General features: G+C 43.0%; 3 protein-coding genes across 3 annotated transcripts; 1 reads left to right on the plus strand and 2 right to left on the minus strand.

Annotated features, from left to right (window-relative positions):
* Positions 1-12,917: 12,917 nt before the first annotated feature.
* On the minus strand, positions 12,918-19,205 carry LOC121579317 (vacuolar protein sorting-associated protein 26B-like). The gene is made up of 6 exons (XM_041893809.1): positions 18,780-19,205; positions 17,840-17,996; positions 17,147-17,311; positions 15,062-15,237; positions 14,647-14,789; positions 12,918-14,172 (listed from the first exon to the last, which is right to left on the minus strand). Exons 1-6 carry the CDS (start codon positions 19,000-19,002, stop codon positions 14,026-14,028), a joined length of 1,011 nt encoding a protein of 336 aa, XP_041749743.1. The 5' UTR covers positions 19,003-19,205; the 3' UTR covers positions 12,918-14,025.
* A 2,228-nt stretch (positions 19,206-21,433) lies between these two features.
* On the plus strand, positions 21,434-64,399 carry ncapd3 (non-SMC condensin II complex, subunit D3). The gene is made up of 35 exons (XM_041893810.2): positions 21,434-21,509; positions 23,441-23,607; positions 24,000-24,162; positions 24,317-24,489; positions 24,679-24,849; positions 24,961-25,022; positions 25,144-25,231; positions 25,385-25,518; positions 30,167-30,239; positions 30,378-30,503; positions 30,598-30,850; positions 30,974-31,012; positions 31,122-31,214; positions 31,327-31,400; positions 32,321-32,455; positions 32,816-33,036; positions 33,227-33,418; positions 33,713-33,810; positions 39,818-39,927; positions 40,061-40,168; positions 40,324-40,438; positions 40,649-40,744; positions 41,060-41,298; positions 41,605-41,684; positions 41,812-41,949; positions 42,368-42,501; positions 42,642-42,847; positions 43,177-43,287; positions 45,497-45,664; positions 46,097-46,212; positions 60,334-60,422; positions 60,552-60,599; positions 62,891-62,953; positions 63,042-63,096; positions 63,185-64,399. Exons 1-35 carry the CDS (start codon positions 21,458-21,460, stop codon positions 63,255-63,257), a joined length of 4,263 nt encoding a protein of 1,420 aa, XP_041749744.2. The 5' UTR covers positions 21,434-21,457; the 3' UTR covers positions 63,258-64,399.
* A 6,289-nt stretch (positions 64,400-70,688) lies between these two features.
* Positions 70,689-114,365, minus strand: jam3b (junctional adhesion molecule 3b). Its single transcript, XM_041893811.2, has 9 exons — positions 114,231-114,365; positions 75,216-75,284; positions 74,956-75,069; positions 74,590-74,742; positions 73,601-73,803; positions 72,792-72,891; positions 72,106-72,235; positions 71,836-71,890; positions 70,689-71,738 (listed from the first exon to the last, which is right to left on the minus strand). The coding sequence occupies exons 1-9, from the start codon at positions 114,313-114,315 to the stop codon at positions 71,703-71,705; spliced, it is 945 nt and encodes a 314-aa protein (XP_041749745.1). The 5' UTR covers positions 114,316-114,365; the 3' UTR covers positions 70,689-71,702.
* Between the last annotated feature and the right edge of the window lie 29,814 nt (positions 114,366-144,179).

Consider the following 144,179-nt stretch of genomic DNA (forward strand, 5'->3'; position numbering starts at 1 on the left):
TTGTATGAATCAATAGGGTCCTGCACACTGTAGGGCGGCCGGGTGCCTATATTAGGCTTATGGCTCTAATCATTTTTTTTCTGTCAAATTATGTCTCAACAACACGTTGATCAATATTTTGGCTACAGATGTAGGATCTTCATTTTATCATTATTTTGTTGCTGAGAATTTTTCTGCACGGCAGGAAATGCAAACTTGTAGTGTAATGGAGTTTTTAAAAAGGCTTCTAAAGTTTGACATTTCCACTTTTAATTTCAGACTTGATTTGCCCTAACGAAAAAATTTATCAACCCCTACAAAAAATGACCATTCATTATAATCCACATAATTCACATTTCTTGTTGCTGCAGGATTCTTTTCCTGCTGTAGCAAACTGGCTCAAATTAAGATCCTACATATGTATGCTGGCCTATTGTAAATGATCAAATAAATGTCTGATCAGTATATACAGTGCATTCGGAAAGTATTCAGACCCCTTGACTTTTTCCACATTTTGTTACGTTACAGTCTTATTCTAAAATGGATTAAATTGTTTTTTCCCTCATCAACATGCACACAATACCCCATAATGACAAAGCAAAAACAGGTTTTTTACATTTTTGTAAATGTATCACAAATAAAAAATGGGAATATCACATTTACATAAGTATTCAGACCCTTTACTCAGTACTTTGTTGAAGCACCTTTGGCAGCGATTACAGCCTCGGGTCTTCTTGGGTATGACGCTACAAGCTTGGCACACCTGTATTTGGGGAGTTTCTCCCATTCTTCTCTGAAGATCCTCTCAAGCTCTGTCAGGTTGGATAGGGAGCGTTGCTGCACAGCTATTTTCAGGTCTCTCTAGAGATGTTAGACCGGGTACAAGTCCGGTCTCTGGCTGGGCCACTCAAGGATATTCAGAGACTTGTCCCGAAGCCAGTCCTGCGTTGTCTTGGCTGTGTGCTTAGGGTCATTGTCCTGTTGGAAGGTGAACCTTAGCCACAGTCGGAGGTCCTGAGCGCTCTGGAGCAGGTTTTCATCAAGGATCTCTCTGTACTTGGCTCCGTTCATCATTCCCTCGATCCTGATTAGTTTCCCAGTCCCTGCTGCTGAAAAACTTCCCCACAGCATGATGCTGCCACCACCATCCTTCACCGTAGGGATGGTGCCAGGTTTCCTCCAGACGTGACGCTTGGCATTCAGGCCAAAGAGTTCAATCTTGGTTTCATCAGACCAGAGAGTCTTGTTTCTCATGGTCTGGGAGTCCTTTCGGTGCCTTTTCGCAAACTCCAACCGGGCTGTCATGTGCCTTTTACTGAGGAGTGGCTTCCGTTTGGCCACTCTACCATAAAGTCCTGATTGGTGGAGTGCTGCAGAGATGGTTGTCCTTCTGGAAGGTTTTCCTATCTCCACAGAGGAACTCTGTAGCTATGTCAGAGTGCCATCGGGTTCTTGGTCACCTCCCTCACCAATGCCCTTCTCTCCCGATTGCTCAGTTTAGCCGGGCGGCCAGCTCTAGGAAGAGTCTAGGTGGTTCCAGACTTCATCCATTTAAGAATGATGGAGGCCACTGTGTTCTTGAGGACCTTCAATGCTGCAGAAATGTTTTGGTACCCTTTCCCAGATCTGTGCCTCGACACAATCCTGTCTCTGAGCTCTACGGACAATTTCTTCGACCTCATGTCTTGGTTTTTGCTCTGACATGCACTGTCAACTGTGGGATCTTATATAGACAGGTGTGTGCCTTTCCAAACCATTTCCAATCAATTGAATTTACCACAGGTGTTGTAGAAACATAAAGTTGTAGAAACATCTCAAGGATGATCAATGGAAATAGGATGCACCCGAGCTCAATTTAGAGTCTCGTAGCAAAGGGTCTGATGCTCATGTAAATAAGGTATTTCTGTTTTTTATTTTCAATAAATTTGCTAAAAACTATAAACAACCTGTTTTCGCTTTGTCATTATGAGGCAATACGCTTGACCTCATCTTTACTAGATGCTGTTCTTCTACTAATCTCACTGCAACTCCCCTCCAAGTCTCCGACCACTACTTTGTATCCTTTTCTCTCTCGCTCTCCTCCAACACTACTCACTCTGCCCCTACTCAGATGGTAATGTGCCATCGCAACCTTCGCTCTCTCTCTCCCGCTACTCTCTCCTCTTCCATCCTATCATCTCTTCCCTCTGCTAAATCCTTCTCCCTCCGATCTCCTGATTCTGCCTCCTCAATCCTCCTCTCCTCCCTTTCTGCATCTTTTGACTCTCTATGTCCCCTATCCTCCCGGCCGGCTCGGTCCTCCCCTCCTACTCCGTGGCTTGACGACTCATTGCGAGCTCACAGAACAGGGCTCCGGGCAGCCGAGCGGAAATGAAGGAAAACTAGACTCCCTGCGGACCTGTCATCTTTTCACTCCCTCCTCTCTACATTTTCTTCCTCCGTTTCTGCTGCTAAAGCCACTTTCTACCACTCTAAATTTCAAACCTCTGCCTCTAACCCTAGGAAGCTCTTTGCCACCTCCTCCTCCCTGCTGAATCCTCCTCCCCCTTCCTCCTCCCTCTCTGTGGATGACTTCGTCAACCATTTTGAAAAGAAGGTTGACGACATCCTATCCTCATTTATTAAGTCAAATGACACCGCTGGACCTGCTCACATTGCCCTACCCTATGCTTTGACTTCTTTCTCCCCTCTCTCTCCAGATGAAATCTTGCAACTTGTGACGGCCGGCCGCCCAACAACCTACCCGCTTAACCCTATCACCTCCTCTCTTCTCCAGACCATTTCCGGAGACCTTCTCCCTTACCTCACCTCGCTCATCAACTCATCCTTGACCGCTGGCTGTGTCCCTTCCGTCTTCAAGAGAGCAAGAGTTGCACCCCTCCTCAAAAAACCTACACTCGATCCCTCCGATGTCAACAACTACAGACCAGTATCCCTTCTTTCTTTTCTCTCCAAAACTCTTGAACTTTAAGAAAGTTATAAAAAAACCTGCAAATAACATATAATTTCCGTTCTCAGAACAATAATAAAACCTCCCAGTAAAACTTTCAGGGAACAATAGTAAAAGTTCTCAGAACCTCCCTGCAGCCTAAAAAATGTAAGTTCCCAGAACAGACATTTTCACTTCCATTCTCAGAATGTTTAAAAAACGTATGGCTTCGTTCCCAGAACCAATGGGAAAACAAACATGTATGTTCCCACAACTTCCAAGGAACCAAATGTGCTAGCTGGGTTGCACTAGAGGTGGTTATAATTGTGAGAGGACCCACAGTGGTGACCCGTCATTCAGGGCAGGTTTTGAGCCCCACCTGTTTTGCATGTTCTTTTGGCATTAATACGTGTCAAATATCAGTTTGCAAACAATGTAAAAAATAATAATCATTGAGTTAAAAAAGCTGCATACAAACATGGTCTCTTTTTGCTTTCTTGAGTAAGGCAGCTTTCTGTGGTGGTTGGGCAGCCAGCGGAAAATACAGAGCGTAGGGGTTGGTAATGTTCTCTAGTTGCGCCGTGATTGGCTCAGTGTTCTGTCACTCATGGTGACACTACGTCACCGCAAAGTCTATGGGGAGAGCTCGAAAATTCAAGCCCCTTGGGTGCTGCCATATATTTACATTAGAAGTGCCCCACAGATAAAATAACGTCAAATCACGTTATATCTACCATAGCTTAGATTGTCAACATCATACTTTCAAAATCTTAGCTAGCAAGCTAGACAAGCAGTCATCATCATGAAATCACGTCGACAATCTATTGGCAAATCCTTTTCAATCCTTCTCATATGAAGAGAAATTATAGATAAAACTTATCGGTGCACATAAACATTACACAACAAGTTGGAAATCGCAAATTCATCAATGAGTGGTTTGGAAGGAATCAGTGGCTAACTGCAAGTGTTGCAAAGAAATCACTAGCCTGCTATTCCGTGGAGAGTGTGTGTGGTCCAAGTCTGGGTTTAAGGGTCTCTTTTCCAAGCTTAAAAGGAAAGGTTGAATACATTGGCCATGCTGTCAATCCAGCATGACTTCTGCCACATTCAAAGCAACTGGAAACTCGAAACTGGGAAATCTCGACTTCAGCGAGTTCAAGACAACTGGGAACTCTAAAAAAAAGAGCTTCAACTGGGAAAATACGTTTTGAACGGTCATCCAACTCGGAATTCCAAGTCGGGAACTCTGGCCTCATTCTAGAGCTCCGACCTGAAGATCACTGACGTCATGATTCAACCTTGTTTTTTCCAAGTTGTGTTGAAAGCAAATTTTGTTTGATGACAAAATTTGCCCACAAGAAGGACCGCCGCGCCACCTTCCTGTTCAAGTGAGCACAGCACAACAATGTGAGTCAAAATATTTATTGTATGCTGTTGCATAAATGATGTAATATGCCAGGGAGATATGTATACTGTAGCTAAGAAAGTAATACTAAGTGTACAGTTGAAGTCGGAAGTTTACATACACCTTAGCCAAATACATTTAAACTTAGTTTTTCACAATTCCTGACATTTAATCCTAGTAAAAATTACCTGTCTTAGGTCAGTTAGGATCAACACTTTATTTTAAGAATGTGAAATGTCAGAATAATAGTAGAGAATTATTTATTTCAGCTTTTATTTATTTCATCACATTCCCAGTGGGTCAGAAGTTTACATACACTCAATTAGTATTTGGTAGCATTGCCTTTAAATTGTTTAACTTGGGTCAAACGTTTCGGGTAGCCTTCCACAAGCTTCCCACAATAAGTTGGGTGACTTTTGGCCCATTCCTCCTGACATAGCTGGTGTAACCTAGTCAGGTTTGTAAGTTTTTTCAGTTCTATAGGATTGAGGTCAAGGCTTTGTGATGGCCACTCCAATACCTTGACTTTGTTGTCCTTAAGCCATTTTGCCACAACTTTGGAAGTATGCTTGGGGTCATTGTCCATTTGGAAGACCAAGCTTTAACTCCCTGACTGATGTCTTGAGATGTTGCTTCAATATATCCACATAATTTTCCTTCCTCAAGATGCCATCTATTTTGTGAAGTGCACCAGTCCCTCCTGCAGCAAAGCACCCCCACAGCATGGTGCTGCCACCCCCGTGCTTCACGGTTGGGATGGTGTTCTACGGCTTGCAAGCCAACACCTTTCTCCCCCAAACATAACGATGGTCATTATGGCCAAACAGTTCTATTTTTGTTTCATCAGACCAGAGGACATTTCTCCAAAAGGTACGATCTTTGTCACCATGTGCAGTTGCAAACTGTAGTCTGGCTTTTTTATGGCGGTTTTGGAGCAGTGGCTTTTTCCTTGCTGAGCGACCTTTCAGGTTATGTCGATATAGGACTTGATTTACTGTGGATATAGATACTTTTGAACCTGTTTCCTCCAGTATCTTCACAAGGTCCTTTGCTGTTGTTCTGGGATTGATTTGCACTTTTCGCACCAAAGTACATTCATCTCTAGGAGACAGAACGCATCTCCTTCCTGAGCGGTATGACGACTGCATGGTCCCATGGTGCTTATACTTGCGTACTGTTGTTTGTATAGATGAACGTGGTACCTTCAGGCGTTTGGACATTGCTCCCAAGGATGAACCAGACTTGTGGAGGTCTACAATTTCTTTACTGAGGTCTTGGCTGATTTCCTTTTATTTTCCAATGATGTCAAGCAAAGAGGCACTGAGTTTGAAGGTAGGCCTTGAAATACATCCACAGGTACACCTCCAATTGACTCAAATTATGTCAATTAGCCTATTAGAAGCTTCTAAAGCCATGACATCATTTTCTGGAATTTTCCAAGCTGTTTAAAGGCACAGTCAACTTAGTGTATGTAAACCTCTGACCCACTGGAATTGTGATACAGTGAATTATAAGTGAAATAATCTGTCTGTAAACAATTATTGGAAAAATTACTTGTGTCATGCACAAAGTAGATGTCCTAACCGATTTTCCAAAACTATAGTTTGTTAACAAGAAATTTGTGGAGTGGTTGAAAAACGAGTTTTAATGACTCCAACCTAAGTGTATGTAAACTTCCGACTTCAACTGTATGTAAGAGCTTTCATTGTCTGCTTATATGCCCCCTTTATTTATCCTACAGTTATGACTTGGTGTACAGGGAGAAAGAATACTGTAAGAACAGCCCATGTTCTGAATTCTGTCGCTCACATTTCAAAAGCGCTGAACAAATAGTTATATTGACTACGTCCGTCTTAGCTCGCTCATTAATGTTTAAGCAAGTAAGCCATATCAGCTATGTTTTTTAAAATGAGGCTGAATGAACTGTTTCGCTGCCAGACAAGGCTCCACTGATAGCCAGGTGTAGCGGTGGTAAGGATTCACTCCATGGAGCTGAAAAGAAAGCTCTGTTGTTGGGACATCTTTATGTAGGCCCTAACAGTTTGTGGGCACCGTTTGTCACCATTATAGTGCAGTTAATGTATTGTTTAGTGTTGTGTAGTGGCTTTTGTTTGCCCCACCAAGACTATACATGCTAAAATCGCCACTGCAGCTGCATAACGTAAAATCAAACAAACCATAAAACACAAGGATACATTACTCTTAATGTGACCACAATAGGTGATGCAAGGTCACATACGTAAAGGAAATCATGTTTAAACAAATAGCAATAGCTTTGGGCCTTTAAACGGTTCTCTTTTCTAGTAGAGCAAATTCATTTTCTACATTACCAGCAACACCTGGATACCCGTTTTGATTGAATAGGGAGAACCCTAACGTGCAATCGGATCCGGGGAAGACCATACACCTCCACTGTTGGTTTTCAAGGTTAAGAATTTGTTAATATGGCTGCAGTTCATGTTCCTGGGCTGGAGACTAATAGTGTGTGAAATGGCTTTAGCTCAACAGCCCCAGTGGATAAGTGGACTTCGCCTGAAAATAATCAACACTGAAGAACACAGCACACTTTTTCACGATTCCTCAGCTGATCAAAATACATCGGTCAGCAGCATCTAATCAATCAATACAAATAACCTTAGCATGGATGAGTTACTGTATAAGGCTGCCACTGACTGACTGCTCTTCCATCAGCAACCTTTTAGAATGCATCTACTAAACTGTCCATCTCATCTAGCAGCCAGCCTCTGCCAGGACTAAAGACGCTCACTTACAGTACAATGTGCATGCACTTTAGGGTGCATCTTAATAGTCTACAGTGGCTTCCTTCCCTTGTCTCCTTTTCTTACTTTACACTCCTATGGAGTCACAGGATAGGTGGGAATATTGTCGATGCCTATCAGGGATTTCCTTTCACCTGAATTTCCTTTCACCATCTTTCACCATTACAGGTTAAGGAAATGAAAGGGAGCTACTTAGACTACTTGCACCCTCAGTGTTTGAATGGGTGGAAAGATATTATCCCGGACCCTCACAAAGAGATGGGAATAAGGTATTCAAAGACATTGAAGGTCTAACCCAGGGGTGTCAAACGTACGGCTCGCGGGCCGGATCAGGCCCGCAAACGGGTTTAATCCGGCCCGCGAGATGATTTCGAAAAAAGTATAAAAATGCGCTGCAATTTTTATAGAAAATAAACTGCTGTTCCAATTGCGTCCACTGGATTGCGCAATAGCAATTGTGTTAAGCAAGCAAACTGTTTATACCGGGGCAGAGCAAGTAGGTCAAGCACGTGCAGCCAATGAGCTACTTTGTTTTGCCCGCGATATTTATTACGGCTTCTACTTTTAACATTATGTGCTTTGGCACCCTCATTGCCCCAATATGTCTCTGTCAAAAAAGAGAAAAGTGGACGCAGAGTGCAGAGTGTTCCAAGAAAAATGGTCATCCTATTTAATCACGGAATTGAATGGGAAAGATGTATGTTTGGTGTGTTCAGAGCATGTTGCAGTGCTGAAAGAATATAACCTTCGGTCGCCACTATGTGAGTCTTCATGCCGACAAATATGACAACTTTCAAGGACAGCGGAGATGAGAGAAGGTGAATGAACTGTTGGCGGGTCTGAAGAAACAGCAGTCTGTGTTTACTCACAGCCGAGACATCAGTGACGCTGCAGTGAAAGCTAGCTACCTCATTGCTAATGAAATCGCAGTGGCTTCAAAACCATTTAGTGAGGGTGAATTTGTAAAAACATGCATGATGAAGGCAGCGGAGATTGTGTGCCCTGAAAAGCGGCAGGCTTTTTGCAAATATCAGCCTGACAAGAAACACAGTTGCAGACAGGATTTCCGATCTTTCAGTGGATTTGGACAGCCAGTTGAAGCAAAAAGTAAAGTCATTTATTGCGTTTTCGGTTGCAATTGATGAAAGCACGGACATTACAGATGTTGCACAACTGGCCATTTTTTCATCCGCGGAGTTGATGACACATTGACCGTCACCGAGGAGTTCGTGGAGTTGGTGCTGATGACAGATACAACGACAGCAGCTGATATTTTTACCGCACTTGTCGGCGCGCTGGACAGGGTCGGAGTGGACTGGTCCCGCGCTGTCAGCCTGGCTACAGATGGTGCGCCCTCAATGATCGGGAAAAAAGCAGGCGTTGTGACAAAGTTCAGAGAGAAAGTGCAATCTGCAAATGGAGGACGTGATTTTTTGACTTTTCACTGTATTTTGCACCAGGAGGCTTTGTGTTGCAAGTCATTAAAGATGGATAACGTCATGAAGGTGGTCATCCAAACTGTTAATTTCATCCGATCCAGAAGCCTGAATCACCGTCAGTTTGACAGCCTTCTCAGAGAGAAAGACCACATCTATGGCCTGCCATACCACACTGAGGTAAGATGGTTAAGCCGAGGTGCTGTGCTGAGGCGTTTCTTTGATTTACGAGAAGAAATTGAACAGTTCATGGAAGAAAAGGGCAAACCAGTGTTAGAATTTCATTCCGCAGAATGGATGCCGGACCTTGCATTTATGGTGGATGTTACAGAGCACCTGAATAACTTGAACAAACAGCTGCAAGGGCGCAACAAAGTTGTCACGCAGTATTATGACAGCATACGTTCTTTCAAGTTGAAGCTGTCATTGTGGGAGACGCAACTTGCCGGTGGTGATGCAGCTCACTTCCCTGTCTGAAAAATGTGTGCTCGACCCAACATGTGGCAGACATGAAGCGGTTCAAAGATAAAATAACTGGACTGTTACGGGAGTTTGAGCAACGCTTTCAGATTTATGTTTATATGTTTTTATGTTGATGTGCTATTGTTTTTAATTGATTTTATTTTATTTGTATATTTAACCTATTCTTGACTCTGTGGTTCTTGCACTTGTTTGGGGAACAGGATTTCATTATTTTTATCTACATTTCTGCCTGAGAAATGACACCCTGATATAGTTCTGTGATCTGTGAAACAGTTCTGTTAATCACTGAGGCATTGTGTGTTTGTTCGTTCTTTTTCTTTAGAATTTTCAAATAAACTTGACGTGTTTTATGATTAATAGTGATGTTGTGCTTGTACTATTTTGGACACACTGTCCTCAGGCTCCAGCTTTATGTTGTATGTTGATCGTATTAAAACAAAGAAAACAATCTGAAGTTGTTGTTTTTAAGTTATATATACCATGATTTTTCCGGTTCGGCCCACTTGGGAATAGATTTTCCTCCATGTGGCCCCTGAGCTAAAATGAGTTTGACACCCCTGGTCTAACCTAACCAGGAGTATGTGCAAGCCTGCCCCCTAGTGATCATGTTTGTGCTTCACATCATGAGAGCTGCAAGCCAGGCATTGAATAAGAACATATCATTTTAGGCTCTCTTTTAATCAGAGAAATAGGATTAAAAAACATTTTCAAAAACAGAAACACAAAATACAACTATTAAAGGTAAAAGATAACAGTGTGTACTTGTATCCTGTATGAGCATTTATCCTACAGCTTAATCTGTATACTAACATTCCATTTCACAAATGGGGTAGTACCTTATAGCTTGCTATGAAATTACATTTATTTTAGGTCAAAATATTTTGGGACATGCATTTTCTTCTTATAAATGAATAATATATAGTCATACATTTTCGGAGAATACAAATGAGCTTGTTTTACTCAATTGATTGTAAACAATGCCATTATAAACAAACAATGTATAGCTTCAACACTGTCAGTCTTTGCATCTGGAGCGCTGTCTATGCATTCGAGTGGGGTTATATTTTCCCATCCCTCAGCTGATAAAATTGATTAAAATAAGTGGCAGAATGGACTTTTTTCTTCTTTTTTTTTTACTTGCGGACTGTAGTCTTAAAGGTTGGTATGATGACTTATGTTGATACAGTGGGGAGAACAAGTATTTGATACACTGCCGATTTTGCAGGTTTTCCTACTTACAAAGCATGTAGAGGTCTGTAATTTTTATCATAGGTACACTTCAACTGTGAGAGACGGAATATAAAACAAAAATCATAGAAAATCACATTGTATGATTTTTAAGTAATTAATTTGCATTTTATTGCATGACATAAGTATTTGATCACCTACCAACCAGTAAGAATTCCGGCTCTCACAGACCTGTTAGTTTTTCTTTAAGAAGCCCTCCACTCATTACCTGTATTAACTGCACCTGTTTGAACTTGTTACCTGTATAAAAGACACCTGTCCACACACTCAATTAAACAGACTCCAACCTCTCCACAATGGCCAAGACCAGAGAGCTGTGTAAGGACATCAGGGATAAAATTGTAGACCTGCACAAGGCTGGGATGGGCTACAGGACAATAGGCAAGCAGCTTGGTGAGAAGGCAACAACTGTTGCCGCAATTATTAGAAAATGGAAGAAGTTCAAGATGACAGTCAATCACCCTCGGTCTGGGGCTCCATGCAAGATCTCACCTCGTGGGGCATCAATGATCATGAGGAAGGTGAGGGATCAGCCCAGAACTACACGGCAGGACCTGGTCAATGACCTGAAGAGAGCTGGGACCACAGTCTCAAAGAAAACCATTAGTAACACACTACGCCGTCATGGATTAAAATCCTGCAGCGCACGCAAGGTCCCCCTGCTCAAGCCAGCGCATGTCCAGGCCCGTCTGAAATTTGCCAATGACCATCTGGATGATCCAGAGGAGGAATGGGAGAAGGTCATGTGGTCTGATGAGACAAAAATAGAGCTTTTTGGTCTAAACTCCACTCGCCGTGTTTGGAGGAAGAAGAAGGATGAGTACAACCCCAAGAACACCATCCCAACCGTGAAGCATGGAGGTGGAAACATCATTCTTTGGGGATGCTTTTCTGCAAAGGGGACAGGACGACTGCACCGTATTGAGGGGAGGATGGATGGGGCCATGTATTGTCGAGATCTTGGCCAACAACCTCCTTCCCTCATTAAGAGCATTGAAGATGGGTCGTGGCTGGGTCTTCCAGCATGACAACAACCCGAAACACACAGCCAGGGCAACTAAGGAGTGGCTCCGTAAGAAGCATCTCAAGGTCCTGGAGTGGCCTAGCCAGTCTCCAGACCTGAACCCAATAGAAAATCTTTGGAGGGAGCTGAAAGTCCGTATTGCCCAGCGACAGCCCCGAAACCTGAAGGATCTGGAGAAGGTCTGTATGGAGGAGTGGGCCAAAATCCCTGCTGCAGTGTGTGCAAACCTGGTCAAGACCTACAGGAAACGTATGATCTCTGTAATTGCAAACAAAGGTTTCTGTACCAAATATTAAGTTCTGCTTTTCTGATGTATCAAATACTTATGTCATGCAATAAAATGCAAATTAATTACTTAAAAATCATACAATGTGATTTTCTGGATTTTTGTTTTTCCGTCTCTCACAGTTGAAGTGTACCTATGATAAAAATTACAGACCTCTACATGCTTTGTAAGTAGGAAAACCTGCAAAATCGGCTAGTGTATCAAATACTTGTTCTCCCCACTGTATATTTATGTTTGATTAATGTACCTTTCTTTTGAGTCATTTTGAATTAAATCCATCATTCTCTAATACGTTTAAGAACCTTTGTTTAGCATTGATAAAGCATAACATGGCTGCATGGGATTTATACTAATGCGACTCTGTGCAGCCAATGACAATTTCCGCGACAGGTATAATGCCAGGAGCCGCTTGTGTATTTGACAGCTCTAACCCAGTTCCACCTCCGACACGTCAAAACAACAGCTATGTGGAAGTCGGCTAGTGCGATCTGATTGAATCTAGCCCAAAGTCTAGTTAAAGAGCATAATACAGTGCATTTGGAAAGTATTCAGACCCCTTCACTTTCTCCACATTATGTTACATTACAGCCTTATTCTAAAATTGATTAAATTTGTTTTATCCTCATCAATCTACACAATACCCTATAATGACAAAGCAAAAACAGTTTTTTTTTTAATGTTTTCTAATTTATTTGCTCTGACACAAATGTATTTACTCTTACTCTGACACATTATTTGTTTCTTCATATTATTTCCAATCAAAATTACACTGAGCCCCTACAGTGAAGGCACAAGTTATTCACACCGGAAGTCATCTACCTGGTGTAAAATCGTTGGATGACAGGAAAGACAAGCTGTGATTTTGTTTCTAGAATTGAACTAGAGCCATTTGGCAATTAACCCTTAGGCACAAAGTCATCCAATGCTGGCAATGTCTTCTATGTACTTTTCAAACCAATTACTAACAGAAAACAGACTGATTTCGCATAATTTGGATCTAGTGCAAATAAATAATTATGGTATTAAATTGATCTTATATCCAGTTCATAGGTTGGAAAGGTTACACCAAAATCTGCCTCACTTGTATTAGCAGCAGTGGCAGTGGGTAAGTTAGATTTGAGTGGGTGGAGATTTCACTAGGACCAATGGAATGGTCTAAAATGAGAAAACCCTGCCTACCCAGGGAACCGGCATGGTATACTGATGATTTCTCGGAACTGATGGCTTCTACGGTAAGATGGAGTACATTTTAGCTAAGCCTAACCCTTTTCCTAACCTTAACCTAATTCTCCTAACCTGCTACATTAATTATTATTACCTGCCATGTTAATTCTCCTAACCTGCTACGTTAATTATCCTAACCTGCTACGTTAATTCTCCATCTAGCCACAACCGTGGAAGCCATTAGTTCCAAGAAACTATCAGTGTCACCACACTGGGCCATGCAAAACAAACTTGGCCTATGTTAATGGACATAAGCCACCTGGCTTACATTTCTAACAGATAGATGAACCCAGAACATGTATAATGTTGGTAAAAGATCAAATACATAAAAAATATCCTGTTAAAAAATAAAACATTTATGTTTACATCTACCGATAATGACACAAAGCTTGGAATGGAATGTTATTTTTGATGATGGAATGGAATGCAATGTTGATAGTTGACAATTCAAACGTAATTTTCCCTAAGCAGTTGTGCATTTACATTTGCATGACATTTTGCTTGATAAAAAAACATTTAGCATTTTATCTGATTCTAAAGCCACCTTTATACCTTGCGCTAACATGCATCCAGTGTCTACATACAGTGGACGGATAAGAGACACATTTTTGTGTCGACGGAACAGACCTTGATCAGATAGTGATTTGATCATCTTGATCGGATGATGACCACATGTTAATGCAAGGTGTAACCAGGACTTAAGAGGTCTTGCATGTCCATTGAGTCCAACCGCCAAAGACAAATATTAATTAAGAGATGCCTAAAGGAAGCTATCTCAACAGCAGCTGTTTTCACCATTGCTTCGAGTTAAGAAATCAATATCAGTACAGCAGAAAAACCTGGCTAAAAGTTAATAAAATATACCACGAGAATGCCTTATTTCTTCAAACATTGAATTATGAAGTGAAATTTGTCATCCCTTTTCAGTTGCAGTTGTTGGAGAAAGTGCCATCATCTGTGTTTGTGGTGAGATGGTGACATTGAAAGGGGCGAGGGTAGAAATATATGCCTAAGATGGCTGATGTTCACATATTGAACATCAACACACACATGCTCACATTCATAGATGCTCTGACAAACACACAGACATTCATAGATGCAGTGAAAAAACACATGCATTCTTTCTCACATTCATAGATTCACAGACATGTACACTACATCGCACACTCACACACATACTGTACACACACACACCTGTACAAAGCGATGGAGTGTAGGCTATTCTGGAGTTTTACTGTTCCTCTTCCTGTTCCTTAGCCTGGGCCTGAGCAAGGGCTTTCTCTGCACTGGACGAGCCCTCGAAGCGCTGCGAGGCGATGGCCGCTTGGTGGGACATGCTCTTCCTCACTATGTCCCCCTTCCTCCACAGAGTGATCTCCTAGAACAAGGCAATAAAACAGAGCAGTGTTAATTAGGCACCAAACGGACAAAAACAGAATGAAACAGGGAGAGACTACCTGGACTTGTCCAATAAGAATGTTCATTGTTATTTTCCGTTGCGCTAATGAACACATCCCAGTTTAACTACTGCACTCACTAACACACAACCTACTTGTAGTGGTGTACACCTCATGTTAAAATTCAGTATGGTGTGATACAGGTATGATAGGACCTCTATTTGGTGTCCTTTCTTTACATCCACAATACAAATCAATGTATTGTTACAGCCCTACTGTTACACAGCACTCATACACAGAGTTGAAATGAACAATGTGCTGACCTTGACCATTGATATGAACCAGAAATTAGTCACCAATTAGATCAAATAGAACAACAGCACCTACATACCTGCCATTCTATCTCTACCATGTGTTTACTGTTTTTACTGTCTCTACTGTGTGTCTGCATGTACCTGCTGTTTGAAGTAACGCCTCTCCTCCTCGTCTATGAGCACCAGGTTGAGGTAGTACCGCACAGAGTACTTCTTGTTGATGTCCCTCATTGTAGGAGTCATCTCATAGCCAGCCAGGAATAGTCGGATAGGGATGGACTCCCCTGAAAGACAAAAGCCATACTATTAAAGTGATAGTTCATTGTAAAATATATGTTTTTGTCAGACGTTTTCAGTCCACGTCCCATGCCCATCGTTTGTGTAAATACAGTGTGGAGGCTAGTAAAAAGAGAAACCACAGGATGGGCTCATTGTAATGGCTGGAATAAAGTGAATGGAAAACTATCAAACATATAGTTCCATTCCAACCATTAGAATGAGCCCTTCCTCTGATTTCTCCTTCCACCAGCCTCCACTGGTTGTCGATGCCACTTACCTCTCACTGGTGCTCCGTCCATAATCTCGTACTTGGCTATGGTGTCGTTCTCATGGTACACATTTGGGCCTGTGCCAGTCGTTTCTCGCTTGATGATGTCAATCTCCATGTGTCTGATCTTGATCCGTACCAACAGGAAGTAAATCTTCCCCACGATTACATCTTTTAGGTGGTATCTGCATTAAAGGGACAGTTAACAGTTAAATGGACTGTTTAGATTACATATTTAGGTATTGGTTTCCTTACCTTGAAAGCAGTCTATGGACAAGGAGAGACCGAAATCCACATTTTGGTTTTGATTAACTAGCCACTTTCATCAAATGCTAATAAACAGTAATGACAGAAGTTGTCATAACAAGTACTTTGACAATGTTTCACTCAAACTGGTCACTGTTTAATTTGTGACATAAGCTACTTCAAATGTCCTATTACATTCAGATGGTTTTTCCTCACAAATCATATGATACAGCACTACAGCACTATCAACAAGGCAGGTCCTACAGGCCCTAGTTTTGTCGCACCTGGACTACTGTTCAGTCGTGTGGTCAGGTGCCACAAAAAGGGACTTAGGAATTGGCTTAGAACAGGGCAGCACGGCTGGCCCTTGGATATACACAGAGAGCTAACATCAATAATATGCATGTCAATCTCTCCTGCTCAAAGTGGAGGAGAGATTGACTTTATCTCTACTTGTATTTATGAGAGGTATTGACATGTTGAATGCACCGAGCTGTCTGTTTGAACTACTGGCGCACAGCTCGGACACCCATGCATACCACACAAGACATGCCACAAGAGGTCTCTTCACAGTCCCCAAGTCCAGAACAGACTATGGGAGGCGCACAGTACTACAGTGAGGGAAAAAAAGTATTTGATCCCCTGCTGATTTTGTACGTTTGCCCACTGACAATGACATGATCAATCTATAATTTTAATGGTAGGTTTATTTGAACAGTGAGAGACAGAATAACAACAACAAAATCCAGAAAAACGCATGTCAAAAATGTTATAAATGTATTTGCATTTTAATGAGGGAAATAAGTATTTGACCCCTCTGCAAAACATGACTTAGTACTTGGTGGCAAAACCCTTGTTGGCAATCACAAAGGTCAGACTTTCTTGTAGTTGGCCACCAGGTTTGCACACATCTCAGGAGGGATTTTGTCCCACTCCTCTTTGCAGATCTTGTCCAAGTCATTAAGGTTTCGAGGCTGACGTTTGGCAACTCGAACCTTCAGCTCCCTCCACAGATTTTCTATGGGATTAAGGTCTGGAGAGTGTGCTCCTAATCTCAGCTTGTTACCTGTATAAAAGACACCTGGGAGCCAGACATCTTTCTGATTGAGAGGGGGTCAAATACTTATTTCCCTCATTAAAATGCAAATAAATGTATAACATTTTTGACATGCGTTTTTCTGAATTTTGTTGTTGTTATTCTGTCTCTCACTGTTCAAATAAACCTACCATTAAAATTATAGACTGATCATGTCTTTGTCAGTGGGCAAACGTACAAAATCAGCAGGGGATCAAATACTTTTTTCCCTCACTGTACATAGAGCCATGACTGCATGGAACTCTATTCCACATCAAATAACTGATGCAAGCAGTACAATTAGATTTAAAAAACAGATAAAAATACACCTTATGGAACAGCGGGACCGTGAAGCAACACAAACATAGGCACAAACACATGCATACACACACACGATAACATACACACTATTCACACACGTACACATGGATTTTGTACTGTAGATATGTGGTGGTGGTGGAATAGGGGCCTGAGAGCACACAGTGTGTTGTGAAATCTGTGAATGTATTGTAATGTTTTTAAAATTGTATAACTGCCTTAATTTTGCTGGACCCCAGGAAGAGTAGCTGCTGCCTTGGCAGCAGCTAATGGGGATCCATAATAAATACAAAATATAAACACGCTATTAGCATAGGGGTTTAGGGAAGTTGAACCAGGGAGACTTAAGTTTGACATCACTAAAGCTCTGCTATCTCACCATTCAAAAACAGGAATATCGCAAGCCTTCCAATCAATTTTTTCAAATATGATAAACCATGGTAACAGAGTCATACTTGGACTTGTTGTACTCAAACTCAATGTGTAGACAGTCTTCGATTCCCACTTCCATCTTGATCGACGAGTTGAGTTCTGGGTATGTGCTGAGCGTGTGCACGACAATGTCCATCTCTTTACTGATGTCGTTCAGTCTCCGGCTTATCGTTGCCCTCAGAAAGTAGCTGAAATATGAAAGAGAAGAGCCAGAAAATCAACTCATCTACTTATTGGGTATCAATGTATGATGCACAAAGAACAATTCAGAAAGTCTCCAATAACGCTGATAGGAGTCAAATTCTACCCATAAAGACCACAAATAGCTGGTGAGACATAGTAGAAATCACGTGAAGTCTGTGCTTTGATATAACTGTATTTGCACTTCACTCTAAAGACAAATTATACTCTCAAGTTAACATATTTGACATATGTACAGAAGTTAAGCTACTGTAGATATACACTCTACTGGAGACATCAGAAATGGCAATTCTCTAGACTGGGCTCCAATCTATCTCTATTTTCAGATTCTATTATTTCTGTTTCTATTTCCTTATAGATAACAACTATAATGCATTTATTACTAGGCGATAGAAATACCAGTGAAATCGCATTTAGTGATGGAACTCAAATTGTGTGTGAGGGTAATTGATTTTGACCTATAATGTTGTGCACCAAATGGTTCATGCATGGTTTGTTGCCAGCTACTTGCTTACCGTAATTTGACATTCTGGCCTGTGTAGGACTCATATGGTTTCTCCACGTGTGTGAACTCAAAGTCGAAGGTCTGGGACTGCGTTAGCTCTCCCGGTCTGGCCAAGTCTTTAACCAGAGACACAAACTCATGGTGGTTTCCCCTGTCGTAGTACAGCTCTGACAAGAGAGAAATGGTTGTTAGTGTCACCAGTTTTCAATGGTGAAAGAGAATCTAGAACAGTTTACAGATGACTTTCTATCCCTTTAAAAGGCATTACATATAGTGTAAATAGATTCAAGGTAATGCTACAAATGACTACTGGTTACTGCATCTTACAAGTGTGTAATAACGTTTATTACAATGTAACTATAAAGGACCTATGATATAGGCCTACAATTAAGTTCAAGTGTAACTGACAGGTGAAGTTAGTATCATGATTCTCACACATCTCTGAACTTCTGACCAGGCAGATAACTAATCTACTGTAGGAGAGTTTCTGTGGCACAATAGTGCTTCTGTTGATCACTTATATCACAGCCAACCACAGGTCACTACGTTTTAACCCGTGCCCAAGCAGCGTGCAGTGAATAGCCAAATGAGCATGGCATGGCTTAATGCTTCACTCATCGACTAAAACGTTTTATATCAATTGTAACATCCTCAAAGCAAGCCAAAGGCCAGCTGGTGATAACATCCATTTATCTCTCAACGGGCGTCACCCGCGGCACATAAATGTCAGACGATTTGGGTCTGGGTCGAGCTACAGTTGCAACATTGATCAATCAATCGACACAGATAGTTAATTTAATCAGCTTGACAATTCATTAGGATGACAACATCATGAATAGAGACTTCTTAATCGAAGTAAATTCATTTTTGCGCCATGGATAATTCTGTAGCTTATTTAGTTATTTTGGTAGTGACAACCCAAAGACAGGCCTGCTGTGTCACACACTTACCAATCTGCCCAATAAACTCGATTTTGATGCCTTGGTGCTCGAGTCTTTTCCCTGGATTCTTAAGTGTTACGTTGACTTTTCCAGATACTGTCTCGCCATCAAATAACAGAAAATATTTGTCCTTTTTCCCATCCTCGGTCTTATGCTCAGCTTTTTTTCTTGTCTCGGCGTCATTCAAAACTATATCGATTTCTGCACTTTGGCCAAAACTAAAGAAACTCATCACTGGACCTTGTTTCAGAGCCTATACCTTTTTCAACAAGCCTTTGTAGATTCTACATGTACAACAAAACTCTTACGTTACTGTATTCCAAATGCTTCCTACGAGTGATTTCCCCCGGAATTTAGATTGTGCTGTCCTATGATGCGAAACTAAATGGGGCGATAGTTGAATGTTTCTAATTACAGCAGTATAGCAATGCCCACTGTAGCGCTTCCTCGTTAAATGCGCATGCGTGTAAATGCAGGCTCAGGATCAGTGCAGTGTGCATTGAAATTCCGATTTTCTACAGATAGAAATGTCCAAATCATTTTGGATAGCTATAGCCAACTTCACACTGATACCATATCAGATCATAGAGAAATATTGACATTTTCAAATGTGTTAATTTTGGTTCATTGAAATTCTTGTGTTTTTCCTGACCCCCTTGCTCAATTAATGTATTTATTATCCATTATAGCTTGAAGAAAGGAACCACCTATGTCAAGAAAAATTATTATATTCTATATGTGGCTAAATGAAACAATGCAAATAGTCTGGGTTGCCATTTGATTAGCTGTTCAGGAGTCTTACGGCTTGGGGGTAGAAGCTGTTATGAAGCCTTTTGGACCTAGACTTGGCGCTCCGGTACCACTTGCCGTGTGGTAGAAGAGAGAACAGTCTATGGCTAGGGTGGCTGGAGTCTAACCATTTTTAGGGCCTTCCTCTGACACCGCCTGGTATAGAGGTCCTGGATGGCAGGAAGCTTTGCCCCAGTGTTGTACGGGGCCATACGCACTACCCTCTGTAGTGCGTTGCGGTCGGAGGCCGAGCAGTTGCCATACCAGGCATTGATGCAACCAATCAGGATGCTCTCGATGGTGCAGCTGTATAACTTTTTGAGGATCTGAGAACCCATGCCAAATCTTTTCAGTCTCCTGAGGGGGAATAGGCTTTGTCGTGCCCTCTTCACGACTGTCTTGGTGTGTTTGGACCATGACAGTTTGTTGGTGATGTGGACACCAAGAAACTTGAAGCTCTCAACCTGCTCTACTACAGCCCCGTTGATGAGAATGGGGGCGTGTTCGGTCCTCCTTTTCCTGTAGTCCACAATCATTTCCTTTGTCTTGATCACGTTGAGGGAGAGGTTGTTATCCTGGCACCACATGGCCAGGTCTCTGACCTCCTTCCTATAGGGTGTCTCATCGTTGTCGGTGATCAGGCCTACCACTGTTGTGTTGTCGGTAAACTTAATGATGGTGTTGGAGTCGTGCCTGGCCATGCAGTCATGGGTGAACAGGGAGTACAGCAGAGGACTGAGCACGCACCCCTGAGGGGTCCCTGTGTTGAGGATCAGCGTGGCAGATGTGTTGTTACCTACCCTTACCACCTGGGGGCGGCCCGTCAGGAAGTCCAGGATCCAGTTGCAGAGGGAGGGTCCTTAGCTTTGTGATGAGCTTTGAGGGCACTTTGGTGTTGAACGCTGAGCTGTAGTCAATGAATAGCATTCTCACGTAGGAGTTCCTTTTGTCCAGGTGGGAAAGGCAGTGTGGAGTGCAATAGAGATTGCATCATCTGTGGATCTGTTGGGGCGGTATGCAAATTGCAGTGGGTCTAGGGTTTCTGGGATAATGGTGGGATAAAGCGTCAATACAGGACTAAGATTGAATTGTACTACACCGGCTCCGATGCTCGTCGAATGTGGCAGGGCTTGCAAACTAATACAGACTACAAAGGGAAGCACAGCCTCGAGCTGCCCACTGACATGAGCCTACCAGATGAGCTAAATTACTTATATGCTCGCTTCGAGGCAAGCAACACTGAAGCATGCATGAGAGCATCAGCTGTTCCGGACGACTGTGTGATCATGCTCTCCGTAGCCGATGTGAGTAAGACCTTTAAACAGGTCAACATTCACAAGGCCGCAGGGCCAGATGGATTACCAGGAGGTGTAATCCGAGCATGCCCTGACTAATTTGCAAGTGTCTTCACTGACATTTTCAACCTGTCCCTGACTGAGTCTGTAATACCAACATGTTTCAAGCAGACCACCATAGTCCCTGTGCCCAAGAACACTAAGGTAACCTGCCTTAATGACTACAGACCCGTAGCACTCACGTCTGTAGCCATGAAGTGCTTTGAAAGGCTGGTCATGGCTCACATCAATACCATTACCACAAAAACCAGAGGTGCCTTATTGCTATTATGAACTGGTTACCAACGTAATTAGAGCAGTAAAAATACATGTTTTGTCATACCCGGGGTATACGGTCTGATGTACCACGGCTGTCAGCCTATCAGCATTCAGGTCTCAAACCACCCAGTTTATAAAAATAGATATGTCAGCCAGAGCTGTCAGCGTCAGATTCTGCGCAATTTCGACGCAAAATGTCTGTCGGAAATACAACCGAAGACTATGTAAATCAAGCGCGCGCAGCGGCGCGCTTGCAGAGGAGTTGGCGGGTTTATTCAAAGAAAGATGGAGTTAATACAGGCACTAGATTTTCTGAAATTGAGTGAAGTCTCCGGAGGTAAGTCCTCGTTTCAATGAATAGGTTTATAGAATTAGTACGGAAAATAACAATTGGCTTGCTTATATTATTGATATTTTAACGAATTAGCTGTGCTAAATTGCAAGAAAACCGATGCTAGTTAGCTACCGCTAGCGTGAACGCCTGACGTGACGTGTGTTGTTATGCCTGTTTTGATTTGCTAGCTAGCTTGTTTTGCTAACCAGCTAGCTACTGTTAGCTCCTAATATGTTAAATCTCACCAACTTCAATGATGTGAACTTATATAACACTTCACCAAGACTATTCTGGCAGATTTGATCTACTTAGCTAGTTACATTTTATTGTTATAATAACACTGTGACCGTGCAGTTCCATTTGTTACTTGCCAAGTTCACTTGAACATTTCAGAATTTAAAAATAAATGTCAAACTCTGGCATTTTATTTTGAGGAACATAACAAATAAAAAATAGTTAGAGGGTTTACCTAATATAATTATCTCACAACATTCACATAATATAATTATCTCACATTTACCTACAACACTGATGACTTGACAAAGTATCATCATGATGTAACGTTAGGCCTAAGAATAAGCGGTGTTTTAAATACAGTAACGTTAGGCCTACTCATGATCTAACGCTAACATTTTTCTGATTTCTCATCTAAATCGATGTTTTATAGGTAACGTTACTGATGTTTGTGACTTCTGAATGTAATGCAAATTGTTAGATGATTGCAAGTGCCTATGTCACTTAGTAATAGTATAGGGCGATTCCATGCCAGCGGGGTAACTTTATCTCAGATTCTTGTTCTGGCAATTCTCACATAGAAACTTCATTTACATTTACGTAATTTAGCAAAACTTCATTGAAGGAAGCATATTTGAAATGATTTTTGCGTTTGTATCACAAACCATTTTTGAGAAAATCATGAATGACCATTTTAGGCCCTTTTTAGACATATAGTACATGCCTCCTGTAAGACCCTATGATCTGTAAGCCGTACATGATACAGACAACATATTTGTGTCATCGTTATACTCCGTATAGTGTGCACTGTGCTCTAACATATGGATTATGTCTAGATTCTGAAATACACATTTTCACATTAATTTCTTCAACATTCAAACTATTCATATGACTATCTCAACTACCCTTTTTGATTTAGCTTGTTTTTAGACATATTGTTTGAAACAATATACTCTTCAAACGCATACAATTTCTAGAGTGGGCTCTCTGGTACTTATAATGGTATGACCCATTTTATACATAGAAATTGACATTATAGGTCATCATCCAATCACAGCCCTCCTTTAGAATTGCACATTCAGCAAATCACCAGCAGGGGGAGTTCCCTTAGAATCCATTTACCATTCACTGTGTTGGTGGTGCTCATAAAATTGATCAGAACTTTAGATTTAGCAGAGAGCGTATATATTGTTCAAAACAATACGTCTTAAAATAAACAAAATCAAAAAGGGTAGTTTGAGATATTCATACGACTTTTTTAAATGTTGAATAAATTAATGTGACTGTGTATTTCAGAATCTAGAGTAGACATACTCCATATGTTAGAGTACACTATAAGGAGTATGATGACCAAGATGTTGTCTGCATCATGTACTGTTCACGGATCATAAGGACTTACAGGAGGCATGCATAAGTCAAAAAATTGCCAAAAATTGCCACTTTATTCATGATTTTATGAAGTGGTTTGTAATACACATTTTAAAAGCATGTCAAACGTCCTGTCTCCCATTTGAAGTTCCTATGTGAGCATTGCCAGAACAATCTGAGATGCCAAAAACATTTTACGCTCCAGCTGCCGTGGAATCGCCCCATGATAGCTAGCTGATTATTATCATGTCAAGTCAGTCTTGCATTCATTGTTCAGAGTTTGGGGTCAAGTAAAGAGTTGAAACTAATATTCATTGGTCTTTTTTGTGCAGGTTGGGTTGATGCTGTGTGGGATTTTGAATTCACTGAAACTGAACCACTGGATGCTGCCATTGTCATAAAAAATGGATCCAAGGATTTCAAAATGTTGTACAGGCACCTGCTACCCTATATGATGGACACTGAGGTGTCCACTGTAGGAACTGATGGCACATCACAAGTAAGAACTGTTTTAGTAAAAGAGTTTAGCTTGCAAATTGCATTGTCTTTTCTGTTTAGCTGTCCCTAACGTCAAGTACTTGTAGCATACTCCTTTAAAGCTGTAATTGTAATGTTGAAACTGCCAGGTCCATTTGGGATATTACAACAACAAAGAAGTTACTGCAAACAGTGGGGTGTACATCTACATTATAATAAAAAATGGTGCAGTGGAGGCCACGATTTAGCAGCGCGGTGCGCCACTGCTAAATGCGTATAGGGGAAACACTGAATGATTATGATAATTTACAGATGGGTTTGAATTGAAAGTTGGGAACTTTTCGGTTACAGAGAAGCAATCCATAGAATGTACTCTGATTCATCATCCCCCTGATTCCGTGATTGTATTTTTAGAGTGTCTGGACAGTGTTCGGTGACAATGGGGTCTCTGTCAAGTCACTTGTGGCGGTGCTGTCGTACTTTGTCCTGGGAGGGAAGTCCAAAACAGCCAGCGTTGAGCAAAGGATAAGCGCTCTTCAGGCATCCTCCCTCTACGTACTGCTACTGGGAATCCCAGGTATGTTCTGTACTAAGTAAAATTCAGAACCATGTTTGATTAGGACCTAATGTGGACAGGTGAAAATAATTTCCTGTGTGCTGAAGGTTACTCTGTGAATGTGTGTTTACTCCGGTCTGTCTATTGGTCTTGCCTTTCTGTTTGTCTTCCACAGGTAGTGTGGTCAACAAAGTGTTCCACCAAATCCTCTTCGACACTTGCTTGAACACCGTGAGCAACTGTTGGCCCCAGAGCTTGGTCAAGAAGCGCAAGAAAGACTCCCTGAAGAGTTCTCAGGCTGACGGGAAACGGTCCAAACCTCACAGGAAAGACAAGGACAATGACGAGGTTTGTCACAGATACACTGGAAATACTCCATTGCCTTTATGTCCAGGCATTTCTCTGTTTTCATACTTGGGGCTGTCTTATCTTACACAATCTTGTATAATGACACTGATCAAATCTCAAAGATCTTTCAATTTTGCCAAGGTTACTCATCTTGTTAATTCTAAAGTGTCTTTGTCTCTCACTCAACAGATGGAAGTAGATGAGGTGGAGGATGAGGAACAGGAGGAGGAGGTCCATTTGTCTCCCCAGGACCTCCTGAAGATCAGAGAGGGAGTCGTCCTCCTGGTGAAAAGCCTCCTCCGGCTCCTCCTAAAATTTCCCTTGAAGGACGAGCCACAGAGTGCAGACAACTGTGTACAGGTACTGCTGGATAGTGCTGGTATCTATAGGCTAGGTGGTTTTGACCTCGCTGTCTATTGAAATGTTGAGCAGTGACACCATTCAAAACTGAATCTTCTTTGTCAACTTTAGATGTTCGCCAAGCTGACTAACTTTGAGCCTGTTATTGGAGAATTGACCTTTGGTGCTGGACAGTAAGTACACAGACATACACACAATCTATTATTCTTTGTGAACTTGAATATTTTCAACATGATTTTTCATTTATTTATTTACTCTGTTTATTTGTAAAAAACGTTATTGATCTGTGTCCAGGGATATCGATGACATGAGGACAATGCCTGAGTTGGCCTATTACGGATTGTGGTTACTCTGCTCCTCCAATCATGGGGATGAGAAAGTGGTATTGAGGAAAATACATCTACAACACAACTTTCTTGGTCAAAACATTGCTATCTGTCTGCTATCTGCATTGGTACAGACTTACTACCGTAATGAGTTTAAGCTCTGGTTCTTTGTTGTTGAATAGTAAAGTTGAATTGACTTGTCTCCCCAGTCTCTGCGCCGGGTGTTCCACAGAGTCCTCTATGTGATCCTCATGATGAGCAAAGGGGAAAGTGGCAAGCCCTCCCTCATGATGCCCACCCAAGCTGTCCTCGCTGCCCGGGTCCAGGCCATCGGCTTTGTCAGGTAAGGAATGGCAGTTTACGACATGAATCAATAAACACAGGTGGTATTCATTTGGTCCTGGTGGGTGAGGGCTGTGTGGTATGTGAATTGGAGTGGGTCCAGGGTGTCTGGGATGATGGTGTTGATTTGACCTATGACCTGCCTTTCAAAGCATTTCATGGCTTTAGATTTGAGCGCTACCGGGCGATAGTCATTTTCCTTGGTGTTCTTGGGCACGGGGACTATGGTGGTCTGCTTGAAACAAGTTGGTATTACAGACCGGGTCAGGGATAATGTCATTGAAGACACTTGCCAGCTGGTCAGTGCATGCTCTGAGTACTCATCCTGAATTCCATCTGGCCCGCAGCCTTGCGAATGTTAACCTGTTTAAAGGTCTTATTCACATCGGTTAATAAGGCTGATGGAACAGATCTCACAGTTTTCCGGAACAGCTGGTGCTATCATTCATGGTTCAGTGTTACTTGCCTTGACGCGAGCATAGAAGGAATTTAGCTCGTCTGGTAGGCTCGCGTTGCTGGCAGCTCACGGCTGGGTGGCTCGCGGCTGGGTTTCCCTTTGTAATCATTGATAGTTTGCATGCCCTGCCACATTCGTCAAGCGTCAGCCGGCGTAGTATGATTTGATGTTAGTCCTGTATTGATGCTTTGCCTGTTTGAAGGCTTGTCGTAGGTCTTAGCAGGATTTCTTAGAAGCGTCCGGATTAGTGTCCTTGAAAGCGTCAGCTAGCTTTTGGCTCAGTGCGGATATTGCCTGTAATCCATGGCTTTTGATTGCGGTATATACATACGTACTTACGGTCACTGTGGGGATGACATCGTCAATGCACATATTAATGAAGCCGGTGACTGATGTGGTAAACTCCTCAATGTTATTGGATGAATCCCGAAACATATTCCAGTCTTTGCTAGCGGAACAGTCCTGTAGCTTAGCACCGCTTCATCGGACCATTTCCGTATTGAACGTGTCACTGGTACATCCTATTTGACTTTTTGCTTGTAAGTTTGAAGTAGGAGGATAGAGTTATGGTCTGATTTGCCAAAGGAATGGCGGGGGAGGGCCTTGTATGCATTTCTTTGTGTGGAGTGAAAGTGATCTAGAGGTTTGTCACCTCTAGTTGCACATATGACATGCTGGTAACAAGGTAAAACGGATGTCAGTTTCCCTGCATTAAAATCCCTGGCCACGAGAAACGCTGCCTCTGAATGTGCATTTTTCTTGTTTGCTTATGGTGAAGGCAATATGGTGGTCGGATGTAACTCACTGGTGGTCGGATATCACCTGGGAGTATTTGGTTGTACCTGTTCCGTTCTTCACATCAGTACAGACAAAGAATTATGTGGATCGGAAGCTACTTTCATTTGGGATGCACCGATAATGTTTAAAACATAAACATGCACTCCTGAGCTCTGTTGGAGCGTAGGGGTTGATGCGGTAGGGCAGGGGTTCCTAAACCTTTTCACTCAGGCCCCCCTTCCAGCAATGGAACATTCCGCTCCGCCTCCGTGCATGCGCCCAATGTCTATTTCTATCGGCACAAGCACTGTTCACACCCCTTGCACATTTTGCAGGTTTAAAGCCCATTTCCTGTAATTCTATACATGTCTAATGTGTATTCATGTGATATTTGAGTGACTCAAACATTGCAACAAAATCTATGGGCTAACCAACCTAGCTAAAAAACTTCAGCTGACATGGGCTAGTTGATCTAGACCAGGGGTGTCAAACGTACGGCCCGCGGGCCGGATCAGGCCCGCAAACGGGTTTAATCCGGCCCGCGAGATGATTAAAAATAAATAAATAAATAAAAAGTAAAAAAAATTTAAGTATAAAAATGCGCTGCAATTTTTCTATAAAATAAACCGCTGTTCCAAATGCGTCCACTGGATGGCGCAATAGCAATTGTGTTAAGCAAGCAAACTGTTTATACTGGGGCAGAGCAAGTAGGTCAAGCACGTGCAGCCAATGAGCTACTTTGTTTTGCCCGCGATATTTATTACGACTTTTAACATTATGTGCTTTGGCACCCTCATTGCCCCAATATGTCTCTGTCAAAAAAGAGAAAAGTGGACGCAGAGTGTTCCAAGAAAAATGGTCATCCTATTTAATCACGGAATTGAATGGGAAAGCTGTATGTTTGGTGTGTTCAGAGCATGTTGCAGTGCTGAAAGAATATAACCTTCGTCGCCACTGTGAGTCTTCATGCCGACAAATATGACAACTTTCAAGGACAGCGGAGATGAGAGAAGGTGAATGAACTGTTGGCGGGTCTGAAGAAACAGCAGTCTGTGTTTACTCACAGCCGAGACATCAGTGACGCTGCAGTGAAAGCTAGCTACCTCATTGCTAATGAAATCGCAGTGGCTTCAAAACCATTTAGTGAGGGTGAATTTGTAAAAACATGCATGATGAAGGCAGCGGAGATTGTGTGCCCTGAAAAGCGGCAGGCTTTTGCAAATATCAGCCTGACAAGAAACACAGTTGCAGACAGGATTTCCGATCTTTCAGTGGATTTGGACAGCCAGTTGAAGCAAAAAGTAAAGTCATTTATTGCGTTTTCGGTTGCAATTGATGAAAGCACGGACATTACAGATGTTGCACAACTGGCCATTTTTTCATCCGCGGAGTTGATGACACATTGACCGTCACCGAGGAGTTGGTGCTGATGACAGATACAACGACAGCAGCTGATATTTTTACCGCACTTGTCGGCGCGCTGGACAGGGTCGGAGTGGACTGGTCCTGCGCTGTCAGCCTGGCTACAGATGGTGCGCCCTCAATGATCGGGAAAAAAGCAGGCGTTGTGACAAAGTTCAGAGAGAAAGTGCAATCTGCAAATGGAGGACGTGATTTTTTGACTTTTCACTGTATTTTGCACCAGGAGGCTTTGTGTTGCAAGTCATTAAAGATGGATAACGTCATGAAGGTGGTCATCCAAACTGTTAATTTCATCCGATCCAGAAGCCTGAATCACCGTCAGTTTGACAGCCTTCTCAGAGAGAAAGACCACATCTATGGCCTGCCATACCACACTGAGGTAAGATGGTTAAGCCGAGGTGCTGTGCTGAGGCGTTTCTTTGATTTACGAGAAGAAATTGAACAGTTCATGGAAGAAAAGGGCAAACCAGTGTTAGAATTTCATTCCGCAGAATGGATGCCGGACCTTGCATTTATGGTGGATGTTACAGAGCACCTGAATAACTTGAACAAACAGCTGCAAGGGCGCAACAAAGTTGTCACGCAGTATTATGACAGCATACGTTCTTTCAAGTTGAAGCTGTCATTGTGGGAGACGCAACTTGCCGGTGGTGATGCAGCTCACTTCCCCTGTCTGAAAAATGTGTGCGCGACCCAACATGTGGCAGACATGAAGCGGTTCAAAGATAAAATAACTGGACTGTTACGGGAGTTTGAGCAACGCTTTCAGATTTATGTTTTTATGTTGATGTGCTATTGTTTTTAATAGATTTTATTTTATTTGTATATTTAACCTATTCTTGACTCTGTGGTTCTTGCACTTGTTTGGGGAACAGGATTTCATTATTTTTATCTACATTTCTGCCTGAGAAATGACACCCTGATATAGTTCTGTGATCTGTGATATACTTCTGTGAATCACTGAGGCATTGTGTGTTTGTGTGTTCTTTGTCCTCAGAACTTTCAAATAACTTGAGGTGTTTTATGATTAATAGTGATGTTGTGCTTTTGGACACTGTCCTCAGGCTCCAGCTTTATGTTTATATGTTTTTATGTTGATGTGCTATTGTTTTTAATTTATTTTATTTTATTTGTATATTTAACCTATTCTTGACTCTGTGGTTCTTGCACTTGTTTGGGGAACAGGATTTCATTATTTTTATCTACATTTCTGCCTGAGAAATGACACCCTGATATAGTTCTGTGATCTGTGAAACAGTTCTGTTAATCACTGAGGCATTGTGTGTTTGTGTGTTCTTTTTCTTTAGAATTTTCAAATAAACTTGACGTGTTTTATGATTAATAGTGATGTTGTGCTTGTACTATTTTGGACACACTGTCCTCAGGCTCCAGCTTTATGTTGTATGTTGATCGTATTAAAACAAAGAAAACAATCTGAAGTTGTTGTTTTTAAGTTATATATACCATGATTTTTCCGGTCCGGCCCACTTGGGAATAGATTTTCCTCCATGTGGCCCCTGAGCTAAAATGAGTTTGACACCCCTGATCTAGACATTTATGACAAGTTATAAATGGCTCTCTAAGGTATGCAATGACTGACATGACGAGGAAAACTTATGATGCACTACCTAATTTTGAAATTGCGACTTGTACTTTCTACTATTACAACTTTCAAGAATAAGTTGAAAGCCGGACTGAGTTCCTTCACATTTTTTTTTCTCCAAATGTATTAAATTGTTTTTTGGGGGGGATCCTCGTGCCCTGCCTGGCGCGCCCCACAGTTTTGGAACGACTGCGATAGGGGATCAGTTTGTTTTCCCCTCTACCTGTATGTATGTAGAATCTTTAACCCCCCCCCCCCAAAAAAAACATAATAAAATAATAACATGCACTCCTGTATGGACTTATAGAACCCTTGAAGTTTTTTGTTTGCAGTTTGAAATGCATATCGCTAGGTGCTGTAACGGATCTCACCCTATGTGTCTCATCATAGTCACGTTGTTGATGAACTGAAAGAGCCAGCACTGCCATTCCTACGGATCCTCCTGCAGCACATATGCTTCCGGGTAAAACTACATTAACTTGAAAATGAAATCCATACAATTGAGTCAATTCAGAACTAATCCAAGCTCTCAAAGAGAATTTACTCATAAAGACATTGGATCACATTAGATAATAGCTTTGTCCTGGCATGGATTTTCCAGATGGTGGACAAGACAGACTACCGTACGCATGGGGCCCAGGCCGTGGCCAAGCTGCTGACCAAAATGCCCTGTGCAGACTACATGTCATTTATCAAGTGGTTGTTTGATTACTCCAGACAATCAAAGGTAAGCTCTGTCACGTATGACTTAGTTGGGCTTTGAGCTGTTGGCTTTGAACTGCACCTGAACTTGGTCTAATCTTTCTGCTGTCTTCCCCCAGGTGGCGTACCGGATGTTTGCTCTGGACGTGGCCATGGCTCTGCTGGAACAGCCAGAGAGGGAAGCAAATGAAAATGTGGACCCAGAACTAGTCTCCTTCCTGCCCCACAGGTTCCTGGTCCACAACATGGTGTTTGGCCGTCGCTCAGACGCTTCGCCCACAGTCCGAGGCCACGCCCTCACCTGCCTGTCCCAGTGCCTGGAGCTGCCCTCCATGAACGCCACACGCAGCGTCAAAGAGCTCTTCTCCACCAGTGAGAGTCACACACACATTCACTCTCACACAAACAAACACGTATGCATGTATGTGCACATGCACAAATCACCGAATACTAGTTGCATACTAAACTGTAGTTTGTCATTTCTATCAATTTTAGCATCTGCGCAGACTGTCTTGGAGGTTGACGGATCTGATGGTAATCTCTACAACAGCTTTAAATCCAGTAATACAGTTGGATATTTTTGTTGATGTATTCTTTCTTTCATTGTACAAACTCAATGTGCCCTGCTCCTTTCCTTTTTTAGGCACTTTAAATTCACAGACCACCCAAAAAACTTTCAAGACTTTACCTTTCAAGACTATTGAGATCACAAACAATGACAATGCAAGTTTTGAGTGTAAGTCTATCTTTTTATTTTTTTAAGGCTTTTTAGTTATTTAGTCAAACCATTGTTAGGTAGGACATGATTTCAGTATTTGATGGTAATGTGATGCTTGTGTTTTCTTTAGCAAAGGACACAATGGCTTTACTGAAGCGCCGTGTGAGTGACCCAAAGACCAATGTGAGGAAGTGTGCACTGCAGGTACGTACTTCAATGTCTTTGTTTAATGTGTGTACTGTACAGTGTGTCAATAGTTGACTTGACATGGCTTAAAAAAAGTTGTAGGCTCCTCTTGCGTGCTTGTATGCCATTAACCATCTTGAGTCAATTTCTGCGGCCCTGGGAAGTGGAATTAGCATAATAAAAAAATCCCCATTTAAGAAATCTCTGTTAGCAATATCTGGCTTTTTGCATGGGCTGCGTCTCAATTCACTGCATCCGCCGAAATCAGTGAAAGGTGGCAGAGCTACAGTGGTGTTTCAGACCATGAGACGTCCCAAAAATCGGTCTTCTCAAGAAAACATCTGTAGCGTCCGAAGGGTTTGGCCTATACACTTTTATGACCCCTTTATGGAAAGGTGAGACTCTTGAACACGTGCTCTAGGACGCTCACAAGACTCGCCTGAAGGTAGCCTGGTACCAGTTTTAAAACATGAATGAAAGTATATATGGAAGTAGTTTAGTGCCTACAAAAATGGGGTTAAATATGTCTGTCTATGTTTCCTGATCTTTCTTTTCTCAGATATAGGACAGACACTTCAAAACAAACTTCCCCTAAGATTTCTTTGGGGACAGTTTTTCCATGTATGACTCTGTTATTCATTGCATTTATATGGGCTAATAGCAGTAAGGCCAAATTCAATGTTTAATCAAATAATAATAAAAAATACCTGAAGGGGTCCTAGCATTCAAAATCAAATATCTAAATGATTCTTGGTATGACCATAATACAATTCAAAATGTTAGCTTAGTAGAACCACCTCCCCCAAAGGGTTAAAACACAGATTGTGGAACGCACATTTCTTGCTTGTTACTCTTTGCACCTGCTGGGGCAATAGAAGGTGTGCAAATACGACCAACCCCCTCTTTTAAAAAATCTCACCAACCCTCACTGTGTCCAGGCGATGATGGGCCTGCTGAAGCACAACGTGATCATGCTCAGTGAGGAGAACCTGGCTGTGCTGTCGGAGCGCACCCGTGACCCCGCCCTGTCTGTCAAGAAGAAGGCCCTGCAGTGCCTCATGGACCTCCTCGCTGTGAGTAGCTAGCTCTGTCTGTCTGTCTGGGTGGCACTGCTCACTGCCTGGCCTTCCACTACCCTCTAGTCCATGGTACTGTTGGGGGTACTTGAGGACTGGAGTTGGGAAACACTGCCCTAGTCTAGTTGAGCTTCTGCCATATTGTTAATGAGCAGATCAACGCTTCCATCCTATTCATCTATGGCGCTTCCATGGTCCAGGAAACCGGCTCATAAGGTCTAGGAGCCTTGTAGATCCCTCTCTATCTCTGGCCAGTATAGCCAACTTCAGTCATTCACAATCACTCTCCTCTGTTCTTTTTTCTTTCCTCCATATTTTTCTCATGTCACCCGTGTCTGTGCCTACCCCTCCACTCAGGTCCACCCAGAGAACAGCCTGGTACAGAAGGCGTGGCTGCGGGGCGTGGTGCCGGCCGTGGTGGACGTAGAGAGCTCGGTCCAGGAGAAGGCCCTGGAGTGCCTAGAGCAGACCATCCTCAGCCAGGTGAAGAGCCACGGCTCCTACAGCTACAAGGACGCCCAGCAGACACTGACCTGGGACCTGCTGGGCCTGCTGTGTGACCTCTGCCAGGACCTCGGGTAGGTGCACTTTCATGCTGCTTTCGGGGACTTCATGTTAATTAAAGTGCACCTCCCCACAGCCAATATTATATTAAATATGTATTAATCATACATCTAACATTCAAACAAAAATTTGACCTGAACAATTAACTTCCATAGTGTATCTAAGTTTATTTTATTAAACCTTTGCATTCCTCATCCTCTACAGCCGGTACTTCAGCAGGGCCTTCACAGTGTGGTCCAAGCAGAACAAGTTCACCGCAGCCTTCATCAACGACCTCATCTCTCACACGGAGGCGGAGCACGCGGCCGGGGCGTGGCTACTGCTCTCTAAAGTTGCCAGCTCTTGCCCCCGACTCGACTACGGAAAGATCTTGGACGCCTGGGACGACCTGGTCAGGTCAGTGTGGATCAGGCTATTGAGAAATATATCTTACAGTATTTATGATCTTTTTGTAAATAAATGTATCCGACCCTCTCTCTGGCCATGTCTTAATACTAAGACAATGCATCCTTTCTTCCTCCCTTCCTTGAAGTATTTCCTGACCTTAGACAACGTGATGGGTGAAAAGAGGTTTCACAACATGGCTTTCACCAATCCAGTCACTATACAGACTGTTCATTATGTCAAGAAAGGGAGGCTGTGTATTTTCAAACAGCCCCTCTCCTGTGTTTGTCATGTTTTATTTTCTAGGTCAAAGAATGTCACAGTGACAACATCCTGCCACATCCTGTGCGTGATCGGGGACATCGGCGAGCATCTGAACGAAGACACCAAGAGCAGGATTGTCGGTGGGTGTCTAAGTTGCTTTGAATGGGATGACACAGGAGGAGCTGTCAAGATGGCTCCTTCCAGGACATAAAATGAACACCTGCCAAATGCGGCTAGATTTAGCTATTGGCGGGTAAGAATGTGTATTTCACCAGCCACATTGGCGGATGGTCAATTTGCAGGGCTCTACAGTGCGAGCATTACATTCGCGAATAAAAAATATTAAAAAGTAAAGTATGAGCACATGTGAGTTGCAGTTTTTCTGCCATTTTGTTTCATATCTGCTAATCGTACAAATAAATATGCATCCTATATCCTACCTCATGCAGCAATACTGCCTGGCAGAGGAGCTGTGCGTACTGAGTGAAGTGCTGATATATTTAGTTTTGGAGGTGCTGCGCACAAGCATAAAAGTTGGTCTAATTTACTCAAGTTTACAAATTGAGACTTTTTCCAAGTGTCTCTTGGCTATTTAAATTGTTTTGTTCACAAGCTCGGTTGTTTTTCAATGTTATTTTGAGTCTGCTGCTTCAGCTGATAGCGAAGAGACGCCCTAGTCAGATCTCAAATCTAACACATGACAACTGGAGTGGCCAAGTTACCATGGTAACATCCTGCCCTTAAAGGGGCAGCTGAATATTTTGTCTCATCTGATATTTTTGTTAAAAGACTCGGGTCACAAAAAAATAATATAAAATTGCATTATACCACATTAATTCTTACTAATACAATTCTTGTTTTAGAAACATTACAAAGTATGGTTGTCTGTTTTTTGATGTAATTATGTCAAAAATATTTTAGCTGGTAAAGAAATCTGAGTGGCTGGTGTCTGTGTGTGTGTGTATATATATATATATATATATATATATATATACACACACACACACACAGTGGGGGAAAAAAGTATTTAGTCAGCCACCAATTGTGAAAGTTCTCCCACTTAAAAAGATGAGAGGCCTGTAATTTTCATCATAGGTACACGTCAACTATGACAGACAAATTGAGGGGGAAAAAATCCAGAAAATCACATTGTAGGATTTTTTATGATTTTATTTGCAAATTATGGTGGAAAATAAGTATTTGGTCACCTACAAACAAGCAAGATTTCTGGCTCTCACAGACCTGTAACTTCTTCTTTGAGGCTCCTCTGTCCTCCACTCGTTACCTGTATTAATGGCACCTGTTTGAACTTGTTATCAGTATAAAAGACACCTGTCCACAACCTCAGAGTCACACTCCAAACTCCACTATGGCCAAGACCAAAGAGCTGTCAAAGGACACCAGAAACAAAATTGTAGACCTGCACCAGGCTGGGAAGACTGAATCTGCAATAGGTAAGCAGCTTGGTTTGAAGAAATCAACTGTGGGAGCAATTATTAGGAAATGGAAGACATACAAGACCACTGATAATCTCCCTCGATCTGGGGCTCCACGCAAGATCTCACCCGTGGGGTCAAAATGATGACAAGAACGGTGAGCAAAACTCCCAGAACTACACGGGGGGACCTAGTGAATGACCTGCAGAGAGCTGGGACCAAAGTAACAAAGCCTAACATCAGGAACACACTACGCCGCCAGGGACTCAAATCCTGCAGTGCCAGACGTGTCCCCCTGCTTAAGCCAGTACATGTCCAGGCCCGTCTGAAGTTTGCTAGAGTGCATTTGGATGATCCAGAAGAGGATTGGGAGAATGTCATATGGTCAGATGAAACCAAAATAGAACTTTTTGGTAAAAACTCAACTCGTCGTGTTTGGAGGACAAAGAATGCTGAGTTGCATCCAAAGAACACCATACCTACTGTGAAGCATGGGGGTGGAAACATCATGCTTTGGGGCTGTTTTTCTGCAAAGGGACCAGGACGACTGATCCGTGTAAAGGAAAGAATGAATGGGGCCATGTATCGTGAGATTTTGAGTGAAAACCTCCTTCCATCAGCAAGGGCATTGAAGATGAAACGTGGCTGGGTCTTTCAGCATGACAATGATCCCAAACACACCGCCCGGGCAACGAAGGAGTGGCTTCGTAAGAAGCATTTCAAGGTCCTGGAGTGGCCTAGCCAGTCTCCAGATCTCAACCCCATAGAAAATCTTTGGAGGGAGTTGAAAGTCCGTGTTGCCCAGCGACAGCCCCAAAACATCACTGCTCTAGAGGAGATCTGCATGGAGGAATGGGCCAAAATACCAGCAACAGTGTGTGAAAACCTTGTGAAGACTTACAGTAAACGTTTGACCTGTGTCATTGCCAACAAAGGGTATATAACAAAGTATTGAGAAACTTTTGTTATTGACCAAATACTTATTTTCCACCATAATTTGCAAATAAATTCATAAAAAATCCTACAATGTGATTTTCTGGATTTTTTTCTCTCCATTTTGTCTGTCATAGTTGACGTGTACCTATGATGAAAATTACAGGCATCTCTCATCTTTTTAAGTGGGAGAACTTGCACAATTGGTGGCTGACTAAATACTTTTTTTCCCCACTGTATGTGTATATGTGTGTGTGTGTGTGTATATATACAGTTGAAGTCGGAAGTTTGCATACACTTAGGTTGGAGTCATTAAAACTAGTTTTTCAACGACTCCACTAATTTCTTGTTAACAAACTATCGTTTGGCAAGTCAGTTAGGCCATCTACTGTGTGCATGACACAAGTCATTTTCCCAACAATTGTTTACAGACAGATTATTTCACTTATAATTCACTGTATCACAATTCCAGTGTGTCAGAAGTTTACATACACTAAGTTGACTGTGCCTTTAAACAGCTTGGAAAATTCCAGAAAATGATTTCATGGCTTTCGTAGCTTAGGATAGGCTAATTGACATCATTTGAGTCAATTGGAGGTGTGCCTGTTGATGTATTTCAAGGCCTACCTTCAAACTCCGTGCCTCTTGGCTTGACATCATGGGAAAAGCAAAATAAATCAGCCAAGACCTCAGAAATAGAATTGTAGACCTCCACAATTCTGGTTCATCCTTGGGATCAATTTCCAAACGCCTGAAGGTACCACGTTCATCTGTAAGTATAAACACCATGGGACCACGCAGCCGTTATACCGCTCAGGAAGGAGACGGGTTCTGTCTCCTAGAGATGAACGTACTTTGGTTTGAAAAGTGCAAATCAATCCCAGAACAACAGCAAAGGACCTTGTGAAGATGCTGGAGGAAACCAGTACAAAAGTATCTATATCCACAGTAAAACGAGTCCTATATCGACATAACCTGAAAGGCTGCTCAGCAAGGAAGAAGCCACTGCTCCAAAACCGCCATAAAAAAGCCAGACTACAGTTTGCAACTGCACATGGGGACAAAGATCGTACTTTTTGGAGAAATGTCCTCTGGTCTGATGAAACAAAATAGAACTGTTTAGCCATAATGACCATCGTTATGTTTGGAGGAAAAGGGGGGGGCTTGCAAGCAGAAGAACACCATCCCAACTGTGAAGCACGGGGGTGGCAGCATCATGCTGTGGGGGTGCTTTGCTGCAGGGGGGACTGGTGCACTTCACAAAATAGATGGCATCATGTGGAAGGAAAATTATGTGGATATATTGAAGCAACATCTCAAGACATCAGTCAGGAATTTAAAGCTTGGTCGCAAATGGGTCTTCCAAATGGACAATGACCCCAAGCATACTTCCAAAGTTATGGCAAAATGGCTTAAGGACAACAAAGTCAAGGTATTGGAGTGGCCATCACAAACCCCTGACCTCAATCCGATAGAACATTTGTGGGCAGAACTGAAAAAGTGTGTGCGAGCAAGGAGGCCTACAAACCTGACTCCGTTACACCAGCTCTGTCAGGAGGAATGGGCCAAAATTCATCAAACATATGACCCAAGTTAAACAATTTAAAGGCAATGCTACCAAATACTAATTGAGTGTATGTAAACTTCTGACCCACTGGGAATGTGATGAAAGAAATAAAAGCTGAAATAAATCATTCTCTCTACAATTATTCTGACATTTCACATTCTTAAAATAAAGTGGTGATCCTAACTGACCTAAGACAAGGAATTTTTACTAGGATGAAATGTCATTAATTGTGAAAAACTGAGTTTAAATGTATTTGGCTAAGGTGTATGTAAACTTCCGACATAAACTGTATACAGTGCTGTGAAAAAGTATTTGCCCCCTTTCAAATTTTCTCTACTTTTGCATATTTGTGATACTGAATGTTATCAGATCTTCAACCAAAACCTAATATTAGATAAAAGGGAACATAAGTGAACAAATAACACAACAATTACATATGTATTTTATTTATTTCATAAAGTTATGCAACACCCAATTCCCCTGTGTGAAAAAGTAATTGCCCCCTTACACTCAATAACTGGTTGTGCCACCTTTAGCTACAATGACTCCAACCAAATGCTTCCTGTAGTTGTTGATCAGTCTCTCACGTCGCTGTGGAGGAATTTTGGCCCAGTCTTCCATGCAGAACTGCTTTAACTCAGTGACGTGTGGGTTTTCAAGCATGAACTGCTCGTTTCAAGTCCTGCCTCAACATCTCAATTGGGATTAGGTCTGGACTTTGACTAGGCCATTCCAAAACATCAAATGTGTTGCTTTTTAGCAATTTTCATGTAGACTTGATTTGTGTGTTTTGGATCATTGTCTTGCTGCATGACCCAGCTGCGCTTCAGCTTCAGCTCACAGACGGATGGTCTGACATTCTCCTGTAGAATTCTCTGATACAGAGCAAAATTCATGGTTCCTTCTATTAAGGCAAGTCGTCCAGGTCCTGAGGCAGCAAAGCATCCCCAAACCATCACACCACCACCACGCTTGACCTTTGGTATGATGTTCTTACTGTGGAATGCAGAGTTTGGTTTTCGCCAGACATTACTGGAACCATGTCGTCCAAAAAGTTATACTTTTGAATCATCTGTCCATAGAACGTTCTTCCAAGAGTCTTGATGATCATCCAGGTGCTTTTTGGCAAACTTGAGTCAACTTTTTGGATGAGATGGGTCCCATTTATGTCTGGCGAAAACCAAACTCTGCATTCCACAGTAAGAACATCATACGAAAGGTCAAGCATGGTGATGGTGGTGTGATGGTTTGGGGATGCTTTGCTGCCTCAGGACCTGGACGACTTGCCTTAATAGAAGGAACCATGAATTTTGCTCTGTATCAGAGAATTCTACAGGAGAATGTCAGACCATCCGTCTGTGAGCTGAAACTGAAGCGCAGCTGGGTCATGCAGCAAGACAATGATCCAAAACACACAATCAAGTCTACATGAAAATTGCTAAAAAGCAACAAATTCGAGGTTTTGGCATGGCCTAGTCAACGTCCAGACCTAATCCCAATTGAGATGTTGTGGCAGGACTTGAAACAAGCAGTTCATGCTTGAAAACTCACACGTCACTGAGTTAAAGCAGTTCTGCATGGAAGAGTGGGCCAAAATTCCTCCACAGCGACGTGAGAGACTGATCAACAACTACAGGAAGCATTTGGTTGGAGTCATTGCAGCTAAAGGTGGCACAACCAGTTATTGAGTGTAAGGGGGCAATTACTTTTTCACACAGGGGAATTGGGTGTTGCATAACTTTATGAAATAAATCAAATAAATATGTAATTGTTGTTATTTGTTCACTTATGTTCCCTTTATCTAATATTAGGTTTTGGTTGAAGATCTGAACATTCAGTATCACAAATATGCAAAAGTAGAGAAAATTTGAAAGGGGGCAAATACTTTTTCACAGCACTGTGTATGTATGTATGTATGTATGTATGTATGTATGTATGTATGTATGTATGTATGTATATCTATCTATCTCGCTCTGGATAAGAGCGTCTTCTAAATGAGTTAAATGTATATGTGTATTTATAGATAGATATATGGATATGTGTATGTATGTGTATATATAGATAGATAGATAGATAGATATAGATGTGTGTGTGTGTGTGTGTATATTTGTGTGTGTGTATCTACCTCACGTGGTCTGGAAATAGCCCTGGCCCTGACCCTAGCTATCCTTAGTCTGTGGATCTAACTTATTTTATCTTTTGTAATGGCAGAGGACATTATTACCTGGCTGAAGAGCTTTGACATGCCTCTGGAGGTGATCAGCGCCAGTGTGGAGACTCTGTGTCGACTGGGCAAGGCGGAGGCAGTCAGTGACACACAGGTAGTTTTTGTGTGTGCGAGTCTGAGAAAATGTTGAGGCCTAGGCCCAGATATTTGAATAAATCCCAAGAACTCAATTCCAATATTTAATTTGGAGTGTATTAGCTAACCAGAAGTTGAATTATGCTTTGCAGACATTCCTTAACCAACACTGTGGAGAACTAGTCTCGGTCTGCGAGGCGTATCTTTCCGGCGTCATCCTGAATGAAAAAGGAGCACAGAACTTCAATGAGGATTTGGTGGTGAGAGGAATTAACGTCTAAACAGAATCACTCATTGACAGGTCCTTTGAATACTATTGCAAAGCAAATGTAAACCGGATCTTTTGCATATTAACTGGGCTTCATTGGGGTCATCTTGCCCATCTATCTACCAATTCAATTTTTTCCCCTGTCAGGTAAAGCACCTGTACACACTAGGCGTGGCGTCGCTGCATTGTCCCTCCAAAGTGGGCAAGCGCATCGTGCTCCTGGTCCAGTCTGTCCTCACCTCCAGCGTGGAACAACAGTCAGGTATTTGAATACATTATTCAGAGAATATTAGAATGTTACGGAGCCCTTAAGTGGCAGCAGGGGGGAAAACCTTGGTAAAATCATCTGTTGCACAGTATCTTTGGTCACATTGAATTTATCAGTCTTAAGCATTGTTCTTCTGGTCCATTCACAACTATGTCGAATGTTTCTTTCTACTGTACATGTTTTGTGTGCTTCGTGTTCTAACAGAGGGGTCAGAGGAGCTGGCCGGCTCCCAGCCTCTGTCTCAGTTTAAGGCCTCCTCCATGCCCAGCAGCGTCCGGGCTCATGCTGTCATCACTCTAGGTATGATCTCACCTCAGACCACCTCCCTGGAAATGAATGTATTTTTAGCTGAGACACTGTCCAGAAAAAAAACTTTGCCCCTACACCATTGTGTAATAGATATATGGTAGTAGAGTATGGGCCTGAGGGCACACACTGAATGTGTTGTAATGTTTTTAAAATTGTATAACTGCCTTAATTTTGCTGGACCCCAGGAAGAGTAACTGATGCCTTGGCAGCAACAAATGGGGATCCATAATAAATACAAATACCATAAGCACTCAGCTCCAAAAATAACTGGATAGCTAACTCTCCACCCCTCCCATCTCCCTCCAGGTAAGCTGTGCCTGCAGCACGAGGAGCTGACCCGCAAGTACCTGCCGGCGTTCGCCCGCGAACTGGAGCTGTGCAGCGAGCTGGCGGTGCGCAGTAACGTGGTGGTGGTCATGTGTGACCTGTGCGTGCGCTACACCAACATGGTGGACCGCTACGTTCCTAACGTGTCGGCCTGTCTCCGCGATAAGGAGCCGCTCATCCGCAAGCAGACCCTCACCATGCTCACTAACCTGCTGCAGGTAGGACTCAGACACGCTACAGACAGCGCCCTCTGCTGTACCGGTTGTGGCCGGAGGACAATAAACTGACTGAAAATGAAGTGCTACTATGGCTTGATTGTGATGATTTAAAATGTATCAATCTTCTTGAAAATGACTATTCCCTCCTAAATGTTGTTCTCAGTCGCTGTAACCCTGGAAATATATATACTTGGAATTCCTAAATTCAGGTTGCCAAAGCCACAATGTAAAAGTTTTTCCTCAATAAACCCGTCACTGTCAGGAAGCGGGTAAAGAATGATGAATAGTTTCTGTTGCTGTTTGTAGGAGGAGTTTGTCAAATGGAAGGGCTCGCTGTTCTTCCGTTTCATTGCAGTGCTGGTGGATTCTGATCCTACCATTGCTAGGTAAGTGGTGATCATTCATATGTATGCTGTCACCAGTTCCAATGCACTCATTACAAAAAGCAACAAATGAACATAAAGCTGAGGGAACTGGTAAATGAATCCCATCGCATATTTATTTCCATTCCAGTCTGTGTGAGTACTGCCTGGTTCACCTCTTGCTCAAGAAGAACCCAGTGATGTTCTCGCAGCACTTAATCGAGTGCATCTTCCACTTCAACTCCTATGAGAAACACAAGACCTACAACAAATTCCCTCAAACGGCCAGGTACAATTATGCTCCTATTTTGGGCTAAAAGTAGTTTTATATTGGCTACCAATTACTTTCTACGAGGAAGGTGATGAGGACTATTCTAAATCAGTGATTCTGAACTTGCACTTTTTGGGATATTGCTGATCAGCCCCTCAGATGGTAAGATGGTCACAACGAGACATTTGCACAGTAAAAATGCTTTATTTTCAGTGTATGAGTAGTATTGGACTTGTTCTTTACTGTTGTAGTGTGATTGTGAACTAGCTAGACTATTGAACTGGCAATTCTATTCGAGCAATTGTGTGAAATGGAAATGTGTGCCATGTGTTACAATGGACTTAAGGGTGTCATTTTCGATAGCAATTATGAAGTTTGCCAGTCCCTAGTCCATTACAGGTTGGGAAACACTAGTAAATGTCTGTTTGTTTCCTAGTGAGAAGGCTAAGTTCTCCTTGAAAGGAGCCCAGAACAAAGAGAGGAGGTTCAGGATCTATAGGTTCCTGCTGGAGCACTTCACAGACGCCCAGCGCTTTAACATCACCATCAAGATCAGCCAGAACATCCTTGGTAAGAGCTCCAAGAAAACTGTTCTACATTGAAATTACATTTACTCTTCAAATGTATGCACCTCTGTCTCTCTTGCTCATATGCTCTCTTTGCCTCTCCCTCTCTTTCGCTGTGTCTCTGCCTCCACCCATCCCCCTCAGCGTGCTTCGTGGATGGGGAGCTGCCTCTGGACGGTGACGGGGCGGCAGTGCTGGCTGAGACATTTGGGATCCTCAGCCTCAAGGAGATCAAGCTGTCAGCGCTGAGCGGGGCGGCGGGGGCTGGTGGCGACGAGCCGCAGGAGGACGAGCAGATGGCCATGGCGAAGGCCGTCATGCAGGTGGCCCAGAAGAAAGTGGTCTCACAGGTATGTTGAGCTTTGAATAATGGTATTAGTAAAAATAAATGATGAAAAGGGGGGCCGGGACTCATTGGATTTGGTTGCAATTGAAGCTTTGTTTAATTCTTTACTTTTACAAGCAACACATCTTAATAGGACACACAATGTTGTATTATAAAACAATTGTAGTAGTACTGATAATATTGATGATGTCACTATTTAGCAGTCATTTATATCCGAAGTGACTTGGAATAAACATGTATTTGTCCCACACTACTTAAACCTACAAATGTTGTGTTCCAAGCCACTAGAGGGTGCCAACGGCTAACGAACAAACCTCATCCATCCACCCACAGGTCCAGAAGAAAGTGTTCATTGAGAGCATGATTCCCATCATCATTAATCTGAAGAGCATGCTGGAACAGAAGCGCTCGCCAGTCCTGAAGGACCTCATGGGCTACCTCCAGGTAAGGCAGAGAGGGAAGACAGCCATCATCATGACATCACGTCCGGAGTTTCCCAGTCAAAACTGTTCGCTGCTCTGGCACCCCAATGGTGGAACAAGCTCCCTCACGACGCCAGGACAGCGGAGTCACTCACCACCTTCCGGAGACATTTGAAACCCCACCTCTTTAAGGAATACCTGGGATAGGATAAAGTAATCCTTCTACCCCCACAAAAAAAAAAAAAAAATTTTTTATTGTAAAGTGGTTAACCCACTGGCTATAGGGTGAATGCACCAATTTGTAAGTCGCTCTGGATAAGAGCGTCTGCTAAATGACTTAAATGTAAATGTAATTGTCAAGTATAATGTATGATAGCGTCCTTAGAAATTTAGAAATGTAAAATAAATTAAAACAACATAGACATTTTGAAAATATATTTAATAACTTAGGACTGAGCACAGTTTGCCATTCAAGATGTATCCCATAACAATGTTTGTAGCCACCAGGATAGTGAATACTGTGGAGGAGGGCTCTTCTGATTCCAACGCTACATTGGAGTCATTCAATGTCCCTTTTGATTAGCTGAGGTGATTTGGTCAAGTGTGAAACGCTCTTATCTAGAAACATTTGATATTTGATTGCGAAACAGTTTTGGTAACCTTGAACACTTAACTTAATATAATAATGATCCAAAAATAACTTTACAAATACTAAAGATACACTTACTGTTAGCTGTTTTACCACAGATTTCCAGTTTTTTTTGTCAAACACCACTTTGAGCCAACGTTTTTGTGTTCTCTCCGGAGTTTCCGTTAGCTCAGGAAGTGTCATAGTTCAGGTAAATGTGCAACTAGGGATGTTAACCGTTAAGCGGTAAGCTACTAAAAATACATTTGACTGGTCATACTTAAGTCTGTAGGTTAATTAGCATAATTTAGTGGAATTAAATTAGCACGTGTATTTTCTGTCCCGAGAGCAGCTCCTCAAAAAGCTGGTACTGGAGTGAAACATACTTTTATACGCACAGTCATTACGCAACAAATAACAATTCTAAATGCAATCACGTGTTAACTGTTTTGATGGCCACGATTTAAAGAGCTCCTTTTTTTTTCTCAATTTATAATTAAAGAGCGCCTCCCATTCGAGTGCGTAGGCTACAGTCAACGGTAGGCAGGCTATCAGCGCATCACCCACCACTTTGCAATGTGAGCTTGAGGCAGTATCATTGTTTGAAACCTGAACGTTTAACTTTACTTCAAACAAGCAGTATTGGAAAAACATGCCCAAACACTATTGCCTCTGAATGCAACGCTTACCCCAAAAGTTTGCAGAAAACATTGAAAGGAGCTGACACAAAGGAGTCTGTGCCTGTGCTAGCAGTTAGCAAGCATGCACAAACATGCAAACACAGGCCACCAAGGAGAGTACCATCTGTAGCTCTTCAACTTCAGAGATGGACTCTGGTGCAGAACCTAACAATTTGCTCCCGCCTACCATAAAGCCAGTGGTGAAGCAGAGGCCGGTCAGAGGGCTGTTGTAAACTAGAGAAGACAGACATTGGTTTTCATATCAAGTTTATTTTGTTGTCCAGAAGCCAAAGGCACAATCCTAGTCATATTAGAAACCAATCCTAGTTGTTTCTAACAGAGATTTTCATCTCTGTCACATATGGAGCCGCTCGCATTAAGTACGCTGTTTTGCATTTTTGCAAATGTTTTATTAGTTGCTTAATTACAGGAGTTGCGTGTTCAATAATAGCTTTTTGACTGTAAGACGATAGGCTTTCTATTGTTGCATCTTGATGAAAAATGTCCCATGCATGCATGCATAGTATTTTATGTTGGTCATGGCATTTTACTGTTTGGAACCAATTTTGTTGACCGGTTAATGAGGGTCTGTTAGTCGGCAGCCAAATTTACTAAAATGTGCATCTATGTGCAACACAAAACACCTTGTGGAAATCTGTGTTAAAGTGGCACACAGTAAGTGGATCTTCTGTATTTGTGAAATTATTTTGGGTTGATATGAAGTTTCGGAGGTTTCCAAAACCATATTGCACGGAATGATTATTAACGGTTAGACAGGGTGTCGGGACTATTGTTCACATTGGCTGCGCTGTAGTCAATGGTTCGAATGAATACCCAATGGCTGTATGACCCCTTGGGTTCTCAAGCTAGTCTTATCCTAGATCTGTTCTTAAGGGGATACAACACTTCTCCCTGCTGTCTAGCTGACCATGCAGGACTACCGCAGTGAGGTGAAGGAGTTCTTTGCGGCGGACGAGCAGCTTGCGGTAGAGCTGGAGTACAACCTGAAGATGTATGAGGAGAAGGAGAAGGAGCAGGAGATGAAGGCCCACTGTTCCCTGGGAGAGGATGCTGCCTCTGGGGGCACGCCGGTGAGCACTAGGCCTAGTAATGGAGGGAGGGCTTTGAAGATAGGAGTACTTTATTACAGCCCTTACTCTTTGCTGCTAACAGCCTGAATAGCAATCCATCAGGAGCCCTGCTGCTAATGAAGGCATCAAGGGACGATTCCTAACTTCCACTTAAGTCAAAATCTCACTTGCATTGATGTCAATAGGTGAAGATTCTATTTAAGTGGAAGTTAGGATTCTTTCCCAAGATGGCAGCAACAATAACTCATAAACATACATATTTTGGGTCAAATACGGAAGTATCTGTTCCTGTTATTACAAAATAATTTAGATGGATACTGTATCTGGCTGTAAAAAATAGAATATGTCTGACTCAATGTCAGTTGGCTACATATCCCATACATACTCTCATAATTGACTCCTCCACCATACCTCCCCCTCCCTGTCTCTCAGATCCTGGGCTCACCTGCCGCTGCCCACAGGTTCCTCCAGACGGGCTTTGCCACGCCCCAGCCCGTCGTCCCCAGCCACCGAGTCCTGCTCACCCCAAGACTTGCCCAGTCAGACAGGTACAGCTCCTAGCTGCATACATGCACAATGCTTTCATACCTATCTACCAGGGTTTCTGTTATGAAAATTTGGCTCATGACAAGATTTTTATTTATCGGACATATGAGAAATGTACCTGTCATCCATATGTATTAGGGCGTCCACCCACGCATCCAGCACCATCAATAAACAAGGGATATTGGCCATATTTACATGAGCCACATTTACGTGTCCTTAAAAATGGCCTATGACAAATACACTATTCCTTGTGTTTCGATGTGTCGCATATGCAAAACTTTATAGCCTATTGTTTTATTGGTTTTTACTTTCCTAAAACAGTAATTGTCCACATCACAGTTCAGCTGTCTGAGATTTGAGCACTAAATGCATCAGGGCATTGCATGCATAGGTTTAGGTGTCCACTGTATATTATTAAAAAAATAAATTTAAAGGAAGAGAAGCTTAGGCCTAGCCCCAGAGAGGGACAGATGGAGATTTGCCGGCGGCTTGCTACAACACCGACATGCATATATCTATACAGATATAGGTGTACAGAAGGAAGCTAATTCGTGAATTTATCTGAATATTTGTTTTAAAGATAAGCATTATGTTAGATTATAAGAGTGACACTGGTAGTCCTTAAACATTCTTCCTCACCTCAAGTTCAACTGGTGGAGTCCGTTGGAGCGCTGGTGTGCACTGCCTTCATATCATAGGCCTGCAGTATAATAGGCTAATAGCCACTCCAAACCTTCACAAAAGTTTCTAAACTTTATTAGGGTAATATCAAAAGTATCTCAAGCCGGGCCGGTCCTTGCCGTTCTGCCACCATAGGCAAAACACAAAAATGCTGCCCCCGCAAAACTAGATTAGTCCCAGTAAGCAAAATGACATTGAAAAGATGTCTAAAATGTATTTTCCAGATGTTGAAATCAGGCTCATTTTTGGTTCTGAATGAAAGTTGAAAATAAGTAATTTATAGACGTCTATGTTTGGGCCAAATCAAAGCTGGTCCAAACTGGACCAAATCTGAACCAAACAGAGACGTCTATGATTGGTTCAGATTTGGTCCGGACCGGACCAAAAACCAATGTCCATGGATGTGGAAATCAAGGCCGGTCCGGAACTGCACCATAAAAAGACGTCTAGTCGGCGTCGGTCCGTGCTCACTGGTGTAGCCTACAGTGTTGTCTGGAATTGCATTTTTCTACCGTTTGGAAAACACCAAAAAAAACGATGTCCGGACAGAACCAAAAAAATACGTCCAAAAAAGTCTGCTTGTGCTTACTGGGGTATAGCTTACCATGTCCGCCTGCAATGGAATTTTATGAATGCTCATCCATGTGCTAGGCCCACCATTTGTAAAACAGGCCATTGCGTTGGCTTTATTTGTCCTGATTCCTGTGACTAATCAATTTGGCTATTTATGGTATGGTTTGAATATAAGCTACCCAACTTTATCAGGAGTTAGGCCAGACAAAATTGATTCACTGTTTACGTAAAAATATTAAGTGGATAAGGAATAACAGTACTTTACCACATTGTCCTAGACACTTGTGCAGGCTCTAGGCCTAATGTGAGCTTCAAGAGTTATATTGTTCCATGCAAAAACCTACACTATTTTTCTTTAAAATAATGCAGATGTTACAATGTTTTTATAACCATGTGAAATGAAACACAATGGGAAGTATAAATTGTGACCGTTGCTTTATTCCTGGAAAAAAAAAAAGAATCGGATAAAAATCAAGAACAGACACCTTAACTAAAGTTGGCCGTGTGCAGTAGATCACCTACTGGGTGTCAACAAACAATGGCGATTCAACATGTAGAATCGTCTGGAAATGAAAATGACGGCCAATGTTCTGTGGTCAGAGGCAATAGCACAATCGCCTGCTGCTTTTTACTGTTCAACAGCACGGTCTGTTTTGTCCTTTCTTTGTTGTTTATTCTGGTCTCTAGGGTGTTCATTTCTGTTTAAATCAAATCAAATCAAATTTTATTGGTCACATGCGCCGAATACAACAGGTGCAGACATTGCAGTGAAATGCTTACTTACAGCCCTTAACCAACAGTGCATTTATTTTAAACAAAAAAAGTAAGAATAAAACAACAACAACAAAAAAGTGTTGAGAAAAAAAGAGCAGAAGTAAAATAAAGTGACAGTAGGGAGGCTATATATACAGTAAAATAAAGTGACAGTAGGGAGGCTATATATACAGGGGGGTACCGTTGCAGAGTCAATGTGCGGGGGCACCGGCTAGTTGAGGTAGTTGAGGTAATATGTACATGTGGGTAGAGTTAAAGTGACTATGCATAAATACTTAACAGAGTAGCAGCAGCGTAAAAAGGATGGGGTGGGGGGCAGTGCAAATAGTCCGGGTAGCCATGATTAGCTGTTCAGGAGTCTTATGGCTTGGGGGTAGAAGCTGTTGAGAAGTCTTTTGGACCTAGACTTGGCACTCCGGTACCGCTTGCCGTGCGGTAGCAGAGAGAACAGTCTATGACTAGGGTGGCTGGAGTCTTTGACAATTTTGAGGGCCTTCCTCTGACACCGCCTGGTATAGAGGTCCTGGATGGCAGGGAGCTTTGCCCCAGTGATGTACTGGGCCGTACGCACTACCCTCTGTAGTGCCTTGCGGTCAGAGGCCAAGCAGTTGCCATACCAGGCAGTGATGCAACCAGTCAGGATGCTCTCGATGGTGCAGCTGTATAATTTTTTGAGGATCTGAGGACCCATGCCAAATCTTTTTAGTCTCCTGAGGGGGAATAGGCTTTGTCGTGCCCTCTTCACAACTGTCTTGGTGTGTTTGGACCATGATAGTTCGTTGGTGATGTGGACACCAAGGAACTTGAAGCTCTCAACCTGTTCCACTACAGCCCCGTCGATGAGAATGGGGGCGTGCTCAGTCCTCTTTTTTTTCCTGTAGTCCACAATCATCTCCTTTGTCTTGGTCACGTTGAGGGAGAGGTTGTTGTCCTGGCACCACACGGCCAGATCTCTGACCTCCTCCCTATAGGCTGTCTCATCGTTGTCGGTGATCAGGCCTACCACTGTTGTGTCGTCGGCAAACTTAATGATGGTGTTGGAGTCGTGCTTGGCCACGCAATCGTGGGTGAACAGGGAGTACAGGAGGGGACTAAGCACGCACCCCTGAGGAGCCCCCGTGTTGAGGATCAGTGTGGCAGATGTGTTGTTGCCTACCCTTACCACCTGGGGGCGGCCCGTCAGGAAGTCCAGGATCCAGTTGCAGAGGGAGGTGTTTAGTCCCAGGATCCTTAGCTTAGTGATGAGCTTAGAGGGCACTATGGTGTTGAATGCTGAGCTGTAGTCAATGAATAGCATTCTCACGTAGGTGTTCCTCTTGTCCAGGTGGGAAAGGGCAGTGTGGAGTGCGATAGAGATTGCATCATCTGTGGATCTGTTGGGGCGGTATGCAAATTGGAGTGGGTCTAGGGTTTCTGGGATTATGCTGTTGATGTGAGCCATGACCAGTCTTTCAAAGCACTTCATGGCTACAGACGTCAGTGCTACGGGTCGGTAGTCATTTAGGCAGGTTATCTTAGAGTTCTTGGGCACGGGGACTATGGTGGTCTGCTTGAAACATGTTGGTATTACAGACTCAGTCAGGGACATGTTGAAAATGTCAGTGAAGACACTTGCCAGTTGGTCAGCACATGCTCGGAGTACACGTCCTGGTAATCCGTCTGGCCCTGCGGCCTTGTGAATGTTGACCTGCTTAAAAGTCTTACTCACATCGGCTACGGAGAGCGTGATCACATAGTCGTCCGGAACAGCTGGTGCTCTCATGCATGCTTCAGTGTTGCTTGCCTCGAAGCGAGCATAGAAGTGGTTTAGCTCGTCTGGTAGGCTTGTGTCACTGGGCAGCTCGCGGCTGTGCTTCCCTTTGTAGTCTGTAATAGTTTTCAAGCCCTGCCACATCCGACGAGCGTCAGAGCCAGTGTAGTATGATTCAATCTTAGACCTGTATTGACTCTTTGCCTGTTTGATGGTTCGTCGGAGGTCATAGCGGGATTTCTTATAAGCGTCCGGGTTAGAGTCCCGTTCCTTGAAAGCGGCAGCTCTACCCTTTAGCTCAGTGCGGATGTTTCCTGTAATCCATGGCTTCTGGTTGGGGTATGTACGTACGGTCACTGTGGGGACGACATCATCGATGCACTTATTGATGAAGCCAGTGACTGATGTGGTGTACTCCTCAATGCTGTCTGAAGAATCCCGGAACATGTTCCAGTCTGTGCTAGCAAAACAGTCCTGTAGCTTAGCATCTGCGTCGTCTGACCACTTTTTTATTAACCGAATCACTGGTGCTTCCTGCTTCAGTTTTTGCTTATAAGCAGGAATCAGGTTTATTGGAGCTCTCGTAATGAACTGCTTTCCTTCTTGCTTACACACTGGGCACATTGGCCTGACATGTTGGAATTGTTGTTTGAGCTTCACCACCTCTTCCCCCTCAAGAACATCTGGACATCCACAATGGACACACACATCTGGGAATGACACTGATTGCTGAGTAATACTGCGTCTCCACTTGCATTCCACTGGTTAGCCCCTTGAAAGCAACTACCTGCTCATGATATGGATTGTCTTCTTGGAAAAGCTCTGAACCACATGCAAAAGTGTTCTCATCCCGAATGCATTGGACTGCTTTCTGTTCTTTAGACAGCTTGCTTTTGGCATACAAGCACCTTGGTTTCTCACATTCAACACAGTTGATTGTCGCTCTCACCTTTGCACTGACCATGTCAGCACTCCTCTTTACATTTTCTATATTTGGTGTCAGAGAAGGCCTATCCTTGTCAGTGGTGTCCAAGCTGTACAGATCATCAAATTTCTGGTACTCACGTCTGTCTGCTGTCAATGTTGCGATCAGGCACAAACCTTCATTTCTTAAATTGTTCTTCTGGCTAGCGTGGAGGACCCAGCATGGATCTTCTCCCTTGCATTTCTTCTTATTATTATTCTTATTCTTCTTATTATTATTCTTAATACACAAATTAACATTAATGAACATTATTCACATAGGATGTATAATATAAGGCAATATTCTATCATATTCAAAAATTATTGGGGAAAAAAGTAATGCAGGAATGTATTCAGTTCATTCAGCTACTTAATGGTATAGCTTAACAAGGCTTTAACAAATTAAGACCATACAAATATAAAGGCCTATCATAGACTACCCTTTCTAGGAGAAATATGCTATTGTTAATGAAGGGCAATCCTTCGAATTAGGTCAAATGAATGTAACACTGGAAAAAGTGCAATCCAATCTCGTAATTTAATGTGATTTATAGGGTAATAGAGTAGACTATAAAAAAATATATCTACATCTAATTCAAGAATAACTGACAATAAATAATTGTAATAAAATTCAAAAGATCTGAGCGTGTGATCTGACGCTGTTTGGTCTCTTGCACATCAACTTGGGAAAGCCTCAAGGAAGAGCGGACAGTGCATTATAAACAAAGTGCTGCATTTATTGCCCAAAAAAATAACATCTGTTTTGTTTATTTTTTGGGGAAAAGTAATGCAGGGCTTCCGTTAAACAGTAATTCATCTTTGTCCGGCCTTATCGTGAGCCTATTTGCAATGTGTTTACACAGCGGGAAATGCAGAAGTATTCTCTTTTTCGCAATGATCAGCTTGTCAAAAATGAATGGATACAAACTTGAAGCCACTGGTCAACCCTCCCCTAACCCGGACGACGCTGGGCCAATTGTGCGCCACCATATGGGACTCCCGGTCATGGCCGGTTGTGACAGCCTGGAATCGAACCCCAGGCTGTAGTGACGCCACAACACTGCGATGCAGTTCCTTAGACCGCTGCACCACTCGGGAGGCCGTTAGATATTTTCTTTTAACGGAACGTTGGAGTGCTTCAGAGATGCATCTCTCCAACAGCACCCTGGAGAGGCGCACTGGGAATGGACAAGCAAAATATTTTGCGCCTTTGACAAAGTGGCACTGCTTATCAAAGGGCGGCATCAGCGCTCACCTAAAAAGCTCATATGCCAATTGTCATTGTTTTTGGGCAGAATTATGTGAGGTTGTATGTGTTGTTGGAGGTGTGTCTTGGCAAGTTTAGCTCAGAAAATGCCGCCCTCGTCAATCTGCCGCCATAGGCGGACGCCTAATCCTGCCTAATGAGCGTGCCGGCCGTCAAGTCCTTCTTTATAGGGGAAATACAAGCAGGATATTATATTGCGGCAGTTGGAACTTAAAATGGCTCAACAATATGAAACAAAACACTTGTGAAATGGTTTAAACCTTCACAAAAGTTTTAAATAGGCTATATTGCAGCAATTACCAGGAAGTGCCTAACGTTACCGTACCCAACAAATGACAACAATAGGCTGATGATATTTCATAAATAGGCCTACAATAATGATATACTACAATAATTATAAAACAAATGATTATAAATACAAAAAAAGTATCTACCTGAATAGTGAGTTGCACAGTAGCCTGCCTTTGGCCACACCAATGTTCTTCTCATCTTTGTCCACTACAATATTAAAGTGCCATATGGAGGACATCCCCCTTGTAGGCTTTTTACTATAGGCATATTCCAGGGTTTCCATTAGGAAAATGTGGCGCCGGACATTTTGACCAACATTTTAAATTACCGGACATTTGATAAATGTACCTGATCCATATGCATTGGGTGCGTAACCTGATTAGGGTGTCTACACACGGTGCGCAGAATGACCGAGATCACATTTAGAATATGGTAATTCATATTACCAGAACATGCAAGTTGAGGATGCAACGATGTGCAGTCCTTACCGAATTCTGATGTACGCTTTGAACATGTTATTGAATGGAATTTAATGGAATTTATTTAGGTAAACAGACATGTACAACAAAATGTACAATGTGGACCCAGAGGATATCACTTGAAAGTATTCATTAAAACGTTTGTTTCCAAAGTGGTCCTCGGTGGTAAAAACAATAACACATATAATGATTAAAAGGCAAGACAAAATTACAAACAACCATAAATACATATATTTAAATTGCACTTTTCCCTAACCTTAAAAATCATCCATATTAATTTCACATTATAAAATCTATTCATTGCACAGCATACCTAACATTCAAATAAATACACCTGACCAGCAGTAGGGGGCACAAGGGGCAGTGGAGTGGTTTCTCTTACTTAGACAAACTGAAAAACCTTTGCCTGCTTTTTAAAGCTATTTCTACTTTTTCTTTGCTTGATCTCCAAGGGGAGGCTTGGAGAGACTCTTGTCTAGACAAATGCCTGTATAGAAAAACGTGCTCCTCGCAATACTGTTTACTCTTGGGATTTTACAAGACATAACACTAGCTCTGGTATTGTAACATTTTAGTCATTTAGCAGACGCTCTTATCCAGAGCGACTAACAGTTAGTGAGTGCATTCATTATTTTTTATATATTTTTTTTTCATACTGTCCCCCCGTGGGAATCGAACCCACAACCCTGGCGTTGCAAACGCCATGCTCTACCAACTGAGCTACATCCCTGCCGGCCATTCCCTCCCCTGCCCTGGACGACGCTGGGCCAATTGTGCGCCGTCGCAGGGATGTAGATCAGTTGGTAGAGCATGGCGTTTGCAACGCCAGGGTTGTGGGTTCGATTCCCACGGGGGTATGAAAAAAATAAATGTAAGTCACTCTGGATAAGAGCGTCTGCTAAATGACGTAAATGTAAATGTAATAACATTATTTTGCATGACCTGCATTCTCTTTTTCAATTTTTTTGATAGCCCACTACACCAAGCAGAGCAGGCATAATCAAAATGACACTGAATCAAGGTTGAGACAAGCAGTTTCTTAACTTTGATGTTAAAATATCTAGTGTTACGATATAACAATTTCAATTTGTTTGCCATTTTAGAAATAATTTTCAAAGCATTCAGGTCTCCAGAAAGGGATTGATCTAGGGACACACCAATATTTACATTTTAGTCATTTAGCAGACGCTCTTATCCAGAGCGACATACAGTTAGTGTGTGCATACATTTTCATACTTACACTTGTTTTAGATTCAATCTCCTTGCCTGCACAGTTAACCTTTATCTTGTCAGCCCTAAGCAATCTATGTTTTGTTCCAAACAAAATCGATTCAGTTTTTCCCAAATGTAGCGACAATTTGTTGTCAGTCAACCAATGTCCAACAAAATGCAATTCCTTACTCAGGGTCTCCTCTATGTAAACTGTATCCTTCCCTGATACCAGTATGGCTGAGTCATCAGCATAAAGCAGGAGTTTGCACTTTACTGTATCTGGCATATCATTTAACGTATATAAGAAATAAGAGGCCCTAAAATTGATCCCTGCGGTACTCCACAGGATATTTCTTTGGCCTCTGACAGAACATCACCAACGTTACATACTTGTGTTCTGTTGGTCAGATAAGACCTAAACCAATTCTGTGTTGCATCATTTAGACCCATGCATTTCAGTTTCATCAGGAGAATATCATGGTCCACAGTGTCAAACTTTCTGCAAGTCTAACATGACCATACCTGTATTGTTCCTCTTCTCACTTTCCCGCTTGATATGCTCAAAAAGGTGGATAAGGCAAGTATCAGTGGAATGAGCTGTTTGTGCTCGAAGGTATCCCTCAAGTTGATTAAAAACGAATCTCTCAACAACTTTGGATAAGGTGCTGAGGATCAACACAGGCCTGTAGTTTCCTACATTTTTTTTTTTTTACTACTCTTCTTGTGGAGCGGAACCACCTGGGCTGTTTTGAAATCATTTGGAAATGTACCACTACTAATAGAAAGGTTTACAATATGCGTTATCATTTTAGCAGTGACACAAGCACTATCCTTTATGAATTTTGCAGGAAGGTTATCCAGCCCAGTTGCTTTGTTTGTGCTCATTAAGCACAGTACAGTCGTGGTCAAAAGTTTTGAGAATGACACAAGTGTTGGTCTTCACAAAGTTTGCTGCTTCAGTGTTTTTAGATATTTTTGTCAGATGTTACTATGGTATAATTACAAGCATTCCATAAGTGTCAAAGGCTTTTATTGACAATTACATTAAGTTTATGCAAAGATTCAATATTTGCAGTGTTGACCCTTCTTTTTCAAGACCTCTGCATACCGCCCTGGCATGCTGTCAATTAACTTCTGGGCCACATCCTGACTGATGGCAGCCCATTCTTGCATAATCAATGCTTGGAGTTTGTCAGAATTTGTGGGGTTTTGTTTGTCCACCCGCCTCTTGAGGATTGACCACAAGTTCTCAATGGGATTAAGGTCTGGGGAGTTTCCTGGCCATGTTCCCCGAGCCACTTAGTTATCACTTTTGCCTTATGGAAAGGTGCTCCATCATGCTGGAAAAGGCATTGTTCGTCCCCAAACTGTTATTGGATGGTTGGGAGAAGTTGCTCTCGGAGGATGTGTTGGTACCATTCTTTATTCATTGCTGTGTTCTTAGGCAAAATTGTGAGTGAGCCCACTCCCTTGGCTGAGAAGCAACCCCACATATGAATAGTCTCAGGATGCTTTACTGTTGACATGACACAGGACTGATGGTAGCGCTCACCTTGTCTTCTCCGGACAAGCCTTTTTCCGGATGCCCCAAACAATCAGAAAGGGGATTCATCAGAGAAAAGGACTTTACCCCAGTCCTCAGCAGTCCAATCCCTGTACCTTTTGCAGAATATCAGTCTGTCCCTGATGTTTTTCCTGGAGAGAAGTGGCTTCCTCGCTGCCCTTCTTGACACCAGGCCATCCTCCAAAAGTCTTCGCCTCACTGTGCGTGCAGATGCACTCACACCTGCCTGCTGCCATTCCTGAGCAAGCTCTGCACTGGTGGTGCCCCGATCCCGCAGCTGAATCAACCTTAGGAGACGGTCCTGGCGCTTGCTGGACTTTCTTGGGCACCCTGATGCCTTCTTCACAACAATTGAACCTCTCTCCTTGAAGTTCTTGATGATCCGATAAATGGTTGATTTAGGTGCAATCTTACTAGCAGCAATATCCTTGTCTGTGAAGCCCTTTTTGTGCAAAGCAATGATGACGGCATGTGTTTCCTTGCAGGTAACCATGGTTAACAGAGGAAGAACAATGATATCAAGCACCACCCTCCGTTTAAAGCTTCCAGTCTGTTATTCTTACTCAATCAGCATGACAGAGTGATCTCCAGCCTTGTCCTCATCAACACTCTCACCTGTGTTAACGAGAGAATCACTGACATAATGTCAGCTGGTCCTTTTGTGGCAGGGCTGAAATGCAGTGGAAATGTTTTGGGGGGATTACGTTCATTTTCATGGCAAAGAGGGGCTTTGCAATTAATTGCAATTCATCTGATCATGCTTCATAACATTCTGGAGTATATGCAAATTGCCATCATAAAAACTGAGGCAGCAGACTTTGTGAAAATTTATATTTGTGTCATTCTCAAAACTTTTGACCACGACTGTAGATTGGAAACGTTGTCCTCCGTTACCATGCACAGCTCAAACAAATTATTTGTGATACCTTTGCTATGGTAAAAGTTCTTAATGAAAGACAGGCCATAGTGTCCAGAGCAGGTCGGTAACTTCTAAACCAGAGATGAGGCTATAGTGGTAAAAAATTTGTTAAAGTAATTTGCAACCTTTGCCTGGTCATAGCATAAAACATCATCAATATCCAGGCCAATACTACAGGATTTTACTTTATGGGGAGTTTTTGAGCCAATGTCCTTTAGAAATGTCTACAGTTTACGAGGCTGATGTAAGTTGTCATTAACAGCATCTATGTAATGTTGGGATTTGGCCTTATCCATTTTGTATCTTGCCTGGTTTCTACAGTTAATATAACCATCATAATCTTGTTGTAGATTTGTCCTTCTGAATTTGTCCAGGTAGCGATCCCTTTTCCTTATGAGGTCTAAGATCTCGGAAGTGATCCATTTCCCTGACCGCTGTTTGATTCAAATTTGTTTAATTGGAGCCAGAGAGTCGAGTGCAGACAAACAGATCTTTAAAAAGATACCAAGCTTGATCAAGATCATCACAGTTTAGTACATGAGACCAATCCAAAGTTCCAAGTTCTTCTAAAAAAAAACGTTCCTTTGAGTATTGTTTCATAGACCGTACCTTCTTGTAGTTATTACCTGGCTCAAGTGGCATTTTGGATTTCTTACGGGTACAGTAGGTTACCATATGATCACTAAACCCAATATTTAAGACTCCTGACTGACCAGACGTTTTCTTGGTCTGATACAATAATAAAATCCAAAGTTGATTTACTGTCAATACACACCCGGGTTGGCTCAACAATCAGTTGTTTTAGTCCAAATAACGGATTAAAGTTATACAGGGCATTTACTAATGTACTTTTCTTGGGTGATAACTGCACATTTGTATTAAAATCGCCAAGCAGAATACATTGTAACTGTCCACATTTACTTACCTCAGCCAACAAGACGAGTAACGAACAGCAAAATCACTAGCCTGGCAGTCTACTATAGTAAAAAAGTTTAGGCTACCTATTCTATTGGTCAGCTTGTCGATAAAGAAATAGCCTATTCCAAACACTCTGGGACAGTTGTGGGACGATGGATCCCAAATTCATACAACCAGTAGGCCTAGGCTACATGAGTCTGATGCAACAGTTCAAAATGTTTAGTTGATAAACTATTATTTATTCACATTATAAGCGCAGCAATGCGCACAACACAGTAGGCTACACATGAATGTTCCATAATGCTAAAGGCCACTGCACATGTTAGTGGTTTCATGTGACAGATGAAATTATCTGTTAGAAATGTAGAAAGGGAGGAGATCTAATAGGCTACTTTGAAGCAAGGTAAGACATGCGTCATATGTACTAAAGCGTTCAGGTTTCAAACAAGTATACTGTATGTTTTCAAAATGCATACTGCCTTCGGCTCATTGCAAAATGGTGTGTGACGCACTGATAAAGCCTGCCTTCCGTTGCCTTTTGATGCCGCGTTCAAAACAACTGGGGACTCGGAAATCTCTGACTTCCAACTTCAGTGCGTTCGAGGCAACTGGGGGGAAAAAACAAGCTCCGACTAGGAAAATAGTTTTCAACGGTCATCCAACTCGGAATTCCAACTCGGGAACTTGGGCCTCTTTCAAGAGCTCTGACTTTCCGACCTGAAGATCACTGAAGTCATGATTTGACCTCGTATTTTCCAGAGTTCACATTTGTCTTGAAAGCACCACAAGATGCTGCAGCAGCAGCTCTTGTGCTGTCAGACAGATTTTCCACTCAAAGGCTCTGTATCTGTATAAATTATGCTAATTAACCTATAGACCGATAAGCATGACCAGTCAAATGTATTTACATCAACTGGTATTTCCATCAATTTAATAAGTATTATTTCGCAATGGGATTTTTTTCTTCTTCTCCCGGCCAATGTCCGGTGCCAATTTTATTTATAACTTTTCTATTTTCTTTATTGGACAAAAGACTGCTATTACCGCCTAACGGAAACCCTGGCATACTCTAACTTTCATTTTACTTCAATGAAAAAGGCCTCCATCTTTGCAATCAACAGTAGCCCAAGGCTCCTCTCTCGCGCTCTCTCTCTCTCCTCAGCAGTAGGGGCAGGCACGTAAGGCAGCACGCAACAATGCATTATTTATTTTATTGGCCAAAAGCCGGCAATTACCGGCTAATGGAAACCCTGCTACCTACCTACTGTACATACAGTGCATTCGGAAAGTGTTAAGACCTTGACTTTTTCCACATTTTGTAAAGTTTCCCTTATTAAAAAATGTATTACATATTTTTTTCCCTCAATCTATACACAATACCCCATAATGACGTTGATATTTCTACAACTTCATTGGAATCCACTTGTGGTATATTCAATTGATTTGGACAAGTTTCTCTGGTCTGATGAAACCAAGATTGAACTATTTGGCCTGAATGCCAAGCGTCACGTCTGGAGGAAACCTAGCACCATCCCTATGGTGAAGCATGGCGGTGGCAGCATCATGCTGTGGGGATGTTTTTCAGCGGCAGGGACTGGAAGACTCGTCAGGATCGAGGCAAAGATGAATGAAGCTAAGTACAAAGAGATCCTTGTTGAAAACCTGCTCCAGAGCACTCAGGACCTCAGACTGGGGTGAAGGTTCACCTTCCAACAGGACAATGACCCTAAGCACACAGCCAAGACAATGGAGGAGTGGCTTCGGGATAAGTCTCAATGTCCTTGAGTGGCCCAGCCAGAGCAATTTCATCCATGTTAGAACAAGGCTGTAACGTAACAAAATGTGGAAAAAGTCAAGGGGTCTGAATACTTTCCGAATGCACTGTACCTCCCTACCTACTGCCTTAAGGCTACTTATACTTGCTGTGAAAATCTTAGACCCATTTTACATCACATTGAATCCTCTGTACTGCAAGGTGGGGTGAAGAAGGCTAGACACATTCCAGTCCCAGATTGAGCAATCTCAAATGGAGCTATTAAATGCGTAATAATCGATTAGGTCCAATGCAGCCATTTATTTTATATCAATATCAAATCATATCTGGGTAACAATTAAGTACATTACTGTGATTGTTTTCAATTAAAATGGTCGAAAAGAAACACTGCTTTTTTAGCAAAGAGCAATTTCTCAATCAAGAATACTGCTAAGAATGTCTGGGAGGGGGGATCTAAGTGGGGAGGTGAAAACGGAACTAGCTGTTATTGGCAGAGGTTTGGAACGCTTTCTTATTGGTTTATTAATTAATTTACCGCATGGTGATGTCGCTAGGCAGGCCAAAACTCCATCCCACCAAAACGGGCAGAAATTTCAGGCGGCATTATAATTTTCACAGTATTATTCCAACCTCAGTGTGGAAATGTATATAAAACACAGGAAAATCACGTTTTTGACTGCACTGGGCCTTTTGATCTGGCACTAGAGGCATTACTCCCATCATTATTTTATTTTTTTAGTCATTTAGCAGACGCTCTTATCCAGAGCGACTTACAGGAGCAGTTAGGGTTAAGTGCCTTCCTTGCTCAAGGGCACATCGACAGATTTTTACTTCAGCTACACCTATAACCACATTCTACTATTACCACCACCACTATGGGCACATCTTGCTGCGATGTGGAATGGGAGAGCGTAAATAAGCCTTGTGTCTCTGACTGGGTGTTGTGCTTGAACCCCAGGCGTCAGCCACCGCAGCAGAGGAGCGGGCCACACAGGAGCTGGGTCAAGGCGACCGGCGACAGAAACGTCACACCCCTGGATGGATCAGGTACAGCCGCCTTTCATGACCGTACCGCTGACGAGACGGATTTAGATGGAGCTAGCCAACTCAGACAGACTTGGTGAGATGTGATTCCATTTTTGACAGATTTATTTTTCTTGTGTTCCACTATTACAGTGAAGCTGAAAGGAGGTGTCTGCGATCGAGCTATAAGCACCCCGCAGGGTAAGTTGGACAAAACCGGATCTGAATCCCCCCCCTCTCCTTCAGGAGTTAGACCCCCTTCCGCATGCCAAGAGCTTAGGGTGTGTGCATGTCCCAAGAGCAGGTAACATTGCATGAGGAGTATCATGTGGAACTGAATGGATCACACTGCTCTACACATTCAATCTCTATATGCATTGATCATGCAGTGGTTACCGTCCGTTGTGCCCAATAACGCTGATGCTGCTAGAGTTCCCTCATTGGAGAGCTTTGGACATGGGGTCTTGGAGAGCTTTGGACATGGGGTCTTGGAGAGCTTTGGACATGGGGTCTTGGAGAGCTTTGGACATGGGGTCTTGGAGAGCTTTGGACATGGGGTCTTGGGGAAGGAGCCTTCTGAATATCACAATGGGGGGTGTTTTTTCCAGGTACTGTCAACAATTTACTGACTCAGTGAAAGCTCCTTCATGTAGAGCAAAAAGAGCTGCCGTTGAGCAACAAGTCGATGCCTGGCAGCCCCATGATAAATCCCACCAAACACGTTGTCCAGAGGTGGTCATTTCCCAGTCAATGAAGTCCTCAATTGGCACTAACTGGCCAAGCTGCAAAGTCGGACGTTCTACCATGTTTTTAAAACTAACCCTAATCATAAATGGCAACTACACCACTTTTCAACCTAATTTTCATTATCTCCAACTAAATACCAGTGTCAACATATATAAAAACAGCGCATTTCTAAGTTTTGTTGATATTATTTTGACATAAAGTTCTGCCCAATGACATCAAAAGTTAAAACATTTTAAAATGTGATTTTTCAAACACTATGAGATTCGCAGTGATGTGGGGAGAAATAAAATACCCTCCTTTGGGCTAGAAACCTGTTGCAGGTTTTGAAAATATTTTTTAAAACTTTTAATCCTACCGTGTGTCACGGGATAATTTTCTTAGGACCGTAGCTTTTTTTTTTTTTACCACAGATCATTGAAACACATACTAAACACAAAAGTATGTGGACACCTGCTTGTCGAATATCCCATTCCAAAATCATGGTTATTAATATGTAGTTGGTACCCCTTTGCTGCTATAACAGCTTCCAGTCTTCTGGGAAGGCTTTCCACTAGATGTTGGAACATTGCTGCGAGGACTTGCTTCCATTCAGCCACAAGAGCATTGGTTAGGTCAGGCACTGATGTTGGGCAATTAGGCCTGGCTCGCAGTCGGCGTTCCAATTCATCAAGTTGTTCGATGGGGTTGAGGTCAGGGCTCTGTGCTGGCCAGTCAAGTTCTTCCACACCGATCTCGACAAACCATTTCTGTATGGACCTCGCTTTGTGCATGGGGGCATTGTTATGCTAAAACAGTAAAGGGCCTTTCCGTAAACTGTTGCCTCAAAGTTGGAAGCACAGAATCGTCTAGAATGTCATTGTATGTTGTAGCGTAAAGATTTCCCTTCACTGGAACTAAGGGGCCTAGCCCGAACCATGAAAAACAGCCCCAGACCATTATTCCTCCTCCACAAAATGTTACTGTTGGCGTTCTCCCGACATCCGCCAAACCCAGATTTGTCCGTCGGACTGTCAGATGGTGAAACGTGTTTCATCACTCCAGAGAATAAGTTTCCACAGTCCAATGGCGGCAAGCTTTACATCACTCCAGCCGACGCTTGGCATTGCGCATGGTGGTCTTAGGCTTGTGTGCGGCTCCTCGGCCATAGAAACCCATTTCATGAAGCTCCTGACGAACAGGTCTTGTGCTGAAGTTGCTTCCAGAGGCAGTTTGGAACTCAGTAGTGAATGTTGCAACCGAGGACAGACAATTTTTACACACTACGTGCTTCAGCACTCGGCGGTCCCGTTCTGTGAGCTTGTGTGGCCTACCACTCCACAGCTGAGCCATTGTTGCTCCTAGACGTTTCCACTTCACAATAACAGCACTACAGTTGACCGGGGCAGCTCCAGCAGGGCAGAAATATGACGAACTGACTTTTTGGAAAGGTGGCATCCTATGATGTTGTCATGTTGAAAGTCACTGAGCTCTTCAGTAAGGCCATTCTACTGCCAATGTTTGTCTATGGAGATTGTGTGGCTGTGTGTTCGATTTTACACACCTGTCAGCAACGGGTGTGGCTGAAATAGCCGAATCTACTAATTTGAAGGGGTGTCCACATACTTTTGTATATGTAGTGAATGTAGACACTGGTTTGGTGCTGGAGATGAGGTTGAAAAGTGGCGGAATTGCCCTTTAACCAAACTACTAACCTTATGCTTAACGTCTAATTTTGCAACATAATATCCCTATTACATGTTACTCAGGTAACATAAATGAAGTTACATTCGGGGAAGGAGTCAGCGCCATCTTCAGTGACCGGAGAACAGGTATGCAACATTTTGACCGATGCCATTTGATCACAAGCGGACACTGTGATAATGTGTTTGTCTGACTTTTTAGTTTTTTTCTTCATAGGTTCAACGACTGGAGCAGAAGGACGTGTCCTTCAATTGATGTCACCTGATCAGCAGTAAGTACCTTTTTTTTTTAAATCAAAGTCAGCATTAAACCATATAACGGTCAGAATGTTTCATCTAATTAATTTCTTGTGTTTTCAGAACTCCAGTGCCAAGACAATGGAATGTGCAGTCCCCACTCAATCAAAAAAGAATGAGACAAATCCAGCAGTAGCTGTTTCTTTTTCATGTTCTCTTCTGTCCATACTGAACACACTTGATGTCCTATCTAAAATCATATGGATATTTTCTTTATTTTTGTAAATGAAAATCCAGCACGCATGTCAGAATATTATAAGTGAGTTTTATTAATCATAAACATCCGGTTCAAGAATTCTCAGAGGATTTGTACCAGGCCCGAGATGGGCGTTACATTAGTTTGGTTCAGAAAAATCATGTTCTCAATCAAATAAACATGTGAACACTTGAAACGCTTGAACCTTTACATGATTTCAACGCCAACCTCAAGCATTGGAGAAATTAGATGCAAATTAATCAACCTTGGATTGGAGGAAAAGCGTGATTGGCAGTCAGTATTTGGCTTAGCTAGCCCCAACCACAGAACATGTATTGGAATCTCTTTGACTGTGTATTTAAAACTACATATTGCAGGTTTTGAAGAGGGTGATTTAATAAAATATCTTATTTTCGATGCCTTGGAAGTTGCAGGTGTTTTCTGGCCTTTATGGTAAATGTAGGCCTCAAGTAGGCAACATGCTGGAGTGTTTCTCCATCTATTTAATCTGTTAACAAACGTGTATTCTTTCTTCTGTTTGTGTACTAGTACTATGTGTCTTTACTCTTTACCAAAAAGAATTCCCACTATTTAGGCACTAATTCATAACAAATCTCTATTTCTACTCCAATGGAAAAAAGTGTAATCCTTCAAAACAATGCTAAAAGAAAATAATCTATTTACAAAACAAAGCAGATATGGAAAAATTATTTGGGTGGGAAAATGTTCCATTATTCTTGTCTTAAGAATAGGTGGCAATGTCATCATTCCTCTCGAACGCCGTTTGTAGAGTATTAAAAATGCAATTCAGGTTTTTGTGCATTTTGCAGGATTGAGATTGAGAACAATCCCTTTAAAATAAAATGTAAAAATGTGTTAGATGGCATGAAGCTGATCTACTTTTGTAATGTCAGAAGGCACTTAAGAGGAATGATCTTTATCAATGTACAAATGAAAACCTTCAGTACCTGTTTTGTAAAAAAAACTATTTGTATCTGCATTAATTGGTTTCTACTAGCTACAGGCAATTACTGTAACGTTTTGTAACTCTTGGAAATAAATTGATTTGGGAAAACTTCAAATACCATGTCTAAGTCGTTTACTAGAATTTGAAATTCTGTAGGTTTTTTGCCTGGGGTACAGAAGATGGAACAATGATAAACTTCCTATGTGCAAACATTAGGCAGATCGTCTCTACCATGACCATGTATTTTTCAAACCATGGAAAGAGTTTCATATTGCCTCCGGGGGACGACGACGACGACACACCAACAGTTAGACCGATAAGCATGACCAGTCAAATGTATTTACATCAACTGGTATTTCCATCAATTTAATAAGTATTATTTCGCAATGGGATTTTTTTCTTCTTCTCCCGGCCAATGTCCGGTGCCAATTTTATTTATAACTTTTCTATTTTCTTTATTGGACAAAAGACTGCTATTACCGCCTAACGGAAACCCTGGCATACTCTAACTTTCATTTTACTTCAATGAAAAAGGCCTCCATCTTTGCAATCAACAGTAGCCCAAGGCTCCTCTCTCGCGCTCTCTCTCTCTCCTCAGCAGTAGGGGCAGGCACGTAAGGCAGCACGCAACAATGCATTATTTATTTTATTGGCCAAAAGCCGGCAATTACCGGCTAATGGAAACCCTGCTACCTACCTACTGTACATACAGTGCATTCGGAAAGTGTTAAGACCTTGACTTTTTCCACATTTTGTAAAGTTTCCCTTATTAAAAAATGTATTACATATTTTTTTTCCCTCAATCTATACACAATACCCCATAATGACGTTGATATTTCTACAACTTCATTGGAATCCACTTGTGGTATATTCAATTGATTTGGACAAGTTTCTCTGGTCTGATGAAACCAAGATTGAACTATTTGGCCTGAATGCCAAGCGTCACGTCTGGAGGAAACCTAGCACCATCCCTATGGTGAAGCATGGCGGTGGCAGCATCATGCTGTGGGGATGTTTTTCAGCGGCAGGGACTGGAAGACTCGTCAGGATCGAGGCAAAGATGAATGAAGCTAAGTACAAAGAGATCCTTGTTGAAAACCTGCTCCAGAGCACTCAGGACCTCAGACTGGGGTGAAGGTTCACCTTCCAACAGGACAATGACCCTAAGCACACAGCCAAGACAATGGAGGAGTGGCTTCGGGATAAGTCTCAATGTCCTTGAGTGGCCCAGCCAGAGCAATTTCATCCATGTTAGAACAAGGCTGTAACGTAACAAAATGTGGAAAAAGTCAAGGGGTCTGAATACTTTCCGAATGCACTGTACCTCCCTACCTACTGCCTTAAGGCTACTTATACTTGCTGTGAAAATCTTAGACCCATTTTACATCACATTGAATCCTCTGTACTGCAAGGTGGGGTGAAGAAGGCTAGACACATTCCAGTCCCAGATTGAGCAATCTCAAATGGAGCTATTAAATGCGTAATAATCGATTAGGTCCAATGCAGCCATTTATTTTATATCAATATCAAATCATATCTGGGTAACAATTAAGTACATTACTGTGATTGTTTTCAATTAAAATGGTCGAAAAGAAACACTGCTTTTTAGCAAAGAGCAATTTCTCAATCAAGAATACTGCTAAGAATGTCTGGGAGGGGGGATCTAAGTGGGGAGGTGAAAACGGAACTAGCTGTTATTGGCAGAGGTTTGGAACGCTTTCTTATTGGTTTATTAATTAATTTACCGCATGGTGATGTCGCTAGGCAGGCCAAAACTCCATCCCACCAAAACGGGCAGAAATTTCAGGCGGCATTATAATTTTCACAGTATTATTCCAACCTCAGTGTGGAAATGTATATAAAACACAGGAAAATCACGTTTTTGACTGCACTGGGCCTTTTGATCTGGCACTAGAGGCATTACTCCCATCATTATTTTATTTTTTTAGTCATTTAGCAGACGCTCTTATCCAGAGCGACTTACAGGAGCAGTTAGGGTTAAGTGCCTTCCTTGCTCAAGGGCACATCGACAGATTTTTACTTCAGCTACACCTATAACCACATTCTACTATTACCACCACCACTATGGGCACATCTTGCTGCGATGTGGAATGGGAGAGCGTAAATAAGCCTTGTGTCTCTGACTGGGTGTTGTGCTTGAACCCCAGGCGTCAGCCACCGCAGCAGAGGAGCGGGCCACACAGGAGCTGGGTCAAGGCGACCGGCGACAGAAACGTCACACCCCTGGATGGATCAGGTACAGCCGCCTTTCATGACCGTGACCGCTGACGAGACGGATTTAGATGGAGCTAGCCAACTCAGACAGACTTGGTGAGATGTGATTCCATTTTTGACAGATTTATTTTTCTTGTGTTCCACTATTACAGTGAAGCTGAAAGGAGGTGTCTGCGATCGAGCTATAAGCACCCCGCAGGGTAAGTTGGACAAAACCGGATCTGAATCCCCCCCTCTCCTTCAGGAGTTAGACCCCCTTCCGCATGCCAAGAGCTTAGGGTGTGTGCATGTCCCAAGAGCAGGTAACATTGCATGAGGAGTATCATGTGGAACTGAATGGATCACACTGCTCTACACATTCAATCTCTATATGCATTGATCATGCAGTGGTTACCGTCCGTTGTGCCCAATAACGCTGATGCTGCTAGAGTTCCCTCATTGGAGAGCTTTGGACATGGGGTCTTGGAGAGCTTTGGACATGGGGTCTTGGAGAGCTTTGGACATGGGGTCTTGGAGAGCTTTGGACATGGGGTCTTGGAGAGCTTTGGACATGGGGTCTTGGGGAAGGAGCCTTCTGAATATCACAATGGGGGGTGTTTTTTCCAGGTACTGTCAACAATTTACTGACTCAGTGAAAGCTCCTTCATGTAGAGCAAAAAGAGCTGCCGTTGAGCAACAAGTCGATGCCTGGCAGCCCCATGATAAATCCCACCAAACACGTTGTCCAGAGGTGGTCATTTCCCAGTCAATGAAGTCCTCAATTGGCACTAACTGGCCAAGCTGCAAAGTCGGACGTTCTACCATGTTTTTAAAACTAACCCTAATCATAAATGGCAACTACACCACTTTTCAACCTAATTTTCATTATCTCCAACTAAATACCAGTGTCAACATATATAAAAACAGCGCATTTCTAAGTTTTGTTGATATTATTTTGACATAAAGTTCTGCCCAATGACATCAAAAGTTAAAACATTTTAAAATGTGATTTTTCAAACACTATGAGATTCGCAGTGATGTGGGGAGAAATAAAATACCCTCCTTTGGGCTAGAAACCTGTTGCAGGTTTTGAAAATATTTTTTAAAACTTTTAATCCTACTGTGGGTCACAGGATAATTTTCTTAGGACCGTAGCTTTTTTATTTTTTACCACAGATCATTGAAACACATACTAATTACAAAAGTATGTGGACACCTGCTTGTCGAATATCCCATTCCAAAATCATGGTTATTAATATGTAGTTGGTACCCCTTTGCTGCTATAACAGCTTCCAGTCTTCTGGGAAGGCTTTCCACTAGATGTTGGAACATTGCTGCGAGGACTTGCTTCCATTCAGCCACAAGAGCATTGGTTAGGTCAGGCACTGATGTTGGGCAATTAGGCCTGGCTCGCAGTCGGCGTTCCAATTCATCAAGTTGTTCGATGGGGTTGAGGTCAGGGCTCTGTGCTGGCCAGTCAAGTTCTTCCACACCGATCTCGACAAACCATTTCTGTATGGACCTCGCTTTGTGCATGGGGGCATTGTTATGCTAAAACAGTAAAGGGCCTTTCCGTAAACTGTTGCCTCAAAGTTGGAAGCACAGAATCGTCTAGAATGTCATTGTATGTTGTAGCGTAAAGATTTCCCTTCACTGGAACTAAGGGGCCTAGCCCGAACCATGAAAAACAGCCCCAGACCATTATTCCTCCTCCACAAAATGTTACTGTTGGCGTTCTCCCGACATCCGCCAAACCCAGATTTGTCCGTCGGACTGTCAGATGGTGAAACGTGTTTCATCACTCCAGAGAATAAGTTTCCACAGTCCAATGGCGGCAAGCTTTACATCACTCCAGCCGACGCTTGGCATTGCGCATGGTGGTCTTAGGCTTGTGTGCGGCTCCTCGGCCATAGAAACCCATTTCATGAAGCTCCTGACGAACAGGTCTTGTGCTGAAGTTGCTTCCAGAGGCAGTTTGGAACTCAGTAGTGAATGTTGCAACCGAGGACAGACAATTTTTACACACTACGTGCTTCAGCACTCGGCGGTCCCGTTCTGTGAGCTTGTGTGGCCTACCACTCCACAGCTGAGCCATTGTTGCTCCTAGACGTTTCCACTTCACAATAACAGCACTACAGTTGACCGGGGCAGCTCCAGCAGGGCAGAAATATGACGAACTGACTTTTTTGGAAAGGTGGCATCCTATGATGTTGTCATGTTGAAAGTCACTGAGCTCTTCAGTAAGGCCATTCTACTGCCAATGTTTGTCTATGGAGATTGTGTGGCTGTGTGTTCGATTTTACACACCTGTCAGCAACGGGTGTGGCTGAAATAGCCGAATCTACTAATTTGAAGGGGTGTCCACATACTTTTGTATATGTAGTGAATGTAGACACTGGTTTGGTGCTGGAGATGAGGTTGAAAAGTGGCGGAATTGCCCTTTAACCAAACTACTAACCTTATGCTTAACGTCTAATTTTGCAACATAATATCCCTATTACATGTTACTCAGGTAACATAAATGAAGTTACATTCGGGGAAGGAGTCAGCGCCATCTTCAGTGACCGGAGAACAGGTATGCAACATTTTGACCGATGCCATTTGATCACAAGCGGACACTGTGATAATGTGTTTGTCTGACTTTTTAGTTTTTTTCTTCATAGGTTCAACGACTGGAGCAGAAGGACGTGTCCTTCAATTGATGTCACCTGATCAGCAGTAAGTACCTTTTTTTTAAAAATCAAAGTCAGCATTAAACCATATAACGGTCAGAATGTTTCATCTAATTAATTTCTTGTGTTTTCAGAACTCCAGTGCCAAGACAATGGAATGTGCAGTCCCCACTCAATCAAAAAAGAATGAGACAAATCCAGCAGTAGCTGTTTCTTTTTCATGTTCTCTTCTGTCCATACTGAACACACTTGATGTCCTATCTAAAATCATATGGATATTTTCTTTATTTTTGTAAATGAAAATCCAGCACGCATGTCAGAATATTATAAGTGAGTTTTATTAATCATAAACATCCGGTTCAAGAATTCTCAGAGGATTTGTACCAGGCCCGAGATGGGCGTTACATTAGTTTGGTTCAGAAAAATCATGTTCTCAATCAAATAAACATGTGAACACTTGAAACGCTTGAACCTTTACATGATTTCAACGCCAACCTCAAGCATTGGAGAAATTAGATGCAAATTAATCAACCTTGGATTGGAGGAAAAGCGTGATTGGCAGTCAGTATTTGGCTTAGCTAGCCCCAACCACAGAACATGTATTGGAATCTCTTTGACTGTGTATTTAAAACTACATATTGCAGGTTTTGAAGAGGGTGATTTAATAAAATATCTTATTTTCGATGCCTTGGAAGTTGCAGGTGTTTTCTGGCCTTTATGGTAAATGTAGGCCTCAAGTAGGCAACATGCTTGAGTGTTTCTCCATCTATTTAATCTGTTAACAAACGTGTATTCTTTCTTCTGTTTGTGTACTAGTACTATGTGTCTTTACTCTTTACCAAAAAGAATTCCCACTATTTAGGCACTAATTCATAACAAATCTCTATTTCTACTCCAATGGAAAAAAGTGTAATCCTTCAAAACAATGCTAAAAGAAAATAATCTATTTACAAAACAAAGCAGATATGGAAAAATTATTTGGGTGGGAAAATGTTCCATTATTCTTGTCTTAAGAATAGGTGGCAATGTCATCATTCCTCTCGAACGCCGTTTGTAGAGTATTAAAAATGCAATTCAGGTTTTTGTGCATTTTGCAGGATTGAGATTGAGAACAATCCCTTTAAAATAAAATGTAAAAATGTGTTAGATGGCATGAAGCTGATCTACTTTTGTAATGTCAGAAGGCACTTAAGAGGAATGATCTTTATCAATGTACAAATGAAAACCTTCAGTACCTGTTTTGTAAAAAAAACTATTTGTATCTGCATTAATTGGTTTCTACTAGCTACAGGCAATTACTGTAACGTTTTGTAACTCTTGGAAATAAATTGATTTGGGAAAACTTCAAATACCATGTCTAAGTCGTTTACTAGAATTTGAAATTCTGTAGGTTTTTTGCCTGGGGTACAGAAGATGGAACAATGATAAACTTCCTATGTGCAAACATTAGGCAGATCGTCTCTACCATGACCATGTATTTTTCAAACCATGGAAAGAGTTTCATATTGCCTCCGGGGGGGACGACGACGACGACACACCAACAGTTATTTATATACAATTGTTAGCCAACATAAACCCTACCCTGTATTACAAATACTCAAAATATTCCTGACATACAGCAACAACAAAAAACTGGACAGTATATTCAATATATACAAGATAAACTCAAGCATAGAAGGACACTTAAAATCAAGAAGCAGCACTGATTGTGTACAGTATTTCCCAGCTTTTGGCTGGTACTCATTGAAGCCTCTTACTGTCCAAGAACTATCTACAAGCATCAACATTTAACTTTCTTTCAATATTAACATGGAAATCCCAGCAGTAAATAAAATATGTAAGACCATTCTAGAACCAAACCTTGATATGTTAATCCAAGTCATTTTGTAATTGCATATTATTATTTTTTTGATCAGAAAGGTGGATTTTTACAGCTGAATACTGAGTGGTTGAAACTGTTAAATATTTTTCCCACAACCAAATAAAAAAAGTATGCTAGTATTTTACAAATATTTAAAAAAGTAAACCTTTATCTATAGGCATTTCAAAATATATTCCATCAAAAATAGTCTGACAAATTTTGCTGGTAGAAAAAAAAAGTTATATAAATGACAAAGGTTTGAAGCAAATGTTTAAAGTAGAAATGTGTCATGTTAGATTTACTTCAGAATTTAGCTTGACGTTTTTCCCTCCTGGCAGAACATCTTACATAAATGCTTTTTTCCAGCAGATAGTGTTAAAAGCCTTTTTAAAACATGCGATAACTGTAACATAAAAATCTCCATAATTTAGCAAAATAAGTTGTTTGGTGATAAAAGGGGCAACAAGCAGGTTTCAATACTTTGTCTGTAACGATGGTTAATAGTTCTATATAGATTTGTGAAAACTTGTCACCTTTGGCAAATTTGAATCGTTTCAGACGTGCTGAGAGCTCAAGGCACGTACTGTGGCAGCTCACTGGTCATCTCACACACTTAGTGAGTTCAGTCCAAAGTATCACACCTTTCACTTCCATGCCCTTCGTCTTCCTCTTCAGATGACAAATGAAGATTTGTGTCGGAAGTCGCCCTAGAATAAAAAGGGAAGAGCGAGTAAGGAAAAAGTTGGACTGCCTAGTTTTACTTTTTTGAGTTCAATAATTATTTTTAGTTTTTTCTTTATGCACCTCGTCCTCTGTCCTGACGTAGTCCACTCCGTCTCCTTTGGCTGGGGCTTTGTAACTGTCAGACACAATGTAGACATGATCAGAAGGCATTTATGTTGTTGCAAAAACAACACATAAGAATTGTTCCATGCATGTTATAAAACCTTTGGTTGTGAGTTGACCAGGTCAAGTTGTGAAGTCAAGGCTGTTCATAAGGTCTAAATCGGCAAATGTTAAACCTCAATGAGCCATGACCCATTGCCGCGCTGCTCAAGAGGAAGTCTCACTCACTTGTTTCCTGTCTGTTTCTGGCTGACGAAATAGCCTCGCTTGTACGCACAGCAGATGCCCACTGTTATACACAATAGCACCACCACCACCACCAGCACTCCCAGGATGATCCCGGCAATGTTGATGTCATCTGGGGAGAAACAACAGGAAAAACGAAGAATTTAAGTTGAGATATCTTCAACTGGCTCTTTATGAAGGAAATACCGGACTACTGGAATAACATGCTTCAACATGTAGGATTGGGCAATATACCGTATACTGGGGTATTTCGGAATACCGCCAGTATGATTTTCAATACCATTTTTAAGCCACTGCTTATAACTAACTATAAGTTAAGTATAACTATATGAAATCTACGATGTGTCAAATAAATTATATCCAGCTCAGGGCTCCAGCTATGCATTTGGTTTGTTAACTTTCTAGCTAAGTGGCTAGATGTCAAGATCAAGCTTCTTGGTTACAGCAGAGACATTCAATCCCCTCCTGGATCAAGATCCCTGTTGTCTAAATTGTTTTGTGCGTGTTTTTTTATTGTATTTATGGTGCCCCTTGTGTGCAAATTCGGTAATACCGTATACACTGGTATGGTACAGAAAGGGTATGACGGTATGAAAATCTGGATACCGCCCAACCCTAGTGTGTTGTGTAACTTGTGTACAACTTTGTCAGCTGTCAAACAGACTTACAGACTTCCATTGTCTGCGGTCCACATTCTGAGTGACCCGCGTCGTTCTTTGCTCGGCAGAAGTACTCTCCTGAGTCGTCCTTTCTGACAGCACTGAATTTCTGCAGAGGAAAAACCAACAACAGTATAACCGGTGTCCTTTTGTTCTGGTGTATGTACAGATGCTGTAAAATATATTGGCAACCTTAGCACTTTACAATGGAGTGCAATGGAGCAGAATGTTCCATTTTTTCTTTTCAAAACTGGTTGACTGGTTATTTTTACCCTTTAGGCACCTGCAACTCACCACAGTTTAGAAATTACACAGTAAATGTGAATCATTGCCTCCAACCAAATTAATTTGAATTTTGAATAACTTAGTCCAGACTATTTTTGGACTTTGTAGTGAAAAATCTCAATTTCAGTTTAGATTATACTTTTTATGGGTCCTATGCCATTGTAAATCAAACAAATGCACATGTAAACATGTACAGTTTTTAAAATGTCAATGTGGTCTTCAAGTTAAAGGGGCCGGTGTAGCATGTAGTAGGGTGTGACTCCCTGGAAGTATGTCAGTGACAGCCAGGCCAACCTTTAGAGGCTAGTGTGAAGGTTGAGTGGAGGGCCCGGGGGCGAGCCATTGACTGTGTCTGGCTGAGCAGGGGAGAGAGAGTTCAGGAATGTGCCAACCAGGACAGCAAATTCCCCTCATGGCTCAATCCCCCGCACACCATCAACTGTCTCCCCAAAATATCCGCCCCTACCCCCACAGCCTCGCCCTGCCCTAGAGTCCCCTTCCCTCCCAGTCCTCACACAAAAACACACACTCACCAAGGTGCCAGTTTCGGCGTTGAGCGTGTAGGAGGAGTTGAAGAACTTGGGGCTAGTCTTGGGGTCATCGGGGATCTCCTCCTTGTTGCGGAACCACTGGTACTGAGACTTGGGGAATCCTTCGTCCTCTACGCAGCGCAGCTCCGCCGCCTTCCCTACGGGCACCGATTTGGGGACAGCACACTTTGGCACCACTGGCTTCACTGTGGACACAAGCACACATTCAGCAATGGCAACATTCAGCATCTGATTGTGTCAAAAACAGCACAGCCCATGAAACACATTCGGCTATAGTTACTAGGCCAATGAATGACCTCCGAGAATGGGTACGCGTCTTTTGCCCCGTGCCAAATCCTGCCAACCAAACACACTTTCCATCTTTAGCGCTGCGATTTAGCAGGGATGCAGTTTCAGAGGTTTCCCCATATAGCCCAGAACACGCCTTTGGGGCAGGGACGGGCCAGTCACAACGCATCCTCATACGTGTGCCAAAGAGTTGGTGTGACCTACAACACGGTTTCAGCTTACAGCATTGAAAGTATCAACCTCTAAAGCAGCTTCATTTTAGTAAAACTGAGGAAATTATTTCCTGTAAGCTGATATGGCTGTTTTTAGGGACAATGAAAACGTTCATTGTGTTTTGTATGTTATGCTTCATAGCAACTTTCGAAAGTAAGGTTTAAGACTAACAGCAAATATTTTGGTAGTGAAATGATGAATGCATTAAAGAATTGCATCGCAAATGACTTGGCAAACATACAATTTGAGCTAGGTAGTGGCAATTCTCCCTTCCCCAAACATGCAATTTCAGTCATAGCGTCAGGGTGATGCATCTTTGTGTGGGTGTATCGTCTTACATTTGTTCTGGCTTCAATAATATACCACTGTTTACTTTAGTAATACAACTAATTATGTGATTATGGTGCAAAAAGCTGGTGATGTGTTGAGTAGACGTGAGCTGAAGCGGCTCGGAGGGATGATATACCTACCTCTTACGACGAGGTTGATCAAAATCTCATCAAAGGTTTTCTGGTCAATTGGGGCGGTGACCTCGCAACGATAACTGGCTGAGTCTGATCTTGTGGCATTGGTGATCACTAATGTTGCAGGCTCTCTGATCCTTGCTCTGCCCTCCAAATCTCCTGCAGGAGAAAAAAACACGCTGATGAGCATAGAACAGAATGTCATTCCCTCATTAGTCAGAGAACTGCTGTTTGTAAAGCAGGAGTTGTTTGTGTCTGTAAGATGATCAGAATTTTGTGGGTGGGTTTTGTCCCTTTGTGTCACATTGATATTGATGTTAGAGATATTAGTGAAGATGCCATTAAGACAAAGCACTCAGTTGAGTCCGTTACCTGAGATCTTCTTCTCAAAGTAGACATAACTGGGCTCCCCATCCTTAATTTTCTTCCATTCGATTCTGGGGTCGTTTGTGGAGATGGACTCTATCAAACAGGACAATTCGATAGCTGCCAGACGAGACGAGAGGAAATTAGATGCAAGGTTTTCAAAAGGAAGAACCCAAGGATGGATGTTGTCTGGTTCTGGTTCTTTAGTGTCATGTCAAAGTCAAGCACATCGGTGTATACATTACAACATCTCTATTGACTCTTACATTCAAACTCGTTGGCCCATGGCGCATCATTCGTTGTTCTCAGAATCACTGCCAACACGTTGAAGTAGCCTGCAAAACAGGAAAGAGGAGGAAGAAACATGAGTCTCACAGCCACACAAACTTTGCCATTACACTGATGACTTCACAAACTACGTGCGATGTCCATTAGTGCCTGTTTGTCAGGCTATAGTTGGTGAGCTCACTGTTACGCCCCCATTAGGGTTGTTTCTAACCAGTCAGCTCATCCAAAATTCCAGAAACTCAATTAACATCAATCCCCTCGCTCCCAGTCTACCACCCCACCCAGACGCATTCTTCATTCTTCCCAGCGTACCATGGCCTGGATCTGTTACCTTCCATTTTTAGTCTGGCAGGGCGAACCGACGTGGACTTAAGGGGGGCGCAGTTTCTACGCACTGTGAGTAAATGTGCAGTGAGGCATGTGCCCTTCTCGGCGCAAGCTCTCCCATGCCAGTGGCTGCCTGCTCGGCCCCTCTCTCTCTGTCTCGCTCTCTCTGGGTCTGACATGAGTGCCCATGTGGCAGTAATGGGCCACGAGCACCCTGGAAACACGCCCCGCTTTGCTCTGTGACAGGGATGGGCGCTGGGAGTGGGCACTGCTGAATCATCCCGACAGGCCATTCCTCCACACATGCATACCAACCCTGTCATACAACCATGAATAGTCTCCCTGAGACTCAGATGATGCTTCGGCTCAAGTAGCTGCTGGTCAGGGTCACAGAGGCTTGGTCAGTTGGCTTGAGTGAACTCTGCTTGTCAGTATGAATGAATGTCCTAAAAGGGATAGTTCACCCAAATTACAAATGGACATATTGGTTTCCTTAACCTGTAGGGCCGGGACGATACCAGTATCGCAATATTTTTTCCATGGAAAAAATGAAAACACGAAGCAGACCTTACTCTTTGGTCCTTGAAAAACCTGCTGTATGTAAAATATTGTGTGCTATTGCTTGGAAAATAAAAACATGTGACTCTGGATGACAACATAATGTTTGTTTTCAACATTAGGGCTGTTTTTCTAAAGAAGTTAAATCTGCTTCGTGTTTTGTTTCCTTGCCACGATACTAACGAGTATTGTGATACTGGTATTATCCCGGCCCTAATAAGCAGTCTATGGACAAAGTATGCCAGCAATCCATGCTTTGGTTTAGTTTCCCTGGCACTGTTTCCAAATGCTAACATTTTAGCATTTGTGGCACAAATCCCATTCAGGTCATGGTACCGATATTAGCATTTTTCACACATCATATTCAAATAATCTATAAGTGACTTTGTTGAGATTTACAATCAATTTTAGATACTTTCGGATGATTTGGACATGATGCGCCCAAAATACTAATATCGGTACCATGACTTGAATGGGATTTGTGCCACAAATGCTAAAATGTTTGGAAACAGTGCAAGGGAAACTAAACCAAAGCATGGATTGCTGTCATACCTTGTCCATAGACTGCTTACAGGGTAAGGAAACCAATGTGTCATTTGTGTGAACTATCCCTTTTTATTCCCTGCATTGTGAGCCACTCCCCACTGCCAACCCCTAACTTTACTGTTATTAGATTTATTCTCCTAGTGACGCACTTTGACTGAGGCCAGTGTCTACTTCACCTGACTGAAACCAACAACCAACTCCAACTCTGTGGGTGTTTTCATTAACTGGTTACCTCCAGGGACCTTACTGATCCAGTAACACAGCTTGGCGCCTCATTGCGTCCCAGCAAAAGAGGCCTAAGTGCCCTGGTCCATTAAAAAGACAGGAGCACGTTTAGAGCCTTTTACCGTCTGAGTTCACCGGGCCTCTGCTGACACATTGAATTAGCAAGACACCACACAGTTCTTTCACACAGTAAAACGAGTCTGCGACCTGAAGAGACAAGTCTGTCTGAAAGCATAAGGTTACAGATCCTTTGGTAGACCTTTCCCCAGGAAACTCTTCTCACACCCAGGCATTAGTATGTGTATTTCCTGTCCCCCTTACCCAGGTCCTGCTACGTCAAGCTCAGCTTGCTTTGGTCTCATACCAGTTCCCTGCTAACTATCCAATGCACGCATGTGTGTGTGAGCTGTTTGGGGTCGCCCTCTAAAGCAGACTGGGTAAGCTGCTTACCCTAAGGTCTCTGAGATCATTACTAGACCACAGCTTGTTTACCTTATGTCGTCAGTTTAATGCTATACATTGTCCCACGGGGTGAAAAAGGTGAATATTCACCCACTTACCTCAATATAAGATTAAACATTTAATGAGATGTAAAGTTCAGGAGTGGGAGTGATGGAAAGGAAGGACTATAAGTAACTCTTTAGTGTAGGCCTTTGAAGCTTTAATGTTCCCCCATTGCTAATGTTAATTGCTATGAATCTTTAATAGCAATATTTTGGGCTTTGTCTCTCGAGATGTGATCCATTTCATACAGTTCTAGTTAAACAAAGACAACACAAGTTAGGCCCTGAGAGTAAAACGTTCTACATATATATATATATACAGTGGGGAAAAAAAGTATTTAGTCAGCCACCAATTGTGCAAGTTCTCCCACTTAAAAAGATGAGAGAGGCCTGTAATTTTCATCATAGGTACACGTCAACTATGACAGACAAAATGAGGAAAAAAAATCCAGAAAATCACATTGTAGGATTTTTAATGAATTTATTTGCAAATGATGGTGGAAAATAAGTATTTGGTCAATAACAAAAGTTTCTCAATACTTTGTTATATACCCTTTGTTGGCAATGACACAGGTCAAACGTTTTCTGTAAGTCTTCACAAGGTTTTCACACACTGTTGCTGGTATTTTGGCCCATTCCTCCATGCAGATCTCCTCTAGAGCAGTGATGTTTTGGGGCTGTCGCTGGGCAACACAGACTTTCAACTCCCTCCAAAGATTTTCTATGGGGTTGAGATCTGGAGACTGGCTAGGCCACTCCAGGACTTTGAAATGCTTCTTACGAAGCCACTCCTTCGTTTCCCGGGCGGTGTGTTTGAGATCATTGTCATGCTGAAAGACCCAGCCACGTTTCATCTTCAATGCCCTTGCTGATGGAAGGAGGTTTTCACTCAAAATCTCACGATACATGGCCCCATTCATTCTTTCCTTTACACGGATCAGTCGTCCTGGTCCCTTTGCAGAAAAACAGCCCCAAAGCATGATGTTTCCACCCCCATGCTCCACAGTAGGTATGGTGTTCTTTGGATGCAACTCAGCATTCTTTGTCCTCCAAACACGACAAGTTGAGTTTTTACCAAAAGTTCTATTTTGGTTTCATCTGACCATATGACATTCTCCCAATCCTCTTCTGGATGATCCAAATGCACTCTAGCAAACTTCAGAAGGGCCTGGACATGTACTGGCTTAAGCAGGGGGACACGTCTAGCACTGCAGGATTTGAGTCCCTGGCGGCATAGTGTGTTACTGATGGTAGGCTTTGTTACTTTGGTCCCAGCTCTCTGCAGGACATTCACTAGGTCCCCCCGTGTTGTTCTGGGATTTTTGCTCACCGTTCTTGTGATCATTTTGACCCCACAGGGTGAGATCTTGCGTGGAGCCCCAGATCGAGGGAGATTATCAGTGGTCTTGTATGTCTTCCATTTCCTAATAATTGCTCCCACAGTTGATTTCTTCAAACCAAGCTGCTTACCTATTGCAGATTCAGTCTTCCCAGCCTGGTGCAGGTCTACAATTTTGTTTCTGGTGTCCTTTGACAGTTCTTTGGTCTTGGCCATAGTGGAGTTTGGAGTGTGACTGTTTGAGGTTGTGGACAGGTGTCTTTTATACTGATAACAAGTTCAAACAGGTGCCATTAATACAGGTAACGTGTGGGGGACAGAGGAGCCTCTTAAACAAGAAGTTACAGGTCTGTGAGAGCCAGAAATCTTGCTTGTTTGTAGGTGACCAAATACTTATTTTCCACCATAATTTGCAAATAAATTCATTAAAAATCCTACAATGTGATTTTCTGGATTTTTTTTTCTCAATTTGTCTGTCATAGTTGACGTGTACCTATGATGAAAATTACAGGCCTCTCTCATCTTTTTAAGTGGGAGAACTTGCACAATTGGTGGCTGACTAAATACTTTCTTTCCCCACTGTATATATATATATATATATATATATATATATATATATATATATATATATATATATATATACTACCGGTTAAAAGTTTTAGAACACCTACTCATTCAAGGGTTTTTCTTTATTTTTACTATTTTATACATTGTAGAACATCCAAACTATGAAATAACACATATGGAATCATGTAGTAACCAAAAAAGTGTTAAACAAATCAAAATATATTTTATATTTGAGATTCTTCAAATAGCCACCCTTTGCCTTGATGACAGCTTTGCACACTCTTGGCATTCTCTCAACCAGCTTAATGAGGTAGTCACCTGGAACGCATTTCAATTAACAGGTGTGCCTTGTTAAAAGTTAATTTGTGGAATTTCTTTCCTTTTTAATGCGTTTGAGCCAATCAGTTGTGTTGTGAAAAGGTAGGGGGGGTTACAGAAGATAGCCCTATTTGGTAAAAGACCAAGTCCATATTATGGCAAGAACAGCTCAAATATGCAAAGAGAAACGACAGTCCAGCATTACTTTAAGACATGAAGGTCAGTCAATACGGAAAACTTCAAGAACTTTGAAAATGTATTCAAGTGCAGTCGCAAAAACCATCAAGCACTATGATGAAACTGGCTCTCATGAGGACTGCCACAGGAATGGAAGACTCAGAGATACAGTGAAGGAAAAAAGTATTTGATCCCCTGCTGATTTTGTACGTTTGCCCACTGACAAAGAAATGATTAGTCTATAATTTTAATGGTAGGTTTATTTGAACAGTGAGAGACAGAATAACAACTAAAAAATCCAGAAAAACGCATGTAAAAAATGTTATACATTTATTTGCATTTTAATAAGGGAAATAAGTATTTGACCCCTCTGCAAAACATGACTTAGTACTTGGTGGCAAAAAACCTTGTTGGCAATCACAGAGGTCAGACGTTTATTGTAGTTGGCCACCAGGTTTGCACACATCTCAGGAGGGATTTTGTCCCACTCCTCTTTGCAGATCATCTCCAAGTCATTAAGGTTTCGAGGCTGACCTTTGGCAACTCGAACCTTCAGCTCCCTCCACAGATTTTCTATGGCATTAAGGTCTGGAGACTGGCTAGGCCACTCCAGGACCTTAATGTGCTTCTTCTTGAGCCACTCCTTTGTTGTCTTGGCCGTGTGTTTTGGGTCAGTGTCATGCTGGAATACCCATCCACGACCCATTTTCAATGCCCTGGCTGAGGGAAGGAGGTTCTCACCCAAGATTTGACGGTACATGGCCCCGTCCATCGTCCCTTTGATGCGGTGAAGTTGTCCTGTCCCCTTAGCAGAAAAACACCCCCAAAGCATAATATTTCCATCTCCATGTTTGACGGTGGGGATGGTGTTCTTGGGGTCATAGGCAGCATTCCTCCTCCTCCAAACACGGCGAGTTGAGTTGATGCCAAAGAACTCCATTTTGGTCTCATCTGACCACAACACTTTCAACCAGTTCTCCTCTGAATCATTCAGATGTTCATTGGCAAACTTCAGACGGGCATGTATATGTGCTTTCTTGAGCAGGGGGACCTTGCAGACGCTGCAGGATTTCAGTCCTTCACGGCTTAGTGTGTTACCAATTGTTTTCTTGGTGACTATGGTCCCAGCTGCCTTGAGATCATTGACAAGATCCTTCCGTGTAGTTCTGGGCTGATTCCTCACCATGATCATTGCAACTCCACGAGGTGAGATCTTGCATGGAGCCCCAGGCTTAGGGAGATTGGCAGTTATTTTGTGTTTCTTCCATTTGCGAATAATCGCACCAACTGTTGTCACCTTCTCACCAAGCTGCTTGGCAATGGTCTTGTAGCCCATTCCAGCCTTGTGTAGGTCTACATCCTTGGAGAGCTCTTTGGTCTTGGCCATGGTGGAGAGTTTGGAATCTGATTGATTGATTGCGTCTGTGGACAGGTCTCTTTTATACAGGTAACAAGCTGAGATTAGGAGCACTCCCTTTAAGAGTGTGCTCCTAATCTCAGCTCGTTACCTGTAAAAAAGACACCTGGGAGCCAGAAATCTTTCTGATTGAGAGGGGGTCAAATACTTATTTCCCTCATTAAAATGCAAATCAATTTATAACATTTTTGACATGTGTTTTTCTGGATTTTGTTGTTGTTATTCTGTCTCTCACTGTTCAAATAAACCTACCATTAAAATTGTAGACTGATCATTTCTTTGTCTGTGGGTAAACGTACAAAATCAGCAGGGGATCAAATACTTTTTTCCCTCACTGTACCTCTGCTGCAGAGGATAAGTTCATTAGAGTTACCAGCCTCAGAAATTGCAGCCCAAATAAATGCTTCACAGAGTTCAATTAACAGACACATCTCAACATCAACTGTTCAGAGGAGACTGTGTGAATCAGGTCTTCATGGTTGAATTGCTGCAAAGAAACCACTACTAAAGGACACCAATAAGAAGAAGAGACTTGCTTGGGTCAAGAAACACGAGCAATGGACATAATACCGGTGGAAATGTGTCCTTTGGTCTGGAGTCCAAATTGGAGATTTTTGGTTCCACCTGCCGTGTCTTTGTGAGACGCGGTGTGGGTGAACGGATGATCTCCGCATGTGTATTTCCCACCGTAAAGCATGGAGGAGGAGGTGTTATGCTGTGGGGGTGCTTTGCTGGTTAAGGCACACTTAACCAGCATGGCTACCACAGCATTCTGCAGCGATACGTCATCCCATCTGGTTTGGGCTTAGTGGGACTATCATTTGTTTTTCAACAGGACAATGACCCAACACACCTCCAGGCTGTGTAAGGGCTATTTTACCAAGAAGGAGAGTGATGGAGTGCTGCATCAGATGACCTGTCCTCCACAATCCCCCGACCTCAACCAAATTGAAATGGTTTGGGATGAGTCGGACCGCAGAGTGAAGGAAAAGCAGCCAACATGTGGGAACTCCTTCAAGACTGTTGGAAAAGCATTCCAGGTGAGGCTGGTTGAGAGAATGCCAAGAGTGTGCAAATCTGTCATCAAGGCAAAGGGTGGCTATTTGAAGAATCTCAAATATAAAATATATTTTGATTTGTTTAACACTTTTTTGGTTACTACATGATTTCATATGTGTTGTTGCATAGTTTTGATGTCATCACTATTATTCTACAATGTAGAAAATAGTACAAATAAAGAAAAACCCTTGAATGAGTAGGTGTTCTAAAACTTTTAACCGGTAGTATATATACAGTGGGGAGAACAAGTATTTGATACACTGCCGATTTTGCAGGTTTTCCTAAAAATCCAGAAAATCACATTGTTAATGCATTAATGCATTAATTTGCATTTTATTGCATGACATAAGTATTTGATACATCAGAAAAGCAGAACTTAATATTTGGTACAGAAACCTTTGTTTGCAATTACAGAGATCATACGTTTCCTGTAAGTCTTGACCAGGTTTGCACACACTGCAGCAGGGACTTTGGCCCACTCCTCCATACAGACCTTCAGGTTTCGGGGCTGTCGCTGGGCAATACGGACTTTCAGCTCCCTCCAAAGATTTTCTATTGGGTTCAGGTCTGGAGACTGGCTAGGCCACTCCAGGACCTTGAGATGCTTCTTACGGAGTCACTAGTTGCCCTGGCTGTGTGTTTCGGGTCGTTGTCATGCTGGAAGACCCAGCCACGACCCATCTTCAATGCTCTTACTGAGGGAAGGAGGTTGTTGGCCAAGATCTCGCGATACATGGCCCCATCCATCCTCCCCTCAATACAGTGCAGTCGTCCTGTCCCCTTTGCAGAAAAGCATCCCTAAAGAATGATGTTTCCACCTCCATGCTTCTCGGTTGGGATGGTGTTCTTGGGGTTGTACTCATCCTTCTTCTTCCTCCAAACACGGCGAGTGGAGTTTAGACCAAAAAGCTCTATTTTTGTCTCATCAGACCACATGACCTTCTCCCATTCCTCCACTGGATCATCCAGATGGTCATTGGCAAACTTCAGACGGGCCTGGACATGCGCTGGCTTGAGCAGGGGGACCTTGCGTGCGCTGCAGGATTTTAATCCATGACGGCGTAGTGTGTTACTAATGGTTTTCTTTGAGACTGTGGTCCCAGCTCTCTTCAGGTCATTGACCAGGTCCTGCCGTGTAGTTCTGTGGTCCTCTGTAGCTCAGCTGGTAGAGCACGGCGCTTGTAACGCCAAGGTAGTGGGTTCGATCCCCGGGACCACCCATACACAAAAAAATGTATGCACGCATGACTGTAAGTCGCTTTGGATAAAAGCGTCTGCTAAATGGCATATTATATTATATTATATTCTGGGCTGATCCCTCACCTTCCTCATGATCATTGATGCCCCACGAGGTGAGATCTTGCATGGAGCCCCAGACCGAGGGTGATTGACCGTCATCTTGAACTTCTTTAATTTTCTAATAATTGCGCCAACAGTTGTTGCCTTCTCACCAAGCTGCTTGCCTATTGTCCTGTAGCCCATCCCAGCCTTGTGCAGGTCTACAATTTTATCTCTGATGTCCTTACATAGCTCTCTGGTCTTGGCCATTGTGGAGAGGTTGGAGTCTGTTTGATTGAGTGTGTGGACAGGTGTCTTTTATACAGGTAACGAGTTCAAACAGGTGCACTTAATACAGGTAATGAGTGGAGAACAGGAGGGCTTCTTAAAGAAAAACTAACAGGTCTGTGAGAGCCGGAATTCTTACTGGTTGGTAGGTGATCAAATACTTATGTCATGCAATAAAATGCAAATTAATTACTTAAAAATCATACAATGTGATTTTTTGGATTTTTGTTAAAGATTCCGTCTCTCACAGTTGAAGTGTACCTATGATAAAAATTAAAGACCTCTACATGCTTTGTAAGTAGGAAAACCTGCAAAATCGGCAGTGTATCAAATACTTGTTCTCCCCACTGTATATTTTTTAAAGCATTAGAAGTGACATGGCATAAAACCAGTATAAAACAGTATTTTCTTAATAATGCAACACTGCTTCACAGATTAAAAGTCAGAAAAATACTCATTTTTGGAACCAGCATTGCACAATTAGCTGTCAAATTAGCTACTGTACTGTATTTCTATACTGAAACATCAAATAGTTTTGTCAAAGCCTGCAGGTTATTCACATATTCCTCTATCCCACAATATCGAGGGACAAGTGGAAAGTGTTCAGGCGGAAATAATAGAATAGCTCCACGTAGAAAAAACTTTTTCGCTTGTTTGGTAACTTGCTAATGTCTCTGACAAGCCCTTGCAGCCATGGTTATGTGAAAAAATGTATTTTTGAAATGTCAACTCCTTCTACTTGATTGGAATAGTCACAGAGGGAGAGATTCTCAACTGCCAAAATCAATTCTATAGTAGAATTGGTGCAGAATACAGGTGAATATCAATCACCACTTTCCTCATATATTTCTAGCTATATGCAATCTTATCTGCACAACTGCACACATTTCTTCCCCCCTCAAAGTTCAATTATGCATGTATATAGGAGTGTATGTTAATGAGGGAATTATATAGGCCAAGCATCTCATGGTACAGCATGATAAAATAAAATAAAAACCTATTGATGATTGTGTGCACATTAAAACAATAAAGCCACATAAGCTTACCTAAATATATCACTTAGCACAATAGTATTTTGTCTTTGATTTCACCAAACAGCTTTATTTTTGTTTTGACTAGCTTAGGCTAGCTCCTGTTCCATCTTCCTTGTTAACTCACAGTATTAGGTGCAGATTTGGTACTTAAGTGAGCTTGACACTCCGATAAAAGGTTGTGAGGTCTGCCCTAGAAGCAGCTGTCCAGGAAAAAGTGTGCAAAAACCCCAGTCAAAATGAATAACATTAAAGTCCCATCTACATCCAGACCATAATATTAAAGTCACAACTCTCTTGGCGAGTGCAGAAAACAGCTTTTTAAACAACACACTAAATAATACTGTGAAAATATACTGTCCTGACAAGTCCCAACGTTTGGTAATTTACACACACAGTCTTGTCTGCAAGCAGGAAGGCTGAATTCTTAATCATTTCCCAGGGTTGGCAGGCGAGGCTAGGTGAACAAAACGAGATGGAGCGGATCCAGCAGGCCGGGCCCTTGGTTGAACATACATCCTCTTAACAATTACATCCTCCTGAGCGTTTGCACGGCAACAGATGGAGCTTTCCTGATGGGGGCATTAGCAGTGAGGCGGCAGTGGCCAGTAAAACGTTTGAGGACTAAGCGGCAATAAGGAAGTGAGACTGTGCACTGTGGGACAGGTGTCTCCTGTCTCTCTTCCCTTCCCCTGTCTGCCTCATCCTGACCTATGACCCCTCTGTCATCCTGTCTTCTCTCTCTCTCTCTCTCTCTCTCTCTCTCTCTCTCTCTCTCTCTCTCTCTCTCTCTCTCTCTCTCTCTCTCTCTCTCTCTCTCTCTCTCTCTCTCTCTCTCTCTCTCTCTCTCTCTCTCTCTCTCTCTCTCTCTCTCTCTCTCTCTCTCTCTCTCTCTCTCTCTCTCTCTCTCTCTCTCTCTCTCTCTCTCTCTCTCTCTCTCTCTCTCTCTCTCTCTCTCTCTCTCTCTCTCTCTCTCTCTCTCTCCCTCCCTCCCTCCCTCCCTCCCTCCCTCCCTCCCTCCCTCCCTCCCTCCCTCCCCTGGGACAGACTCTAAGGTCTTGACCGCTTCCCAGTGCCATGATGCATCCCCTAACACCTGCGTCTGAGAGGCTGTTGTAGTGTTTTTCACTGTCTTCATATACAGTAGATGGCCAGGTCTTTGTGGTGTGTTTGTGCCTGTGTGTGTAGTTTAAGCCCTCAAATCATGCAGGTGCTCCGTGACCTACAGTACCCTGTCTTTCCTTCTCTCTTTCTCGTCTTCCTGGCAGGGCACAGTTGTGTGCGATCAGGCAATCTGTATGGAAGTATTTTAATCTCCCTCACCCTCCTCAAGAGGGACGACTGGTTCTTCTTGGTAATCTTAGTGTAATGCCCTGATAAAACCCCAGGCTTTGCGATGTTGAATTAAACAATAGACGAGGGACTGGAGACAAAAGCCATCCCTTGGCTTCATTTAGAATTATACGCAGATGACATGGAGCGATGGTGACTGAATTGAGGACTAGAAAATGGATGCTTGCATGTGAATCGGCGCCTAGCTTTCTATGGTGTTCCTATTGGAAAAAGCAACAATATTTCCCCTTCTGATAGTAAAAGAAAGTTATAGAGGAGTGTGACGTCATAAATGGAGGGGTTCATTAAGCTTCCCAGTGAAATCCCCAAAGTAACAACTCTGCCTAGCACCTCCGCGAGATACACCCACGCCCCTTTAAAACCCCCAGACATCAAAGTACCTAGTTTTGCAAATTATCTGCTAGTTGCTGTTTTTCAAAGCTTTGTTTGTGTAAGGCTACACCCCTTTGGAACACACACAAACACACACATGATTAGTGATCACACGGGACTTGGTAAATGGGCAGAATCTGCTTTGACACGTCTAGTCAGTGAACATTGAGCACATCCCGTTCATTCAGCAGCGCATGAAGCAGATAATATTCCTAGTTATTTTTAAACTGCTGCATTGATTCAATTCCCCCATGAGGAGGAGGGCTGTGTGTTCGCTGAGCAAGTGGTGCCCACGGAACAATGCATTATCCTCCTCAGTCAGAGATGGCAATTGGATGGGATGTGTTTCTGTGCTCTGCAACTTTCACTCCATATGTGGATTGTGTTAAACTAGGCTCTATCCCAGTGCTAAGACATATACTGTCCAGTATAACATTCCTTAAGACTTAAGCCCTCTTCTCCCTCCGCTGCCCTAAAAGGCTCTGCATGGCTGCCTGTTGGCCATGGTGTGTAGTGGGTCACACATTCTCCAATTCAACCACTCGGGTAACTGCACTCCTGTACCTCCACAGTGTCTTGGCCTGGAGAGTGTTTTACTTGTAGCTGAGGGAGTCTATGTGAACACTTGGAATTCCTTCAAAGAGAGTAAATATTTATCTTTGCAAGCAAAACTAGGTTACAGTTTTTGTCACCACATACTTGACCACTGAGTTTTCTTTGGTCGGTGCTGCAAGAAATTAACTGGCAGGCCCTTCATGAAATGTGCACGCTAAACCAGATTGTGGTTTGAGTTACGTTTATCCCAGTAAATCCAAAATGCTTTCACAATACTGTCAGACAGGATAGTTTTCAACAAAGATAAAATGTTTTTAAAAAGTGTTGTTTTCTCTCAAAAATACGGCTCTGATACATTTTACCCCTGGGCAATGCCAATTCTCACTTAGCTTAGTTGCTAATGTCTATCTGGATGCAAAGCCAGACTAATGAATTAGTAAATTGACATTTACATTCCATATAGCATAAGCTCCTTGCTAAGAAATGATTTGCACTGATTCCAAACAAATCATGCTCCAGTTTCCACAGTTTCTATACCTAAACATGCAAATTCCTGGACTTTCTTCCCTTACCCCACCAGTAACCAGAAGCTCTGGTGGTGACCCACCTGTTTTTGTGAGCTGGGGAGAAAGTGGCTGAACTGACCTCAAGTCCTCCGTGAAAATAACAACCCCTAATAACAATGACAATAGGAGGGACTGATTTTAGGGCTAAGCTCACAGGCCAAGTGACCGCAGGTTGTGTGGTCACAGCTGTGGTCATCCGGCAGTGGCGGTGGCCTTCAGTCCCTCAGTGGAGGTCACTCTCGCCAGCTGACTTGTCCGGTCAACTTTCTTATCCCCCCTCACCCCTATTTTTACCCTTCTACCCACAGTTTAACATTATGGGGGGGGGATTCATAGTGGCGAGGGCACACTGAAGCCTCGTTACATAAGCACTGAAGATTACCACCGTGGGCCCACTAAGACCATACCAGAGGTCTTTTGTGGAATTTTCATCTCTTTTCTTGACATTCGAAAAGTGCCAGTTCTGTTCTTATTTGATGACACTAATAACCTCTGGTTTCAATCAAACACTGAATCCATCTGTTCATCCACCAAGCTTGAGCTCTGACAAGATTTCTGAAATGAAATGTTTGTCTGCTGTCACAGACGGGCACAGATGAAACCCTAGGAGCAATAACAGCATCTGCGTAGGCGGCAATCAAATAAGTAACCCTAGGCAACTAAAACACTTTATGACTATTGCAGTGATATGCTGTGATTGCACAATATGCTGTGATATGCTAAGATTCTCACATCTTCGTGCCTAATTTTCCCGAATCACAGTTTGTTGCTAGACTTGCCTTGCCATTGCTGTTTTCCTCTCTCTTATCATAATTGGGTAATAGCTGAACAGGCTACAGATGGCACCGGCGGAAAGTCATTTTGTATCCAGAAGGCTGGTGTTGCTAGTGGATACCAGAGCTGGGAATGACGTCACATTGGCTGCATCTATATGATGATTGAAACAGTCTCTGGGTGATTGTCAACTGTTGTGAAAGGATGACAGATCTGCTGATAACGCGTACAGGCAATCAAATTCCAAGTTTGGAAATGTACAGGAGGAGCTTTGTAGTCTTCCCTCATTCCAGTGTGACTAAATATAGTGCAGTTCAAGCAAAGATAACGCAAGCCTCAAAGAAAATTCCTCAGATACTCCTTCAGCTGCCGAGCAAATGTCACCAGGTTTGATCTTAAGAGAGGAGGGCTGAGCGTAGTGACAGTGCAAGAGAGCAGCAAACTTCAATTGTATATCAAATATCTTGCTATATCAAACGGTATAGTAAGAGACCTACTGCTGAGAAACTGTGCACTGTGTTTCTGTCTAATGGTCCCTGATTAGAAGTTGTGGCTGTGTATCAGGAGTGAGCTCATTTGCATTCCATCTTTTCCAGGTCGACTCTGACACAGTTCAGTGTTATTCAATTCAGCTCTTTGTGTATTCATTTATTCTGCATTTGCATGTGTGGCTGCAATAGGCCCCGCTCTGTGATGCCTGCTATTCCTGGGCAGCCCCCTGTGCCTTTATAGTAGGGAGGGAGCCCTCTTGATCTACGCAGGTCAAAGACTAGGCCTGACTAGAACCATTGAGAGAGTGGAGGGGGTAGGGGGGGCGACGGTGTCACCGAATGCCTGGGAACCTGTCACATTGTGTCAGCATTAGTGTCTGCATCTGGCCCGCTCTCACTTTGTCCTCCAGCGGAGTAGTTACTAACTCACAGGACTGGTCCACAGAGTGGTGCACAGAACTTTCGTTCTGCCAGCTTTGGTCGGGATCTAATCTTGCTTAACTTTAGAATGTGTGTCAAGTGCTCTAAAATGTGCTATTCAATTGAATGATTAACAAGTGCAAACATTTTCTGAATGGTCTTTGAGGAGAATATTGCCACCCACATTCGAGTCATGTGCAGCGTCTACTACTCCGCTGGAGAACAAAGTGAGAGCGGGCCAGATGCAGTCGATGACACAAAGTGTCACTATTCCTAGTTATGTGTACATGACCAAAAGCCTAAGATCACCATGCGCAATGCCAAGCATCAGCTGGAGTGGTGTAAAGCTTGCCACCATTGGACTCTTGAGCAGTGATGAATCACGCTTCACCATCTAGCAGTCTGACTGACGAATCTGGGTTTGGCAGATGCCAAGAGAACGCTACCTGCCCGAATGCATAGTGCCAACTGTAAAGTTGGAATAATGGTCTGGGGCTGTTTTTCATGGTTTGGGCTAGGCCCCTTAGTTCCAGTGAAGGGAAATCTTAACGTTACAGCATACAATGACATTCTAGATGATTCTGTGCTTCCAACTTTGTGGCAACAATTTGGGGAAGGCCCTTTCCTGTTTCAGCATGACAGCATGTTGAGATCGGTGTGGAAGAACTTGACTGGCCTGTACAGACCCCTGACCTCAACCCCATCGAACACCTTTGGGATGAATTGGAACGCCTAATCGCCCAACATCAGTGCCCAACCTCACTAATGTTTGTGGCTGAATGGAAGCAAGTCCCGGCAGCAATGTTCCACCATCAAGTGGAAAGCCTTCTCAGAAGAGTGGAGGCTGTTATAGCAGCAAAGGGGGGACCAACTCCATATTAACGCCCATGATTTTGGAATGAGATGTTCGACGAGCAGGTGTCCACATACTTTTGGTAGTGTATCTTCACTCAACAGACACTCTGTATACATAGACTTTACAGTCAGACATCACTCCTCACAATTTCAAGCATTTATCGTTACTTTTCTCCATAAAATATTCTGCTGAGCTAAACTCAAAAACACAGGCCTACTTTTCCAGTATGTAGGCTATTGCCTGTGTTGTATTAAATGGCAAGCATACTGTTTATATAACTGCCTCTTAGGTATTCTCTCTGTATTCGGTCTAAGTAGGCACCTACCTAATCATTGCCAAGGGCAACATGAAATTCAGTGATGTCTGATAACATCAATAAAACTACTAGAGGGTGATCTGATGACAGGTAAAATAATCTAAGCTTGGAGCTGCTAATCTAAATATTTATATCCAGGCACAATATTTACACAGGAAGCGTTATAAGTAATGCACATTTCGTGGGTATGAAAGTGAGAGTGGAGAGGAGTGGTGCACCAGTTCGACAAACTGCTGTGCATAAAGTGAAGCTGCCCTGCTTTGGGTTGTGTTTAGACAGTTTTGGAGTCAATACTGTAATTTGAGCCGGTGTCAGTGCATGTTAGTGATGATGTGGTGGACAATCTGAGGCAGCAGATCTGTGAGTTATTCCTCAGTAAGTGAGAACAGGTTAGCGTTTGAGAAGCCTTGCGGCTATTTATAGTGGCTGTCAGCGCCAGGCTGGGCCCCCACAGTTTGCTAATTGGTTGCACTCTCAGGTAAGTGTAGCAGCACTACATCTCCTGCCATTTTACAGGCAGCTGGGGAATCTTTGACCATCCTCCCTTAATAACATCAATTGGTGGCTCCCTTTTCAACCCCCGACTGGCCCCAGTGTAAAATGCTGTAAATGCCTCATGTCAAGGCAAATCGAGGCAAAAAGCAGAGGTGATGGCGCCCTTAACATGGCACTCCAGTGCTAACAATCTGACACGCCACACATTTCGGACATCAATATAAATTGGGGAGCTCTCTGAGACCGTGGTGGGGGCTTAAGAGATCCAGGGGCCTAATTCAGCTCAACACAGTGTTTTTGGGGCGGGGGACAGAGTCAATCCCATGCTCGTAGCGAAACTCCTACCACGAAAATCTGTGTTAAATCATGTTGCAGTCGGGTGCCAGAATTAGCTGCTCTCTGCACAGATGGCATTGGCTCTGCTCGCTGCAAATACCTTGCATTCTAGTCCAAGCAGACTGACCTCTTCCTTAATCCTAATTAGGAATGTAATTTCCACCCCAGCCTTTCCGAGTGCAATGAAAATAAATGTCTACGCTTTGTGTCGAGAAAGGGAAAATAGCCTTTTGTGGGTTTTAATTGGTTTCTGTGCGAAATATTATGGTCAAGAGATGGCCAAGTATGCTGATTGTGATGACATTTTGAAATATAAACTCAAGCAGTGGGGTTTAAACATGGGCGTTGCTCGTGCACTCCATAACTCCTGACAGTGTGTTCATAACAATACACGGATATACAGTTGAAGTCGGAAGTTTACATACACTTAGGTTGGAGTCATTAAAACTCGTTATTCAACGACTCCACAAATCTTGTTAACAAACTATAGTTTTGGCAAGTCGGTTAGGACATCTACTTTGTGCATGACACAAGTAATTTTTCCAACAGTTGTTTACAGACAGATTATTTCACTGTATCTCAATTCCAGTGGGTCAGACATTTACATACACTAAGTTGACTTTACCTTTAAACAGCTTGGAAAATTCCAGAAAATGATGTCATGGTTTTAGAAGCTTCTGAAAAGCTAATTGACATCATTTGAGTCAATCGGAGGTGTACCTGTGGATGTATTTCAAGGCCTACCTTCAAACTCAGTGCCTCTTCGCTTGACATCATGGGTAAATCAAAAGAAATCAGCCAAGACCTCAGAATAAAAATTGTACACCTCCACAAATCTGGTTCATCCTTGGGAACAATTTCCAAACGCCTGAAGGTACCACATTCATCTGTACGAACAATAGTACGCAAGTATAAACACCATGGGACCACGCAGCCGTCATACCGCTCAGGAAGGAGACGCGTTCTGTCTCCTAGAGATGAACGTACTTTGGTGCGAAAAGTGCAAATCAATCCCAGAACAACAGCAAAGGTCCTTGTGAAGATGCTGGAGGAAACAGGTACAAAAGTATCTATATCCACAGTAAAACGAGTCCTATATCGACATAACCTGAAAGGCCGCTCAGCAAGGAAGAAGCCACTGCTCCAAAACCGCCATAAAAAAGCCAGACTATGGTTTGCAACTGCACGTGGGGACAAAGATCGTACTTTTTGGAGAAATGTCCTCTGGTCTGATGAAACAATAATATAACTGTTTGGCCATAATGACCGTTATGTTTGGAGGAAAAAGGGGGTCGCTTGCAAGCCGAAGAACACCATCCCAACCGTGAAGCACGGGGATGGCAGCATCATGCTGTGGGGGTGCTTTGCTGCAGGAGGGACTGGTGCACTTCACAAAATAGATGGCATCATGAGGAAGGAAAATTATGTGGATATATTGAAGCAACATCTCAAGACATCAGTCAGGAAGTTCAAGCTTGGTCGCAATTGGGTCTTCCAAATGGACAATGACCCCAAGCATACTTCAAAAGTCACTACTATTATTCTGACATTTCACATTTTTTAAATAAAGTGGTGATCCTAACTGACCTAAGACAGGGAATTATTACTAGGATTAAATGTCAGGAATTGTGAAAAACTGAGTTTAAATGTATTTGGCTAAGGTGTATGTAAACTTCCAACTTCAACTGTATAATACATGGTGGTATTGGGGTTAAATCCCTGGACAGTCTAAAGAGTTGGCAACATTTCTTATTGGTCTATTAACTTATTTACCGCCTGGTGATGTCACCAGGCAAGCCAAAGCTCCATCCCACCAAAACAGGCTGAAATTTCAGGCAGACTTTTCAAACAGCTCTTACACTTAAAGGGCATTATCATTATTTTCACAATTTCACAGTATTATTACAACCTCATGGTGTGAAAATGTATAAATATAAAACAAATGAAAAGCACTTTTTTGACTGCACTGGGCCTTTAACACAGACTTTATTTATTTTTTTGGGCGTCCCAGCGATTACTTCACGTGTTGGCCCGATACACTAGGCTATACTCAGCCACCTTGGCCCAATACACTGGGCTAGACTTCATAGAATGGCGCCGGAGGGGACAGCTGCCGTTTTACGTGCTCCTAACCAACTGTGCTATTTTGTGTGTTTTTTCGCATTGTTTGTAACTTATTTTGTACATAATGTTGCTGCTACCATCTCTTATGACCGAAAAGAGCTTCTGGATATCAGAACAGCAATTACTCACTTCGAACTGGACGAAGATTTTTTATTTAATGAGTCCGACGCGAAGGATATACTGCTTCTCCGAGACCATGCCCAATCCCCGTCATTCGCGTGAAGAAAAGACAGAAATTCAGGGGGCTGAGATTGGGGTGCCTTGTGAGAATTCGTCGGCGAGTGGGTAACCCGCCTCTACTATCCGTTCTATTGGCCAACGCGCAATCACTGGAAAATAAACTGGATGATCTCTGCTCGAGACTATCCTACCAACGGGACATTAAAAACTGTAATATCTTATGTTTCACCGAGTCATGGCTGAATGACGACACGGATAATATACAGTTGGCTGGGATTTCCGTGCATTGGCAGGACAGAACAGCTACGTCTGGTAAGACGAGGGGTGGTGGTGTGTGTCTATTTGTCAATAACAGCTGGTGCGCGATGTCTAATATTAAAGAGGTCTCGAGGTATTGCTCGCCTGAGAGAGTACGTCATGATAAACTGTAGACCACACTATCTACGAAGAGAGTTTTCATCTATATTTTTCATAGCCGTCTATTTAGCACCACAAACTGATGCTGGCACTATGACCGCACTCAACGAGCTGTATAAGGCTATAAGCAAACAAGAAAATCCTCATCCAGAAGCGACGCTCCTAGTGGTCGGGGTCTTTAATGCAGGCAAACTTAAATCTGTTTTACCTCAGTTCTACCAGCATGTCACATGTGCAACCAGAGGAAAACAAATCTAGACCACCTTTACTCCACACACAGAGACTCATATAAAGCTCTCCCTCGCCCAACCTTTTGGCAAATCTGACCATAATTCTATCCTCCTGATTCCTGCTAACAAGCAAAATACGGAAGTGGTCAGATGACGCGGATGCTACGCTACAGGACTGTTTTGCTAGCACAGACTGGAATATGTTCCGGGATTCATCCAATGGCATTGAGGAGTATACCACCTCAGTCACCGGCTTCATCAATAAGTACATCGACGACGTCGTCCCCACAGTGACTGTACGTACATATCTCAACCAGAAGCCATGGATTACAGGCAACATCCGCACCGAGCTAAAGGGTAGAGCTGCCGCATTCAAGGAGCGGGACACTAATCCGGACGCTTATAAGAAATCCCGCTAAGCCCTCAGACAAACCATCAAACAGGCAAACGTCAATACAGGACTAAGATTGAATCCTACTACACCGGCTCTGATGCTCGTCGGATGTGGCAGGGCTTGAAAACTATTTCGGACTACAAAGGGAAACCCAGCTGCGAGCTTCCCAGTGATGCGAGCCTACAATACGAGCTAAATGCATTTTATGCTCGCTTCGAGGCAAGCAACACTGAAGCATGCATGATAGCACCAGCTGTTCCGGACAACTGAGTGATCACACTCTCCGTAGACGATGTGAGCAAGACCTTTAAACAGGTCAACATTCACAAGGTCGCGGGGCCAGACAGATTACCAGGACGTGTACTCAGAGCATGCTCGGACCAACTGGCAAGTGTCTTCACTGACATTTTCAACCTCTCCCTGAGCGAGTCTGTAATACCTACATGTTTCAAGCAGACCACCATAGTCCCTGTGCCCAAGAAAGTGAAGGTAACCTGCCTAAATTACTACCTCCCTGTAGCACTCACGTCGGTAGCCATGAAGTGCTTTGAAAGGCTGGTCATGGCTCACATCAACACCATCATCCCGGAAACCCTAGACCCACTTCAATTCGCATACCGCCCCAACAGATCCACAGATGATGCAATCTTAAACGCACTCCACACTGCCCTTTCCCCCCTGGACAAATGGAACACCTATGTGAGAATGATGTTCATTGACTACAGCTCAGCGTTCAACACCACAGTGCCCACAAAGCTCATCACTAAGCTAAGGACCCTGGGACTAAACACCTCTCTCTGCAACTGGATCCTGGACTTCCTGACGGGCTGCCCCCAGGTGGTAAGGGTAGGCAACAACACATCTGCCACGCTGATCCTCAACACGGGGGCTCCTCAGGGGTGCGTGCTTAGTCCCCTCCTGTACTCCCTGTTCACCCACGATTGCGTGGCCAAGCACGACTCCAACACCATCATTATGTTTGCTGACGACACAACAGTGGTAGGCCTGATCACCGACAACGATGAGACAGCCTATAGGGAGGAGGTCAGAGACCTGGCAGTGTGGTTCCAGGACAACAACCTGTCCCTCAACGTGAGCAAGACAAAGGAGATGATCGTGGACTACAGGAAAAGGAGGGCCGAACACGCCCCCATTCACATCTACGGGGCTGTAGTGGAGTGGGTCGAGAGTTTCAAGTTCCTTGGTGTCCACATCACCAACGAACTATCATGGTCCAAACACACCAAGACAGTCATGAAGAGGGACTGAAAAGATTTGGCATGGGTCCCCAGATCCTCAAAAACGTCTACAGCTGCACCATCGAGAGCATCCTGACCGGTTGCATCACCGCCTGGTATGGCAACTGCTCGGCATCCAACCGTAAGGCGCTACAGAGGGTAGTGCGTACGGCCCAGTACATCACTGGGGCCAACCTTCCTGCCATCCAAGACCTATATACTAGGCGGTGTCAGAGGAAGGCCCCAAAAATGGTCAAAGACTCCAGTCACCCAAGTCATAGACTGTTTTCTCTGCTACCGCATGGCAAGCGGTACCAGAACGCCAAGTCTAGGTCCAAAATGCTCCTTAACAGCTTCTACCCCCAAGCCATAAGACTGCTGAACAATTAATAAAATGACCACCCGAACTATTTACATTGACAACCCACCCCCCTTTGTTTTTACACTGCTGCTACTCGCTGTTTATTATCAATGCATAGTCACTTTACCCCTACCTACATGTACAAATTACCTCGACTAACCTGTACCCCCGCAAATTGACTCAGTCCCGGTACCCCCTGTATATAGCCTCGATATTGTTATTTTATTGTGTTACTTTTTATTTTATTTTTTATTTTATAACTATTTCTTGAACTGCATTGTTGGTTAAGGGCTTGTAAGTAAGCATTTCACTGTAAGGTCTACACCTGTTGTATTCAACGCATGTGACAAATAAAATTTGATTTGAAATTTGATTTGATTAGACTCAGTCACGTTGGCCCGATACACTAGGTTAGGCTCAGCCACGTTGGCCCGGGCTAGATTGATAAGCGGCCATTGTTGAGAGTGCCGGCCGATGTGTGTAGTAGATACCGGTGAGCTAAGGCTTGCCTGACAGCTGAATAATAATGCCACACTGCTAGCAGAGACGTGTTGACTTAGTGGGGCCAAAAGCCTTAATCCACCTCACTTCCTGGTCCAAAGGATGCTCGCTGTGTGCTGAAAAGAGCTGAGTTGAAAGGGAGTCCCCTGTGACAATGCCTCTGGGGACTCTGGGGACTCAGACTTCATTGGCTCGCTTGAGCTTTTCCACACTGTAGTGTTTCACAAAACTGAGCCTTTTCACAACCTATATATCTAAATCTAGCAAAGTTATTTGATTTTATCTTTTCATGTCTGTGTTTCCCAATGGGAGTCATCTACTACATAGCCTATTGGGCAATGTGATAATGGCTGAAACACATTGTAGCACAGCCAGAGACGGTCACTTACTGAACTCTTTAGCAACACAATTGTGGTGTTCACAGGGCAGAGTGTGTGAGAAGGCAGCAGGGAGCTCATAAAGTCTCCATCATGGGCCTCCCAGCAGCATTCAGCTATCGTCCCTGGAACAGCAGGCCAAGCACAAATCCCAGCGCTCCCATTGTTTTCCTCTCCAGCAGTGGCCCTTCATAGCCGATCTCATTAATTGCCTTTTGTTTGCACTCCTGAACAAAGGCATCTTGTGCAGTAGGGCAGCAACTCCGAATGCCTGGACAGTTAGGCCAGTTGAATGCATAAATAGCCTATACATCCCCATATTCACCTCTCTATTCTGGACACTGTTAAGCTCTGTGAAGCTGCTTCCTTTTACATAAAATACCCTGGTTTCATACTGTGGTTTCATGATGTCCTTGGTTGTTAACAGTCATATGATTTGATGCATTTTTTATCACCCATGATTCTGCTGCAAGGTATGCCTTTAAGAATTGAATTCTTACTGGCATTAACAGAAACTGTAGGCAGAATTAACAAGCATCTTTGCTGACTCAAAGATGAAGGTTCACACCTCTAGTCAGTTAAGTCTTTCTTTCCATAAAAGTCATTATTTTGCATGTGCTGGCCATGCAGGAAGTGCTCTATGGCAACCCAATGAAAAATGGGTCCTCTCTCCACTTGCTTTCACTGTGATTCGGTACCAATGATGAATGTCAACAGGGTAGGGCCTTTAAATCAAGGCCGCCAACCGCCATTACTCCATGAATAGACTCCTGAAAATGATAGGCAGTTACGCAAGACTGGATTCAGAAAACAAATAACATGGGGTGAGGTTTGAACATGTAGGCTAACTAAACATGGTGTGAGGCTTTCATACAGACTATTCAGACTAGGATTGTTTATATACCAAAAAGGATTGCTCTCCTATACCAAAAATTGCGTACTTTAAAAGATTGCGACTTCAAAGTGTGCAATTCCCTGGTGAGCGATCTCAGCGACTGACACAGTGAGCAGGCCTTTAGAACAACACGTGCACAAAGGCATACTCCAGACTCAAATAGTTAGCATAGGCAGTCTGAAGAGCAGGGCAGAGAATGTTGCTGAGCAACAGGTGGAAGAAAAGGGGATAACCATCTGAGCCTCATGCTACCACTGACAACCCCACAGGACCCCTGCTTCTATCACCTGCTCGGGAGGAATCCCCCACGGGTTTCCATGGGAAATGCCGGACAAACGCGCCACATAGCAAAACTGCTGAGCGTTCCATGCAGCCCATTCTGTGGCCGGATTTAACACTAGCAATGCAGTCACACTCATGCCATCACAGGAAGTAAGACATACTGTTCAATGTTACAATGCAACCTGGTGGATGGACACAATGGTGAGCCATGGAAGTGCGTTCATGGCAAGAATAGAGGACAGCTGTTGACCTTTGTCACCTGCCTGTTTTTGCTTAAGTCAAACCTAAGTGCTCTGTGGTGTTCTGTTTGATAATGCAAAAGTGCTCCACCTTCCATTGCCCTCCATTTTCTGCCTCAAACTTAAGAGAGGAAAAAGGGGGGAAACGTAAAGATTTAAGGGCGGAAAAATGTGCATAAAACGTGAAATTCCACCACAGCTGCCTGGCAGGGATTTTTTTCAATATACCGTTTGCCTTTCTCTGAAGCTCTGAAAGACAATGATTTACATGGCAGATTACGCACTGTTTACATGTCAAGACAGTCACTAAAAATAAACACGCTTGCATCTGGATCTTGATCCGGAGAGAAAATTCCAGACCCGGGTGTAATCCTTATTCTTTGTACACTAGACAGATGTGCAGTGCACTGCTGAGGTGTGTTCATAACCCCACCTCCAAACCAAAGAGAGCGATCACCAGTCTCTGTCTTATGGTCTCTTGCTATGCTTGTTCTAATTTTCTGTATATCATGCAATGGAGAATTCCTTGGAAGATGCACTTAAATGATACAGGTTAACAGTATTATTACAGTACCAGCTGAGTAATTCTAGCATAACTCAGCTAACGGAGATTTTAAAAAATAGCCCTTTAATGGGAAATAATTATGGCCAAACTCATTAGTCACACTAAGGAGAATATCCCGTCAATTACTGGGGAGTGTCACTGGTCTGCATATTGCTCCCAGTATGGAATGTCCAGATTCCGATGGAATCTTTGCAGCTGCACATAGCAATTACAGTGACCCCACCCCTGATAAGTGATGTCTCCAACTGATTGGCCAACTGCTGTCTGATCTCTAAACAAGCGTCCAGCTAAACTCTGAGGGGAAAACCGTCAAATTGAGTGGGCATCAGTAGGTTTAACCTACATACAGTACTCTATGCTACTTTCATTGCTCACATCTGGGGCCACTTGTAGATCTGTGCGCTTGATCACGAGGCCTTCCGAGCCCCATCATTCCCAGGTCTGTCTCGAAACATTGCGCTAACCTACGCACTGAAACCACGGGATGCTGCCCACAGACATATGCAGGATGATCCTGAGTGTTGATGATCTGAAATAAAACTGCATGGTTGGCCAGTTCCGCATGAATGACCCTCAGAGCGGGGCATTAATTACACTGAGAATCGGGGGAGGATGTTTAGAAGGACTCATCAGCCCAGAGATATAGATTCCCTCTGAAAGTGTGGTGAAAATGCACAAACCCATAAGATCATTGTTCTGGCTCAAACCGGATACAACCGGAATGGATTGGTCTGAGGAAGCTGGGGGGAAACTTTTGTGTTTTTCCTGTCCTCATCCAAAGGGCACACTCTGAGACCCTGTGTGAGCACCGTAACATAACTCGTCCTGCCTAAAAGGCTTTTGTTCTTATGTTTTCTACCGTTCGTATTTATTTTCTCAATAAATTATTTGTTGGCTTTATTCTGTCTCTCCGCTGTTTTATGCGTTGAATATTTCAGGAGCCGCACATCTATGCTCTCATTGTTCTTTCAGAAAGACTATAAGACATGTCTTCATAATACCAGCAGGGCATTCTGGAAATGAAGAACACAGGTCCCTGAAGAAATTTTACTCTTTCTTTCTCTCTTAGTGTTGTCAGCTCAGTGTCTTAAATTCGCCTGACCAGATTGTTCCACCAGGGTCATTGTACTTTCATCTACATTTTGCAGGGCTGTCTGGATATATCTCTCAAAACTATTTATTTTCAACATGCTACATGGGCATGCAAGTAGCCTATGTTTTAAGATCTGGGTTTTTACAGTGAGGGCAGGGGTCTTATTTCAACCAATAACAATCTCCCAACTGAAGACATTTTGGGCCTTAAAATTAAAATTAGAGGGGTGGATATGACAGGATGATGCTGTACAGCTTGCCGATAATTGTGACTGTGTGTGCATGTGCGGGTGCAAAATGTACATGCATAGAGGGTCCTATCAATCAATGATGGGCTCCCGAGTGGCGCAGTGGTCTAAGGCACTGCATCTCAGTGCTTGAGGCGTCACTACAGACCCCCTGGTTCGATTCCAGGCTGTATCACAACCGGCCGTGATTGGGAGTCCCATAGGGCGGCGCACAATTGGCCCAGCGTCGTCCAGGTTTGGCCGGTGTAGGCCGTCATTGTAAATAAGAATTTGTTCTTAACTGACTTGCCTAGTTAAATAAAGGTAAAATGATAGAGCACTGTTTTTAGAAAGGAATGTTAGTCCAGTGGCGACAAGACAAATTCCGCATCTAGGCCTAGTGCTTCATATTCATCCTTTGAGCTTTTGCCATGACAAAATGGATGAAGAACAAAGAAAACATGTCATTTTCTATCACAATCTATTATAATCCTGACTTCAAAAGTATTATTGTTGCTTCTATTGGGATTAAATAGATTTTAAAAGGACAAGTTTAATCTGCATTTTTCTCATCTCCCATGTTGCCACGATACATTTGCTTTGCTCAGAAGTCGTAAGTTCTATATCTCTGCCCTTCATCTAGAGTGGTCTTCAATTCATTCCAGCGTTACAATGAACCTCTTCTAGTGCGCCATTCTCTTACGTCCAACTTGCTCTTTTTCGATGTACAGTGCCTTGCAAAAGTATTCATCCCCCTTGGCGTTTTTCCTATTTTGTTGCATTACAACCTGTAATTTCAATGGTTTTTATTTGGATTTCATGTAATGGACATACACAAAATAGTCCAAATTGGTGAAGTGAAATGAAAAAAATAACTTGTTTCAAAAAATTAAAACAAATAAATAACGGAAAAGTGGTGTGTGCATATGTATTCACCCCTTTGCTATGAAGCCCCTAAATAAGATCTGGTACAACCAATTACCTTCAGAAGTCACATAATTAGTTAAATAAAGTCCACCTGTGTGCAATCTAAGTGTCACATGATCTGTCACATGATCTCAGTATATATACACCTGTTCTGAAAGGCCCCAGAGTCTGCAACACCACTAAGCAAGGGGCACCACCAAGCAAGCGGCACCATGAAGACCAAGGAGCTCTACAAACAGGTCAGGGACAAAGTTGTGGAGAAGTACAGATCTGGGTTGGGTTATAAAAAAAATATCAGAAACTTTGAACATCCCACAGAGCACCATTAAATCCATTATTAAAAAATTGAAAGAATATGGCACCACAACAAACCTGCCAAGAGAGGGCCGCCCACCAAAACTCACGGACCAGGCAAGGAGGGCATTAATCAGAGAGGCAACAAAGAAACCAAAGATAACCCCGAAGGAGCTGCAAAGCTCCACAGCGGAGATTGGATATCTGTCCATAGGACCACTTTAAGCCATACACTCCACAGACCTGGGCTTTACGGAAGAGTGGCCAGAAAAAAGCCATTGCTTAAAGAAAGAAATAAGGAAACACGTTTGGTGTTCACAAAAGGCATGTGGGAGACTCCCTAAACATATGGAAGAAGGTACTCTGGTCAGATGAGACAAAAATTGAGCTTTTTGGCCATCAAGGAAAACGCTTTGTCTGGCCCAAACCCAACACCTCTCATCACCCCGAGAACACCATCCCCACAGTGAAGCATGGTGGTGGCAGCATCATCGGCAGGGACTTGGAAACTGGTCAGAATTTAAGGAATGATGGATGGCGCTAAATACAGGGAAATTCTTGAGGGAAACCTGTTTCAGTCTTCCAGAGATTTGAGACTGGGACAGAGGTTCACCTTCCAGCAGGACAATGACCCTAAGCATACTGCTAAAGCAACACTCGAGTGGTTTAAGGGGAAACATTTAAATGTCTTGGAATGGCCTAGTCAAAGCCCAGACCTCAATCCAATTGAGAATCTGTGGTATGACTTAAAGATTGCTGTACCAACTTAAAGGAGCTGGATCAGTTTTGCCTTGAAGAATGGGCAAAAATCCCAGTGGCTAGATGTGCCTAGTTTATAGAGACATACCCCAAGAGACTTGCAGCTGTAATTGCTGCAAAAGGCGGCTCTACAAAGTATTGACTTTGGGGGGGGTGAATAGTTATGCACGCTCAAGTTTTCAGTTTTTTTGTCTTATTTCTTGTTTGTTTCACAATTTTTTTTATTTTGCATCTTCAAAGTGGTAGGCATGTTGTGTAAATCAAATGATACAAACCCCCCAAAAAAACAATTTTAATTCCAGGTTGTAAGGCAACAAAATAGGAAAAATGCCAAGGGGGATGAATACTTTCGCAAGCCACTGTATATGGCTATGGTGAATGTACCAGTATCTTTGTTGTGGTGTCTTTACACATTGTGACAAATCTCTTTTAAGCCTCACACAATCATCCCCAATAATACTGTCTGATTATTCTGCCTGTGTGAAAACTCTCCAAGGTCTTGTTGGCTCCTTTTAAGGTTATCTTGTAAGACCTGATAATGACCATTGTGTAAACATGTTCAACTCGGGAAGTCGGACTGTCTAGGAGGAAATGGCAGATGAGATAGCGTGGTCATTTTGGGATGTCTACGCTGCATTTCACATTAGAATAATACTAGAATGTTGAGAAACTGACAATTTAGTTTAATTGCAACCTTCCTGCCTTAGAAATGGGAAAATCTCTGTGCTAGATATTAATATATTTAATGAGTTGTTCCACATCTTTTTTCTGTCCTATTCACTTTTTCTTTCCACTCCTCATCCCCGGTGTTTATGAAAATCTATTCAAATGACTGTGCACTTCCACGCGTTGGTCTTAAAAAAATAAAATGCTAACGTCACCAGTTCAGGCAAGCACCCTTATCAGCCCCTATAGGCTCTGCTACTAAAATGGACTCTTAAGCACACGGATGCCTAAACTCTCTCTCTTCAGCTCTGAGGCTGCGGCCTTGTCTAGCGTCCGGTTACAGTGATGACAAATGCCTGCCAAAGCTCTGAGTCACAATGAAAATGACCCAAATTGTTTTTCTTTTTCTATAGCTTGCTGTAACATGGTTGACAAGCATGTACTACAGGCAGTACACCCTCTTGCGAAGCTCAGTCTAGGGCCACCATGTTACAAACTCGCCACCAATGTCTGGCATGCTGACAAATATCTCAGGCACTTACCCAGGGTATGCACTCACACACGTGTGGCAGCTGTACTGTGTACATGCTGTATTTGGGCTTCTACCGTGTTCTCAGGCACAACTCATGGCAAACCGAAAACCTAGGGTCGCCCACGTCCCTGTGATACATTCTGACAGGATTAGGAAATGCCATTAATGTCGCTCGATATCAAACATTTCAGCGCTCATTAAGTATTATATATATGCTTGGTCCGACACTTTTCTCAGGCTTTTTTCCACCTAACTGATGATTAAGTTTTAAAGGATGTGCTCCAGACTACGTCAGCTGAAAGCCATCATGAAAATGTGTTCTTATGACTGGCTATACTTAGAGTCTTGTCTCTGCTTATAATTACTTGGTATGTACTAGTAAAATGATGTGATAACAATTGATATTTGTTGATCCTTCAAATATAGCAACACTTCAAAAAATATATTAGCTGGGCCCAAATGCTGGTTCTTGTTTCAATTAATCCCAAATAAACCAAACAAATAGTTAATTATTGAGTGATTACCATTTCACCATGTCATTTCTAAGTAAGTGCCAGGGAAATAGCATACTGTAAGATAAAGAGTATCCTTATTAAGAGCATTAATGGGACAAAGGAATTACTGAGGTCATACTTGCTCAGTTAATGTTAGACTGTGGCATCTCTGCTGCATGAAATCCTTTTTAGCAGTTAGGCTTAATACTGTAGCCCAAGTGTTAGCCCCAACACCAGGTCACCAGATGGTCTGGTTACAATCTACCAACACTATCTGACCAGTCAGCTAAATGTACATTGCAAGTCTGATGGTAATGGTGGATTTTCAAAAGTAGACAGGTTATTTATTCTACTAAGGCCTTCCTTTGTTTGACAAAAATCAAGAATCATTTATTGTAGCTTTGTCTGTTCTCTATCGCCTACTCACCATCATTCTGACGTTCAGTGAACTTGCTAACGCCTACATACCTTGTTTGAAGAGAGAGGCTTTATTGTGAAATATATTCAATTTGAAACTGTAGTTGTAGGTTGTAGGCCTACCTATCAGCTGCCCAAATAAGAACATCTGGACAAAATTACCGAAACTGTAATACCAAACATGTCATACTTTGATGGACCAAAGAGTTATCTGATTTTTAAAAATAATTGCGACGGCGTGGCAGTCTTCAATGGACTACATTTCCTGGGCTTGAGATGGTCGTAAGAATGATTTAGCATGATTTGATGCCGAGTTTCTGCCTGATGATTAATCATTTGTGGCATTTGTGTCACTGGGCTGATAAAGCATCTGGGGGTGATTACCTCGGGTAGAAACGTGAGAGACACTGCAGTGAGAAGTCACGGAGAACTCCCAAACACCCCTACTCCACCCCCCTTACTCACTTCAATGCTACTCAACAAAAACTCCCTTTGTCTGACCACCAACATTTTTGTCAGGCCTTAGCACAAGACTCGCACATCCCTTCCCAGAGGCCGACTACATTTCCTGAGCTTGAGATAGTCATAAGAATGATTTAGCATGATTTGATGCTGAGATTCTGCCTGATGATAAATAATTTGTGGCATACAGTGTATTCGGAAAGTATTCAGACCCCTTGATATGTTCCACATTTTGTTACGTTACAGCCTTATTCTAAGATGGATTAAAAATAAAAATAAATCAAATCTACACACAGTACCCCATAATGACAAACGCGAAAACAGGTTTTTAGAAATGTTTGCTAATTTATTAAAAATAAAAAACAGAAATACCTTATTTACGTAAGTATTCAGACCCTTTGCAATGAGACTCGAAATTGTGCTCAGGTGCATCCTGTTTCCATTAATCATCCTTGAGATGTTTCTACAACTTGATTGGAGTCCACTTGTGGTAAATTCAATTGATTGGACATGATTTGGAAAGGCACACACCTGTCTATATAAGGTCCCACAGTTGACAGTGCGTGTCAGATCAAAAACCAAGCCATGAGGTCGAAGGAATTGTCCATAGAGCTCCGAGACAGGATTGTGTCGAGGCACAGATCTGGGGAAGGGTACCAAAAAATTTATGCAGCATTGAAGGTCCCCAAAAACACAGTGGCCTCCATCATTCTTAAATGGAAGAAGTTTGGAACCACCAAGACTCTTCCTAGAGCTGGCCGACCGCCCAAACTGAGTAATCGGGGGAGAAGAGCCTTGGTCAGGGAGGTGACCAAGAACCTGATGGTCACTCAGACAGAGCTCCAGAGTTCCTCTGTGGAGATGGGAGAATCTTCCAGAAGAACAACCATCTCTACAGCACTCCACTAATCAGGCCTTCATGATAGAGTGGCCAGACGGAAGCCACTCCTCAGTAAAAGGCACATGACAGCCCGCTTAGAGTTTGCCAAAAGGCACCTAAAGACCATGAGAAACAAGATTCTCTGGTCTGATGAAACCAAGATTGAACTCTTTGGCCTGAATGCCAAGCGTCACGTCTGGAGGAAACCTGGCACCATCCCTACGGTGAAGCATGGTGGTGGCAGCATCATGCTGTGGGGATGTTTTTCAGCGGCAGAGACTGGGAGATTAGTCAGGATCGAGGGAAAGATTAACGGAGCAAAGTACAGAGAGATCCTTGATGAAAACCTGCTCCAGAGCACTCAGGACCTCAGACTGGGGTGAAGATTCACCTTCCAACAGGACAACGACACTAAGCACACAGCCAAGACAATGCAGGAGTGGCTTTGGGACAAGTCTCTGAATGTCCTTGAGTGGCTCAGCTAGAGCCTGGACTTGAACCCGATCTAACATCTCTGGAGAGACCTGAAAATAGCTGTGCAACGACGCTCCCCATCCAACCTGACAGAGCTTGAGAGGATCTGCAGAGAAGAATGGGAGAAACTCCGCAAATACAGGTGTGCCAAGCTTGTAGCGTCATACCCAAGAAGACTCAAGGCTGTAATCGCTGCCAAAGGTGCTTCAACAAAGTACTGAGTAAAGGGTCTGAATACTTATGTAAATGTGATATTTCCATTTCTTCTTTTTTATAAATTTGCTAAAATGTCCACAAAAAAACTGTTTTTGCTGTGTCATTATTGGGTATTGTGTGTAGATTGATGAGGGGAAAAAAAGACTTAATCCATTTTAGAATAAGCCTGTAACGTAAAACAAAATGTGGAAAAAGTCAAGGGGTCTGAATACTTTCCGAATGCACTGTATGTGTCACTGGGCTGATAAAGCATCTGAGCCGATTACCTTGGGTAGAAACGTGAGAAACACTACAGTGAGAAGTCACGGTAAACTCCCAAACACCCCTACTTAGGGTTGGGTGGTATCCTGATTTTCATACCATCATATCGTTCCTGTGCCATACCGAGATATACAGTATTACCGGCAGTGCACACAAGGGCCACTATTACTTTCTGAATGTAAAAAATAATGCAAAAAAATGTTGGCAGCAGGGATCTGGATCAAGGAGGGGATTGATCCTCTGCTGTAACCAAGAAGCTTGATCTAGCAAGCTAGCCACCCCCGAGCTTTAGGGCACCCCAAAAGAAAACTATACTGCCCAAACCTACCCCTACTTCACCCCCCTTACTCACTTCAATGCTATTCAATAAAAACTCCCTTTGGATGACCACCAACATTTTTGTCAGGTCTTACCGCAAGAATCGCACATCCCTACCCGGAGGCCGTAAGACTACATACATGGCTCTTGCATACCGTTCTCTTTTTTTATTTTTTATTTCATATTTTCTTTTAGTATACTTCAATTTTTATCGTCTTGTTTTTTTATATATATATTTTTTTTAATTACCCCTTTTTCTCCCCAATTTCGTGGTATCCAATTGGTAGTTAGAGTCTTGTCCCATCACTGCAACTCCCATACGGACTCGGGAGAGGCGAAGCTCGAGAGCCGTGCGTCCTCCGAAACACAACCCAGCCGAGCCGCACTGCTTCTTGACACATTTTTAGAGAGAGGATTTAAGATGAAAAAAATCATTTTCAGATAATGCCAATAGTTTCTATTTTACTATGCTTTAGATATGCATATGTTTAATCTCGAATCATATATTTAGAGTTGCTTGAATACAAGCCCAATGCTTTGGAATGAACAGCGTTCAAACACCTGAGGCTGTCATATGATTCTGGCATCTGGCTATTTATAGAGATAGTAATTGCCTTTGTGACAGTATGGTAAACAGAGGATGAATCCAAAGCGATTATCTGGCTATGACTCCCAGCATGTAGCCCAGCCTTCCCTTGCCTTTTCAGACAGGCAGTTCTTCAGCAGCATTAACTCCATTATCTGTGCCCTGCCATTAATGAATCTGTCATTATTTCCCTAAATTGACAGCATCCGAATGTGTGATTGATGGCAGTTCCTCCTGACCTATTGATGTGCTGGCTCTGTCTGAATCCAATGAATGAACACAGGGAGGAAAACCACTCCGGCGTTCTTCCCCTAGGGATCATGTGACCACAGATAAAGATCGGCAAACAGGAAATCACCCGAACACTGCCCTAAACTCAGACAGCCAATTGAGGAGAATTTCAAAGATTATCCAGCAGACACAGAATAAACATAGCATAATAACGTCTTGGCAAAACAAACAACAGATTTCACTTGCTATTGACAAGGGGAAATATCACTTTCAGACTTATTATGCCATATCTCACAACAGACAAAAGTGAGATCTGTGAGAAATATAAATAATTGTCGTCCTCGATCATAGTCCCCAAAAATTACATCAAGGCCTACAGATGGACTTAATGCAACAACAACAACAAATCTGATACGAGCCAAAGCTGATGTTATATTTTCATGGGGGGTTTTGGCCAACTACTTTCAGCCTAGCAGCCAGGCTTTAGACCAATTTTTATTTTGTATCAATGCCTCTTCCACATGATAGTCTTATTAACATTTGAAGAATGCACGTGCTTGCCATTCCTGGAACATAAGCATTTTCAACTTTCCCCTCAGCATCTGCCACTGCTTACCAAAAGGAGAAAAAAATTATAAAAGCAGGGTAGTGCCGACTTCAATAACCTTTCAAGTTCTTGGTGCGAAGTTCACGTGGATTTCTATCTCCAGCTTTTCTGTCTAACTCCTTCAGTTTACACAACTGTTATGCTTTCTTTCTTAGTAAACTACCCTTTCATTTTCTTTAAGACCAACTTAAAACAGGTGAGTGGGAGGGGTATTGTAATTCACTGTACATGATACGTTTTTTTCCTCCGTATGCTTTTGATTCACAGTGCCGCATTTGCTGCTAACACACAGTGTCTGGGGTTTGGGAGGGACACCATAGATACTTCTGGTCACCCATGCCTTCTCCCCAAACAAATCCACCCACTCCTGCTCAGCTGTTTTCGGGCCATTCCACTGTTGGACTCATGTGCTTCGCTGCCTTTATCCCATGCATGGGCCTTTGTGGCGCGGTTATCCAAGGTAGATAACTAGTATTGTGGTCTTGTTGTTGGCCAAGGATTAGCTTTAACTTGAGTGTAACTTCTAAATGCTGAGATTAATCTGCATGATTCGTGCATAATACATCATTCAAAATTACATTTCAAATTGTTGTCAAAACCTAACCCCAGAATAGATTAACTGCAAACGGCTTTACAAGCAAACTGGAAATGTAGGCTAGAGCTGCAGGCCTAATTACAGGACATGGGCTACCGTGCTAGTTAAAACAGACAGTGGGTCTACCATTCTCACACAACTGCTTTGTCTGTTGGGAATAACTCTTAACTCTCTAAACAAAAGAGCGCTGAGTGGGCAGCCACTCCTCTCTGTGCGTGCTATCCGTTTTTTCTATCTTTCCCTGGCATTTACTGTCTCTATACTAAAATGTCAAGCTGTATGTGACTCGCCCGGGGGGGTCCAGCTTGCCATTCAGGGAGTGCTCCAAACATTTGCTCACAAGCTGTGGATGGGAAGGGAAGCATCTGACAACAAGCACCTCCTGGGGGAAGCACTATCAGCACTTTCCCCGGGGCTCACCAACCTCCTCCGTACCCACCAGCAATGCCACACATTTTAGACAATGAAGAAAACACCTGTCATGGCTCCTGTTTAAATTAATGCTTGTAGTTCTTAAGTCAGCAAAGAAGACAGGCGTCTTATCCTTCATCGAGTGTGTGTGTGTGTGTGTGTGTGTGTGTGTGTGTGTGTGTGTGTGTGTGTGTGTGTGTGTGTGTGTGACCTTTTGCCATGATGGAGAGACTTAGGGGAAAACACTCCAACATTTGAGATACACCGGTGGGAATGTCAAACGTTTGCCTGCCGACAGTACTTAGCACCTCTGAACAGAGTGTCGACAGTCAATCTCTTTTGTGTTCACACAGCAAAGACCTTGGTAGTCGTCAGCCCAAACCATAAGGTGGCAGTAGCATTGTTTGGCAGTGCATATCCGTGTGTATTGCTTATGGTCTAGATTCCAAGCTATCTGCGCTAATGTTGCAATTTTGTAGAAGACTCTTGTTGATACTAGCCAGATGGCCACAGCTAGATAACTACCTAGCAAGATGACAAAGAAACAATTTAATTCACTCTCCATAATCCCATACTGCAAGTGCCAGCCCATAGCCAAATGTTTAGCTAGCTAGCTAATACATTAGCATATTCACTAGCTAGCACAACACTTAGCTTCTAACACAGGCAGCTGTTTCATGGAAACTAGCTAATCCATTGTGATGTAATTATAATGTCAATACTAGCTACTGTAAGGGTTGTGACCCAGATGCGGTGCAGGATAGACAGTAGGCAGTAGCCAGAGATGGTGAAACAAGGATCTTTACTGGTGGTCCCGAAGCCAGGATACAAAACAACGGACTTAACACGATAAAAGAAAGGTGAAGCAAATAAGTCTCCAAAAACAGGCTGACAGCCAAAATACGAAATAGTAACTATGACTGAAATAATAAAGAAACTGGGAGAACACTTCTCGAGTACCTGTACACACTTCTCTGATCAGACACTGATTAGTACTGCTGAGCATAGAGAAAATAGCAGAGAAAACTGAGCAAGGGAACACAGGGAAGTGAGGGCATACATACACAGGTGAACAGGTAGACACAGGTGACACCAATAGGATAATGATTAGTCCAGACTGTGAGTAAGGAGGTGCCTAAGGTTGTCGGAGGATGACACCTAGTGGGTCGCTCCAGAACTGCGACCCCATCCTGTAACAAGCTACAGTGGTAGCTAGCTTGGAGAAAGTATTTAGTGTTGTGTGCATTGCGTCTGTGCACTTAGCTAGCTACCATCCCATAGCCTACATTGCATATGAAGTGTGACTGGCTCATCCGTGGATGTACGGAGAAAATGACCCCCTTTTTTTGGGAGGGGGGGGCTCCCCCACGTGGGGGTTTGTGCTCTCTGATTGTCTCAAAGTCAAGTTGTTGGCCGCTGACGAGCATTGCGATTCTACAAATAGAATCGCTAGGTTCGTCGCTACTGGATCAGCACGAAGCAGGTACCGCTTTTGTTTTAGTAAGAGAAGGAACGGCCTCCCACTGTGATAAGTACCTATCGGCTGTATTTCGGCAATGAGATACTTGATGTGTTTCATGCTTAAGGAGACAGCTTTCTTTTCTCTCCCATATCTCCTCAGATAAGGGACTTCTCTTCTCACCCAAAGAGGTATGAGGCTTAAGCAGACTTACTGTGAGCTGCCATAGGGCTAATAAACTAGACCGGGGTCTCAAATTTCTGTTGGCCAAGCCTCCGTGAGTAGCCTAATCAATTTCCCACTCATTTGCTAAAAGGTAATTTATCAAGTCTGAAATGACATTTGCCACAACCACGCTTTTAAGAAAATGGTAGATTGTAATTTATCTTTCTTTCAATTTTATTCAGACTGGAAACAAGTTTTACTGCCATCACTGAATAAATGTGCATTTCTTGAGGTTCACAGAAGCCAATAATTCTCAAACTTCAAATAGAAGTGACTGTACCTGAAGGGCTATGATTTGGCCAGGTGCTTCTTCTAAGACTATTAAGGAAATATCTCAATGTTTATCAAATAAAATTATATTGGTCGCATACACATATTTTGCAGATGTTATCGTGGGTGAAGCGAAATTCTTATGTTCCTAGCTCCAACAGTGCAGTAATACCTAACAATACAAAACAATACATGCAAGTCCAAATAAAAATAAAGGAATATTGGCTTGGTTTATATTGGCTTGGTACTGTTCCACTTTGAGCATTGTCAAGCTCCCACATATCTTGGCACTTCTAAGTCTTGGCAGGATCTCAACCCAATTGAACACTTATGGGAGATTCTGGAGACAGCATTAATATGGAGTTGGTGCCCCCTACGCGCTTCAGCACTCGGCGGTCCCGTTCTGTGAGCTTGTGTGGCCTACCACTTCGCGGCTGAGCCGTTGTTGCTCCTAGACATTTCCACTTCACAATAACAGTGCTTACAGTTGACCGGGGTGTCCACATACTTATGAATCTATGCCAAGGTGAACTGAAGCTGTTCTGGCGGCTCGTGGTGGCCCAACACCCTATTAAAAAAACACTTTATGTTGGTGTTTCCTTATTTTTGACAGATACCTGTACATCTCTCTCATACCTATTCAAAATATATTCAAACTATGACATGAGTTCAAAACAGTTCCTTGGCAATGAAAAAACAAGCCAATGATGAATTAACCTAAAACCAACAAAATAATGTGGATAACAAAAGAGATCAAATACATTTTTTAATTTAAGCAATAAAATCAAATTACATAGTAACAGGTGTTTAAATGTACAAAGCTGATTCAAGTTATTTTCTTCAAATTGTAAATTATGTTTTTCTTTCAGAACTGTAATTGAGTGGTCTTTCCAACAACAATCAAGGTTAACCAGCTCTAACTATCGTATATAGCCTACATACAATAACAACTGGATAAGCTGTAAAATAATAGGCTACATTACTTAAAAAACACTAAATCAGATTCTCACTAGGTCTAATTCCAGGGCGACATTGAAAGACACCAGCAACATCTTTGGAAGCAGCCTTCTTGCTATCCATAATTCAATTCACAGATAATTAAGCCAATCCACACACGTGGATGATCAGAGGAGCTGAAGGCACACTGAGGTCTGTACCTCCTTTTGTTCCATGTGTCTCTCTTCATGAAGGGTTCAATACATGCTTAGCACTTCAGGAAAAACAGTTAAGCCCTAAAGCAAATGACCACCACCAGTTCATCACATGTGGTGCTGTTTAAGATCCTGCTATGATCCAGCCTTATTTGTTGTGTATATCAGTAGCCTTAACTTATTTATCAATAACTTTAGTGATTACAATTCTCATTACAATTTTAATATGAGGTAAGCTATAGCACCTGCTATAGGCTATTAAGAAACATTTGGGAACAATTCAAAATGTTTTTATTTCATTGTTCTTATTCAGAGTTCTATTTTGTTTAATTTAGCATATCAATGACATCAACAATTGTGGAAGTTGATACAAATGTATCTCTGAAATGTCAACATAATGATTAAACGTTCTTTCTGAGAAGGATCTGAGTATGCATGAGTTAAACACGAGGGAGCGCTTTATGGGAACAAATTGCATCATACCCTTCCAGCAACATAGCCTAATGATTTGTCTCTGCATCTGGCCAAATTGTAAACAGTTCTAACAGTTATTTCATGTTTTAATTTGGGTCAAATCAAAATATGAAAGAACTGTTTACATGCAGAGACAAATCGCTTAATCTGAGATGGCTAATAAAAAGTTACAAATCTACATTTTAGAACGGCTCTTCAATGAGTTCTCAACGTTGACAAAGCGAGCTGCCTGCTGCTTTCAGATAGGCTCCTCCCGCGGACTGTCGGTCTTTATTCCCCAATGGAAAAAACCGTTATCTCGCATCATTGAATACTGCCAGTCTGAACTTTAAGCAACCACAATTCAAACACGTTAAAAACGTTTAAGCAAACGTATGTTTATATCAAATGCTTATTTCTTAAACAATAACACATTTATAGTTGTATTCACAGTCGAAAACTTTTGAAAGTAAGGAGACGGACTAAAGGGGGACTCGACTCATCCCCTTTTAAAAAACAAGCCTCTAAATTAACGGATACATTGTATCTCTTCTTGCTATTTCATAATGTAACGTTTTTAGACAATTAAAACATGCTAACTGTATGTAGAGCAGTTTACGAATGGTTTCTATCTCTGAAGAGTTCGATAAGCTAGACATACTTCCAAATGCCAAACTGCACTGTCCGGCAAACATTCCAACGAGCCGACACAACAGGGCTTGAGGCTCTAGCGTTACCAAACAATTTATTAATTCTGGTCTTCGATTGCCTACTTTATAATAGAATATATCTCCATTTAAATCAGAACATCATATATGACTAACAAAATAGCTGGTTAGCTATAGCTAGCTTGCTGAGTTTGGTCAGAAATGATCACTTATATCCTAACGCAGATCACCTCTCGCAAATAACAAAGTAGCTAATTTCAAAGGACACAAGCGAGTGTCACGTCCAGAATGTTTCAGCAATGGCAAGAGGCTAGGGAAATCAAGCGCGGTCCTCATGCATTTACTTACAGTGAGTTGAGAGGAGGACCAGAATGCAAGCCAGACGTGTTAACGCCATCTTGGAGTCGATGCAATGTTCAGTTTGGCCGTACATGCGCAAAGTAAAGAGCTTTTCAGTGGATGGAGAGGAGGACTGGCCCGGGAGAGAGAGGCAAAGGGAATGAATCTATTGTATCGGGTTTCCATGGCTACCGAAAGCATCACTCATACAGTCAAGAATTTATGGTTGACAAGATGTGTGAGAACCAGACGTTTTACAACGGTGGAATAGGCAGCTGGAAGCTCTGATTGGGTACTACTGTATTAGGCTACTCATTTTACCCATTATATTATATCAGACACCATTCTGTGCTGTGAAATTACGATAACAATTTAAAATTTAGGATTTGTTATTAGTATTGATTTTCAGAGTAGGCTATGTATGTCAGATATCCAGACAAATCCCATTCATAAAAATTGAAAACCCAATTGGCATCCTTCCTAAAACAAATGGCCTTTGAGATGTTTTGTTGACTATTCAAGTTGTGTAGAGTAAACATGGGATTAATGAGCATTGATTGGAGGCGCTTTTTACTGGCCTAATCCTGTCCGTTGTAACTGCATTTAAAGAGAACCCCACAGCTGTGTCATCAGCCAGATCAGGATTGAAAGAATCAGCTATTTATCCCAGTCAATCTCAATTGAGTTTGCACGCAATCGTTATTGCTTTTAAATAGCTAAGCCAACCATTGGACTCTTGTCAGCTAGAAAGTCCACACTAATGTATGTGGGCCAAATCTGTTGCTTGCAATTTTATGACAGTTACATATTATTAAATGTGTATTGCTTTGATAACTGGAGGGAATAAAGACTATTAATTGCGTTATGCTTTTCGGGTTGTCATGGAGTCTTCTCCCCAATGAATTTACAGTTATTATGGTTTTTAAATATCAGACAACTATATAAGTGCTAAGTATTAATACAGAAAATGGAACAACACTTGTCGTTTTACTAGTAGATGAAATGTGTTCTATGTTGTCAAGGTCCACACACAGTGAATAGAACTCAAACGTAAAACGCATTCCCAATATGCACCTGATGCACCAGGCTTTCTTTAGTTTGATGTACAGTGGAGGAAGGTAACCCTTAAACCCCCTCCCCCATACACGCACAAACAATATGTCACAGCCTCTTTTGTTTCCAATGTGTTTCTCTTGTCTTTTGAATAGTAGAGGCGCTTTAGAGTCCTTTAGAGACATCCTGAATTCTCAGATTTACTTTCAGCACTTAAGACGAGATCATTTCTCCTTTGCCATCCACTTTAAATCCAAGCTTTTGACTCTGAGACCACATTGTATTCACGATCATCGTTCTTATCCCCAGCTTGCTCTTTCAGGATATGTTTTACGCAGAACGGACATATAGAAACGTCACTTATGTCGCTGTCAGCAAGGTCGGGGAAAGTGGAATAGCTATTTACAAAGTTTAAAAATGAATGTCCTCCCATGAAGGTGTAGACACTTACTATTTACTTTGATTATTATTACACTTTTACACTTACTATTATCTTCTCCATTGATGTTGCGAGGTGTATTGCGTCAGGTTAGATGTTACTGTTCAACGTTGTACCAACCATCATGAGGGATGGTTAAATGTATCTATGTATCTTCTTTTCCAACTCCATCTAAGTAATAATGCTAATAAATTATATGGCCATTAGCAGATGCTTATCTGGAGCAATTTACAGTTGTGCTCAAGGGCATAAAGGTGGAGAATTGTTAGGATCTGAACCCCACAGCCCTCCAGTTGCCAGATCAATTCTCCCCCTTTTTTACTGCCCCCACAACCAAACCCAGTGTTTGGAGGATATATTGGCAAGGGTGTTGTTAGGCCCAGGTCAAGGTCGAGGGCCAGCAAACCGTGCCGATATATCCTCCAAACACCGGCTTCGAGGGCATTGTCACTTTTATACAACGGGTTACCAACATATTAAAATAATGATGTACATATTTTCATTCAAAATGTTATTTTGATGAATTTATTCATACTATTTCATCCTTCCACAAGATATAGTCCCAACACAAATCTAGGGTTGCTACCCAAGCCGGCTGGTCGTTCATTCTATCAGTTCGGTTGCCAGAGACTCGACCCAGTCGTTCAGTCTTTTTGTTCTGTGTCTATGGACATTCGTTCTAAATGTTCCATTGCCATACTGTCTGGCAACGTTCTTATCCCTTGCTCGCTAGCTAGCCAGCTACGGCTAACTTACAGTCACATCAAACAGTGCAGCCAGAATAAGAACAGTAGCTGCATTTGCATTTGTTTAAGTTGTTTTCTAGTTACATTTATTTGGACACATCCATAACAATGAGCTAATGAGGCGCGATTTCGCTTGGCATTGAAAATGTGCTCTCTCCTCAGGACACTGTTGTTCAGAGGAGATAGCCAACAACAACACAGCTAACACAATCACTTCAAATGGAAGCTGGAAAGACTGCAAACTAGCTGCACTTCGTTTCGTTTTACCTTTTTTCAATTGACATTTCTTTGTATACAGTATATCCAGAAAAATGATGCCAGCTGATTCATGATTTTGACTGGCTGAGAAACGCTGCCTGTCTGTCCCGTCCCGACTCCTGATACATGTTCATTACTATGGGACAGCTGGAGATCGAATTTGAATATTGAAACAATGTTGCAAATGTCGGAGAGACAGACAGCAAGGTTTATACAAATCTCCGCTGTTGAAAACTAAATGTTAGTCTAAAAGAAATGTGAGATAATGTCTAGGTGCTTTTTATAGTGGAGATCAAGTCTATAAATTGCCTGGCTGGGCAGATGAGACAGTGGATTGCGCAGTCAGATGGAACAGAGTAAATAGGCATTTTAATGTCATAGATTTAGCCGGTGGTAACTTGTGGAATAGACACCGGCGGAATGCGGTTTTAACCAATCAGCATTCAGGATTAGACTCTGAGCGGCATTGGCTCGATTGCTGCTATGGTGACATTCTCATGTTGTTAAACGCTGCGGACAGAAGACAAATTACTTCCCATGGTCTGTTTTACCCGGCGGCTCTGCGTTCACTGAATCTGTCAGTGATATTTTCTTTGGGTCTGGCGCCTTGAGATGCTTTAGCCCCGTTAGCACTATAAACTGTGAATCTCACTGTCCTCTTATTGCAGGGAAAATCAAATCAAATTTTATTTGTCACATGCTACGTAAACAACAGGTGTAGACTAACAGTGAAATGTACCACCAGATGGTATGTAAGCCTTCTGGTTCTCTGTCCCCTTGGGCAAGCAATCTATATTGCACTGTAGACTAAATCTCTTTTTAAGAGGGCCTCCACGATATTCCACTGCTGTGCAGTATTTGATTTGGATTCATGCTTTTGACTCAAGGACTTGTAGGAGAGTATATATCAGGTTTAAGTGGATAGATGGGTGGGTAGGTAGGTACCCATCCAGGTAGATACATACTGTAAGTGGATGGATAACGTGTCTTGTATCATAGTTTCTAAAATCCCTCAAGGCACATAGCAAATAAACAAATAATGATATACTGTACATAGTCAATTCAACAGTTCCAGTGTATACGAGGTGGTTTGGTGAGTAACCTTGCCTGAGACCTGAAGAATCACATTAGCTCCCAGAGATGATACCTCATCTTAGTAGTTTCGTAAGGTCGTTTTTAAATAACAAATCCTCAAAGACAGTAGAAGAAGAAAGTAGAGAGGAAATGTCTAATCAAATAAAAAGGGCCATATCTGTCTCCTCTGTCTTGTCCTTTCAAAACAAGGTTCAGCAGCAAAGCCATTGTATTACTCCGCCGATGTGTGAATGTTACAGGCTTTAGTCATTTGGAGGCCTTATCAGAGTCAAGGACGCCCAAAGGAGAAATCTGAAAACTGTCTCAACAGTCACAGCACTCAGACTGATCTCCAGTCTCCACAAGGGGCCGATGAAGCAGGCACGCAATCAGGGCCCAATGTGAGAGTTGATTGGTGAAGGGTGAAGACAAGGGTATCAAGTCAGTCAATGTATTTATATCCCTGATCTTTCATGTCTTATATTTAGAATGTGATAGACAGGACAACTGAAAGCTTTTGTCATCCAAATTCTCTGCAAAGGCATCTCGCCTAGAAATACAAATACTTGTGAAAAGACACTTGTGTCCAGTAAAGGATGATTTGGCAGACATGGTCTGTAATATTTTCCTCCATTTACAATTCCCACTTGGACCTGGCTTAAGCAAGTAAAAGGATTGAGGGAAAAAATAGGAAGCAAATGAGAATTCAGATCAAATAAATAGGGCATTTTTTCCCAAGGGGACGCGATGTGTCTCAAGTAATCACTTCTCGTGCTCGACAAATCTGTCATGGGCATATCAAGGATGCCGCTACCATACTGTTATCATTACAGTTTAACTTGGAATGACCCTGAACTCCCAGACACGTAGTGCTTAATGTAGCACTGTAGATATCCTCCTTCCTATCACTAAATACTCACAGCAAACCCATATAGCATGAACCTTAGAGGAAACAAAGCACGAGTCGCTGCTAAAATTAGATGAACAAAAATCATCTTAAGTACTTTCTTTTATACTTTTTTTTATTTAGTTGCACTGCTTGGGCTGTGCCTTGAATAACAATAACCCTGAAAATTGTAGCTGTGCAAATTGTGTAATAAAAACAAACATATTTATTTATTCATTTTATTTAACCTTTAGTTAACCAGGCAATTACTTAAAAAAATAGGGCAAACGCTTAATAGAATACCTTGCATAGCTATAGGAGAATACACATTCCACTGCTTTAAAACATCCCAGCTTTGAGCATGATTTGATTGTACACTAACAGAAAAGCTGTTATAGAATCCACCGCTCAGTTGTTTGCTTGTCTGTTTGTGCATGTGATGAAAAGAAATCGGACCAAATATGAAACTATTTGCACTTTTGAAGATGTAGAGATGGAGAAATGAAGTACTAGTGCACGGCGCAATGTGCTCATGAGGTGAATAGCGGGCAAGCGTTTTTCAGTTCTTTGCACACAAACAAACATAAACAACAGACCTCTCTCTTCTGAGATGTGTGCCAGATGGCACTCTGGGTAGGTAGTCAGTGAGGTGGGCCTGGGGGAGAACGGATGGGTCAACCCCCACCCGTAAGAGCTGACATGAAATCAGCCAAGCAGACATCCACAAACCCTTAGTCACGAGAACCTCAGCGCAGCAAAAGCAGGGGATCTTATTTTCAATAGGTAAAATAATATATAACTTGTGAAACACAAAGCATGAGGATAAATGTGTCATCTAAACAGGGGGATGTGAGTGGTGGGTTTTTAAAAAAGGCAGGAAAGAAGAGAAGAGAAGGGAAGGTGGCTGCAATATGGTGCCTTTACAGGATATGTAGAGGTTAGTGTACTTAGTCATAAAAAATGGAGCTCAAACCCAATTCTACAATTGTTTATGTGTACCTATATTGTGGTTACACTGAACCTGTCTATAGGCTTTGTAACTACCATGTACTGACAAAAAATAAATATTGGCCATTAACCTTGATGTACTTGGAGCTCTCCATTACTCCTAGATTTAGTGAAAAACCTGAGGCATGTGACACATTTACTCCCAGCTAGTGCTGATGAAAAATAGGCCTTCCTCCATTTAAAAGTAGTAAACAGAAAGGACCTTACATAAATGTTGTGTTCTTGAATATAATTTCTTCCAAAGTCTTGAAAAAAGACGGAGTACCTTAAAAGCTGATATTGAATCGGGAGATAATCTGTTCGTGAAATCAGTTTTTTTATCAGTCAGATTTTTTATAACGTTTTTCAACAATGTCGAGTTAATTCAGTAGGCTATAAATCCAACTTTACCAAAACATTATGCTAACATGCTAATATGCTATCATCGGATAAACTATAATATGAAATACCCTAATGACTCCTTACTGTAACATACTGCCAGTGCCATGTGGCTAATTTTAGCTGAATGTCTTTTTAAAGGAATTCTGCTGTTGTAATGGTAGTCATGACAGTGGTCCCTAATTGGTTGATGAAAATATTCATTGAATAATGGCAACAGATGCCTGGTTAATACACAAGTGATTCATTTCTTTCTGCTGACGTGAGCACTTTGCACATATTCAGCCATTGAATTCTGTCCAGAACTATGTATTTATTGCTCGGCAAAGGCTCTGTTTTGCTATACCTTGCATCCTGTAACCCACCAGGTGTTTGTTTGCACAGTACGGGAGGTCACTCGTTTTGGCATGCCCTCTCTCATGCTGTCTTTCCTGTTATTCAGAAGGGACATCTATCCAAGAAGGCTAACAACATGCACTTCCTCACCATAACTCCAGTTCCAATCCAAGTGCCAATGCTTTTTATCAAACTCCAGGCGGTGCTATGGTCAGATGACATGAAAATATAGCTCTTTGGACACACATACCAGTCATGGGTTTGGCGTTGAAAACAGAAGCATATGCAGAAAAGTACCTCATATGTATGGTAAAATATGGTGGTGGATCTTTGATTTTATGGGGCTATTTTGCTTCCACTGGTCCTGGGGCCCTTGTTAAGGTCAATTGCATCATGAATTTTACCAAGTACCATGACATTTTAGCCAAAAACCTGATTCTCAGAAATCTGTCCTGAGCGCAACCAGACGCAGCTGACTCGATACTGTCTGCAGTGCCCTGACAAATTTTTTGAGAAATACTGAACCAAACACCTTAGCTAGATATAAAATTGTGTGACTAAGACCTCTGCAAAAACGTCAAAATAAATTACAAATGTCTTGATTATCTTAGATTAATTCAGAGTATTCTGAGGAAGTGGTAGTGGCTATGTTGTTGCTACGCACCCCCTAGACTCAAATCTCGTGTTTCTTAATGAGCAGCAGAAAAATACATGCGGAATTGGTGAGTTCAGCCACTCTTTAAGAAAACTTTCTATAAAACCACAAGAAAACGTTTGGAACATTCCGTTCTCAGCTATGCAAACAAAAAATGAGACATGACATTCTGATAGACGATATGAACAGCTTTATATACATAAAAAAAACATGGCATGCTATCTCCATCGTGGTGGCGCAGTGGACTAATTCCAGGGATACAGAACAGAAGGTTTGCATATCACTGATGCTGTATCACAATGAATAAGTCAAAATAACTGTTAGCACGATTAATGCCTAATCAAATGAATTTCAATGTGTATCTGTGCTTGGAGTTTTGAAAATAATCTTCCAAAATAAGCTTCAGTGAATGTTCTCAAAATGTTATTTAATTATCTTCAAATAACCTATAATGTTCGTTCTCAGAGCGTTAAGAAAACTTTCAGGGAACTCAGAACCTCTCTGCCCCCCAACGCACACACAAACACACACACTCGGAATGACACGATCACAAAGATAACCATCAAACAACAACAACCAACCATCAGCAGCAGGTAGGTGGCGCAACCATTAGAAAAAAAATCACACGCCCTAATAGCTTGTGCCCTACGCAACTGCCCTGCACGAACAGGCGACATGAAGCACCACAGACAGCGACCCAAATACCAGCGAGCAGTAAATAAACACTTGTACTTACTTGTAAACGAAGTCCATCCGGCTATCCTTCTGGGTAAATACATCAGTGACTGAACTGTAAAACTCCTCCCTGATGGACCACAGTCTCTCGACTGTATTTCTTTATCCGTCTGTATGTCTTTGACCTCTCAACGGATGCTGTTTTGGCTGGTATAGTGAGGACCAGCTGCAGTAACTTAGTCGCCTCGGGGACAGTCTGTGTCAAGTCATGCTAGAACAAAAAACTGAGGAGCTGTCCAGGTGATTTGTCTCGTACCATTTGTGAACTATACAATCCGACAAGATCAGCCTTAAGTCTAACGAAATCGAAGTACTTGGCATATTTTGAAAGGCTCTCGTTTGCTGGTGTCGAACTTTTGTGACATTGTTTTGAATATCTTGCAGTCCACTAAGCCAAGGAAATTAATTTCACTAAAGTGGTCAAACCTGTCTCATCTGAATATTGTTATTGTCCATTATGTTGTAGTTGTCACGATCGCCATTCATAGAGGAGGACCAAGGCGCAGCGTTGAATGCGAACATTTTATTTATTAGAATGATCACACGATCAAAACAACAAAACGAAAACGTGACGTCCCTGGTTACATAAACAAACCAACACGGAACAAGAAACCACAAATAATGAATGCCTAACGGCTACCTAAGTATGACTCCCAATCAGAGACAACGAGCTACAGCCGTCTCTGATTGGGAGCCACCCTGGCCAACATAGATATACAACAACTAGAACATAAACAAATGAAAACTCACACCCTGGCTCAACATACTAGAGTCCCCAGAGCCAGGGGCGTGACAGTACCCCCTAAAAGGCGCGGACTCCGACCGCGCCAACCAAATACAACAGGGGAGGGACCGGGTGGGCACTCCGCCTCGGCGGCGGATCCGGCTCGGACATGACCCCCACTCCTTCTCTAACCCCCCCAAAGTACCCCTGGTCCAGTCTGGCCCTGCTGACCAGAGCTGAACTGAACACTGGTGGAGCGGATTGCTCTAGCTCCGGCGTGACGCAGCACCTGACCGGTGCCGGACCCGCCACCGGTGGAACAGGCACGGGCCGTGCCGGACTGACGACGCACACCACTGGCTTGGTGTGGGGAGCAGGAGCTGGCCGAGCCGGGCTGACGAAACGCACCACTGACTTGGTGCGGGGAGCAGGAGCGGGCCGGACCGGGCTGACGAAGCGCACCACTGACTTGGTGCGGGGAGCAGGAATGGGCCGTGCCGGGCTGACGACGCGCACCACTGACTTGGTGCGGGGAGCAGGAACGGGCCGGACAGGGCTGACGAAACGCACCACTGACTTGGTGCGGGGAGCGGGAATGGGCCGGACTGGGCTGGCGACGCGCACCACAGACTTGGTGCGGAGAGCAGGAACGGGCCGGACAGGGCTGACGAAACGCACCACAGACTTGGTGCGGGGAGCAGGAATGGGCCGGACTGGGCTGGCGACGCGCACCACAGACTTGGTGCGGAGAGCAGGAACGGGCCGGACAGGGCTGACAAAACGCACCACTGACTTGGTGCGGGGAGCAGGAATGGGCCGGGCCGTGCTGGCGATGCGCACCGTAGACTTGGTGCGAGTGGCAGGAACAGGCCGGACCGTACTGGGAACACACACCACTGGCCCTACGTGGGGATCAGGAACAGGCCGGACCGGACTGTCAACACACGCCAGTACCTCTCGCCGTGCCTCTACATCTTCCACCCCCTCTTCGACCAGTGGCCCCCGTAACCTGGCGGCCTCCTCTGCCAATCCGCTGGGCCGCTCTGCCGCGGTCTCCTGCTGGCCCGTCGTCCACGGCGTTACCCCCCCCTAAAAAATTTCTGGGCGTCTCCCCTACCCGTGGACCAGGTCTCCATGTCCCTCGCCAGCCTTTCGCCCTTCTGCCACAATGTCAAGCCCTTCTCTTCCTCACTCGGCTTGACCCAGTCGAGGAGGCGAAGGAGATCTGTTAGGGATCTCCCTGGCGATGGCTCCTGGACACGCTGCTTGGTCACATCTTGGTGGTTTCTTCTGTCACGATCGTCATTCATAGAGGAGGACCAAGGCGCAGCGTTGAATGCGAACATTTTATTTATTAGAATGATCACACGATCAAAACAACAAAACGAAAACGTGACGTCCCTGGTTACATAAACAAACCAACACGGAACAAGAAACCACAAATAGTGAATGCCTAACGGCTACCTAAGTATGACTCCCAATCAGAGACAACGAGCTACAGCCGTCTCTGATTGGGAGCCACCCTGGCCAACATAGATATACAACAACTAGAACATAAACAAATGAAAACTCACACCCTGGCTCAACATACTAGAGTCCCCAGAGCCAGGGCGTGACAGTAGTAGATTTACTCCCTTTATACTTTCACTTTCTGCCAGGCCCAGTTCATTGCATTTCTGCTCAAATAGCTCATAGAAACTATACAATTATTGTCGTTGTCGTTCCAGGGGTTTCATTGTGTCACTGATACGGATACGGCAGAAACCCATATCCCATTACTTTGTTCTGCAGAACACGGAAGAGCGCATCAGTTTCATTGGAAATTCCATCATGGGCCACGAGCAAAAAGTAAACACGGTGGCGGTCTCTAAATGGGTTTGCTAACTTTATCTCAGCAAAGGCATGTTATAGTTCCACATAGTTGCTAGGGCTGGGAATTGCCAGGGACCTCACGATACGATATCATGATACTTAGGTGCTGATACGATACATATTGCAATTCTCACGATTCTATATGTATTGCGATTCGATGTCCTAAACATATTGCACACCATATGTCTGCTGCAGAGGGACAAGAGAGCCATGAGAAAACTAGTTTTGACCATTCATGGAAATAAAAGTGCTGAAAACTAATTGGCTCCCTATTTAAAAATAAGATGGAGAACAAGCTATGAAGGAAAAATACAGGAGTTTTGGTGCAGGTATAGCAAACTAGCGCAAAAATAATATTACAATATTGTCAAAACGATACGATATATTGTCAAAAATAATGTCCTGATATGTAACTGTTTTGATTTTTTCCCCCCATCACTAATAGTTGCCCCTGGGTCTGGTTGATGAGCTGGAACTCTCATTGTTGCCACGAAATGCCAACTCCTGTTTACCTAGGTAGCATGAGGTAGCATTAATTAGCTAGGTCTTTCAAAATCTCACGGTTCTCTTTTAACTTTGCATTGTGCATGCTGATGTTCAATCTCTGTTGTTCATTCAATGCCAGATCTATCCGTGAGCTGCCAAATGTCTTAAGCGCTATCTGGCTTTGGATGTGAGACACACATTTCTCATGCTTGTTTAGTGCTATAGTCTAGTTGTTCTAGCCGCAGTAACAGACTCTTGTCCACACGCTGTCGCTTTTGGAGAACAGCAAGCAGGGAAAGCAGTAGAGTCGGCTGCTAGCAGCACAGCCACAGAGACACTCAGATTGAAATGATTGTGTTATTTTCTGTCCCTTCCTTTGATGTAGGTCCCTAAGCTCAGGTGTTGTTCTTCCATCCCTTATCACCCCCTGTTTCGCTAGAAAATCCAACTTTGAAAACTGTTTCAGATGCAATATGTTAACCATCCCGATCAGCTTACTTTGGCTAGCAGTAAAACGAAGGTAACCGCCAAAAGGGGGCAGATAACGTGTGACGTCCACAGGCAGGAGCGAGCTCTGCCTATCCTCCTGCCTATCTTCCTACCTATCCTCCTGCATATCCTCCTGTCTATCCTCCTGCCTATCCCATTACTTTTTTCAAGCCAATACGCATGTGCATTTATTATTTAAGTGCAATGAATGGGACATATTGACACATGAAAGGCAGCAAAGCTCTCTGCCTGCCTTTCGGCGTCTGTCAGCTGGCAGTATAAGGTAGAAACATGCATGCGCAAGTCATGTCAAAACCTTGCATTGAGTTTGGAGTTTGACGGGTGGGAGAAAGGCACACAGTGAGGTTGCCTTTCCCCTTGCACATTTTTTACCAGATCACAGCAAAATTTGGGAAATCGATTTTATCATGCAGACAAAATGATTATTCATAAAATGTGTAATTATTTTTCCTTATTTCTTATTTCTTTTATTTTCACAGGGTAGGCAATAAATGCCACTTTGTGGCACTTGACCATATGACTGGGCAGTAGTCCAGGTGCGACAAAACTAGGGCCTGTAGGACTTATTTTGTTGTTAGCAATGCGAGAAATCAGAGCACCGCTTTATTACGGACAGACCTCTCCCCATCTTAGCTACCATTGCATCAATATGTTTTGACGATGACACTTTACAATCCAAGGTTACACCAAGCAGTTTGGTCTCATCAAGTTGGTTGGATGTCCTTTGGGTGGTGGATCATTCTTGATACACACGGTAAACTGTTGAGCATGAAAAATCCAGCAGCGTTGCAGTTCTTGACACACTCAAACCAGTGCGCCTTGCACCTACTACCTAACCCGTTCAAAGGCACTTAAATATTTTGTCTTGCCCATTCACCCTCTGAATGGCACACATACACATTCCATGTCTCAGTTGTCTCAAGGCTTAAAAATCCTTCTTTAACCTGTCTCCACCCCTTCATCTACACTGATTGAAGTGGATTTAACAAGTGACATCAAAAAGGGATCATAGCTTTCACCTGGATTCACCTGGTCAGTCTATGTCATGCAAATAACGGGTGTTCCTAATGTTTTGTACACTCAGTGTATTATGTTGAGTCATCAGCATACATAGACACACAGGCTTTACTCAGTGCCAGTGGCAGGTCAATAGTAAAGATTGAAAAAGGTAAGGGGCCTAGACAGCTGCCCTGGGGAATGCCCGACTCTACCTGGATTATGTTGGCAAAGCTTCCATTAAAAAACACCCTCTGTGTTCTGATAGACAGATAACTCTCGATCCATGATATAGCAGGGGATGTAAAGCCATAACACGTTAGTTTTTCCAGCAGCAGATTATGATCGATAAAGTCAAAAGCTGCACTGAAGTCTAACAAAACAGCTCCAACAATCTTCTTATCAATTTCTTTCAGCCAATCATCAGTCATTTGTGTAAGTGCTGTACATGTTGAGTGCCCTTCCATATAAGCACTGAAAGTCAGTTGATAATTTGTGAAATGGCATTGTATCTGGTCCCAAAAAATGTATCCAAAAGTTTACTAAGGGTTGGTAGCGGGCTGATTGGTCGTTTGAGCCAGTAAAGTGTGCTTTGCTATTCTTGGATAGCGGAATGACTTTTGCTTCCCTCTAGGCCTGAGGGCACACACTTTCCTGTAGGCTTAGATTGAAGAGATGGCAAATAGGAGTGGCAATATAGTCCACTATCATCCTCAGTAATTTTCCATCCAAGTTGTCAGACACAGGTGGCTTGTCATTGTTGATAGACAACAATACTTTTTAAACTCTTCCACACTCACTTTATGGAATTCAAAAACGCTTGTCTTTCATAATTTGGTCAGTTATGCATGGATATGTAGGTTCAGAATTTGTTGTTGGCATGTTATGCTTAACTTTGCTAATATTGCCAATGAAAAAATCATTAAAGTAGTTGGCAATATCAGTTCAGTGGGTTTTGTGATGAATTAACCATCTGATTAAATGAATGATGGAGCTGAGTTCGCGTTTTTGCCCAACATTTTATTTAAGGTGCGTTTTACTATCATTCTTTATATAATTTATCTTTGTTTCATAGTACAGTTTCTTCTTATTGTTGTTTAGTAAATTCACATGATTTCTCAGTTTACAGTACATTTGCCGATCAGCTGTGCAGTCAGACTTATTTGTCATTCCTTTTACCTCGTCCCTCTCAACTCAATTCCTATTCAATCCACGGGCATTTAACAGTATTTACAGTCATATTCTTAATGGGTGCACGCTTATTAGTAACTGTAATAAGCAATTTCATAAATGTGTCAAGTGCAGCATCTGGTTGCTCCTCATTACACACCATAGACCAACAAATATTCTTTACATCTTCAACATAGGAATCACTGCAAAACCTCTTGTATGATCTCTTGTACACTATTTTAGGCCCAGCCTTTGGAACTTTGTTTTCCTAGATATGGCTACTCTATTATGGTCACTACATCCGATGGACGTAGATACTGCTTTAGAGCAGATTTCTGCAGCATTAGTAAATATGTGATCAATAAATGTGGATGATTTCATTCCTGTGCCGTTTGTAAATACCCTGGTAGTTTGATTGATAATCTGAACCAGGTTGCAGGCACTGGTTACAGTTACAAGCTTTTTCTTGTGTGGACAGCTTGATGAAAGCAAGTCAATATTTTGGTCACCCAGAAAATATACCTCAAACTTTACAGGAATATGACTGAATATAAACAGCAACGCCTCCTCCATTGGCATTCCTGTCTCTTCTGTAGATGTTATAACCATGTATTGCTATCACTGTATCATCAAAGGTATTATCTAAGTGAGTTTTAGAGATAGTCAGTATGTGAACGTTATCTGTTACTAGCATGTTATCGATTTCATGAACCTTGTTTCTTAGGCTACATATGTTAATGTGGGCTATTTCTTGCACTTTTCTAGGATGCTTGATTGTTTTCATTGCTTTACTGGGAGGCTTATCAGAGGTAGACATGACAGTGATATTTCTGTTTGAGCTGATACTGCAGGGTGAACTGCACACAGTGGGCTTCCTACTAGGGCAAACCGTCTCAGTGCTAACAGTATAACTCACATGATTACTACTGACAATAGCTGTTGGATTGAAAGAGGCATTCAGAGTAGTTGGAGGAACATAAATTAGTTTACTTACATTATGACTGCCAATGCCCCTGGGACAATGTACATTTGCAATAGCACTACAACAACTCAGCGACACAATGGTAGGGATTATCTGAGCAGGGCTTGGGTCAATGATAAGTCATTGTCTCAACGCGGCCTTGAAATACGCGGACAGGGTCCAGGCACCAAGATGATATGGATGGACTGTAGAGCATCCTGTAGAGCATCATCTGTTTTCAAAAGGTGTCAAAGTTATCTGTAAAAGTTATGCCAACAGAGCTACAGTTGTCTTTTAGCCAGATGTGTAATGCCAGTAGCCTGCTGAATCTTTCACAGCCGCAATGGTACAGGGCCTGAAATAATCAGTCACTTTTTGGAGTCTTTCAGAGCTAGAATCAATGCTTTAAAAAACAGTTTTAGCAGTTCCGAACTAGCCCTCCTAATGTAATTTGACCCCAGATGAGAGTTTTATCATGCAGACAAAATGATTATTCATAAAATGTGTAATTATTTTTCCTTATTTCTTATTTCATTTATTTTCACAGGGTAGGCAATAATATCAACGCAACATGTAAAGTGTTGGTTTCATGTTTCATGAGCTGAAATAAAAGATCCCAGAAATGTCCCATACGCATAAAAATATTTTTTCTCTCAAATGTTGTGCACAAATTTGTTTACATCCCTGTTAGTGAGCGTTTCTCCATTGCCAAGACAATCCATCCACCTGACAGGTGTGGCATATCAAGAAGCTGATTAAACAGCATGATCATTACACAGGTGCACCTTGTGCTGGGGACAATATAAGGCCACTCTAAAGTGTGCAGTTTTGTCACACAACACAATGCCACAGATGTCTCAAATTTTGAGGGAGCGTGCAATTGGCATGCTGACTGCAGAAATGTCCACCAGAGCTGTTGCCAGATAATTTAATGTTAATTTCTCTATCATAAGCCACCTCCAACGTAGTTTTAGAGATTTTGGAAGTATGTCCAACTGGCCTCACAACCGCAGACCACATGTATGATGTTGTGTGGGCGAGCAGTTTGCTTATGTCAACGTTGTGAAAAGAGTGCCCCGTGGTGGTGGTGGGGTTATGGTATGGGCAGGCATAAGCTATGGACAACGAACACAATTGCATTTTATCGATGGCAATTTGAAGGCACAGAGATACCGTGACGAGATCCTGAGTCCCATTGTCGTGCCATTCATCCGCCGCCATCACCTCATGTTTCAGCATGATATTGCACGACCCCATGTTGCAAGGAATTGTACACATATCATGGATGCTGAAAATGTTCCAGTTCTTCCATGGCCTGCATACTCACCAGACATGTCACCCATTGAGCATGTTTGGGATGCTCTGGATCGACGTGCACGACAGCGTGTTCCAGCTCCCGCCAATATCCAGCAACTTCGCACAGCCATTGAAGAGGAGTGGGACAACATTCCACAATCAACAGCCTGATCAACTCTATGCGAAGGAGATGTGTCGTGCTGCATGAAATGGTGGTCACACCAGATACTGACTGGTTTTCTTATCCACGCCCCTACCTTTTCTTTTTAAGGTATCTGTGACCAACAGATGCATATCTGTATTCCCAGTCATGTGAAATCCATTGATTAGGGTCTATTTAATTTATTTCAATTGACTGATTTCCTTATATGAACTGTAACTTTTGAAATTGTTGCATGTTGCGTTTATATTTTTGTTCAGTATAGATTCAACAATAAGCCCTTGGAGTGTTTCATGAAGTAAGCTAGTATGTATAAATTCTGCCAGTGTACCGTGACCAAGCATATCAATTAAACAGTGCTGACCTTCTTAGATATAGCTAGCTGGTGGTCTGAACTCTCTCCCTCCATCTACTGGCCTTGGCTGCTTTTCAACCACACAGCCCGGGGGATGCACCCCCCCGTGTGTGTTGAGGTGAATCTGAGGCAAAGTGGGCGCTGGAGCCCTGAGCACCTCCACCAGGAGTGCAGTGCAGGCAGAAACCCTGGCCAGCTGCATCTCAATTCCAATTAGGTAATGGGAGCTGACAGCGGGCCTCCACACCCAGGCCGAGGACCCAGCCAGAGGAAGGAAGAGGCAGCTGCGGCTGGCTCTCACCCCCTGTACCTCAAAACCCCTCGGGGAGGATAGGAGAGGTAAGATGCGCATCAAAAATAAAATACAGAGAGGGATATCGAGAAAATGAAGCACAGAGAGAAAGGTGGTGAGAGAAAGAGAAAGAGAAAGAAGTTAATATCAGAATGAGGTGGCTGTTGTGACAGATATGGAGGGAAAGTGAGAAAGGGGAGGAGGGAGAAATGTAAAGAGAGTGACCGAGAGAGGGAGAAATTGATGGGAAGGGAGGGGACCCTTATGAGCGTCAGCTTATGACTTCCTTCGTCTTATATTCAAGAGCGAAGTGTCCCAATGAAGTCCTAGCCGAATCTAGTTGAAGGCCAACAAGGCGAGAACCAATTCCTTAGTTAATTTAGGTGGCAGGGTCATAGGAATGTTAAGCCCTTGTGGTTTACGTACCTAAATTAAGCAGGATTAAAGGGAGCTGATTCAATCGGATGCTCTGTGCTTTGTGACATGGCGGAGCGACCAAGGCTCTTAGGTAGTAATATCCAAGGACATAAGAGCTTTCTCCAGGGAATTAAAGGCCTAAACCTCTTACACCTTTCTTCTTAAAGCTCTTATTGTGAAGCGGGGATTGCTTGTGGATTTTATTTTCATATCACTAAAAGAAGGAAAGACAAATAATGTCTCAGTAGTCTGTCCTCGTGTGTTCTTCTTGAAGGAGACAGAGCAGTAGAAAAAGGTGTCTTTGGCGCATGGAAATGTAGAACTATTTTTATTTTGACAGTTGTTTAATCACAGTTGACCTTCATTTTCCCCTAATTTCACAGTGTCATTCGAAACAAATGTTCAGACACTGTCATGCAGGATTATACGTTTTCTGTCAAAGGGGGACTTCCTCCAAAGTCCTTTATCTATAAGCCCCTTGTGCCTATCTTCCAACCATCTGACTTTACTCGCTTTCAGGCATTAGTTACAAGTAGATTATCAAGTAGCCAGAGCTGCTGCCATGCCTGGGATTTCTGGCAGGTGATGTAAGAGCGAGGCTCTGGCCAGGGTGATCCGCTCAACCCCTCACACATGCGAGTGATGGCTCGGATGAGCACAGCCCACCTGTCCCTCCCGGCCTGCCAGGACCGAGCGACTGTCTCTCCCTCCGCCCACAGCTGTTGCCCCCCTCTCCACCACCCCTGACCACCCCAGCATGCCAGGCGTGCACTTGGCCAGTCTGGCTGACGAGGGAAGGCTGCCATTGGTCGGGAGGGGGTGTACTGTATCAGAGCGATGGCGTGTAGTCAGTGTACCCTTTCCACTCACATGGTGTCGCAGGGACAGATTTCGGGCCGCCCTCCTCCCTCCCTCCCTCGCCTCCTCTCATATCCAGGGCATGTGATGTACTAACATCTGCACGGAGAGGCGAGTCGGCTTGGGAGAGAGAGATAGGCGCTGGCCCCCTGCCATGCTTGCAGATGCTCCAGTACAGAATGTTAGGCTACAGTACCACTTGGGTCTGCTCCATTGCATTATCCCTCTCCCCTTCCCCCTCCCTGCTTACCCATGGCGAGAGACTTGCTGAGCTAATGCTAATTAGCATGGATTGGATTTAGATTACCTCTATCTCATGAGGATTAGCATTGTGAGTGGCTCACTCAATCACCCCATCCACTGTAAATGACACATAGTCCAAGACTATAGTTTCATAGACATTTCAGGACATAAGTTGTCCAGTTTCTCATGCTGGTGAGAATATAGCATGGGTATGTTATTTTCAATCATTGGCTTGTAGGAGATGTACTGTAGAATAGATAGCAGAGGCCTTGAATGACAGTGATAGCTAATAACGTGAAAGGTATTTTCTCTTCTTTTTTAAGACTCTGTCACACCCTGGCTCTGGGGACTCTATATGTTGAGCCAGGGTGTGTAGATTCTATGTGTTTGTGTTCTGTGTTGTAGATTCTAGTTGTTCTATTTCTATGTTGGCCAGAGTGGTTCTCAATCAGAGGCAACGAGTGTCAGCTGTTGCTGGTTGTCTCTGATTGGGAACCACATTTAGACAGGCTGTTTTCCCACAGTAGTTGTGGGATCTTGTTCCGTGTTGGTTGTGTTAGACCTAGGACGTCACGTTATCGTTTGTTGTTCGTGTGATACTTAATAAAATAAGTATGTTTGCATTTCACGCTGCGCCTTGGTCCTCCTCCTTCGACGATCGTGACAGACTCTCTAGCTGAGGCCATACTTAAGAAGCATTTGCTAAACTTTTCCCTGATACAATATCATAAATCTTATCCATGAAATAGCACTCTTATCCAACAAAAACATAAATGCAGTTGAAATGACTATGACAGCATTACTTACATTTGACTAATTAATTTGTTGTGTTTTGCTGTAAGCTTAATGTGTACCATGACCCACCGCAATTCATGGAAATGGATTCACCTCTTTGAACATAAACCCCAAATGTGCAAAACCACTGAGATCGTCTACTTGTTAACTATGTATGCCCCTCTGCTCATTACTTTAAGACATGAAGGTCAGCCAATACGGAACATTTCAAGAACTTTCAAAGTTTCTTCAAGTGCAGTCGCAAAAACCATCAAGCGCTATGATGAAACTGGCTCTCATGAAGACCGCCACAGGACAGGAAGACCCAGAGTTACCTCTGCTGCAGAGGATAAGTTCATTAGAGATAACTGCACCTCAGATTGCAGCCCAAATAAATACTTCACAGAGTTCATGTAACAGACACATCTCAACATCAACTGTTCATAGGAGACTGCGTGAATCAGGCCTTCATGGTCGAATTGCTGCAAATAATTCACAACTAAAGGACACCAATAATAAGAAGAGACTTGCTTGGGCCAAGAAACACGAGCAATGGACATTAGACCGGTGGAAATCTGTCCTTTGGTCTGATGAGTAAACATTTTAGATTGTTGGTTCCAACCACCGTGTCTTTGTGAGATGCAGAGTAGGTGAACGGATGATCTCTGCATGTGTGGTTCCCACCGTAAAGCATGGAGGAGGAGGTGTGATGTTTTGGGGTACTTTGCTGGTGACGCGGTCTGTGATTTATTTAGAATTCAAGGCACACTTAACCAGCATGGCTACCACAGCATTATGCGAGTTGGACCGCAGAGTGAAGGAAAAGCAGCCAACAAGTGCTCAGCATATGTGGGAACTCCTTCAAGACTGTTGGAAAAGCATTCCTCATGAAGCTGGTTGAGAGAATGCCAAGAGTGTGCAAAGCTGTCATCAAGGCAAATGGTGGCTACTTTGAAGAATCTAAAATCTAAAATATATTTTGATTTGTTTAACACTTTTTTGGTTACTACATGATTCCATATGTGTTATTTAATAGTTTTGATGTCTTCACTATTATTCTACAATGTAGAAAATAGTGAAAATAAAGAAAAACCCTTGAATGAGTAGATGTGTCCAAGCTTTTGACTGGTAGTGTATATAGTTACTATTAACTCTGAAAAAGTGAGATTGAGATAGAAAATTGAAAAGGATTAAGAAAATGTACTAATGTCACGATCGTTGTAAGAGGCAGACCAAGGCGCAGCGTGATAGGCGTACATCTTTTAATGAGTCCTTTACACAATAACAAAACAACAAACCGATACGTGAAGTCTAAAGGTTCACCAACACAAACCTATACAGAACAAGATCCCACAATCAACTGTGCAAAACAGACTGCCTAAGTATGGTCCCCAATCAGAGACAACGAGCTACAGCTGTCTCTGATTGGGAACCACCCTGGCCAACATAGATAAACACAATCTAGAACACCCATAGACAACTAAACATAACAAGTCCACACCCTGGCTCAACATTTAAGAGTCCCCAGAGCCAGGGCGTGACAACTAAGTGTATTTCAATACATGTGATACTGTATTTTTCTAGGGCTGAGCCCACCAACTCCTCTTTGGTTGTGTAGTATCCAGTTTTACAAAGCCTCCAATTTTATGGAGACTACTCTTTATCCTGGCACAATTCAAAGTGATATGAAAACAGCATCACAGACCAATAAAAGCAGATACAGTGTAAACCACTCCCACAAGTGTTCCACCCGCATTCCAATTGTAAGTACAGAGGATATTGGAATAAAGTTAGATAATACCATGTTGTGTGAGAACTCAAATTATAATCTGAAGAATACAAATTCATACCATTTTCATACCATTTCATACCATGCCACTCCAGTTAAAGTCTTTGAGTTCATTAAAATACTGTGACTATTGTCCGTGCCTATTTTTCTGGAAAATTAAGTAGTCATCATTCCAATTGATAAAACATTGACAATATTTCATTTGACTTACAACATTGTGAAAGAAAAGGGATGAGATGAGGAATGGAATGAGAAAGATTGACCAAATGTGGAGGGAGGAGTGTGAGATTATGGAGGAATGCTGACAGTCCAGGCGAGACTAATAACAGCTCTGGAGCCACTATGGACTACTAGAGGATTTTCCACACAATTCTTAGCTCCATGACACAATATGAAAGTGTCTGTGCTAAGCAAGCAACCCCACATTCCTTTCTTGCTGTCTCTGTCTCTCCCCACTGGGCACAGACGTCAGTTCAACATCTAGTTTTAATTTACATTTGATTGTCAATCATCCCATCCTATTTCACAAAGTTCTTCACAATGACACCACCCTGTCAGAAGCACTAATTCTCTCATGCCAAACACATTTCAATTATAGAAATGAAATAAAAAAGATAATAATCGAGAGGTGGAATGAATGGCTTCCAATTTGTGCCACGAACTTCAAAGTATGTCAGTGTCCATGAGAGTAATGTTGACAGAAGAGTGAGCTAATCTCCATTAGATGCCCCCCCTTAAACTGAGGGCACGGTTGAGGATTTTCCTTTAGTTTACTGTGGTGTGTCATATTCATTGTAGTTAGAGGTACTGTGAACATTCTGAAATGACAGAGGTAGAATTAGTCAAGTCAAGGCCATTCACCACACACAATTACTTAATCAGGCGTATGCAAGCATGATCTATGTCTCCCTTCTCCCTTTAAATTAACAGTTATTTTATGTAATGAAGTTATGGCTTTGCCAGTCTGCCTCCTGCCTTTACAATGTGTGGGAGTGCAGCTTGAATCATTTCACTCAACTGCGGCTGAGGACAACTGCAACATTCTAGGTTAAAACATTTCTAACCCTATATATTTTGGTCACTTGTTGACGTCCATTTGTCGGGAGTGTGGCGCGTGCGAAATCATCACAAGTATTTCAGGAATGATGGAGAAAATCATCTGGAGTGTTGTGCTAATGCCGAGTATCCATTTCATAAACATAATTGCCCCCTGGTGGCGGAAGGGAAAAGAAGACCAACGTCATCACTATCCACAACAACATTACATCACTATTCCTCAAAGATGTGTGCCACACATGTGCGATATATTTTTCTATGAGCGATTCCCATACAATTTCAAATACTATCTGAGCTTTTATGTATCAGTATTGTATTCATGTTACTTGTCATACTCATAATAAGGTTTAATTTCCTCTAAAGTACTTTCTCTATTTTCTCCTCTCTTGGGTGGTCCAACTCATTTCTCCTATCCCCTCAAGGCTGTAGTAGCACCAACACCAACGCAATGCCTCCCTCCCTCCCCTTAGAGATCCACCCAACCTTTTCTCTGGGCTAAATGCTTTAATGACAGCCTGGCCCAGGGAACTCTGGGAAAGTGATTTAGTTGCCCTGTCAGGTCACCCTGTACGGCTCACGGTGTACCTGTTAGTGCAAAACACCTGCCCACAGCAAAGTAACTTAAAGTCAGTCCTCCGTGAAACAGGCAAAGGACCCACTAAATTGGCATGACAGCAGAAGAATCATAGAGCAAAACGCCAGGCTGCAGTTTGCTGGCAGCCAAGCTTTTTAGACACAGTAATAGCCCCTAGCTGTATAGAGCTGCCAGTCTGCACTCTCTCTGCTTTCTTCTTCGTCTGTCTTTGCTCTTTATTGTTTCGCTTCAAAGCTCTACTGAATTAAGTGGAGCCTATGTCATCTATTTGAAGTCTTTCTCAGATTCTCTTCCTGAAACACACTTCTGTATTGGGATGTAATGTATAGTGGAGTAGCATAGTATTGCCACGTCTTTTCTCGTATGCCTTTTCTTTTCAATGACTCAATTTGTTTACCATTGGCTTAGAGCCTGTGGGGCATCACGATCACATTTATAAACAGTATGTCTTCGTAAATCAAAACAGAAACATGCATTTGAAAGTGATCTCTCAAGAAATCAATCTGATCTTTCTCTACATGACCAACTGACCTGATGTTTGGCCCAGATGTAAACCGACCGAACATCTTCCTTACCTGGCCAATCCAGATGGAAGATGGGCTACCCCTCTAGAGTCTGGTTCCTCTCAAGGTTACTTTCCATCTAGGGAGTGCTTCCTTGCCACTGTGTCTCTGTGATTTTTTTTGTTGTTGTTGATTTCAGGCAGCCTTACAGTTTTGCACTTGTATGTCCCTGCTGATAGTTGTCCTTTTTGTAGTGAAATGCTGCCCTCTTGAGGCTAGACTGTAACCATCATTCTTGTTGTAGATCAGGGCTGTTCAATTACACTCCTGGAGGAACAAAACATTTCTGGTTTCTTCTCTTTCTGCTGATCAGGGACTGATTCAGACATGGGGGTAGGGTAGAGTGGGGTAAGTTGAGCCATATTTTACATTCAGCATCACTCTGTCAAGGGCAATATAGTAGAGCCGTGAGACAGGGTAAGTTAAGCCACTACCTTTTTAAAACCATGTAAACTCAGCAAAAAAAGAAACGTCCCTTTTTCAGGACCCTGTATTGGCAAAAAGTGCTCTTCACTGACGAGTCGCGGTTTTGTCTCACCAGGGGTGATGGTCGGATTCGCGTTTATCGTCAAAGGAATGAGCGTTACACCGAGGCCTGTACTCTGGAGCGGGATAGATTTGGAGGTGGAGGGTCCATCATGGTCTGGGGCGGTGTGTCACAGCATCATCGGACTGAGCTTGTTGTCACTGCAGGCAATCTCAACGCTGTGCATTACAGGGAAGACTTCCTCGTCCCTCATGTGGTACCCTTCCCGCAGGCTCATCCTGACATGACCCTCCAGCATGACAATGCCACCAGCCATACTGCTCGTTCTGTGCATGATTTCCTGCAAGACAGGAATGTCAGTGTTCATGGATGACAAGGGAAGCCAGGCTTCCCCAAATATTTGACCAATAAAAATGATAAAATAATGTATCTTTCGTCTCTCTGTGTTTTCATCATTTTCCGTCAATTCGCAAGTGGCTGAATCTCACCGGAGAAATCATCCGAGCGAGGGAAACAGCTCCTCTGTCTCAGTATGTGTAGCCTATGCATCTGATGCTGTCTGGACCAAAAGAGTATAACATGTTGCCTCCATAGCATTTGATAGATTGATGCCAGCAAGAATTTAGCCTCCCTTGATAAAACAAATGATAAAATAATTAGCCAATCAGCTTTGAGCTGAGCTCAACTGTGGGTTGTCCTGGTGCAGCAAAACGTATTAAACGTATCAGTGTATTAAACAAAGCATATATAGTCTTGTTGATTTTATGATGTTTTTTAAGTGTTTAAATGAAATGGTTCTGGAATAGCAGAGGCAGTCCTCCTGTTGTCTTTGTGCTGACTTGTGGTAACTCTGTGGTTCTAAATCAGTAGTTGTTTAGTAAACTGTCAAACATTAACTTGCTTGACCATGCTGCAGGTGATATAACTGTTTGTTACATGGCTTCTTATATGGCTTTTTAACTGGCTTGCCTTGGCTTCCTCAGTGATTTTACCCACCCACCCCTACTCTCTATGGCACAACCTTTTCCAGGTCCTAATACATAATAATATGGTTATTATGTGCTAAAAGAGCAAGGATTTCCTTCTTACTAAAGCCAATTCTAAAGTGCAGTTTCACCAGGTCATCTAACTCAGGCATTTCAACGGTGGCGCCACAGCAACAGGAAGCCAGGGAGACATGCAATTAACCAAATCCATTCATCTTGAAATATAACTGCGAATAAAAATAAATAAATTGAATTGATTCTTGAATTATTGCCACTTTATTCTCAAAATATTGCCAATTTATTCAATAAATGTAATTTCCACTTTATTCTTGAAATATTGCCACTTTTTTAAAGTACTATCATGCAAAAATAATAATCAGAATACCACCCGTCACTGTTTCTTGTTTTTTTCTCTTCACTTAGCCCTAATACTCTTCCGTAGATAACTGAGTGTACATCATACAGTATTATGTCATATTATGAGAGTGGTTTTGTCTGTTGTCTACACTAGGGGCAACCTTTGCCAGTGATTACTGGTTTACTAGCTCAGTGGATATCCCTGCTTGTGTTTCAAGACCCGCTTAGACCCTGTGAAAAAGGATGAATGGAGTAGGTATGAGTTGACCCTAACCACTGATTCAAGGCCAGATATTTTCTGATCCTAGATCAGTCAACATTTAACTTTAGTGTGGAAAATAAATAACCATATCATTTAGAAGTAGAGTTCTAATACTAATACTCTTGTTAAACCACGTCTTCCCTCTTTGTGTTTATATGTACTGTTCATTTGAAGATACAGTGAGGGAAAAAAGTATTTGATCCCCTGCTGATTTTGTACGTTTGCCCACTGACAAAGACATGATCAGTCTATAATTTTAATGGTAGGTTTATTTGAACAGTGAGAGACAGAATAACAACAACAAAATCCAGAAAAACGCATGTCAAAAATGTTATAAATTGATTTGCATTTTAATGAGGGAAATAAGTATTTGACCCCCTCTCAATCAGAAAGATTTCTGGCTCCCAGGTGTCTTTTATACAGGTAACGAGCTGAGATTAGGAGCACACTCTTAAAGGGAGTGCTCCTAATCTCAGTTTGTTACCTGTATAAAAGACACCTGTCCACAGAAGCAATCAATCAATCAGATTCCAAACTCTCCACCATGGCCATGGGACAAGATTGTAGACCTACACAAGGCTGGAATGGGCTACAAGACCATCGCCAAGCAGCTTGGTGAGAAGGTGACAACAGTTTGTGCGATTATTCGCAAATGGAAGAAACACAAAATAACAGTCAATCTCCCTCGGCCTGGGGCTCCATGCAAGATCTCATCTCGTGGAGTTGCAATGATCATGAGAACAGTGAGGAATGAGCCCAGAACTACATCTTGTCAATGATCTCAAGGCAGTTGGGACCATAGTCACCATGTCACGGTTAACTAAGCCAGAACCCAGAAGCAGACCAGGACACGGTACGTGAGACAAAGGTGAGTGTTTATTAATAGAGTCCGAGTGAAGCTGAATAATCCAGGGAACAGAGCGGGTGGCGTGGATGGGTTGTTGAGGGTGCAGTGGTTGGTCCGGTACTGGCTCGGCAGCCGCCGACCATCAGGCAGAGGTTGGGTGAAGGTTCCGGGTGAGAGATGTTCATGGCTAACGATCCGGCAGGAACTGGATGTTGGGCCAGAGCCTAAGAAGGGTGATGATCAGGACCAGGTGTGCAGATTGCTGATGGGATGCAGGTGCGGAAAACCAGAGCGCTCCCGGAGCGTTCCCGAACCCTCGGGAAACTGGAGAATACGAGCAGGAACACTAGTCACCAGACAGGACCCGACTCAGACAGCCGGGATCGTCACAGTACCCCCCTCCGGCACGAACGCCACCGGGCGGACTTCCCGGAGCGCCAGGATGGAGGCGGTAGAAGTCACTGATGAGGTCTGCGTCTAGGACCTGTCGCCGCGGAATCCAACTCCTCTCTTCAGGGCCATACCCCTCCCAGTCCACGAGATACTGGAAACCCCGGCCCCGCCGTCTGGAATCCATGATGCGACGCACCGTGTAGGCAGGACCACCTCCGATCATCCGAGGAGGAGGAGGAGGAGGCGGAGGAGGCAACAGAGGACTGAGGAAGACAGGCTTGAGGCAGGAGACATGAAAGGTGGGATGGACTCTGAGCGTCCTCGGTAGTTTGAGTCGAACTGCCACTGGATTGATCACCTTCTCCACCACAAACGGACCAATGAACTCGGTAACAACTTCCTAGACTCAGTCCGTAACGGAAGATCCCGTGTGGCCAACCAAACCCTATCTCCGATGGTATAGGTGGGAGCGGGAATCCGGCGACGATTCGCCTGGAGCTGATACCGGTCCGAAACTCTAAGGAGTGCCTTTCTGGCCCGATGCCAGGTCCGGTGGCAACGCCGAATATGGGCCTGAACAGAAGGCACTGAGAGCTCCTTCTCCTGAGAAGGAAACAGGGGAGGTTGGTAGCCATACAGGCACTGGAAGGGAGACATCCCAGTGGCAGATGTAGGAAGAGTATTGTGGGCATACTCAACCCAAGGCAACTGAGAGACCCAGGAGGTGGGGTTGGAAGAGACCAGACAGCGTAGCGTTGATTCCATCTTCTGGTTGGCTCTCTCCGCCTGACCATTGGATTGGGGGTGAAAACCAGATGTGAGACTGACCGTAGCTCCAATGGCCAAACAGAAGGACTTCCAGACAGCAGAGGTAAACTGAGGGCCACGGTCGGAAAACGATATCACTGGGCAAACCGTGGACCCTGAAAACCTCCCCTAACCAGGATCTCGGACGTCTCCGAGGCAGAGGGAAGCTTGGCAATTGGCACAAAGTGGGCGAACTTGCTGAATCTGTCCACGATAGTCAGAACGACCGTGTTCCCCTCAGAAGCGGGCAACCCCGTGACGAAGTCCAGGGCCAGATGCGACCATGGTCGCCGGGGAATAGGAAGGGGGTGAAGTAGTCCAGAGCTGGGCCGATTGGTACTCTTATTCTGCGCACACACTGGACAGGCAGCAACAAAACCCCGAGTATCCTCGGCCATGGCAGGCCACCAAAAAGCGTCTGCGAAGAAACGCCATAGTCCGAGCCACGCCAGGGTGACAAGCCATCTTGCTGGCGTGGGACCATTTGAGGACAGCAGGACGAACCGACTCAGGCACAAACAACCGACCGGGTGGACCGTTACCGGGACCGGGCTGAGTCCGAAGGGCCGCCAGCACCTCCTCCTCAATCTTCCACATAACTGCTCCCACGACGCAGTTCCGGGGGAGGATTGTCTCGGTCTTGGACCCACTCTCCTCCGTCTTGGAGAACATCCGGGACAAGGCGTCCGCCTTGCCGTTCTTAGATCCAGGTCGGAACGTCCAGGGCAAACTTGAATCGTCCGAAAAACAACGCCCACCTGGCCTGACGGGAGTTGAGACGTTTAGCCGATTGCACGTAAGCAAGATTCTTGTGGTCCGTCCAGACAATAAACGGTTGCTCCGCCCCCTCCAACCAGTGGCGCCACTCCTCCAAGGCAAGTTTCACCGCGAGAAGCTCCCGGTTACCCACATCGTAATTCCTCTCCGCAGGCGAAAGGCGACGAGTAGTAGGCGCAGGGATGGAGTTTACTGTCCGTGGAGCATCGCTGCGACAGGATGGCGCCAACTCCCACATCAGACGCGTCCACTTCAACGACGAACTGACGGGCCGTGTCCGGTTGAGAGAGAATCGGTGCGTTGGTGAATCGCCTCTTCAAATCCAGAAACGCTCGATCCGCCTCCGGATTCCACTTGAAGGTCCTGATGCTGGAAGTCAAGGCAGTTAACGGAGCGGCCACACGGCTGTAATCCCGGATGAATCTGCGGTAGAAATTCGCAAACCCCAAAAATCTCTGGAGCTGCAATCTCGTACCGGGCTGGGCCCATTCCAGAACCGCTCTAACCTTCTCCTGGTCCATCCTAATCTCTCCCCTGGAGATGATGTACCCGAGAAAGGATGTCGTGTGGGCGTGAAACTCGCACTTCTCGGCCTTCACAAACAGGCGATTCTCCAACAATCGCTGCAGAACCTGCCGGACATGCTGGACGTGGTCGGAAGGTTCCTTCGAGAAGATCAGAATGTCATCCAGGTAAACAAACACAAAGAGACCGATCATATCTCTCAGGACGTCGTTCACCATACTCTGGAATACCGCTGGAGCATTGGTCAGTCCAAACGGCATCACCTGATACTCGAAGTGACCCATCGGTGTATTGAAACCCGTCAACCACTCGTCCCCCCTCTCTGATCCGGACCAGGTGATACGCATTGCGTAGGTCTAGCTTGGTGAACACCGTAGCACCCTGTAAGGAGTCGAAGGCAGAACTCATCAATGGCAGGGGGATACTTGTTCTTGACCGTGATGTCATTCAACCCCCGATAATCAATACACGGTCGAAGAGAGCCATCCTTCTTACCCACAAAGAAGAATCCTGCCCCCAGGGGTGATGACGAGGGACGAACGAGACCAGCAGCTAGGGACTCCTTGATGTAGGTCTCCAACGCCTCACGTTCAGGTCGGGAGATACTGTATAACCTTCCCTTGGGGTAGACAGCTCCAGGGACCAGGTTGATGGCACAATCATATGGTCGGTGGGGGAGGGAGTGACAGAGCCTTCTGCTTACTGAAAACTTCCCCCAAATCGTGATATGTCTCGGGGAACCAGGGACAAATCTGGGGGTTTAGCCTCAATCACCTGACTGGGAACCGAATGGGGGCAGGCAGTCTTGAGACAGTTAGCATGACAATCAAGGCTCCAACTCGTTACCTTGCCCGTCACCCAATCGAACGTGGGATTGTGTTCCTTCAGCCAGGGGTATCCAAGGACCAGAGGAACATGGGAAGACGGCAGAATGAAGAATGAAATCATCTCAGAATGATTCCCCGACAACCGCATCTTAACCGGGTTCAGTCCTCATCGTGATACGTGCCAGACTACTGCCGTTCAGAGTGGTAGCTTCAATGGCTTCCGGCAATTGCTCCTTGGAAAGCCCCAGCTGTTCCACCAACTCGGCATCTAGAAAGCTTCCATCGGCACCTGAATCGATAAAAGCGTTAATCGCTAAGCTCTGATTCCTGTTCATAAGGGTAGCCGGGAAACGGGGTCTGACAGAGGAATTGAGAGGTCGAAACTGGCTCGCTAAAAGTCCTCCCAACTTTAGCGAGCCGCGCAGTTTGACGACCCGACTGGATCCTGAGAAGCTGATCGGTTGGACGGAACCCATTGCTTCTCCCTCCTTCGCTCTCGGACTCGATTATCCACCCGAATAGACAAAGCTACCAAGCTGTCCAGGTCACTAGGCTCGGATAGGAGATCAACTCATCCTTGAGCTGCTCCGACAGACCCTGGTAAAGGCCGCTTGCAGAGACTCCTCGTTCCACCCACTCTCCACAGCCAACGTCTCGAACTCGATCACGAAGTCGGCCACGCTGCGAGTTCCTTGGCGAAGCGAAAACAGGCGCCTAGCTGCGTCCCTCCCTCGGACGGAATGGTCGAAGAGCTTCCTCATCTCGGCCGTGAACCCCTGGTATGAAGCCATGCAGGGATCCTGTCGTTCCCAAACGGCTGAAGCCCACTCCAGCGCTCGACCACGCAGCAACTCAATCACAAAGGCTATCCTAGCCTTGTCTGTGGCATAAGAGTAGGGCTGTAGATCGAACACTAGTCCACACTGCATAAGGAAGGAACGGCATCTTCCCAGCTCTCCCTCATACTTATCCGGCGTCGGAACCTTGGGCTCACGGATGGACACA

This window comes from Coregonus clupeaformis, chromosome 13 (genome assembly GCF_020615455.1).
Source record: "Coregonus clupeaformis isolate EN_2021a chromosome 13, ASM2061545v1, whole genome shotgun sequence".
Taxonomy (NCBI): Eukaryota; Metazoa; Chordata; class Actinopteri; order Salmoniformes; family Salmonidae; genus Coregonus; species Coregonus clupeaformis.

Bases quoted from the DNA above. Each gene is read 5' to 3' on its own strand.
- LOC121579317 (XM_041893809.1), bottom strand. From the start codon at position 19,002: ATGAGTTTCTTTAGTTTTGGCCAAAGTGCAGAAATCGATATAGTTTTG. The intron at 17,312-17,839 runs GTAAGCAAGTAG...TTCATATTTCAG, and splicing joins GGCCAGAATGTCAAATTACG to CTACTTTCTGAGGGCAACGA. The intron at 15,238-17,146 runs GTATGACTCTGT...CCTTTAATGCAG, and splicing joins TTTGAGTACAACAAGTCCAA to ATACCACCTAAAAGATGTAA.
- ncapd3 (XM_041893810.2), top strand. From the start codon at position 21,458: ATGGAGTTAATACAGGCACTAGATTTTCTGAAATTGAGTGAAGTCTCC. The intron at 33,419-33,712 runs GTCAGTGTGGAT...TTTATTTTCTAG, and splicing joins GCCTGGGACGACCTGGTCAG to GTCAAAGAATGTCACAGTGA. The intron at 33,811-39,817 runs GTGGGTGTCTAA...TTGTAATGGCAG, and splicing joins CACCAAGAGCAGGATTGTCG to AGGACATTATTACCTGGCTG.
- jam3b (XM_041893811.2), bottom strand. From the start codon at position 114,315: ATGTACGGCCAAACTGAACATTGCATCGACTCCAAGATGGCGTTAACA. The intron at 75,070-75,215 runs GTAAGAGTCAAT...CTCGTCTGGCAG, and splicing joins ATGGGCCAACGAGTTTGAAT to CTATCGAATTGTCCTGTTTG. The intron at 71,891-72,105 runs GTGAGTGAGACT...TGTGTCTGACAG, and splicing joins CAGAAACAGACAGGAAACAA to TTACAAAGCCCCAGCCAAAG.